The sequence below is a fragment of the Bombina bombina genome, chromosome 5 (genome assembly GCF_027579735.1).
Source record: "Bombina bombina isolate aBomBom1 chromosome 5, aBomBom1.pri, whole genome shotgun sequence".
Taxonomy (NCBI): Eukaryota; Metazoa; Chordata; class Amphibia; order Anura; family Bombinatoridae; genus Bombina; species Bombina bombina.
In genome coordinates this window covers 455,288,954-455,433,132 of record NC_069503.1, presented here as the reverse complement: position 1 = coordinate 455,433,132, position 144,179 = coordinate 455,288,954, and positions in this window count along the sequence as shown.

Genomic DNA, 144,179 nt, shown 5'->3' with positions numbered 1-144,179 from the left:
GATCACAGCTTGCTTGGAGATCTACCAAAGTAAGTATGTACCCGCCTCTCTCCTGGGGTCAGTGCTCCCTCTTAGCAGGTAAGGAAAAGGGAACATGGGGTATGACCCGTAGGCAAAAATGGCCGATGGGAAAGGGAGGAGAGAGGACAGAGGGTATTAGTGAGTGCTTTAATTTGTCAGGTTAATGTGTGAGTAGTGATGATGAGATAGAAGCTTAAGCTCTCATTTATATAGAGGCATAGAGATGTAACTGGCCTGGAAGTACAAGATTGGCTCTGCAGACTGATGTTAGTAAGCAATCTAGGTGTGGGCCACCAGTACAGTGCAAAGAAGACAGCGGGTCACCTTGACAATCAGCCAGATAGATGTCATGTCACCAATGCAGGGTATACTCTAAGGCCTGCTTTCTCAACAGTTGGGCCATGGCCCAGTACCAGACATTGACAGCCCTCCTGTGTGGGCCACAACCTAAAATGCCCCCACTGCATGCTGTGACAGGCCTGCCACTCCACACATAAAAATACTGGGCAGGCCTGTCAGAGTGCCATTGCACATGTGCGTGTGCACATATAGTGACAGTTCAGTGGGAGGACAGTGTAGCACAAATGGCAGATAGGACTGGCCATGTGAACCGTAGTTAATTGATACCAACCCACTGACACCAATACATGTATAGATTTTCTTTCCCCACTCACACCAAAGCATTTTAATAAATATATATATATATATATATATATATATATATATATATACTACAGGGCCCTGGACATGGCCGGGTAAAATTTACCGGGCCTTGAGGTCACTTGGGTTGAGAACCATTACTCTAAAGGATTGAATACCCCTCTCTAGTTACTATCCAAGAACAACACTAGCCTTGATAGGGAATGCGCCAGGAGGCCTCTAGGTATTGCCTTGATATGAGCAGGGGCTTTGTATTTTGGTGTTGATGCTGTGTGTATATGAAAGTCTTTATTGTGTTAGTAAGTACAGTGTTAACTTGGCTGCTTCTACTTACCACCTGTATCTGGCAGTTTCAATGTCCTCTCAGGTCTCAGCAGGGAGGTTATGTGCAGCGCACGTACCAACACACTGTCTGCCTCAGCTCATGACACCGGGTTTCTAAACTCACTGTCTAGCAGACTATAATCTGTGTCGATCACTGCTTGTGCTGTCAGAATACAGGTAGGCCCTCCAAGGATCCGACCTCCTCTAGTGCACAAAGGCCGTGGACGGTCCTCCTCCGTTTGTGGGAGCTCGTCTTCACTCCTGCTGGTAGCGGTTAGAGGGAGTTTTCAGCCGGCGCGGGCCTGTCTTTGAATTTGGCGCCAAGCGGATCCCGGGGTTAAGATGAAAGCATTTCTGCTCATTGCTGCAGAGGATTCTCGTGTGGCCTTAATACTTTTTTATCCACTGAAGAAACTCTGGTACTGGTGCCGATGGGTATGTGTGTAGTGGGTAGTATAGAGCCTGAATAATTAAACTAAACTGCACTTGGTCCACGGAGCTCTCTGGTAGTGCAACTACTCTGTCTTGCGGCTAGCTCCGTGCCCCCCCCCCAATCTGATTATATGGTATGACAAACAAAGCTATAATGTCTGGTAAAAAAGGGTCGGATTAAGCAGGTGCGGATAAGTCATATCCAAGACTGACTTTAAATCACTGGTTTTCAAACCTGTCCTCAGGCTTCCATAACAGGCCACATTTTGAGGATATCTGAACTAGAGCACATGTGAAAAAAACAGCTAGTAAAAATGATTTTACCTGCTCTCATCCAAAATAATCCTGAAAACCTGGCCTGTTGGGGAGGACTTGATTTGAAGCCAATTCTGTTTCCTGGGGAAAATATTTTTAGAACCCATGGATCTTGAACAGATTGAGAGTAGGCCCCATGAAAAAGGTGTATTCTGCCCCCTACCAGAAGCTCTGGATCAGGGGCCACACATTTATGCTGACATGGTATAGGAAGGCTGATTTGATTATCCTGTTTATGAGAAAAAGATGAGGAATTTTGGTTCCTAGATTGACAAAAGGAACAAAAATGGCTAGTGGCACTATTCTTTCTCTTAGACTTCTTGTCATGAAGGATAAAAGCTCATTTTTCTCCAGCCACAGTAGAAATAATGGCATCAAGACCAGGCCTAAACAAAATGTTTCCCTTAAAAGGAAGAGATACAAGTCTAGATTTTAAAACCATGACAGCTGATCATGATTTCAACCACAAGGCCCTTCTGGCAAATACTTCTAACTCCATATTCTTAGCTTTAATCCTAATAATGTCAACAATAAGATCACAAATTAAAGCATTAGATGATCTTATAACTTCAAGCAATGTTGAAAATCTTCATCAAAAAGATCATCTTAAAACTGCTCAGATAGACTATCACACCAAAGAGTAATAACTTGCCTTAAAAGAAAACATGCTTGCTGAAAAGCCTTTCTATGAAAGGACTCACATTTCTTATCCATATGTGTTTGAAAGAAGTACTATCTGCTAAAGAAAAAGTAGCAAGTTTCACTAGATACTTATTAGTAGAAATATCACCATCCACCTTGGGAATAGTTTCCCAAAGTTCTAAGCTAGACGCAGGTATTTTAAATTTTAAAGCTAGATTAAAAGAAATAGCCCATTGAACCAGAAACAAACTCATGAGACTTGACAGCAGGTTTTAAAATCAAATCCAAATTGCTTAATATATTTTTTATCAGGATTTTGACACCTAAAGTACATAAAACCTCCCTCAAAAGAGAATAACGATGTCCAAGTTTAAACATAAAAGAGGAGGAATCTGTGTCCTGATCAGAAACCAACTCCTGATTATCTGAAATTATTTCACTCTCAGAAGAAAGTCTGAACACTGAGAAACTGCTTAGCTGATCTGATCTTATTTGATTCAGAAATGTGAGAGGAAAGGTTGTCAGAAACAGACCTCTTGTGCTTACTTGGAGCAAGCATAGCCACTAGCATACTCAGAAATAGTTAAGCACACAAAATCCTTAAATCCTGAAACAACATTTGAATAATTGCCCTCTATAGAGCAAACAGAGGGAGGACTGATTCGAGACAAAAGCAGCATTAGATTGATTAGAATGCATGAAGATTCATAATAGAATGGCAAAGCTGAGTTTGGGGAGTTTCAGGTGTAAGCTTGCAAAGAAAATATTTAAAATGAGTTACTTAAAATTACCTGTAAATGGAAATTCCACAAATTTCTCACTATCGACATTTGGCTTAAACAGGTGGAACATACAGTATTTTACCTCTGGAAGAATATAGTTACTTCAGACTTAAGAAACTCGATATGTTCCATTTCCTTTGGGAATCTGTCAGGAGATCATTAGAGGGAGTGGGAACTGGGAATACACTAAAACAGATGCCGAATTGAGCAAAGTACAAAATGTAGCAAGGACATATAAATATATGCAAAAAGCAATACCAGCTCTTGAAGCTAAGCAAGTCTTACCCTCTATATCGAACCGTAGCAGCCAAGCAACACAGAGGCACACTAAGCAGGAAAAGATGTATACTAGCATGGTGGGAAAAATATAACTGCAATGCTAAAGGGACGTGCGCTAACCCAAGATGGGAATTCACCTCAGAAGCGCAAGTAGGCAACTTATAGGATTGCCAAATAAGACACGTGCTAAACTCCAATGCGATACACTCAAAAATACAGAAACAGGAAAACCAAAAAAATAAAGTTCATAGAAAATACTTAGAAGGTCCCTTTTTCCCTAGCAAGGTATGTCTATAGTAGAGCTGCAACAACTAATCGATACATATGAGTGAATCAGCTGGTACCGTACGCTGACCAAGTAATCACAAACCAACTAACTGATAATGAGTATTTTTGACATTATTGATTGTATCGATTAGCTGTTGCAGATCTAGTCTATAGTATATGTCTGTTTAACAAGGTGTCCCCTGGCTATGACGTACCTTATAATAAATGTACCTGCGCTAACTATGTAGAAATAAAGCTCATTACTTTACCTTGCCTCCGTATTTTTAGGTGCCGGGATCTTTGGATTCTATCTGCGCTAATAGCCTGTGGGCTATGTGAGTGTATAATATGTGTCCACTTACTTGTCAAGCACCCAGTGTTGCCATTTGCAGAAGAAAACTGCTCTCAGTAAATAGCCCATTTATTGCTGTATGCGTGACAGCAGAGGATATACTATGGAGTATATCAACGACCCAACAGGAGGAGGCTAAGGGATCAGTCCTCAAAAACCGGTGCAGGCTTGTGACTGAATCCCCACTCAGAGTGATTATGTCACTACCCAATACTACAAACATCTCTCTGTTCCCAAACAGCAGCTCTCTGAGGGGAAAAATGAGCCTCATATCGGTCTGAGGAACCTTCTCAATGAAGAATCTGGAGCACCTCAATTCTTCACTTTCCTCATGTGGAGGCAAAGATAAGAATGGCTTACCAGTGAGGTGTGAGGGTTTAAGTGTTATTGGAGTTATGGGAATCTTTGCCTCCTCCTAGTGGCCAGGAATGGAATTCGAAGAAGTAATGACTTGTGGACGCTCACCACTTTGAAACAAAAAACATGTTTTCAATATGCTTTATGTAATCTGCAACTATTTAATCGAAAGATGTTTCCAGAATATTCAAGAGGTGAGGTCATGATTTTTCACCTACACCCCAATATGGGGAATACATAAAGGCCCCTATTTAAGAAAGTCTAGCAGACCCCGCTGAATACGGCCAATCAACCCGATCGTACTCGATCGGGTTGATTTCCGGTGGTGTATGTCCACCTGCTCAGAGCAGGTGGATAGGTTATAGAGCAGTGGTCTTTGTGACCGCTGCTTCATAACTGCTGTTTCTGGCGAGCCTGCAGGCTCGCCAGAAACACGGGGCATCAAGCTCCATTCGGAACTTGATAGATACGTCCCATAGACTCTATTGAGCCTGTGATGTATCTTTTCTTGCACTTGTGTCTTGCTACTTTAAAGATGAGAAGACTGTGTTGGTTTTCTTTTTTTTTTTTTAATTTCCCTTTAACTGCCTTTATTTTGCGCATATGGTAAAATGGACTATTTCATATAGTATGTTTTTTTTTAATATTTTGAAAGCAATTTTGTGATACCGGAATCATTCATGGTAGAACTCATTCAATGCATCGACAAGTAATCACTGACGAGGAAGATGTAACTCCACTGATTATAATGGAGCTTAAAGGGAAATTGAAATTAAATGTTCATGATTCAGATGGAGCATGCAATTTTAAACAACTTTCCAACTTACTTCGCTTATCTAATTTGCTTAATTTTCTTGGTATACTTTGTTGAACAGCATACCTAGGTAGGCTCAGTAGCAACAATACACCAATTGGAGCTGACTACTGATTGCCATTTTCATTGACTCACCATGTGTGTTCATCTAGCTCCTAGGAGTTCATTGCTGCTCCTTCAACAAAGGATACCAAGGGAAGGAAGCAAATATAAAAATAAAATTTGTTTAAAAGGTTATGCTCTATCTGCATTATGAAATAAACATTTTGGGTTTATGTCCCTTTAGTTTTTCAATGAGATATGAATTTCTTAAACTTTTTGTTTTCGATTTCTAGTCTAGTTTCCATTATTTATTATCTTTCATGAAAATTCCAAAAATTTCAGAAAAATATTTGTTTAAGAGATAATGAGGAAAGTATACTAATTTATAGTCATTTTAGGTAGCGATGACAATGGGGCCTATTTATGAAATGTCTGTCCGACATGATCCGATCAGTGGATCATGTCTGACAGACATCGCTGAATGCGGAGAGCAATATGCTCTCCGCATTCAGCATTGCACCAGCAGCTCTTGTGAACTGCTGGTGCAACGCCGCCCCCTGCAGATTTGCGGCCAATCTGTCACTAGCAGGGAGTGTCAATCAACCCGATTGTATTCGATAGGGTTGATTTCACGCAATCTCTGTCTGCCTCCTCAGAGCAGGCAGACAGGTTATGGTTATGCTTCATAACTGGTGTTATGGTTCATAACTGGTATTTCTGGCGAGTCTGAAGGCTCACCAGAAACACGGGGCATCAAGCTCCATATGAAGCTTGATAAATGGGCCCCAATATGTAATATTACAAGTGATAAGTTAAGTGTTTCACTCAAGCATAATCCAGGAATTTCACTAAAATTATTTACATACAGCTTATGCAATCATGACACAAATGATTGTAAAAGCTTTTCTGGGATCCCCTTTGTTCAGAAATTACAGACATGCATGGCTTTGTCATTATTTTTTGGTAATTAGAACACTGCTAATGCAGCTGGGCACCACACTTCTTTTGTTCCCGGCAGAGAAGGTAGCTTGTAAGGTTAATTTTAGCTGTAGTGTTGAGTTTACCCTCCCACCTGAAACCTCCCACCCCCTGATCCCTACCTGATACCTCCCAATTAGCTCTCTTCCCTCTCTCACCCCCACTGGTAGCAACCCAAGGGTTCCAGGTTCGATCCCCGGCAAGGTCCACTCAGCCTTTCATCCTTCCGAGGTCGATAAAATGAGCAGCCCCTTGAGACCCTTACGGGTGATTAGCCGCGCTTTACAAGTACCCAATACATACATACATACATACATACACTGGTCACCACCATTATAGGTACTGGCAGACAGTCAGCCGGTATGCATTTTAGGATTATTATTATTTTATTTTTTATTCATATTTTTTTTTTTGCAGTGTAGTGATCCTCCTCAACCCTCCCACCTCCTTGATCCCCCCAAATAGCTCTCTAATCCCCCCTCCCCTTCATATTTAGTGTTCTACCAAGATAAAAATGTCTTACGAACAGTGTCTGGTTTTCTCCCAAATGTGATTTCTTCTGAGAAAAGTTAATCAGGAGATCATTGTTTCTTTCTTATGCCCTAAGTCTACATCTTTAAAGTAGAGAGTTTTGCATAATTTAGATATGGTTAGAGCATTTAAGTTTTATTTGGAGTCAGTCTTCTAGCTTATTTGCCCTGCATTCTAGCAAATGCAAGGGCCAAAAGGCAATGGCTGTTTCTTTATTGATCTGGTTAAGAAATTTAATCCATCAGGTTTAGTTGGAGGCAGGTGAGCACCTCTTTTCCCCACTTATCTCTTTATCTTTCCTTCACTCTCTTAAATTGGCTATGCATCTTCTGAACATTAAAAGACCCTTTACACAAACAGGGGCAAGCTGGAGTAGGTATACGTCAGTATTCTCCTAAAACTTTGGGGCTTGGTTAGGAGTCTAAAAATTAGAGCAATATTATTTAAAAATAAGCAAAACTATACTTTTTAAAAAAAAAACAAAAAAAACAACAACCTGTATGGGCTATATAAATGGATCATCTACAAAACATTTATGCACAGAAGAAATCTAGTGTATAATGTCCCTTTAATGCTCTGGGGGCATATGTAACAATGTGCTAGCGGACATGATACGAAGTAACGTATCATCTCCGCTGCACATCGCTGCCCTCCGATAAATGCCTACAGCATACACTGTCAGCATTTATCATTGCACCAGCAGTTCTTGTGAACTACTGGTGCAATGCCCCCCCTGCAGATTCACGGCCAATTGGCCTCTAGCAGGGGGTATCAATCAACCTGATCAAATTCGATCGGGTTGATTTCTGTCTGACACCTCAGAGCATGCGGACACACGCATTCACACGCATTCACGCTGTTTCCAGTGTTTGGATATCGGAAGGGCATCGGAAGTACAGAGGGCTGCTTCGATGTTGAAGTAAGAGTACGAGCATTGCGGTGGATGACAACTTCCAGGACGCCAAGAGCAATCACATATTGAGGAAGTATCCGGTGAGGTCGGTAAGTGGGTAGCCGCATAGCGGTTTCTTGCATGAGTAAGACACTTTTAAGGAAGATTGTGTATTAGACCCACACCGACATTTACTCACATCAGTGACTGCGCTCTATGATTGATTCAATTGTTTCGTATGAGACTGTTGTTGCCTCTCACATGAAGTCTTAGGGCAATAGCCATGTGGGGTTAATAAAGGATAAGACTATCTTTGGACATACTTTCATATATTTAATGAAGGATTGAAAACACTCTCTTTATTTTTGTTTATATATATATATATATATATATATATATACAACACACTAACAGTGTCTCAGGATTTTGTCAAGCAAAGAAAATTTTATTGACGTTTCAGGGATGTATTCTCCCCTTCTTCAGAACAACAATACAGTGTACAATCCACTCTTAAATAGTGTCACGACTAATCACACAATACTTCAATACCTGTGAGAAAAACTGCCAAAACATTACTACACATTTTCAGCCCAATTTCGTCAGACCGGAAGTGGAGTGTCAGGCCACTTCCAGTCCAGCGTTACAACTTAACTGAGAAAAACCAATAACAAACAAATAATAAAAGCTTAATACTTCTCTTAAATATACATCTGATAAGCTATACCTCAGTACTGGGTTCCTTAATATGTTCACCTTTATGGAAAAAGGACCGATATCGATCCGGAACACCAAAAGTGACATCATAATGAAAAAACGGAAGTGGGGCAAGCAACCTAGTACCGTGTGGCCTCAGACAGGAAGTGGGGCATGTGCAGGGGACAAATATTACTAACATCAATGTCAGACTCTTTTATTGCCTGCTGTGAGTGTGGTATGATATACTCACTTGAGTATTTGACAACCGGAAGTGGGACAATATCAGTATAACCAGAAGTGGGGCTATGTGTGTGCACTAAATATCGTTGTGCAGGAAACGAATAGGTTAGAACACAAAGTGGTTAGAACACAAAGTGTATAGCTAATTTGTCAGTTGTTAAAATGCACAACTGCAGAAATGTGAGCCAACCAGCTACAAAAGGAATATGTACTGGCTTTATATCAGTGTGTAATGTAGTAAAAAAAAATAGGAATTAAATAAAAATAAACATTGAAGAAATATAAACTGAAACACTGACTGTGAATTAACCAGTGGTCCTGTCAATGTTGCATATAACCATGTTCAATACAGATAATATTACCACATTATTTAAACATATACTTTAAATAGAATAACTAGCTACATTAAGAGAGGGCAATAATACATTGAAAATGAGGCAGTAAGTGTACAACTGTTTGGGGACAGTCAGGATGATGTCTTAAAGGGACTCTCAATTAATCTGTGAAAATTCATAACCTTATCATTATGCACACAAGTATGTCAGATAATAATAGAAAGGTTAAAGAGGTCATTTTTAGGGATTATGGCTGGGAATATAATTAATCCGACTATGGGATACCACACCTGGAACAATAGTTCCCAAAATGTCTACAACAAGATCTCAAGTCCCTCTATCATCGTAAACTGTAATCGTCCTCGCTAATAAATACATACTACTCAAACAATAGCCTGGTGTAAGTGAGGGCCATAACCTCTTAAACTTGATTATATGTGCTCATACATATTATTTGAACATTCCCCTCTCTTTGTGCAAGTCGATGTTTCCCCATTTAAACCAGTGTATTAATTGTGTTACATATATTACTTATTAAGAACATATATTTCATCCATTGTGGACTTATATTTATACAACTGTCCTCGTTAAAGGATTTGATTATATTGCACTTAAACATGCTTTACTCCCGTTAGTCATCGGACAATTGAGCCTTGCCTTGTAAAAACAATTATTTGTGAAGGAACATAGTAACACAACAATTGTCCAAGTGCATTTAGATGTACCCTAATTCTCGAAACTTTTATAGGTCAAATGATCTATCATATATCTGTGTGTTTTGTTATACACAGTTCATAGTAGGAACGTCATTGTGGGGTGTGGACATACCCTGATTGTTGATTTGATGAGGAGTGGAGGTGTAAACTGCATCATATGAGGGTGTGGAGAAGTGAATAAAGCTAGTGATGTTAGTTACTAAAGAAATAAACATCTTTCTCGTGACAGAGCTGTTGGCAAAGCCAATCAAATAACTATATAGACAGGAGAAAGGGAGTGATTACCGAGTATGCCTCGCCTACCAAAGTGACATGCTTATAATAACAATACTATAATGTGCTAAGAGATTGGTATGATATACCAGTGATCAATATTGATATCTTTCAAAGTTTATGGTCCTTAATTTCTGGACCCGCTTTTTATTCTCATATGTGGATATTGTATTGAATGGAAAAAGACTGGCCAATCATAAAGGGTAAGACATATTTTGTGTATTAATGCATCTTCTGTGTCCAGTGTTATGCCCTAAACAATACTATATGTGTAATATTGGACTTTGCATCATAAAATTGAGTTACTTGTTCTACAATCAAGTTTGGTGCCACTCAATGTTTAGTATGTTTGGTCCACTAATATTTAATCTAACGTCAACTACCCAGTGTTACTCCTATTTACCATAATAAAGAGAATGTTTAATATTTGATACTGTAAGGGCATATAATATAGAAAAAAGGATTGGAACTTGGAATGTAACAATAACCTAAATATAAAATGTGTCATATGGACATATCCTAATTAATTATAGTGATACTATGTTTGTGGATCAATATGTGTTATGTGATACTCCTTCTAGTGATAGAGTGGACTGCTACTATAATCATAGAAAAAACTATGATTATGATGCAATATCTACTAATGGACCCAGACAACCTTTGTGCAATGTGGGATAGTGGTAAAACCTAATGTATATGTAACTCTCTTGCCCTATTCGATGTAGAAAAATATGCCTAACCTAAAGTGTTATAACTTATTGTGTATGTGAATATGTGATAATATAATGACCCTTGATATAATAATAATATGAACAAGACTATGTTTTAGTGCTGTTAGATCCTAATGGCAATGGCATACTAATATACTGTGATAACATAATAATATCGTCCAAAAAAGGGGAATAGCTATAGTGGTTATATAATTGCCATATCAAGTTAGTATATGAGCTGGATATGGTATCAGAGAAACATTCACTTGATCCAAGGAGAGAAGATTACAAATCTTATCTGTAACTTTCATAAGTCTTTCAGAATGCAGCCATGTCTATATTTTCATTTAAACCCTCCGGAAAGAGGCTCCCAAATTTGAAGATCCAATAAGTCTCCCTTTGGCAGAGCCTTGTGAATCTGTTTGACCCCTTCACAGATGGGATACTCTCCAAGTCATCCCCCATGACATTGGCCTAGCAGCTCTTAGAGAGACACTCAGTCTGACTGATAGATATACGATAGATATACAGGTCCACCGGTTAATTATGTCATTGAGCTTCTAGAGTTTTGTCTTAAAAAGAATTATTTTAAATTTGAAAAAACATTCTTTCTCCAAACGTCCAGCACGGCTATGGGGTCCAATGTGGCCCAGCCTATGCCAATATGTTTATGTCTAGTTTCGAGAGAATACCTTTGGTCTAAAGATGTATCTCCTGTAATTTTTTACAGGCAATACATAAATGACATTATTCTAGTGTGGAGGGGAGATGAAAGTACCCTACAGGAATGGTTTGCAAAATTCAATAACACTCCGACCACTGTCAGATTTAAAATGAATTACAGTTTATCCACTGTACAATTCTTAGACTTACAGATTACTGAACAGAACGACAGACTAGAGACTACATTGTATACAAAATCAACAGACCGTAATTCCTTGTTGAGGGAAGAAAGTTGCCACTCCCCTTCACTCACCAAGGGAATAATTAAATCCCAACTTATCCGTACAGTACGTAATAATTCTGATCCAGGTCTAGGGGTCTCACAATTGTATGGAATGAAAACAAAATTCCTGAACAGAGGTTATAAAGCAAAATGAATTGACCCTATTCTTGCAAGTATTAAAGGTCTAACACAAGAAGATTTTCTTCAACAAAGGACTAACAAGAAGGATGAGGTCCCTAAAATAATATTTACCACTACATTTGCTCCAAATTCCAAACAGTTGGGCCTAATAGTCAAGAAACATTGGACTATTCTACATTCCGATCCCAAACTATAGTTTGCAAGAACTCACTCCCCCATGTTGGGGTACAAACGCAATGCCAATATACGTGACTTGTTAGTCAAAACCGATCCTGTTCAAGCATACCAAACCAGCAGCATAACCAAAATTAGAGGCTGATATAAGTGCCCCAACTGCACCACCTGCAATGGCTTAATAGCCACTAAGAAATTCCACCACCCTCATAACAACAAAAAATACACTATATTACATTCCATCACCTGTACTACGGAATTTTTAATTTATATGTTGTTTTTGCCCATGTGGGAAACATTACGTTGGAAAGACACAGGGGACATTATGAAAATGTATGGCAAACCATAGATCGGCCATGCGGGAAGCTTTTGATAAGGCAGGATCCGACTAGCCGGTAGCTTGCGACTGGCTAGAAGCTAAACATCTGGTGGTGGCAGTAAGAGTGATCCTGATCGAACACATCCCCAAGCCACCCAGAGGGGGTGATATAAACAAGTTGTTACTCAAATGGGAGGCCGAATGGATTCTGCGTTTGGACACTATTGTTCCAAAGGGACTAAACTCTATGCCTGATTTGGGTATTCTGTTGTGATCATAACTTAGGGTTGATGGGTAATAGGGTAGCAGGAATTGCATCCGCATACAGGAGTGTTGCAGATGTTCAGCATCTTTTTATGTGGGTCTTGTGCATTCTCACTTCTGAACTGGGTGCCGCCCTGGATCCTATTGTTCCAGGTGTGGTATCCCAATAATCGGATTAATTATATTCCCAGCCATAATCCCTAAGAATTACCTCTTTAACCTTTCTATTATCATCTGCCATACTTGTGTGCATAATGATAAGGTTATGATTTTTCACAGATTAATTGAGAGTCCCTTTAAGACATCATCCTGGCTGTCCCCAAACAGTTGTACACTTACTGCCTCATTTTCAATTTATTATTGCCCTCTCTTAATGTAGCTAGTTATTCTATTTAAAGTATATGTTCAAATAATGTGGTAATATTATCTGTATTGAACATGGTTATATGCAACATTGACAGGACCACTGGTTAATTCACAGTCAGTGTTTCAGTTTATATTTCTTCAATTGTTTATTTTTATTATTATTTAATTCTTTATTTTTATACTAGATTACACACTGATATAAAACTAGTACATATTCCGTTTGTAGCTGGTTGGCTCACATTTCTGCAGTTGTGCATTAAAACAACTGACAAATTAGCTATACACTTTGTGTTCTAACCTATTTGACTGCATAACATTTAAATACTATTCACTGTTAAGGGTTTCCTGCACAACGATATTTAGTGCACACACATAGCCCCACTTCCGGTTGTCAAATACTCAATTGAGTACATCATACCACACTCACAGCAGGCAATTAAAGAGTCTGACACTGATGTTACTAATAGTTGTCCCCCCACATATGCCCCACTTCCTGTCTGTGCACCAGCAACTTGAGGCCACACTGTACTAGGTTGCTTGCCCCACTTCCGGTTTTTCATTTTGACGTCACTTCTGGTGTTCCGGATCGATATCGGTCCTTTTTCCATAAAGGTGAACATATTAAGGAACCCAGTACTGAGGTATAGCTTATCAGATGCATATTTAAGAGACATATTAAGCTTTTATTATTTGTTTGTTATTGGTTTTTCTCAGTTAAGTTGTAACGCCAGACCGGAAGTGGCCTGACACTACACTTCCGGTCTGACGAAATTGAGCTGAAAATGTGTGTTATTGTTTTGGTGGTTTTTCTCACAGGTATTGAGGCCCATTTATCCGAATGGAGCTTGTGGGCCTGTGTTTCTGGTGAGTCTTCAGACTCGCCAGAAACAGCAGTTATGAAGCAGCGGTCTAAAGATGTGATTGGGTTTGTGCATGAGTAGGGTCTTTTTTTCACCCACTTTTTTCTCCTTTTACATCTATGGGGAAGAAGTTATCATTTGGGTGATAGTCTAATTGCACTAGTAGTAAGCTGTTTGCACACGTTGGGTTAGCGCAAGTGCGCAATCTTTTTACTTAAATTCATAATACCAGCACAACCCGGCGAGCACAAAAAGTTTACTTCTAGCGCAATTAGCGTGCTATTGTAAGCGCTAAATAGCACTCCACTTGTAATCTGGCCCTGAATGTCAAGAAGATTAGCAATCTTCCTGTGAAAAACAATAGAAAGAGCCAAAAAACTGACCCTTCAAAGAACTGGCATATGAAACCAGACCATCCTGAAGAAAAACCAAGATTTCTAAAAGAAAACTAGGAAAACCATAAACCATACACCAGGGAATAAAGGCCTTTCAAAACTAATTGGAAACCTTCCTAGTCACATGTTACAAGTCTAAACCAAAGGGGCCTATTTATTAATGTGCGAGCGGACATGATCCGATATTGTGGATCATGTCCGCCGCACATCGATAATTGCTGACTGCAAACCCTGTTGGCATTTTTCATTGCACCAGCAGTTCTTGTGAACTGCTGGTGCAATGCCGCCCCCTGTAGATTTGCGGCCAATCAGCCTCCAGCAGGGGGTGTCAATCAACCGGATCGTATTGGTTCGGGTTGATTTCCGGCGATGTCTGTCCGCCGCCTCAGAACAGGCGGACAGGTTATGGAGCAGCGGTCTTTAGACCGCTGCTTCATAACTTGTGTTTCTAATGAGCCTGAAGGCTCGCCAGAAACACGGGTCTTCAAGCACCATATGGAGCTTGATAAATATGCCCCAATGTCTCAATTTCAAAAACACAAGAAACCTCTCTGTATTAGAACTAACAATTAATTCTCCAGAACATTAAAGGGACAGTTTACTCAAAACATTTTTCCCCTTTTATTTTTTTTCCAATGATCCACTTTACCTGCTTGAGTGTATTAAATTGTTTACAAGTATTTCCATTACCCTTATATTGGCATTTCAAATAGTTGATTTAGCCTGGGTATCCCCACCTATCCTGAAAGTTTTTGGCCTTAAGGCCAAGCGGTGTAAAGGCAGCCAGTAGAAGAAATAACACTCCCAGTGGGGTATAGAAGATATAAGGCAATAAAATGTTAATTCTCCATTTTTCTCTCCAAGTATTGGTTATTGGTTTATGGACAGATATAAGATAAAGGAGCATGTATATGTACACAATGTGATAAAGTAATGAGATCTGAGTATATCTACAAGCTCAACCCATTTTATTAGGTTGTGGCTTCTTACACAAAAAATCAGCTAATTCATATACACAAATAAACCTTAAAAAGCAAATCTCATACATTTTATACCCTGGAGCTGGTAAAAAAACAACAACTATTTTATAGTATACTTTCCCTTTAAGTTTAGAAACTTGAGACCTTGAAGAAAGGATGGACCTTGATACAGAGGAATTAGCTGCAGAGAAAGAGACCATGGAAAACAACTGTAAAAATTTCACAAACCAGATTCTGCAAAACCAGGTGAACAAAATAGAATCATAGATGATCTATACTGCCTGATACTAGCAATTATGTTGAAAATGTAGTGAAAAAATAAGAAAAATATGTGTAGGTGCGCTAACAGCTACGGGGATTAGGTCTAATAATTATAAACCATCTAGATGGTATATGTAAAATAATATAAATACTAAAATCATAGATTGAATTGTGGTATAAGTTATAACAGATAAAGTGGACACAAAACACAATTAGACTTGATATGAATAAAACAATTTATATATTTTAATACTAAAAAAATATGTTTAAAATATGCATACATATCACACAATAAATATGACTGTTATTTAATATGACCGGTCATATACATATAGTTACGCTAAAAATGTTAAAAATCTACTTATGGATATCTGGCAATAAAAAGTTATAAGATATAATTAGGTGCAGCAGAAATGTATACTTCGTGCATTAAAAGGTAGGGTAAGGGATTGGTTCTGCTTAGAACTATAAATTCTTAAAATCTATAAATTCTCAAAATGGGTCGTTTGATCTTGGTAAATGTGTCGTTAGAAATTTAATGACTAAATTAACAATAAAGTCAATTTATATCCACCTAAAAGTTTATTCCTTTGAATGTCTAGATCTTCAAACAAAGTTCCGTTTATGTATTGACGATTGTCCAATCATCAGACAGATCCGTTTGTTTGGTAAAGTGGTTAATTCAACACTAGAGTGGTATCGAGATATTTTCTAGAATTTTAGTCTTTTAACGAGTGACAAAAGTTACCTAGCTGTAGGGCCACAACACCTCTACCCGGCCTACCTGTCTTGCTTTGCAGTATGAAATGTCCGCTGAGGTCAGGCACAGGTGTCTGGAGCGGCTCCTAACAGCTGGCGGTATTCCTGATCCTCATGGAAGTAGATCCGGCTGGAACAAAAAACTCTGCGCAGAGTATGTAGGAGAGAGGCGAAAATAGTTCCGGGCAATCTCTCTCAATCCTTGGCGATCGTGTTATATTAACACTTTGTAGTTTGTTATCTGACTCCTTCTATTCATTATTTATCCCAGTGTTCTTTCTAAACCAATAATTGTCTTCTTTTTGGTTGTAGTGCCTATTGTATATGTCATCTCGATCATTATAGTGAACTATTCTTCTATCTTGCCTATAACTGTTGTGTCTTGGTGAAGTGAAAAAGAAGACAATTATTGGTTTAGAAAGAACACTTGGATAAATAATGAATAGAAGGAGTCAGATAACAAACTACAAAGTGTTAATATAACACGATCGCCAAGGATTGAGAGAGATTGCCCTGAACTATTTTCGCCTCTCTCCTACATACTCTGCGCAGAGTTTTTCGTTCCAGCCGGATCTACTTCCATGAGGATAAGGAATACCGCCAGCTGTTAGGAGCCGCTCCAGACACCTGTGCCTGACCTCAGCGGACATTTCATACTGCAAAGCAAGACAGGTAGGCCGTGTAGAGGTGTTGTGGCCCTACAGCTAGGTAACTTTTGTCACTCGTTAAAAGACTAAAATTCTAGAAAATATCTCGATACCACTCTAGTGTTGAATTAACCACTTTACCAAACAAACGGATCTGTCTGATGATTGGACAATCGTCGAAACATAAACGGAACTTTGTTTGAAGATCTAGACATTCAAAGGAATAAACTTTTAGGTGGATATAAATTGACTTTATTGTTAATTTAGTCGTTAAATTTCTAACGACACATTTACCAAGATCAAACGACCCATTTTGAGAATTTATAGATTTTAAGAATTTATAGTTCTAAGCAGAACCAATCCCTTACCCTACCTTTTAATGCACGAAATATAAATTTCTGCTGCACCTAATTATATCTTATAACTTTTTATTGCCAGATATCCATAAGTAGATTTTTAACATTTTTAGCGTAACTATATGTATATGACCGGTCATATTAAATAACAGTCATATTTATTGTGTGATATGTATGCATATTTTAAACATATTTTTTAGTATTAAAATATATAAATTGTTTTATTCATATCAAGTCTAATTGTGTTTTGTGTCCACTTTATCTGTTATAACTTATACCAGAATTCAATCTATGATTTTAGTATTTATATTATTTTACATATTCCATCTAGATGGTTTATAATTATTAGACCTAATCCCCGTAGCTGTTAGCGCACCTACACATATTTTTCTTATTTTTTCACTACATTTTCAACATATCTGCTTTATGGGAACAGATTAGTGTATGTTGCAGGGGATAGATTTGCGCACCTTATACTAACTCTTTTAGCCTGATACTAGCAATTACCTTTGGAAATAGGACCAAAGGATAAAAATGTATAGGCTAGAATAAACAACCAAGAAGCTATATGAGCAGCCACAAACTCTGCCTGAGAATCCATGGACCTTGCAAACTACCTGGGAAATTTGTAGATTAACCAAAAAAACATCAGATCTTTCTCTGGGAGACATCAAAGTCCCATAATCTGATTGAAAACATCCAGATAAAGGGACCATTCCCCTGGATGTAGGGATTCATGACTGAGACAATCTGCTTCTCAATATCTTACTCCTGGAATGTAGACTGTATAGATTAGACAACATTTGTCCTCTGCCCAGGAAAGAATTTGAGAGTCTTCCCCCGATATAGATATATGCTACAGCAGACATATTACCTGATGAGAATCCATTTCTAACAGGGACCAATTCTGAAGATCCTTGAAGATCACACAGAGTTTCAAAATATTTATTGTAAAACTCGCCTCATGAAGAGATCAAACTCCCTATGTTCTCCAAGACCCCCATACTGCACCCCAGCCTAAAAAGTCAAAATCACAGCCCAAATAGGAGGAAAAAAAGAAGCCCCTTAATAATGAGCTGATGATCCAGCCACCAAGACAGGCACTGTCTTGTCTTGGGATCCAAACAAAACTTTTAAGAAAGCTGAGTGTAATCCTTGCAAAATTGCTGAAGCATACAAAGCTAAAAAGATCTCATGTGAAGCTGAGCAAATGGAATAGCATCCAATGCAGCAAACATTAGGACTTGAACTGCTATACAAAGATCTGCTTAAGGACACCGAACAGACTAAACATAAGAACAGGCTGAAAACAGCCTCAACCTTCATAGTATAGTCAAAGAAAGTCTCATAGAGACTAGTCTATTTGAATGCCCAGAACAGTTACTCTGGACTGGGGAACAATATACTATATGAAAAACGTATTCTCCAGCCATGCAGCCATGCTGCTGAAGAAACTATAAAAGTCTGTTGGAGTAAGATACTGCTAAATGAAAAGAAGGAGCCTGTACCAATATATTGTTCAGGTAAGGAAACACTGAAATAGCCTGGGCTCTCTCACAGACAAGAGAGAATCAAGAACTTTAGAAAATATTCTGGGAGCAGAAGCCAGACCAAATGGAATAGCAACAAACTAAAAATGTTTGTCCAGGAAAGCAAACCTTAGAAACTGATAATGATCCTTTAGAATAAGAACATGAAGGAAGGCATTCTAAAAATGTATTGTAGACATAAACTGACCTTGCTGCACAAGAGTCAGAATAGACAGAATAGTTTCCATCCTAAAAATAGGAACCATGAGGAAATTTGCTCAGACGAGCTGGATGCCAAGTGATGAGCGCAAGAATTGGATGAAGCTGGGTTCATCATCAATCTGCTAAATAAAGAATATGTGCAACATTCAAGAGACAGTTCAAGAAGAGGTATGTAGGATGTACAGAATATTTGATTGAAGTGTCTCACAATGACCCATATAGGAGAGAAGTGTCATCGTGAGACAATTCAATCAAATATTCTGTACATCCTACAGACCTCTCCCTGAACTGTCTCTTGGATGTTGCACATATTCTTGCTTTTGGATACACTGTTGTTACTTTTCATTGATTTTTTGTTTTAGTGTATATTATCATGGAGTTACCAGTTTTACCTTTTATATTGATCTGCTTAATAAAGTATTAGAAGTGGGCGGAGGATGCACAATGTTAACCATCTCTAAATAGTAAATATTTTACTAAGGAAGCGTGCTTAAATATTTTCATGCCTCTTTTTTTTATCAATGATTTGATATGCGCTGTAGTACATCTTAAAACTTTACAATCTCTTTAACTGCAGGCCTAAACAAAATCCTATGAAAGGATTCCATAGAATATTTAAATGAAGATTTGCATTCCAAAAGGATGGGAATACATTGGTATACATAGCCCCATCTACCTTAGGTACTGTATCCAAATGCTCAGCGTAAGAAGCTGGATAGATTATCCTAAACCTAGCCAAAGGATAAAAAGGGCTGCCAGACTTAAACCAATCTAAGAAAACTATTTCAGAGACAGCATTTGGAATAGGAAAAACCTCTAGAAACTAGTAGGTTAAAAATCCAAACACTTAACAAACTTGTCCTCAGATACCTAATGATCTGAACCTAAAGTACATAATACCTCTTTAAAAAGGGAACAAATATGATCTACCTTAAACAAAAAAGAAAATAGCTCAGAATCATGATCAGAAACAGACAACTGATCATCAGACAATATCTCACCTTTTGAGGATAAATCAACTGAACCAGGATCCAGAACATTATCTATTACAGGCTTAGAGCTAGTAGAATTTCTAAATTGAATTTCTTTCAATAGAAGCGTAAAAAGCATTTGACGTTCTTATGTGGGACCACCTCTTTACCATCCTTGACAAATTTGGCTTCAAAAAATCAGTTTACCAATTGTATTTAAACATTATATGCAGGGGCAACTTCCACTTTACTAATTAATAGTCTCTTAGCTCCTAAGATAATATAGTGAGAAGTATTCCACAACATACATGTATATATTAAGGATTCAGTCAGACCAGCTCTAAGAACTACCTGATATAATTTAGTAATGGGAAAACCTGAGACCACTAGTATCTGTGTCTGAGGCTGCTAAGGAGGAATCAGAAGGATTTATATAATGAATTGAAGCTAGAAAAAATATAGAAAAGATAGAAAAAGGTAAATAGGATTCCCTAGCCAGCACTTCCTATTTCATTACAATTTATTTGGACAGAGATGCCACAGTAGGGGGGTACCAAAATCACAGCCAAAGTAAGGAGTCAGAGTGCACATTAGTAATACAAAAAATATAACTTTATTAACTACCTTAATACTCTATTAAAAATACACAAACCTATGGCCATAGTAGAGAGAAAAATAGTTAAGATATCTGTCAGGTATACATGTATATCAAGGTATAAACATCATATCATTATCAATATAAAACCTATGCTTGGTGAAATTTCTCTGCTTAAAAACAGACTTAGGTTATTGATAAGATCTAATAACTCAGATTATTATTTCCTTATAACAAGTATATACATCAAAAACAGATGTCGAAATATATTGCAGTCCAGCAATGTCCAGCAATTAACACGTAACACGTGTTTCGCCGCTAGGAGCTTCCACTGCGGCTTCTTCATGATGTATCAGTGCTAGTGATGTCGCAAACCTAAAATTTTCGGTTCGCGAACGGCGGACTCGAACTTCCGAACCGCCATTGAATTCAATAGGCAGGCGAACTTTAAAACCTACAAGGACTCTGGCCACAATAGTGATGGAAAAGTTGTTTCAAGGGTACTAACACCTGGACTGTCGCATGCTGGAGGGGGATCCCTGGCAAAACTCCCATGGAAAATTACATAGTTTATGCAGAGTCTGCTTTTAAGCCATAATGGGCCTAAATCAACTAACATTCCCAAAGTGGCTGTCTCAAAACATCCCGGACAGAAGATAGATTGATAGATAGGATAGATAGATATACATAGATTGATAGTTAGATAGAATCGATAGAAGAGAAATAGATATATTTGTTAGATATATAATTACCCTAATAAAGTCTAATAATTAAACATGCGTTCTTGGACCCAACTAGCTTGTGTTAATTAGTACTTTTCTTAGCACTTTAATCCCTGTTCCCCCCCCCCTATCGGGGGTGTTCTATATGGCCTGCCAGATTACCCTGAAAAATTATAATAATAAGACATGCGGTCTGCTACCTATTTTAACTAGGTTGTGTTTTAAGTACTACCATTCTTAGCACTTTAATCTCTGTAACTCCCCCTATTTGGTGAGGTCTATACGGCCTGGATGATTACCCATACAAAATATAATAATAAGACATCTGCTCTTGGTCTGCGACCCATGGTAACTATGTTGTGTTAATTAGTAATGTCCTTCGCATTTTAATAGCTGTTACTCATACTCACCCTATCGGTGGAGGTCTATATGGCCTGCATGATTACCCTTACAAAATATAACAACCAAACATATGCTCTGGGACCCATGGTAAGTAGGTTGTGTTAAGTAGTACTGTTCTTTGCAGTTTAATACCTGTTACAACACCAAATGGTGGCAGGTCTATCTGGCCTTCATGATTAGCTGCACCCAAACCCAAAAAAAAGCCGAGTGGTCTTAGACTAACACCCATGGCTAACTTGGTTGTTTCAATTAGTACTATTCTTAGCACTTTCATCCCTGTTACGGGTGGTCTACATGGCCATCATGATTAGCCAAACAAAATACTACAATCCAACCTTTGCTCAGTCTTCATAGGCCCTTCATTGTCTGTATTTTGATAGTACAGTTCTTATTATTTTTATAGCTGATACAACACCGAATGGTGGCAGCTCTATATGGCCTGCATGATTAGCCGCACCCAATACAAAAATAAATCCAAGCGGTCTTGGATTAACACCCATGGCTAACTCTGTTGTTTCAAGTAGTACTATTCTTAGCACTTTCATCTCATCATCCCTGTTACTTTCAGGACTCACGGTGGTGGTCTACATGGCCATCATGATTAGCCTAACCAAATACTACAATCCAACCTTGGCTCAGTCTTCCTAAGGCCCTTCATTGGCTGTATTTTGGTAGTACTGTTCTTATTAGTTTAATAGCTGATATGACACTGAATGGTGGCAGCTCTATATGGCCTGCATGAATAGCCGCACCCAAAGCCAAAAAAAAGCCAAGCGGTTTTGCACTAACACCCATGGCTAACTCTGTTGTTTCAAGTTCTACTATTCTTAGCTCTTTCATCTCATCCCTGTTACTTACAGGACTCTCTGTGGTGGTCTACATGGCCATCATGATTAACCTAACCAAATACTACAATCCAACCTTGGCTCAGTCTTCCTAAGGCCCTTCATTGGCTGTATTTTGGTAGTACTGTTCTTATTAGTTTAATAGCTGATACGACACCGAATGGTGGCAGCTCTATATGGCCTGCATGAATAGCCGCACCCAAAGCCAAAAAAAAGCCAAGCGGTTTTGCACTAACACCCATGGCTAACTCTGTTGTTTCAAGTTCTACTATTCTTAGCTCTTTCATCTCATCCCTGTTACTTCTAGGACTCTCTGTGGTGGTCTACATGGCCAAAATGATTAGCCTAACCAAATACTACAATCCAACATTGGCTCAGTCTTCCTAAGGCCCTTCATTGGCTGTATTTTGGTAGTACTGTTCTTATTAGTTTAATAGCTGATACGACACCGAATGGTGGCAGCTCTATATGGCCTGCATGAATAGCCGCACCCAAAGCCAAAAAAAAGCCAAGCGGTTTTGCACTAACACCCATGGCTAACTCTGTTGTTTCAAGTTCTACTATTCTTAGCTCTTTCATTTCATCCCTGTTACTTCCAGGACTCTCGGTGGTGGTCTACATGGCCATCATGATTAGCCTAACCAAATACTACAATCCAACCTTGGCTCAGTCTTCCTAAGGCCCTTCATTGGCTGTATTTTGGTAGTACTGTTCTTATTAGTTTAATAGCTGATACGACACTGAATGGTGGCAGCTCTATATGGCCTGCATGAATAGCCGCACCTAAAGCCAAAAAAAAGCCAAGCGGTTTTGCACTAACACCCATGGCTAACTCTGTTGTTTCAAGTTCTACTATTCTTAGCTCTTTCATCTAATCCCTGTTACTTCCAGGACTCTCGTGGTGGTCTACATGGCCATCATGATTAGCCTAACCAAATACTACAATCCAACCTTGGCTCAGTCTTCCCAAGGCCCTTCATTGGCTGTATTTTGGTAGTACTGTTCTTATTAGTTTAGTTTAATCTTTTCTTTATTTAGGTGTTTCAAAAAATTATACAACAACAAAGAAACAAAAGAAAATTACAAACAACCAGAAATTTTCAAAACATTCCAAGAATTTCCACAGAATATAAAATTATGGCTTTTTTATATTTGCATTACTGTTCAAGTCCATCAGTTTGTCCCTAGCTTCCAAAGTTCAAATATCCCAGATTTGTTTGTGACATCTAGGTATGGCACCACAAAACAACATTAATAGACAGTCAGAGGCTATCAAACTCAAGTTACAACATCAACATGTTTCTTACAAGATTGTTTATCTACAGTTTTCTTGTCTTTAACAGTGAGACAGTTAAGTCTGCAAAATTGATTTCAACGTGGGTAGATACTTTGCTGTTTTGCATTTGCATTACACTAGCACATAATCCTACTCCTGCAGGTCTCCCCTCTCCCCGGCTCTAGGATGATAGTAGGAGTCCCAGAAGAACATCATTTCTGCATAGTAATCTAATCTACCTACTGTGTAATAATAGAATCTTTCTAGCGATAAGTTAGTTTTCATCTGCGCTGCCCACATAGCTACTGTGGGTTCTGTATCTGATTTCCAAAGCCTAGGGATGACTTGCTTCGCACTACATATGGCTAATTGGAAAAGTGACATGTATTGTTTGAAGGGGAATTTGGGGATTGTATGAAACAGGTATACCATAGGGTCTAATGGAATATTACAATTTAGCATTTTACTCATCTCTGAGTTAATACTCTTCCAGTAATTTGCTATTTTGGGGCACTCCCACCATATGTGAAAAGGGGTTCCTTTTCCTGCACATTTTCTCCAACATCTATCAGATGCTTCGGGAAACATACATTTCAACCTGTGGGGAGTAAGATACCAGCGGAGCAGGAATTTATAATTTGTTTCCAGTAGGGCTGATGAATGTGCGGATCTAGCTGTGTTCTGAAAGATTTTTAGCCATTCTTGCTCTGTAAGAGTGTAAGGGAGTTCTTTATGCCAGGAATTGACTGTTGAGGTGTGTAAAGTCTTGGGAGGGGTGATTAGGAGTTGATATAGGAGGGAGATGGTGTGTATCTGTGGGGAGTCTTGAATGCAAAGTTTCTCAAGTGTGGTAAGCTCCCTTGTAATTTGTTGATTGAGCTTGTGAGAGTCAACAAAGTGTCTGAGTTGAAGGTATCTGAACCAGGGTGTGAATTGTGTGACCTCTAATTCCTCTAGGTGTTGTTTCGAGATCAATTTACCCTCTTCAAGTAGGGAGTATAATGGGAGCAGGTCATCCAGTCCACCCGGTAATTTCGGTGTCAATGGTATCCCTATAGGAAAGTCGGAATTAGATAACACAGTTGTCAAGGGGGAAGGGATTGTGGATATATGTGGATATTTATGTAGTACGTTAAACCAAGTATCAAGTGTTTCTTTTATGATTGGATAATCTTTAACTAGCGAAGGTTGGTTTCCCTTAGGTTGCCAACAGTATGTCCCTAACTGTGCTGAGTTGGTGAGGTCATGTTCCAGTCTCACCCAGAGTCTATTATGATTCATGGGGAGTGTGCACCAATCTATTACTCTTCTTAAAAATATTGCATTACGGTATCTGGATAGGTCTGGGACCCCCAAACCTCCAAATTTTTTTGGTAAGTAGAGGGTAGATCTAGCCACTCTGGGAGGACGCTTTCTCCAGATATAGGAGTTTAGCACCTTCTGCAGTCTGGAAATATACGTTTCCGGGAGGGGTATGGGGAGAGTCTGGAACATATAAAGTATTTTAGGGAGGATAGTCATTTTGGTTACTCCGATTCTACCAAGCCAGGATATTTGTTTATGTAACCAAAGGGAGGTATCATCGCAAACCTTGGACATTAAGGCCTAGATTTGGAGTTCGGCGGTAGCCGTCAAAACCAGCGTTAGAGGCTCCTAACGCTGGTTTTGGCCGCCCGCTGGTATTTGGAGTCAGTGATTAAAGGGTCTAACGCTCACTTTTCAGCCGCGACTTTTCCATACCGCAGATCCCCTTACGTCAATTGCGTATCCTATCTTTTCAATGGGATCTTTCTAACGCTGGTATTTAGAGTCGTTTCTGAAGTGAGCGTTAGAGCTCTAACGACAAGATTCCAGCCGCCTGAAAATAGCAGGAGTTAAGAGCTTTCTGGCTAACGCCGGTTCATAAAGCTCTTAACTACTGTACCCTAAAGTACACTAACACCCATAAACTACCTATGTACCCCTAAACCGAGCTCCCCCCACATCGCCGCCACTCAATTTAAATTTTTAACCCCTAATCTGCCGACCGCCACCTACGTTATACTTATGTACCCCTAATCTGCTGCCCCTAACCCCGCCGACCCCTGTATTACATTTATTAACCCCTAACCTGCCCCCCACAACGTCGCCGCCAGCTACTTAAAATAATTAACCCCTAATCTTCCGACCGCAAAGCGCCGCCACCTACGTTATCCCTATGTACCCCTAATCTGCTACCCCTAACACCGCCGACCCCTATATTATATTTATTAACCCCTAATCTGCCCCCCTCAACGTCGCCGACACCTGCCTACACTTATTAACCCCTAATCTGCCGAGCGGACCTGAGCGCTACTATAATAAAGTTATTAACCCCTAACCCGCCTCACTAACCCTATCATAAATAGTATTAACCCCTAATCTGCCCTCCCTAACATCGCCGACACCTAACATCAATTATTAACCCCTAATCTGACGACCGGAGCTCACCGCTATTCTAATAAATGTATTAAACCCTAAAGCTAAGTCTAACCCTAACACTAACACCCCCCTAAGTTAAATATAATTTACATCTAACGAAATTAATTAACTCTTATTAAATAAATGATTCCTATTTAAAGCTAAATACTTACCTGTAAAATTATCCCTAATATAGTTACAATATAAATTATAATTATATTATAGCTATTTTAGGATTAATATTTATTTTACAGGCAACTTGGTATTTATTTTAACTAGGTACAATAGCTATTAAATAGTTAAGAACTATTTAATAGCTACCTAGTTAAAATAATAACAAATTTACCTGTAAAATAAATCCTAACCTAAGATATAATTAAACCTAACACTACCCTATCAATAAAATAATTAAATAAACTACCTACAATTACCTACAATTAACCTAACACTACACTATCAATAAATTAATTAAACACAATTGCTACAAATAAATACAATTAAATAAACTAACTAAAGTACAAAAAATAAAAAAGAACTAAGTTACAAAAAATAAAAAAATATTTACAAACATAAGAAAAATATTACAACAATTTTAAACTAATTACACCTACTCTAAGCCCCCTAATAAAATAACAAAGCCCCCCAAAATAAAAAATTCCCTACCCTATTCTAAATTAAAAAAGTTACAAGCTCTTTTACCTTACCAGCCCTGAACAGGGCCCTTTGCGGGGCATGCCCCAAGAATTTCAGCTCTTTTGCCTGTAAAAGAATAAATACAATACCCCCCCCCCAACATTACAACCCACCACCCACATACCCCTAATCTAACCCAAACCCCCCTTAAATAAACCTAACACTAAGCCCCTGAAGATCTTCCTACCTTGTCTTCACCATACCAGGTTCACCGATCCGTCCTGGCTCCAACATCTTCATCCAACCCAAGCGGGGGTTGGCGATCCATCATCCGGTGCTGAAGAGGTCCAGAAGAGGCTCCAAAGTCTTCCTCCTATCCGGCAAGAAGAGGACATCCGGACCGGCAAACATCTTCTCCAAGCGGCATCTTCAATCTTCTTCCATCCGGTGCGGAGCGGGTCCATCTTGAAGCAGGCGACGCGGATCCATCCTCTTCTTCCGTTGTCTCCCGACGAATGACGGTTCCTTTAAGGGACGTCATCCAAGATGGCGTCCCTCGAATTCCGATTGGCTGATAGGATTCTATCAGCCAATCGGAATTAAGGTAGGAATTTTCAGATTGGCTGATGGAATCAGCCAATCAGAATCAAGTTCAATCCGATTGGCTGATCCAATCAGCCAATCAGATTGAGCTCGCATTCTATTGGCTGATCGGAACAGCCAATAGAATGCGAGCTCAATCTGATTGGCTGATTGGATCAGCCAATCGGATTGAACTTGATTCTGATTGGCTGATTCCATCAGCCAATCAGAAAATTCCTACCTTAATTCCGATTGGCTGATAGAATCCTATCAGCCAATCGGAATTCGAGGGACGCCATCTTGGATGACGTCCCTTAAAGGAACCGTCATTCGTCGGGAGACAACGGAAGAAGAGGATGGATCCGCGTCGCCTGCTTCAAGATGGACCCGCTCCGCACCGGATGGAAGAAGATTGAAGATGCCGCTTGGAGAAGATGTTTGCCGGTCCGGATGTCCTCTTATAGTTCGGATAGGAGGAAGACTTTGGAGCCTCTTCTGGACCTCTTCAGCACCGGATGATGGATCGCCAACCCCCGCTTGGGTTGGATGAAGATGTTGGAGCCAGGACGGATCGGTGAACCTGGTATGGTGAAGACAAGGTAGGAAGATCTTCAGGGGCTTAGTGTTAGGTTTATTTAAGGGGGGTTTGGGTTAGATTAGGGGTATGTGGGTGGTGGGTTGTAATGTTGGGGGGGGTATTGTATTTATTCTTTTACAGGCAAAAGAGCTGAAATTCTTGGGGCATGCCCCGCAAAGGGCCCTGTTCAGGGCTGGTAAGGTAAAAGAGCTTGTAACTTTTTTAATTTAGAATAGGGTAGGGAATTTTTTATTTTGGGGGGCTTTGTTATTTTATTAGGGGGCTTCGAGTAGGTGTAATTAGTTTAAAATTGTTGTAATATTTTTCTTATGTTTGTATATATTTTTTTATTTTTTGTAACTTAGTTCTTTTTTATTTTTTGTACTTTAGTTAGTTTATTTAATTGTATTTATTTGTAGCAATTGTGTTTAATTAATTTATTGATAGTGTAGTGTTAGGTTAATTGTAGGTAATTGTAGGTAGTTTATTTAATTATTTTATTGATAGGGTTGTGTTAGGTTTAATTATATCTTAGGTTAGGATTTATTTTACAGGTAAATTTGTTATTATTTTAACTAGGTAGCTATTAAATAGTTCTTAACTATTTAATAGCTATTGTACCTAGTTAAAATAAATACCAAGTTGCCTGTAAAATAAATATTAATCCTAAAATAGCTATAATATAATTATAATTTATATTGTAGCTATATTAGGGTTTATTTTACAGGTAAGTATTTAGCTTTAAATAGGAATCATTTATTTAATAAGAGTTAATTAATTTTGTTAGATGTAAATTATATTTAACTTAGGGGGGTGTTAGTGTTAGGGTTAGACTTAGCTTTAGGGGTTAATCCATTTATTAGAATAGCGGTGAGCTCCGGTCAGCAGATTAGGGGTTAATAATTGAAGGTAGGTGTCGGCGATGTTAGGGAGGGCAGATTAGGGGTTAATACTATTTATGATAGGGTTAGTGAGGCGGATTAGGGGTTAATAACTTTATTATAGTAGCGCTCAGGTCCGCTCGGCAGATTAGGAGTTAATAAGTGTAGGCAGGTGTCGGCGACGTTGAGGGGGGCAGATTAGGGGTTAATAAATATAATATAGGGGTCGGCGATGTTAGGGCAGCAGATTAGGGGTACATAGGGATAACGTAGGTTGCGGCGGTTTACGGAGCGGCAGATTAGGGGTTAAAAATAATATGCAGGGGTCAGCGATAGCGGGGGCGGCAGATTAGGGGTTAATAAGTGTAAGGTTAGGGTGTTTAGACTCGGGGTACATGTTAGGGTGTTAGGTGCAGACGTAGGAAGTGTTTCCCCATAGGAAACAATTGGGCTGCGTTAGGAGCTGAACGCTGCTTTTTTGCAGGTGTTAGGTTTTTTTCAGCTCAAACAGCCCCATTGTTTCCTATGGGAGAATCGTGCACGAGCACGTTTTTGAGGCCGGCCGCGTCCGTAAGCAACTCTGGTATCGAGAGTTGCATTTGCGGTAAAAATGCTCTACGCTCCTTTTTTGGAGCCTAACGCAGCATTTGTTTAAACTCTCGATACCAGAGTTAAATTTATGGTGCGGCCAGAAAAAAGCCCGCGGAGCGTTAACAGCCCTTTTACCGCCGAACTCCAAATCTAGGCCTAAGGCTTCATAGTTTAGGTCGATTAACTTCTGTTTATCATCTGTAAGATAAATGCCTAAATATTTTAAAGCAGATTGTTGTATTTGGTAAGGTACTTGTGACCTAAGATTTTGTATATCTGTATTATTTAAATTGATGGGGAGAATCTCTGATTTATTTTGGTTTACCGAATAATTGGAACAATGGCCAAATGTTTCCAGGGAGTTCCGCACCGCAGAGAGAGAAGTATTTTGGCGTGTTAAAATTAACAACAAGTCATCAGCGTATAGCGCAAGCTTATGAGGAGTGGATTTTATAGTGAGTCCGTGAATGTTGGGGTCATTTCGTAATGTTATTGCCAGGATTTCCATGGATAAAACAAATAATAGAGGGGATAACGGGCAGCCCTGTCTAGTGCCGTTTAAAATTGGAAATGGGGTAGAAAGTATCCCATTTACCTTAACTTTAGCTGTCGGTTTTGAGTAAAGGGCAAATATTTTTGAGATAAAACTGTCAGGGAGGCCGAATTTCTTTAAAGTCAAATTTAAAAAAGTCCAATCCAGTCTGTCAAAAGCTTTCTCAGCGTCAGTCGAGAGTAAAACGGAGGGTATGTCATGATTTATAGCATATTGTATTAAATGAAGGACCTTTACGGTGTTATCCTTTGCCTCCCTCTGCGGTACAAAACCCACCTGGTCTGGGTGGATAAGCAAGGGTAGTAATTTATTAAGCCTAGTAGCTAAGATCTTTGCATAGATCTTCACGTCTACATTTAGAAGCGAGATCGGGCGGTAGTTGGAAGGGGCTGTAGGATCTTTACCTGGCTTTGGTATGACTGTTACTATCGCTTCAAGCATAGAGGGTGGGAACGTAGTTATTTGATCTACCGGGTTAAAGACTGTGAGAAATTGCGGTATTAATAGATGCTTAAACTTTTTATAGTAGGAGCTTGTCAGCCCATCTGGGCCTGGACTCTTTCCTATTTTTAGGGAGTGTATAGCTACGCTAATCTCTTCGGAGCTGATTGGTAAGGTAAGGGATTCTAGATCGTCAGGTGGGATAGATGGCACAGTCACTCGCTCTAAGTATCGGAGGCAGTGTGTCTTATGTTCCTCTAAATTTCTGTTAGGAATCAAATTGTAAAGAGTAGAATAATAATCTCTAAATATTTCAGCTATTCTATGGGATTCTACAGTGTTTTCCCTATTTGAGTCTTGTAGCGTGCTGATATAATGGGTCGCTTGCCTAACTTTAAGCTCTCTGGCTAATAGCCTGCCAGGTTTATTACCTTCAATAAAAAATCTCTGTTTTAACCTCATAGCCTGTGTATGGGCTGAGTGTTCCAAGAATGTTGTCAATTTATTTTTAGCCTGTTCTCTTTGAGACTTCAGTGATTCGGCATGGGGATTCTGTTTGTAGGACCTGTCAAGCTGCTGAAATTTGTCTGTAAGTCAGTTCCAAGGCGGCACAAGTATCTGAGATGTCGTCTGGGGTCTTACATATGTGTTTCGTGCCTTTATAAATGATGTTCAGGAAACAGGGGAAACCCCAACGATAAGGAATCTCCTTTGCTCTGAGCATGGATGTTAATGGTTGAAATTCTCTCCGTCTCTGAAGAGTGCAGGGTGCTATATCAGCAAAGATTTGCAAGCGGTAATTTTGAAAGGAGATGTCTTTAAGACATCTGGCAGCTTTAAGAATTTCTTCTTTGGTTTGGTATTCTTTAAGTTTTAAGACTATGTCGCGTGGAGGCGCTTGGTCTGGGGGTTTTGGTCGGAGAGCCCTGTGAGCTCTGTCCATAGATAAGTCCATGGTTGATGAAGGCCCCAGTAGGAAACAAAAGAGACCTTTGAGAAACTCAGGGATGGTATTTGGCAGGACTGACTCTGGAATCCCTCTAATTCGGAGGTTTTGGCGGCGTTCCCTGTTCTCCAGGTCTTCTAACTTATCTTGTAACTGTGTAATCTGAAGGTCATGGGATTGGGCTGTGGTCTGCAAGATAGATATCTCATTTTGGTTAAAGTCATTATCCTCCTCCAGCACCTCAACACGATTACCAATTTCTGTAATATCCCTCCTCAGACCAGCCATTTCTTCTTTGATGCATTCTCGTACTTTAACTATTATGTCATCCAGATCACTTTTAGATGGGATTGAGGCTAGAAAAGTCTTGGAGATTTGGATAGATTCTTCTGTGTCACTGTACTCACTGCCTGATGGAGACACCTCAGCTTGCTGTGGCTTGATGGGGTCAGGTGTAGCGGGTTGCATGCTGTCTGATAATTTAAAAAAGGAGCTAACAGTTGGCCGACTTACTGCTGATTTCCTAGTCTCCTTTCCTGTTTTTAGAAGTTTTTTTGGTGACATAACTGCAGTGTAGATTGTGATAGTTTGCTATCCTGGAGTTGTCAGGGAGTTCGCAGCAACTGCGTGCTGTCCTAGGATGCACAGCTCTTCTTATTGCCAGGACAATGTTATATGTATAATCGTCTTTTGGTGTGATAAAGTATGTTTCTGCCTTTATAGTGAGTGAGGTGACATCTGCGCTACAAAAGATCCTTTATTGTATATCACCTAAAACATATAGGGATTGGAGTTGGCAGGTTCACATTTATATGTGAAATAAAAATGTTGGCATGTTTTTCGTTTTCCCTTTGCCCTGTGATTTCAATTGCCCAGTCTCACATTGATAGCCTAGTAAGTCCTGGCCTTATAGCAGAAGTATAACTGCGCAGCTTCCTCTTAGTGTACTTGCCAGTTGTGAATTGTCAAAAGTTACACCATTCCCCAAACTGAGTGATATATGCGACTAACAGCCATTATCAGTATATGTACCGTCTGTGTTCTGTGTACAGGCGGCTCCGTGTTACTCACTGTTTAGGCTGTAAAGATGGCGTCCGGAATGTAGGCCTCAACACGGAGCGTGTCTGAATGTCGGGCGCAGCTGGCTTTATCGGTCAATACCGGAATCGGTACTTGTTCTGTGCGCAGTTAGAGGTAGGACATTGGTTATGGGATGCTGATTATCCTACTATTCAGACAGATATGGGCATCGGCATTCGGAGCTCACTCTAATGTGCGGCCATTCCACACGACGGCCGGCTCCGCCCCAGCAGCAGCTGCACAAGAAGTAAATCGTTCTTATTAGTTTAATAGCTGATACGACACCGAATGGTGGCAGCTCTATATGGCCTGCATGAATAGCCGCACCTAAAGCCAAAAAAAAGCCAAACGGTTTTGCACTAACACCCATGGCTAACTCTGTTGTTTCAAGTTCTACTATTCTTAGCTCTTTCATCTCATCCCTGTTACTTCCAGGACTCTCGGTGGTGGTTTACATGGCCATCATGATTAGCCTAACCAAATACTACAATCCAACCTTGGCTCAGTCTTCCTAAGGCCCTTCATTGGCTGTATTTTGGTAGTACTGTTCTTATTAGTTTAATAGCTGATACAACACCGAATGGTGGCAGCTCTATATGGCCTGCATGAATAGCCACACCCAAAGCCAAAAAAAAGCCAAGCGGTTTTGCACTAACACCCATGGCTAACTCTGTTGTTTCAAGTTCTACTATTCTTAGCTCCTTCATCTCATCCCTGTTACTTCCAGGACTCTCAGTGGTGGTGGTCTACATGGCCATCATGATTACCCTCACCAAAATATAACAACAATACGTGCGTGCAGGGAACCATGGTAAGCTAAGGTAAGGGATTCTAGATCGTCAGGTGGGATAGATGGCACAGTCACTCGCTCTAAGTATTGGAGGCAGTGTGTCTTATGTTCCTCTAAATTTCTGTTAGGAATCAAATTGTAAAGAGTAGAATAATAATCTCTAAATATTTCAGCTATTCTATGGGATTCTACAGTGTTTTCCCTATTTGAGTCTTGTAGCGCGCTGATATAATGGGTCGCTTGCCTAACTTTAAGCTCTCTGGCTAATAGCCTGCCAGGTTTATTACCTTCAATAAAAAAATCTCTGTTTTAACCTCATAGCCTGTGTATGGGCTGAGTGTTCCAAGAATGTTGTCAATTTATTTTTAGCCTGTTCTCTTTGAGACTTCAGTGATTCGGCATGGGGATTCTGTTTGTAGGACCTGTCAAGCTGCTGAAATTTGTCTGTAAGGGCTTGGTGATGCATTCTATGATTTTTGGATTGTGTCGCCTTAATCTTTATCAACTCGCCTCTGATGAAGCACTTATGGGCTTCCCAGATGGTACATGGGGCTATGTCTGGGGTATGATTAATTGTAAAGTACTCACTTATTGATGTTTCTATTTGTTGCAGGATAAGGGTGTCATTGAGTAAGGTATCATCAAAGCGCCATTGGTAAGGTTTGAAAGGAAGGGATGTCCAGTGAGTGGTGTAGATGACCGCTGAATGGTCTGACCAGGCAGTAGGGCAGATATCAGTGTGTATGACTGATGTGATAGCTATGTGGTCTATGAGGATATAATCGATGCGTGAATGGGAGCTTTTGGACGCAGAATAAAAGGTAAAATCTCTCCCCCTGGGGTGTTGGATACGCCATGGATCATGTACTCCTAGGAGTGTCAGGTCATCTTTAATAGATTTAAGTGCTTTTTTCGAGAGTTGGGATTGTTTAGTGGAGCTATCTAATAGTGGGTTCAATGGCGTGTTAAAGTCCCCGCCTATAATTAATGACCCCTTGTAGAAAGCTAAAATGTCATTGGAAACCTTGCGGATAAAGGATGCCTGTCGGGTATTGGGAGCATAAATGTTGACTAGTGTAATAGGCTTGCCATACAGTAAACCCAGTATAGCCAAAAATCTCCCTTCATTATCCTTTTCTACATGCTGTACATGGAATGCTAAAGACTTGTGGATTAAAATGCTAACCCCGGAGATCTTTTTGTCTGAGTGGCTACTATGATAATGTATGGGGTAGGAGGTTGTGAAAAATTTAGGCTCTTGATTTTTTAAGTAATGCGTCTCCTGTAAGAACAAAATACCAATTTGCTTATGGACAATATCAGCAAAAGCAACTCGTCTCTTATGTGGGTTATTAAATCCTCTGACATTTTGTGTCATGAATCTAATCTCTTTCTGAGCTGTCATTATTTACACTAAGTTAGAGGTTGATGTGTACTGGGTAGAACTGGGAGTCTATAATTTCTAAGCTTATCATAAACATATATGCATAGAGATATTTCAGACATTATTGTGTCAATAACATACCTGGTCTTGAACTGTGCGGCAACTATCTGTGGTTGAGAAAGATAACTAACAAGCAAACAATAAAACAATAACAGAAATTCAAACAAACAATTTGACATTAAATGTCACACACACAATAGGGAAGAATAGCCTATCCCATTATAAATTCAATAATTAAACATTTAGAGGACAAATTTTCAAATTTAAATTTAAACTGACAATCAAAGTAGGGCCGTATTGCAATAAATATATAATTAGTTCAGTCTCAATCATTGCAGGGCCCGGGTGTAAAGGAGGGTTAAACGTTCATCACTTTTCTCCCCCTGAGCTAGAAATAGAATTATCTCACCCATCTGATGAGCTGGATCTCTCAAGTAATACTGTTCTGTGGGGAGTCTTGCACCTTCTTAGTTTTCTTATTCTTGTGTTGCTGCCACTGTGATCTGGGTGGTCTTGTTGGGTTGAGGCTGGCAGTAAGATCAGAAGCCTCTTCTGTAGCTGTGGCAGATGGAGGAGTCAGTTCCAAGGCGGCACAAGTATCTGAGATGTCGTCTGGGGTCTTACATATGTGTTTCGTGCCTTTATAAATGATGTTCAGGAAACAGGGGAAACCCCAACGATAAGGAATCTCCTTTGCTCTGAGCATGGATGTCAATGGTTGAAATTCTCTCCGTCTCTGAAGAGTGCAGGGTGCTATATCAGCAAAGATTTGCAAGCGGTAATTTTGAAAGGAGATGTCTTTAAGACGTCTGGCAGCTTTAAGAATTTCTTCTTTGGTTTGGTATTCTTTAAGTTTTAAGACTATGTCGCGTGGAGGCACTTGGTCTGGGGGTTTTGGTCGGAGAGCCCTGTGAGCTCTGTCCATAGATAAGTCCATGGTTGATGAAGGCCCCAGTAGGAAACAAAAGAGACCTTTGAGAAACTCAGGGATGGTATTTGGCAGGACTGACTCTGGAATCCCTCTAATTCGGAGGTTTTGGCGGCGTTCCCTGTTCTCCAGGTCTTCTAACTTATCTTGTAACTGTGTAATCTGAAGGTCATGGGATTGGGCTGTGGTCTGCAAGATAGATATCTCATTTTGGTTAAAGTCATTATCCTCCTCCAGCACCTCAACACGATTACCAATTTCTGTAATATCCCTCCTCAGACCAGCCATTTCTTCTTTGATGCATTCTCGTACTTTAACTATTATGTCATCCAGATCACTTTTAGATGGGATTGAGGCTAGAAAAGTCTTGGAGATTTGGATAGATTCTTCTGTGTCACTGTACTCACTGCCTGATGGAGACACCTCAGCTTGCTGTGGCTTGATGGGGTCAGGTGTAGCGGGTTGCATGCTGTCTGATAATTTAAAAAAGGAGCTAACAGTTGGCCGACTTACGGCTGATTTCCTAGTCTCCTTTCCTGTTTTTAGAAGTTTTTTTGGTGACATAACTGCAGTGTAGATTGTGATAGTTTGCTATCCTGGAGTTGTCAGGGAGTTCGCAGCAACTGCGTGCTGTCCTAGGATGCACAGCTCTTCTTATTGCCAGGACAATGTTATATGTATAATCGTCTTTTGGTGTGATAAAGTATGTTTCTGCCTTTATAGTGAGTGAGGTGACATCTGCGCTACAAAAGATCCTTTATTGTATATCACCTAAAACATATAGGGATTGGAGTTGGCAGGTTCACATTTATATGTGAAATAAAAATGTTGGCATGTTTTTCGTTTTCCCTTTGCCCTGTGATTTCAATTGCCCAGTCTCACATTGATAGCCTAGTAAGTCCTGGCCTTATAGCAGAAGTATAACTGCGCAGCTTCCTCTTAGTGTACTTGCCAGTTGTGAATTGTCAAAAGTTACACCATTCCCCAAACTGAGTGATATATGCGACTAACAGCCATTATCAGTATATGTACCGTCTGTGTTCTGTGTACAGGCGGCTCCGTGTTACTCACTGTTTAGGCTGTAAAGATGGCGTCCGGAATGTAGGCCTCAACACGGAGCGTGTCTGAATGTCGGGCGCAGCTGGCTTTATCGGTCAATACCGGAATCGGTACTTGTTCTGTGCGCAGTTAGAGGTAGGACATTGGTTATGGGATGCTGATTATCCTACTATTCAGACAGATATGGGCATCGGCATTCGGAGCTCACTCTAATGTGCGGCCATTCCACACGACGGCCGGCTCCGCCCCAGCAGCAGCTGCACAAGAAGTAAATCGTTCTTATTAGTTTAATAGCTGATACGACACCGAATGGTGGCAGCTCTATATGGCCTGCATGAATAGCCGCACCTAAAGCCAAAAAAAAGCCAAACGGTTTTGCACTAACACCCATGGCTAACTCTGTTGTTTCAAGTTCTACTATTCTTAGCTCTTTCATCTCATCCCTGTTACTTCCAGGACTCTCGGTGGTGGTTTACATGGCCATCATGATTAGCCTAACCAAATACTACAATCCAACCTTGGCTCAGTCTTCCTAAGGCCCTTCATTGGCTGTATTTTGGTAGTACTGTTCAGGGTCGGCTCCAAGGGGGGGCTTTGGGGGGCAATGCCCACCCAAATGGAATGCTGTGCCCCCTCAAAACACAGGATTTTTGTAAATTATTTTTTTATTTTTTTTTTAACTTAAAATGTTTTATTTTTTTGCCCCGCACCTTTTCTGGGGGCGGGGCTTGTGCACTCAGTCAGTCAGTGCAGTGGAAGGCTGGGGTATGACTTAGCTATACCTTTTTCACAATAGGTGGCTGGCACTGCTGAAGATGACTGACTGATCCAGCTGGCCTCACATGATGACGCTGCATTCTCCCTGACACTCATCACTTCCTCCCACCCAGAGTCCCAGCGCGGGAAGAGTGAGAGCTGACTCGTGAGAGGGAATCAGCGTGAGGTGATGCAAGGAGGAAAGAAGCAGCAAGACTAGGCTGGTCACGGTGAGAAAAAACATCACATTCAGCAGTGATGTTATTTACATTTGTTTTGCTCAGTCAGTCTAAGTGTAAGGTGTATTCTGCACTAGGCACACATTCACAAGGCATTTACTTAGGGCAGCAGCTGAAGCATTGCTCTAAGGCAGCTGTAGTGCCGGCAGGTACTTTTTATGGGTCATTTCCCCCATCCTCACCTCTCAGTGCACACATCAGACCTAGCTGTCATGCTGCCTCCCATGTATTTTACAAAGCAGCAAGCTCAGGTAACAAATAATGTATACAGCAAAATGTATTATCTGGCTTGGTCCCTTCCAGCTAAAGTACCAATAAAGTCACAGCCCTCACATCACAGGTCCTTCAGCCGGATGGGATCTAGCTGCAAACGTATCTGTAAGTGTGAGACTGAGGGAACCTTCTTGCAATATAGTAAGGTACTGAGGAGGGGGTTGTGTGTGTGGGAGACAGAGGGAACCTTCTTGCAATATAGTAAGGTACTGAGGAGGGGGTTGTGTGTGTGGGAGACAGAGGGAACCTTCTTGCAATATAGTAAGGTACTGAGGAGGGGGTTGTGTATATATTATATAAGGTAATAGGGGGCTGTGTGTATGTGTGTGGCAGAGCAGAGGGAACCTCTCTATAATGTTATACAATTGTGTATAAGGTGTGTGACTGAGTGTGTCTGTCAAAGAGAACCTCTCTATAATATTATTTATATTTATATAAGGAGTGATATTTATATTTATTTAAGGTACTGGGGAGGGGTCTGTGTGTGTGGGAGACAGAGGGAACCTCTTTATAATATTATGTATATAAGGAGTGATATTTATATTTATTTAAGGTACTGGGGAGGGGGCTGTGTGTGTGGGAGACAGAGGGAACCTTCTTGCAATATAGTAAGGTACTGAGGAGGGGGTTGTGTGTGTGGGAGACAGAGGGAACCTTCTTGCAATATAGTAAGGTACTGAGGAGGGGGTTGTGTATCCTATATTATATAAGGTAATAGGGAGGCTGTGTGTATGTGTGTGGCAGAGCAGAGGGAACCTCTCTATAATGTTATAAAATTGTGTATAAGGTGTGTGACTGAGTGTGTCTGTCAAAGAGAACCTCTCTATAATATTATTTATATTTATATAAGGAGTGATATTTATATTTATTTAAGGTACTGGGGAGGGGCTGTGTGTGTGGGAGACAGAGGGAACCTCTTTATAATATTATGTATATAAGGGATGATATTTATATTTATTTAAGGTACTGGGGAGGGGGCTGTGTGTGTGGGAGACAGAGGGAACCTCTTTATAATATTATGTATATAAGGGATGATATTTATATTTATTTAAGGTACTGGGGAGGGGTCTGTGTGTGTGGGAGACAGAGGGAACCTCTTTATAATATTATGTATATAAGGGATGATATTTATATTTATTTAAGGTACTGGGGAGGGGTCTGTGTGTGTGGGAGACAGAGGGAACCTCTTTATAATATTATATATTTGTATATAAGGGATGATATTTATATTTATTTAAGGTACTGGGGAGGGGTCTGTGTGTGTGGGAGACAGAGGGAACCTCTTTATAATATTATGTATATAAGGAGTGATATTTATATTTATTTAAGGTACTGGGGAGGGGTCTGTGTGTGTGGGAGACAGAGGGAACCTCTTTATAATATTATGTATATAAGGAGTGATATTTATATTTATTTAAGGTACTGGGGAGGGGCTGTGTGTGTGGGAGACAGGGGGAACCTCTTTATAATATTATGTATATAAGGGATGATATTTATATTTATTTAAGGTACTGGGGAGGGGTCTGTGTGTGTGGGAGACAGAGGGAACCTCTTTATAATATTATGTATATAAGGGATGATATTTATATTTATTTAAGGTACTGGGGAGGGGCTGTGTGTGTGGGAGACAGAGGGAACCTCTTTATAATATTATGTATATAAGGAGTGATATTTATATTTATTTAAGGTACTGGGGAGGGGCTGTGTGTGTGGGAGACAGGGGGAACCTCTTTATAATATTATGTATATAAGGAGTGATATTTATATTTATTTAAGGTACTGGGGAGGGGCTGTGTGTGTGGGAGACAGAGGGAACCTCTTTATAATATTATGTATATAAGGAGTGATATTTATATTTATTTAAGGTACTGGGGAGGGGCTGTGTGTGTGGGAGACAGGGGGAACCTCTTTATAATATTATGTATATAAGGAGTGATATTTATATTTATTTAAGGTACTGGGGAGGGGTCTGTGTGTGTGGGAGACAGAGGGAACCTCTTTATAATATTATGTATATAAGGGATGATATTTATATTTATTTAAGGTACTGGGGAGGGGCTGTGTGTGTGGGAGACAGGGGGAACCTCTTTATAATATTATGTATATAAGGAGTGATATTTATATTTATTTAAGGTACTGGGGAGGGGTCTGTGTGTGTGGGAGACAGAGGGAACCTCTTTATAATATTATGTATATAAGGAGTGATATTTATATTTATTTAAGGTACTGGGGAGGGGTCTGTGTGTGTGGGAGACAGAGGGAACCTCTTTATAATATTATGTATATAAGGGATGATATTTATATTTATTTAAGGTACTGGGGAGGGGTCTGTGTGTGTGGGAGACAGAGGGAACCTCTTTATAATATTATGTATATAAGGAGTGATATTTATATTTATTTAAGGTACTGGGGAGGGGTCTGTGTGTGTGGGAGACAGAGGGAACCTCTTTATAATATTATGTATATAAGGAGTGATATTTATATTTATTTAAGGTACTGGGGAGGGGTCTGTGTGTGTGGGAGACAGAGGGAACCTCTTTATAATATTATGTATATAAGGAGTGATATTTATATTTATTTAAGGTACTGGGGAGGGGTCTGTGTGTGTGGGAGACAGAGGGAACCTCTTTATAATATTATGTATATAAGGGATGATATTTATATTTATTTAAGGTACTGGGGAGGGGTCTGTGTGTGTGGGAGACAGAGGGAACCTCTTTATAATATTATATATTTGTATATAAGGAGTGATATTTATATTTATTTAAGGTACTGGGGAGGGGTCTGTGTGTGTGGGAGACAGAGGGAACCTCTTTATAATATTATGTATATAAGGGATGATATTTATATTTATTTAAGGTACTGGGGAGGGGTCTGTGTGTGTGGGAGACAGAGGGAACCTCTTTATAATATTATGTATATAAGGGATGATATTTATATTTATTTAAGGTACTGGGGAGGGGTCTGTGTGTGTGGGAGACAGAGGGAACCTCTTTATAATATTATGTATATAAGGGATGATATTTATATTTATTTAAGGTACTGGGGAGGGGTCTGTGTGTGTGGGAGACAGAGGGAACCTCTTTATAATATTATGTATATAAGGGATGATATTTATATTTATTTAAGGTACTGGGGAGGGGTCTGTGTGTGTGGGAGACAGAGGGAACCTCTTTATAATATTATGTATATAAGGGATGATATTTATATTTATTTAAGGTACTGGGGAGGGGTCTGTGTGTGTGGGAGACAGAGGGAACCTCTTTATAATATTATGTATATAAGGAGTGATATTTATATTTATTTAAGGTACTGGGGAGGGGTCTGTGTGTGTGGGAGACAGAGGGAACCTCTTTATAATATTATGTATATAAGGGATGATATTTATATTTATTTAAGGTACTGGGGAGGGGTCTGTGTGTGTGGGAGACAGAGGGAACCTCTTTATAATATTATGTATATAAGGAGTGATATTTATATTTATTTAAGGTACTGGGGAGGGGTCTGTGTGTGTGGGAGACAGAGGGAACCTCTTTATAATATTATGTATATAAGGGATGATATTTATATTTATTTAAGGTACTGGGGAGGGGTCTGTGTGTGTGGGAGACAGAGGGAACCTCTTTATAATATTATGTATATAAGGAGTGATATTTATATTTATTTAAGGTACTGGGGAGGGGTCTGTGTGTGTGGGAGACAGAGGGAACCTCTTTATAATATTATGTATATAAGGGATGATATTTATATTTATTTAAGGTACTGGGGAGGGGGCTGTGTGTGTGGGAGACAGAGGGAACCTCTTTATAATATTATATATTTGTATATAAGGGATGATATTTATATTTATTTAAGGTACTGGGGAGGGGGCTGTGTGTGTGGGAGACAGAGGGAACCTCTTTATTATATATATATATATATATATATATATATATATATATATATATATATATATATATATATATATATATATATATATATATATATATATATATATATATATACCATATATCCATAATATATATTGTATTTATACATTTCTGGAAGAACATTAATATAAAAAAAGAGCAGCACACTATTTTGACACATTTGTATTTAATACTTTTTTTTATATTATGCTTTATTTAACATTTATTATGTTTATACTAAACTATACTATTATGCTAAAGGGCCAGGCAGCAAAGTTTAAAATAATCTTGGCAACAGCAGATAAAGCTTGCTAAACTCCTTCAGCAATCCATTCATCAATACCATTCATTCACACATTCATTCACACATTCATCCATTTACCCATTCAGGCATTTTACTAACTTATTTGTGTCTGTGCCTGGAAATAAAAAGAACTTCTCCCTACAAAAAGATTTAATTAATTTATTAAGTGGCAATAAACAAGTTGTTTGCCAAATCCTAACCATTTATTATTACTACGATATGTGCATAAAATGTGTAAATATGTGCAGGTCAGATTATATAATCAGATGTACTGTAGGACACACTATATGACATATAGTGTGTCCTACAGTACATTTGAGTTTAGGGGATTTGGATCATGGTGATTAAGAGGTGAATTGTTTTTAAGGAGCTATTGCACTGGGGGTCTCAAGTTTAATGGCTCTGTTTTAGTGCACTGCATAAGATTTAGACTTCATTCTTTTACCTAGTGATTTAGCACATATTCTCCAAATGTTATTAGTGGGGGATAAGCCAGCTAGAAGCTACACTTTCCTGCAGAATATGTAGGTCTGCTCTTATTTTGACTTTCATATATGCTTTGTAAATGCGTGCCCCCTCGTCAGAAAAAAATGCCCCCCCATTTCATTCGTTCTGGAGCCGACCCTGGTACTGTTCTTATTAGTTTAATAGCTGATACAACACCGAATGGTGGCAGCTCTATATGGCCTGCATGAATAGCCACACCCAAAGCCAAAAAAAAGCCAAGCGGTTATGCACTAACACCCATGGCTAACTCTGTTGTTTCAAGTTCTACTATTCTTAGCTCCTTCATCTCATCCCTGTTACTTCCAGGACTCTCAGTGGTGGTGGTCTACATGGCCATCATGATTACCCTCACCAAAATATAACAACAATACGTGCGTGCAGGGAACCATGGTAAGCTTACTTCCTTTCGCAAAATTGAGTATAACAGTTGCAGGCAGAGTTTCTGACCCTGCATTATGGCTGCACCTCTCCCTAAAAGAGGCATGCGTTACAGAGTCTGTGGGCATGTATGCAAAGAGCTGGCCTGCCTAAAAAGAGGAGCAAGGCTGTACAGGTTGTTCTTCTTCAGCCGTTTTATACGCTGTCCCACGGCCACGACCCTCAACAACCACAACAGAATGAAACACCACATATGCCATCCTTTTGAACAACCGAGTACAGGTATGGCATTGATTTTAGTTACACGGCGATATTTATTATGAACCGTGAAATTGAAAACAAAAACATGATTGGACACCCAGTACAGTACAGGTCATTCTCCTTCGGCCTTTTTAGAATAGTGTTCCGGACCCCCAACAAAAACAACAGCAGGAAAGAGGACATATGGCATCCTTTTGAACAATAGATGACAGGTAAGGCATAGATTTTACAAAGCCATAGATAATTTTTTTGCAACTGTGAAATAAAAAAAAACATTGATTGGACACCCAGAACACTTCTTTATCCTTAGGCCTTTTTATAAGAGGCTCCCGGAGCTTCAACTGAAACAACAGCATAAAAGAGGACATATGGCATCCTTTTGAACAATTGATTACAGTTAAGGCATTGATTTTAGAATCCCAGAGATGATTTATATGACCCGGGAAATAGAAAAAAACATTGATTAGACACCCGTTACACTTATTTATCCTCAGGCCTTTTTAATAAGAGGGTCCCGGAGCCTCAACCGAAACAACAGCATGAAAGAGGAGATATGTCATCCTTTTGAATAATAGATTACAGTAAAGGCATTGATTTTAGAAACCCACAGATCATTATTTGCAACCGTGAAATAGAAAAAAACATTGATTAGACACCCGTTACACCTATTTATCTTCAGGCCTTTTTAATACGAGGGTCCCGGAGCCTCAACCGAAACAACAGCATGAAAGAGGACATATGTCATCCTTTTGAATAATAGATTACAAGAAAGGCATTGATTTTAGAAACCCACAGATCATTATTTGCAACCGGGAAATAGAAAAAAACATTGATTAGACACCCGTTACACTTATTGTTCCTCAGGCCTTTTTAATAAGAGGGTCCCGGAGCCTCATCCGAAACAACAGCATGAAAGAGGAGATATGTCATCCTTTTGAACAATAGATTACATGAAAGGCATTGATTTTAGAATCCCAGAGATCATTTATATGACCCGGGAAATAGAAAAAAACATTGATTAGACACCCGTTACACTTATTTATCCTCAGGCCTTTTTAATACGAGGGTCCCGGAGCCTCAACCGAAACAACAGCATGAAAGAGGAGATATGTCATCCTTTTGAATAATAGATTACAGTAAAGGAATTGATTTTAGAAACCCACAGATCATTATTTGCAACCCTGAAATAGAAAAAAACATTGATTAGACACCCGTTACACTTATTTATCCTCAGGCCTTTTTAATAAGAGGGTCCCGGAGCCTCAACCGAAACAACAGCATGAAAGAGGACATATGGCATCCTTGTGACTAATAGATTACATTTAAGGTATTGATTTGAGAAACCCAGAGATAATTTGTTGCAACCGGGAAATCTAAAAAAAACTGGATTAGACACCCAGTACACTTATTTATCCTTAGGCCTTATTAGCAGAGGCTCCAGGACCCTCAAGAAAACCAGCAGCAGGAAAGAGGACATATGGCATCCTTTTGAAAATTAGATTACATGAAAGGCATTGATTTTAGAAACACAGAGATCATTAGTTGCAACCGTGAAATCTAATAACATAGATTATACACCCAGTACACTTCTTTATCCTTAGGCCTTTTTAGAAGAGGCTCCCAGAGCATCAACAGAAACAACAGTATGAAAGAGGATATATGGCATCCTTGTGACTAATAGATTACATGAAAGGCATTGATTTTAGAAACACAGAGATCATTAGTTGCAACCGTGAAATCTAAAAAAACATAGATTATACACCCAGTACACTTCTTTATCCTTAGGCCTTTTTAGAAGAGGCTCCCGGAGCCTCAACAGAAACAACAGCATGAAAGAGGACATATGGCATCCTTGTGACTAATAGATTACATTTATGGCATTGATTTGAGAAACCCAGAGATAATTTGTTGCAACCGGGAAATCTAAAAAAATCTGGATTAGACACCCAGTACAATTATTTATCCTTAGGCCTTATTAGCAGAGGCTCCAGGACCCTCAACAAAACCAGCAGCAGGAAAGAGGACATATGGCATCCTTTAGAAAAATAGATTTCTAGAAAGGCATTGATTTTAGAAACACAGAGATCATTAGTTGCAACCGTGAAATCTCAAAAAACTTAGATTATACACCAAGTATACTTATTTATCCTTAGGCCTTTTTAGCAGAGGCTCCAGGACCCTCCAAAAAAACAGCTGCATGAAAGAGGACATATGGCATCCTTTTGAAAATTAGATTACCTGAAAGGCATTGATTTTAGAAACACAGAGATCATTAGTTGCAACCGTGAAATCTAATAACATAGATTATACACCCAGTACACTTCTTTATCCTTAGGCCTTTTTAGAAGAGGCTCCCAGAGCATCAACAGAAACAACAGCATGAAAGAGGATATATGGCATCCTTGTGACTAATAGATTACAGGAAAGGCATTGATTTTAGAAACCCGGGGATAATTTGTTCCAACCGTGAAATCTAAAAAAACATAGATTAGACACCCAGTACACTTCTTTATCCTTAGGCCTTTTTAGCAGAGGCTCCAGGACCCTCAACAAAACCAGCAGCAGGAAAGAGGACATATGGCATACTTTTGTAAATTAGATTACAGTAAATGCATTGATTTTAGAAACACAGAGATCAGTTATATGACCCGGGAAATAGAAAAAAACATTGATTGGACACCCAGTACACTTCTTTATCCTTAGGCCTTTTTATAAGAGTGTCCTGGAGCCTCAACAGAAACAACAACATGAAAGAGGACATATGGCATCCTTTTGAAAGATAGATTACAGGAAAGGCATTGATTTTAGAAACACAGAAAATTTGTTACAACCGGGAAATCTAAAAAAACATTGAATAGACACCCAGTACACTTATTTATCCTTAGGCCTTTTTAGCAGAGGCTCCAGGACACTCAACAAAACCAGCAGAAGGAAAGAGGACATATGGCATCCTTTGTGAAAAAAAGATTATAGGAAAGGCATTGATTTTAGAAACCCGGGGATAATTTGTTGCAACCGTGAATTTGAATAAAAAAAAATGATTTGATGGACACCCAGTACAATTCTTTCTCCTTAGGCCTTTTTATAAGAGGGTCCAGGACCCTCAAAAAAAACACCAGCAGGAAAGAGGACATATGGCATCCTTTTGAACAATAGAGTACAGGAAAGGCATTGATTTTAGAAACCCAGAGATAATTTTTTGCAAATGGAAATTTGAATAAAAAAAATGATTCAATGGACACCCAGTGCACTTCTTTCTCCTTAGGCCTTTTTATAAGAGGGTCCTGGACCCTCAAAAAAAACACCAGAAGGAAAGAGGACGTATGGCATCATTTTGAACAATAGAGTACAGGTACAGCATTGATTTTACAAAACCAGAGATCATTTTGGTCAATTGTTAAATAGAAAAAAAAATGAGTGGACACCCAGTACACCTCTTTCTCCTTAGGCCTTTTTATAAGAGGGTCCTGGACCCTCAAACAAAACACCAGCAGGAAAGAGGACATATGGCATCCTTTTGAACAATAGAGTACAGGAAAGGCATTGATTTTAGAAACCCAGAGATAATTTTTTGCAAATGGAAATTTGAATCAAAAAAATGATTCGATGGACACCCAGTGCACTTCTTTCTCCTTACTTAGACCTTTTTATAAGAGGGTCAATTGTTAAATAGAAAAAAAAATGAGTGGACACCCAGTACACCTCTTTCTCCTTAGGCCTTTTTATAAGAGGGTCCTGGACCCTCAAACAAAACACCAGCAGGAAAGAGGACATATGGCATCCTTTTGAACAATAGAGTACAGGAAAGGCATTGATTTTAGAAACCCAGAGATAATTTTTTGCAAATGGAAATTTGAATCAAAAAAATGATTTGATGGACACCCAGTGCACTTCTTTCTCCTTACTTAGACCTTTTTATAAGAGGGTCCTGGACCCTCAAAAAAAACACCAGCAGGAAAGAGGAAGTAGGGCATCCTTTTGAACAATAGAGTACAGTTACAGCATTGATTTTACAAAACCAGAGATCATTTTGGTCAATTGTTAAAAAGAAAAAAAAATGAGTGGACACCCAGTACACCTCTTTCTCCTTAGGCCTTTTTATAAGAGGGTCCTGGAACCTCAAAAAAAAAACACCAGCAGGAAAGAGGACGTATGGCATCCTTTTGAACAATAGAGTACAGGTACAGCATTGATTTTACAAAACCAGAGATCATTTTGGTCAATTGTTAAATAGAAAAAAAAAATGAGTGGACACCCAGTACACCTCTTTCTCCTTAAACCTTTTTATAAGAGGGTCCTGGACCCTCAAAAAAAACACCAGCAGGAAAGAGGACGTATGGCATCCTTTTGAACAATAGAGTACAGGTACAGCATTGATTTTACAAAACCAGAGATCATTTTGGTCAATTGTTAAATAGAAAAAAAAAATGAGTGGACACCCAGTACACCTCTTTCTCCTTAGGCCTTTTTATTAGAGGGTCCTGGACCCTCAAAAAAAACACCAGCAGGAAAGAGGACGTATGGCATCCTTTTGAACAATAGAGTACCGGTACAGCATTGATTTTACAAAACCAGAGATCATTTTGGTCAATTGTTAAATAGAAAAAAAAATGAGTGGACACCCAGTACACCTCTTTCTCCTTAGGCCTTTTTATAAGAGGGTCCTGGACCCTCAAAAAAAAACACCAGCAGGAAAGAGGACGTATGGCATCCTTTTGAACAATAGAGTACAGGTACAGCATTAATTTTACAAACCCAGAGATAATTTTGGTCAAATGTGAAATAGAAAAAAAAATGAGTGGACACCCAGTACACCTCTTTCTCCTTAGGCATTTTTATAAGAGGGTCCAGGACCCTCAAACAAAATACCAGCAGGAAAGAGAACATATGGCATACTTTGGAACAATAGAGTACTGGTACGGCATTGATTTGAGAAACCCACAGATAATTGTTTGTAAAAGTGAAATAGTCCAAAAAACCATGCTTGGACTCCCACTCCAGGTCGTTCTCCTTCAGCTTTTTTATAAGAGGGTCCAGCACCCTCAACAGAAACAACTGCAGGAAACACCACCACATATGCCATCCTTTTGCACAAGCGAGTACAGGTATGACATCCATTTTAGAAACCCAGAGATAATTGAGAGGAACCAGGAACATTTTTCTAAAAATTGGATGGGGCACCCATTACAGGTCGTTCTCCTTCAGCTTTTTTATATCATGGGCCACGACCCGCAACAGGCACAACAGCATGAAACACCACATATGCCACCCTTTTGCACAATAGAGTACAGGTATGGCATAGATGGAACACAGAGATAATTTAGAGCAACCAAGAGACGGATAAAGATGCTTGGTCGGTCCTACTCTTTTAAATTTGTGGCATTTTGCGTTCAATTTAATGGTCCACCAGATATGAGTGGTGTGTTAAGTTGTACAATTTGTAACAGTTTAATCACTAGTGTTATGTGCCTTATTTTTTTTAATTTGAGTTTTATACCCACAGAGCTGCAGCAGAGGCCAGAAAAATTCGGAATGTACAAACGACTGAAAAATTGGGGTATTGTTGTAGCAACTGCTGTAGCAGCGGCCAGAAAAAATCGATGTTTGTAAAACATTTATAAAGTGCCCTAAAAGCTTGTGGCTTGAACACTAGTTGTTGGCGGATAAGTCAAGCAAGTCCTCCGGCTTTATAACAAAAAAAAAGGCCAGCCTGTGTACCAGTTGCAGCCGAAGCCAGCTCATCTCATCATCAGGACTTTTTTATTCAAATGTATCGCCCAATGTCAGTCCCTTCGGGATCCAGCCCTCATTCATTTTTATAAAAGTGAGATAGTCAAGGCTTTTTTGACCTAGGCGACTTCTCTTCTCAGTGACAAAACCTCCTGCTGTACTAAAAGTCCTTTCGGACAGGACACTTGAAGCGTGGCAGGCCAGAAGTTCCATTGCAAATTGGGATAGCTCAGGCCACAAGTCCAGCCTGCACACCCAGTAGTCAAGGGGTCCATCGCTCCTGAGAGTGTTGAGATCCGCAGTTAAAGCTAGGTAGTGTGCTACCTGTCGGTTGAGTCTTTCTCTAAGGCTGGATCCCGAAAGGCTCTGATGGTGCATGGGAGTTAAAAAGGTACGCATGTCCTCCATCAACAAGACATCAGGAAAGCGCCCGGTCCTTGCCGCCGTGGTCGTGGGAGGAGGAGGATTAATTTCATCTCTTCCCCTGTTACATTCCCGTGGTGCTTTGACATCACCCTTATACGCTGTGTAAAGCATAGTTTTTAATTTATTATGAAAATGCTCCATCCTTTCCGACTTGCGCGAATTTAGTAACATTTCAGGCACTTTATGCTTATACCGGGGGTTGAGGAGCGTGGACACCCAGTACAGGTCGTTCTCCTTCAGCTTTTTTATACGAGGGTCCCTCAACAGGCACGACAGCATGAAAGAACCCATTTGAACAAGGTTGGATGCTGAGCTAATCATGTCGCGTTCCTCCTCCTCACTGATCTCACTGATGGTATCTTCTTCCCCCCAGCCACGTACAACACCACGGGTACCAGAGAGGTGACAACAACGAGCACCCTGGGATGACTGTTGTGCTCGGTCTTCCTCCTCCTCATCCTCCTCAAAGCCACATTCCTCCTCTGACTCCTCTTCCTCACAATCCTCTTCCTGCGTTGCCGCAGGTCCAGCAAGCGATGCTGAGTCAGCTGTTTGCGGGGGTGATGGACACCACAACTCTCCCGCTTCCTCTTCACGCTCATCTACTGCCTGATCCAGCACTCTTCGCAGGGCACGCTCCAGGAAGAAAACGAATGGTATGATGTCGCTGATGGTGCCTTCGGTGCGACTGACAAGGTTTGTCACCTCCTCAAAAGGACACATAAGCCTACAGGCATTGCGCATGAGCGTCCAGTAATTTGGAAAAAATATCCCCAGCTCCCCAGAGGCTGGCCTAGCACCCCGGTCATACAAATACTCATTAACAGCTTTTTCTTGTTGGAGCAGGCGGTCAAACATTAGGAGTGTTGAATTCCACCGTGTCGGGCTGTCGCAAATCAAGCGCCTCACTGGCAGGTTGTTTCAATGCTGGATATCGGACAAGTGCGCCATGGCCATGTAGGAACGCCTGAAATGGCCACACACCTTCCTGGCCTGCTTCAGGACATCCTGTAAGCCTGGGTACTTATGGACAAATCGTTGTACAGTTAGATTACACACATGTGCCATGCACGGCACATGTGACAACTTGCCCAATTTCAATGCCGCCACCAAATTACTTCCATTGTCAGAAACAACCTTGCCAATCTCCAGTTGGTGCGGAGTCAGCCACTGATCCACCTGTGCGTTCAGGGCGGTCAGGAGTGCTGGTGCGGTGTGACTCTCCGCTTTCAGGCAAGTCAACCCCAAGACGGCGTGACACTGCCGTACCCGGGATGTAGGATAGTACCTGAGGAGCTGGGGGGGTGCCATAGATGTGGAGCAAGACGCAGAAGTTGAAGAGGACTCAGCCGAGGAAGAGGTTATGGAAGAGGATGGAGTAGGAGGAGTAGAGGAGGTAGCAGCAGGCCTGCCTGCAAGTCGTGGCGTTGTCACCAACTCTTCTGCAGAGCCACGCATTCCATGCTTGTCAGAAGTCAGCAGGTTTACCCAATGCGCAGTGTAGGTGATATACCTGCCCTGACCATGCTTTGCAGACCAGCTATCCGTGGTCATATGGACCCTTGCCCCAACGCTGTGTGCCAGACATGCCATAACTTCCTTTCTCACAACAGAGTACAGGTTTGGGATTGCCTTTTGTGAAAAGAAATTTCTGCCAGGTACCTTCCACTGCGGTGTCCCAATAGATACAAATTTTTTGAAAGCATCATACTCCACCAACTTGTATGGTAAAAGCTTGCGGGCTAAGAGTTCAGACAAGCCAGCTGTCAGACGCCGGGCAAGGGGGTGACTTTGAGAAATTGGCTTCTTACGCTCAAACATGTCCTTGACAGACACCTGACTGTGGGCAGATGACCAGGAACTGCTACGTAAGAGAGACTGAGTGGAGGATGGTTGAGAGGGGGCAAGGAGGACAGCACTGGTTGACGTGGCTGAAGATGCTGGAGCAGGAGGAGGAGGGCGGCTTTCACTTTGTGTGCTGCTTCTACTCATGTGTTCTTCCCATCGGCCTTTGTGATGGGAGACCATGTGCCTTCGCAAAGCAGTTGTACCTAGGTGGCTGTTGGACTTCCCACGACTCAGTTTCTTTTGGCACAGGTTGCAAATGGCATCGCTGTTGTCAGAGGCAGACACACAAAAAAAATGCCACACTGCTAAGCTCTGCAATGACGGCATTCTGGTGGTGGCAACAGCATGCGTTGATGGGCGTCGGCGTGCTGTCTGGCTGACCCCTGGTGACGATGCATGCTGTCTGACTGTGCCACTAGCTCCTTGAGACAACCTCCCCGTGCTTCCAAATCGTCTCCTCCTCCTCCTCTCTGTCTCCCCATCTGAACTTTCCCCCTCTTCTTCTTCTCTTCTAGCAGGCACCCACGTGACATCCACTGACACATCATCATCAACCGCTTCACTTGTATCTGAAACATCAAGAAAGGAAGCAGCAGCGGGTACAACATCATCATCATCATCATCACACCGTACCTCCATGTCGGTAATGCTGCCTGACTGAGACTGATCACTATTATCTACATCCTCTGTCAATGATGGTTGCACATCACTCATTTCTTCCAAATGATGTGTCAATAACTCCTGTGACAGATCAAGTGAAGTGGCTGTGGTGCTAGTGTTGGTGGTGGCGACAGGCGGCGGAGTGGCACTGGTCACTTGAGACCTGCCCAAAGCACAGCTGGACTTAGATGGTGCGTCAAGGTTAGGAGGACTAGCAGCGGAAGCTGAAGAAGATTGGGTGTCCTGTGTTAGCCATTCAACTAGGTCCTCCTCAGAAGTTTTTGCGTCCCCCCTGGCATCCGGCGTCTGAACAATGTGCATATTTGTAGGGTCTAAAGGAATCACAGCACCACGACCACGACCACGGAACCTGCGGGGTGGCCTGCCTCTGTCTGTCATTTTTTTTTAAATGGACACTAACAATACTATTACACCAATTGAGTGGTGGCACTGTGAAAGTGGGCACAGTATACGCTGTGAGACTGATAACAACAAAAAAGACATGTTTTAAAAATCACAAATTGTTAACTTTTTTAAATATTACAAGTACTGTGGCAACAAATATGATTGTTTGGCCCTAGTTGGCAAATGGGCCTGTCTGGCACACACGCTCGGAGAAAGGAAACTGCAATTCAATGGCACTAGGAGACTGAAGAATCACAGTCAAAACAGTTATGATTAACAAAAATTCCAATCCTGTTACAATAAATATGAGTGGTGGCACTAATTGGCTAGTTTGGACTGGCACACAGGCAGGCAGGCAGGAGGAAAATGCAATTCAAGGGCACTAGTAGACTGCAGATTGACAGTCAAAACAGTGATGATTGACAAATTTTGCAATACTGTTAAAAGAAATATGATTGCTGGCACTAATTGGATAGTTGGGCCTGGCACACAGGCTGGCAGGCAGTAGAAAAGTGCAATTCAATGGCACAAGCAAACTGAGGATTAAGATCAACAATCACATTTTTTTTAATTTTAATTAGTAACTATACTGTGACAACAATTATGATTGGTGTAAATAGTTGGCAAGACGGCCTGGCACAAAAGGCTGGCAGGCAGGAGGTAGATGCAATTCAAGGACACTAGGAGACTGATTACTGTCAGTCAAAACAGTGATGATTAACAATTTTTGCAATACTGTTAAAAGAAATATGATTGCTGGCAACAATTGGCTAGGTGGGCCTGGCTCACAACAGGCTGCAAGGCAGCAGGAAAGTGCTATTCAATGGCACCAGCAAACTGAGGATTCTCAACAACTATTACCAACAATTTTATTTTTTAATTATTAAGAATACTGTCACAACAACTATGATTGGTGTAAATATTTTTCAAGTAGGCCTGGCACACAGGCTTGGAAGGCAGTAGAAAAGTGCAATTCTAGGGCACGAGCAAACTGAGGATTAAGATCATCAACAATCAAGAATTTTTAAATTGAAATTAGTAACTATACTGTGACCAAAAATTATGATTGTTGTAAATAGTTGGCAAGACGGCCTGGCACAAAAGGATGGCAGGCAGGAGGTAGATGCAATTCAAGGACACTAGGAGACTGATTACTGACAGTCAAAACAGTGATGATTGACAATTTTTGCAATACTGTTAAAAGAAATATGATTGCTGGCAACAAATGGCTAGGTGGGCCTGGCTCACAGCAGGCTGCAAGGCAGGAGGAAAGTGCTATTCAATGGCACCAGCAAACTGAGGATTCACAACAACTATTACCAAAAATTTTAATTTTTAATTATTAGAATACTGTCACAACAAATATGATTGGTGTAAATATTTTTTAAGTAGGCCTGGCACACAGGCTTGTAAGGCTGTAGAAAAGTGCAATTCTAGGGCACGAGCAAACTGAGGATTAAGATCATCAACAATCAAGATTTTTTTAATTTTAATTAGTAACTATACTGTGACAAAAAATTAGGATTGGTGTAAATAGTTGGCAAGATGGCCTTGCACAAAAGGATGGCAGGCAGGAGGTAGATGCAATTCAAGGACACTAGGAGACTGATTACTGACAGTCTAAACAGTGATGATTGACAATTTTTGCAATACTGTTAACAGAAATATGATTGCTGGCAACAATTGGCTAGGTGGGCCTGGCTCACAGCAGGCTGCAAGGCAGGAGGAAAGTGCTATTCAATGGCACCAGCAAACTGAGGATTCACAACAACTATTACCAAAAATTTTAATTTTTAATTATTAGAATACTGTCACAACAAATATGATTGGTGTAAATATTTTTCAAGTAGGCCTGGCACACAGTCTTGCAAGGAAGTAAAAAAGTGCAGTTCTAGGGCACGAGCAAACTGAGGATTAAGATCATCAACAATCAAGAATTTTTTAATTTTAATTAGTAACTATACTGTGACAACAATTATGATTGGTGTAAATAGTTGGCAAGATGGCCTGGCACAAAAGGCTGGCAGGATGGAGGTAAATGCAATTCAAGGACACTAGGAGACTGATTACTGACAGTCAAAACAGTGATGATTGACAATTTTTGCAATACTGTTAAAAGAAATATGATTGCTGGCAACAATTGGCTAGGTGGGCCTGGCTCACAGCAGGCTGCAAGGCAGGAGGAAAGTGCTATTCAATGGCACCAGCAAACTGAGGATTCACAACAACTATTACCAAAAAATTTAATTTTTAATTATTAGAATACTGTCACAACAAATATGATTGGTGTAAATATTTTTCAAGTAGGCCTGGCACACAGTCTTGCAAGGAAGTAAAAAAGTGCAATTCTAGGGCACGAGCAAACTGAGGATTAAGATCATCAACAATCAAGAATTTTTTAATTTTAATTAGTAACTATACTGTGACAACAATTATGATTGGTGTAAATAGTTGGCAAGATGGCCTGGCACAAAAGGCTGGCAGGATGGAGGTAAATGCAATTCAAGGACACTAGGAGACTGATTACTGACAGTCAAAACAGTGATGATTGACAATTTTTGCAATACTGTTAAAAGAAATATGATTGCTGGCAACAATTGGCTAGGTGGGCCTGGCTCACAGCAGGCTGCAAGGCAGGAGGAAAGTGCTATTCAATGGCACCAGCAAACTGAGGATTCACAACAACTATTACCAAAAAATTTAATTTTTAATTATTAGAATACTGTCACAACAAATATGATTGGTGTAAATATTTTTCAAGTAGGCCTGGCACACAGTCTTGCAAGGAAGTAAAAAAGTGCAATTCTAGGGCACGAGCAAACTGAGGATTAAGATCATCAACAATCAAGAATTTTTTAATTTTAATTAGTAACTATACTGTGACAACAATTATGATTGGTGTAAATAGTTGGCAAGATGGCCTGGCACAAAAGGCTGGCAGGATGGAGGTAAATGCAATTCAAGGACACTAGGAGACTGATTACTGACAGTCAAAACAGTGATGATTGACAATTTTTGCAATACTGTTAAAAGAAATATGATTGCTGGCAATAATTGGCTAGGTGGGCTGGGCACACAGCAGGCTGCAAGGCAGGAGGAAAGTGCTATTCACTGGCACCAGCAAACAGGATTCACAACAACTATTAACAAAAATTTTAATTTTTAATTACTAAGAATACTGTCACAACAAATATGATTGGTGTAAATATTTTTCAAGTAGGCCTGGCACACAGGCTTGGAAGGCAGTAGAAAAGTGCAATTCTAGGGCATGAGCAAACTGAGGATTAAGATCATCAACAATCAAGAATTTTTTAATTTTAATTAGTAACTGTACTGTGACAAAAAATTAGGATTGGTGTAAATAGTTGGCAAGACGGCCTGGCACAAAAGGATGGCAGGCAGGAGGTAGATGCAATTCAAGGACACTAGGAGACTGATTACTGACAGTCAAAACAGTGATGATTGACAATTTTTGCAATACTGTTAACAGAAATATGATTGCTGGCAACAATTGGCTAGGTGGGCCTGGCTCACAGCAGGCTGCAAGGCAGGAGGAAAGTGCTATTCAATGGCACCAGCAAACTGAGGATTCACAACAACTATTACCAAAAATTTTAATTTTTAATTATTAGAATACTGTCACAACAAATATGATTGGTGTAAATATTTTTTATGTAGGCCTGGCACACAGGCTTGGAAGGCTGTAGAAAAGTGCAATTCTAGGGCACGAGCAAACTGAGGATTAAGATCATCAACAATCAAGATTTTTTTAATTTTAATTAGTAACTATACTGTGACAAAAAATTAGGATTGGAGTAAATAGTTGGCAAGACGGGCTGGCACAAAAGGATGGCAGGCAGGAGGTAGATGCAATTCAAGGACACTAGGAGACTGATTACTGACAGTCTAAACAGTGATGATTGACAATGTTTGCAATACTGTTAACAGAAATATGATTGCTGACAACAATTGGCTATGTGGGCCTGGCTCACAGCAGGCTGCAAGGCAGGAGGAAAGTGCTATTCAATGGCACCAGCAAACTGAGGATTCACAACAACTATTACCAAAAATTTTAATTTTTAATTATTAGAATACTGTCACAACAAATATGATTGGTGTAAATATTTTTCAAGTAGGCCTGGCACACAGTCTTGCAAGGAAGTAAAAAAGTGCAATTCTAGAGCACGAGCAAACTGAGGATTAAGATCATCAACAATCAAGAATTTTTTAATTTTAATTAGTAACTGTACTGTGACAAAAAATTAGGATTGGTGTAAATAGTTGGCAAGACGGCCTGGCACAAAAGGCTGGCAGGCAGGAGGTAGATGCAATTCAAGGACACTAGGAGACTGATTACTAACAGTCAAAACAGTGATGATTGACAATTTTTGCAATACTGTTAAAAGAAATATGATTGCTGGCAACAATTGGCTAGGTGGGCCTGGCTCACAGCAGGCTGCAAGGATGGAGAAAAGTGCTATTCAATGGCACCAGCAAACTGAGGATTCACAACAACTATTAACAAAAATTTTAATTTTTAATTATTAAGAATACTGTCACAACAAATATGATTGGTGTTAATATTTTTCAAGTAGGCCTGGCACACAGTCTTGCAAGGAAGTAAAAAAGTGCAATTCTAGGGCACGAGCAAACTGAGGATTAAGATCATCAACAATCAAGAATTTTTTAATTTTAATTAGTAACTATACTGTGACAACAATTATGATTGGTGTAAATAGTTGGCAAGACGGCCTGGCACAAAAAGCTGGCAGGCAGGAGGTAAATGCAATTCAAGGACACTAGGAGACTGATTACTGACAGTCAAAACAGTGATGATTGACAATTTTTGCAATACTCTTAAAAGAAATATGATTGCTGACAATAATTGGCTAGGTGGGCCGGGCACACAGCAGGCTGCAAGGCAGGAGGAAAGTGCTATTCACTGGCACCAGCAAACTGAGGATTCACAACAACAATAACCAACAATTTTAATTTTTAATTATTAAGAATACTGTCACAACAACTATGATTGGTGTAAATATTTTTTAAGTAGGCCTGGCACACAGGCTTGGAAGGCAGTAGAAAAGTGCAATTCTAGGGCACGAGCAAACTGAGGATTAAGATCAACACTACATTTTTTTTTAATTTAAATTACTAACTATACTGTCTGTGACAACAATTATGATTGGTGTAAATAGTTGGCTAGACGGCCTGGCACAAAAGGCTGGCAGTGGCAGGCAGGAGGTAAATGAAATTCAATGGCACTAGGAGCCTGAATATTTGCAGTCCAAAAAATTATGATTTTTTTAATTACTGTTACAAGAATTGTGATTGGTGCCACTAATTGGCTACTTGGGCCTGGCAGACAGGCTGGCAGATATGAGTCGTGGATGGTAGGTAGGGCAGCAATTTAGCACAGTATGCTGTGTAAGTGACAAAAACACAGGACTGAAAATTAAGTTACATTACACTAGCAAAATATTTTTAAATTTTAGATTTTAATATTAAAATTATGTTAAGAAGTGCAATGCACATATGACTCTATGAGTGGTCGCACTGGCTGGCTGCTACGTAGGGCAACAATTATAACAACAGTATGCTGTGTAAGTCAGATAGACAGTTAGACACAGGCCTGATAGAAAATACAATTAGATTACACTAGCATAATGATTTAAAGACTTTTTTTTGGAAATTTTAAGAAAAAGGTTAAGCACATACATATGATAGCCTTGGAAGGGCAGCTATTAAAAACAGTAGGCTCTGTAAGTCGGATACACACACGCCTGATAGAAAATACTATTAGATTACACTAGAAAAATGAAATTATTTTTTTGGGGGGGAAATTAAAAAAAGGTTAAACACATATGAGTCGTGGCTCATAGACTAGGGAGGGCAGCAAGTAAACACAGTAGGCTCTCTATGTCAGCAAAACACACAGACCGGATAGAAAATTATATTAGATTACACTAGCAAACAAATTTAAACTTTTTTTTTTTATATTAAAATTAAGGTGAAGAAGAATAGATATGAGTGCTGGGTGGCTGCCTGGCACAGACCAATTAACCAAAAGACTGAAAAAAAAGAGGTATATTAATGCTGAGTGAGCCTGACAGACACAGGCATGATAGTAAATGTAATTAGATTACACTAGCAAAATATTTTTTTTTAAAATTTAAAATAATGTTATAAACGGATATTAACACTGGTGGCTGCTGGCTGGCACAGAGCAATGAACCAGAGTATATGCTGTGTGATACTGGCCTGATAGAAAATGAAAAAAAATTACACTAGAAAAATAATAAATTTTTTGGGTTAGTTAAATTTAAACTAATGTTGTTAGGGAGATATCAGTGGTGCTGAAAGCCAGGCAAATGCTAATAAAAAAAAAAACGGAAAAAAAAAAAAACGGCACGAAATATAGCCCTAAAAAGGGCTTTTTGGGGTGCTGTGCTTGCAGCAGAGATGAGTGGAGTCCTTCTGGACTGTAAATACACTAGCCTAGCTATGTTTTTCCTATTAATGTCAGGAGCAAAAACACAACACGTCCTCTCATTAAGAAAGCAAGGTCGTTATGAGTCTAAAATGGCGGATTCCGAGTAGCTGGGAGTGTCTGTGAGGGAGTGTCTGATGTTGATTGGCTCTAATGTGTCAGGTGGCTGTGACATAAAGGGTCAAAATTTCCACAATGATGACACATATGGGCGGATCGAACATCGCCATGTGTTCACCCACAAACGCGAACGCGAACAAGCTATGTTCGCTGTGAACCGTTCGCAGGCGAACAGTTCGGGACATCACTAATAAGTGCTACTGTTTCTTCTTCCCTCCAGAAATGTATACCCTAAGTGTAGAAGGCCTGGGTGATTCAGTTTTCCTCCAATCAAAGTATCTATCACTGTGATTTCATTCATGTTAGGGTAAGGGCAAACAATCAAATTTCATTTTCAATGATATAGTGCTTATATGTATTTTTTGGGATTAATACCTAGACTTGGTAGTTTATTTTAAACCTATACTGGCATTTTACTTATCCATATATATTTACAAAAGTGTGCACTCTGTTTCCTTCAATATAAACAAGAATTAAATAAATAAATAAATAAATATGACTATAAAGATTCAATCTAGGTAAGTGGGAATTGGTATATTTACACATACATACTTTACTCATCTCTGCTACTCATGTAGGATGTACCTATCATTTAGATTTAATACCCAGAAGATAGGGTAATCAGAAATAACTATATGATGGCTACTGGCTAGTTATTGGCTTTTTACTGCCAGCTATTGGAAGGGGGCATAATTAATCTCCTCATTGAGGACTATTGGAGTAACACTCTTACACAATAACCTAAGTCTGTTTTTAGCAGAGGAATTTCACCAAGCATAGGTTTAATATTGATAATGATATGATGTTTATACCTTGATATACATGTATACCTGACAGATGTCTTAACTATTTTTCTCTCTACTATGGCCATAGGTTTGTGTATTTTTAATAGAGTAAGGGATAAAAGGTTATGTTTATATGTTGTAGACAAATGTAGTTAATAAAGTTATATATTTTTTATTACTAATGTGCACTCTGACTCCTTGCTTTGGCTGTGATTTTGGTACCCCCCTACTGCGGCATCTCCTTTTAAATAAATTGTAATGAAATAGGAAGTGCTGGCTAGGGAATCCTGCTTAACTTTTTCTATCTTTTCTATTTCTATATTTTTTCTAGCTTCAATTCATTATATATATATATATATTCATCCAAAAGTAAAAAGCACTCACCGGGTCTTTACAGTGACAATAAAGTTTAATATGTGACGTTTCGGGGTTGCCCCCGTCTTCAGACAACTTATTATAGATAAGAAATAAAACTCACCCTTTATATTCATAACCCGCTCCCAAGTGCACCCCTCTCTGTGGCGTTCCGGAAGTCAGACAGCCGCACCGTGTACCACTGCGTCATCAGTTGTCATGGCAACCATGACGCCTCTCGACAGTTTCTAAATAACATTAAAATTACAGAAGTGTGCATAGCAAATAGAAAAATACAGACAGTGGTTGAAAAAATTATGTCATAGCTGCATCAATCATCTTATTACCCTCTAGATCAGTGTAAACAAGACAATGGGGCATCGACAAGCATATACAAACAAGCCAGGATTATTATTGTTATCCTAGCACAGCTATTCTTTAAGCACTATACCCGCTACATATTACAGGTGGAAACTGGCATCGGGTAAATATCGGGCGGTAGTAACTAAGCTAAAACAGGGATATAATTTAATCCTAACACCGTAAGTTACAGATGAGGGCAGCTCTACAGATAGCAAATAATGTATATTGTCAAAGGGCTATGAATGCTCATGCTTAAAACCAAAATCCTAAGGTAATAGTCAAATGGAAAAAAACTGGTATATAATCAGGAAAAACCTGATAGTACAAATGTTTACAAGGGATCAAAACAATAGTGACTAGTCTAATAAAAGAAATGACATCCATATACAATCTACCCAAATGTTAAGCACATAGTAGCAACAGAGCTAGCATATGAAAATAATTGGCCATGGAGACGCAAAACATCATCACCCAAGATAAAGAGATAAAGGAAAGAGAAGAAAAAAGAAAAAGAAAAAGAAGAAAAAGAAAGAGAGTGTATGGGGGAAAGAAAGGAAATAAAGAGAGGAAAAAGATAGAAAAGGAAGAAAAAGTAAGAAGAATAAACAAGGGAAAAGAATAGAAAAAAGAAAGAATAGCAGAGAATAATGATTCATAAAACTCATATCAGGCAAACAGGAAGAGAACATTAAACTGTATGTACATCATAGGAAGCAGTGCCAATCCAGATTGACATAAAGGCCTTGTGGGGCCATGGTGCCCAGATTAAAAATCCACTTGGATTCTCGTTGCAAAAGTAATCTCCCTCTGTCGCCTCCTCTGGCAAGTGGGGGCACATGGTCAATGATTATATATTTCAAATCAGAAACCGAATGCTTGGCCAGGGCAAAATGCCTGGCCACTGGCTGGTCAGAGTCCCCACGGTCAATAGCCGTTCTTATGGCTGACCTGTGGTTGGCCATTCTTGTGCGGAGATCATCAACTGTTTTTCCCACATAGAATAAACCGCATACACAGTGTAACAAGCACACTATGTATTTGGTAGTGCATGTGACCCGATGCTTGATGCACCCCCTTTATCCGCCTCCCTCAGGACTATGGAAGTATTTTCTTGCAAGTCGAGTAGTGCACCCCTTTCATCCTTAGTAAGGTTATGTCTAAACTGTCCCCTGCGTTGGTATGGGTTAGATGTGTCCTGTTGTACCATTCTTGAGAAGGTTTTGATAGAGGGATTGTAGCTTATGAAGTCAAAGTTACTTTTCCCTTTTAGTATCTTTTTAGGTTGGTCTTGAGATTCAAAGTTAGTCCTGAGGGAGGCGGATAAAGGGGGTGCAATAGTCATCCAGAACTATACTGACTACAGGGTTGAAGTGATGCGGCAATTGATGGATAAAGACACCTACAAAAAACTCAGAGGCGATCCAACTAGCGTATATAAGAGGAAACTGGATACCATGCTATACAACATGCATGAGGCCAAATGCATAGATAAAGATGCATTTGGATATATGACAGTTCAATACCCAAGGGTTCCAGTGATATATACGCTACCCAAGATTCATAAAAGTATGGTGGCCCCACCGGGGAGACCTATAGTGTTGGCTATAGGCTCCTTGCTCCAGCCAATTGCTATCTATCTTGATACCATACTCCAACCACTGGTTAGGAATATGGATTCCTTCCTTCTGGACTCGAGCTCAATGATTAGGATACTCAATACCATTACAGATGTCAAAGAAAATACATTGCTGATCACCATGGATGTGACCAGCCTGTATACAATAATACCTCACAATGAGGGAATCGTGGCTACATGCAGACAACTGGCCAAGTATCCATATGTGGGTCCTCCTGTTGAGGTGATCCAGGAACTTCTATCTGCATGTTTGGAAATGAACTACTTTCGTTTTGAGAGAGAATTCTTCCTGCAAATTGCAGGGACGGCCATGGGGTCGAACGTGGCACCTACATATGCCAATTTATTCATAGCCGAATTTGAAACAATGGGTACGACACTTTTCCATGATGCAAGGGTCACCCATTATAAAAGGTATATAGATGACCTCTTCCTGCTATGGGATGGCATGGAGGAGGATCTATTAACATGGTTTACATGTGTGAACAATGCTCACCCAACTATCAAGTTCAAAATGGTATATAACACCTCTAGTGTGGATTTTCTTGATCTGAGAATTATTAACGACACTGTAAACGAAGGATACGGACCGCAACTCTCTGTTGCATGCTCACAGTTGTCATCCCCCTGCTCTCAAACGTGCACTACCTACATCCCAGTTTAAAAGAACTGCAAGGAATAACACTGACGATATCCTCCGGGAGCAACAAATGCAGGAAATGGAATCAAGATTCGTCCAAAGAGGATATAACAAACAGGATCTGGAACAGAGAAAAATGGATACACTGAAGCTAAAACAAGAGGATCTATTAGTCCAAAAAGTAACAGAAAGTGCGGACAACAGGATGACATTTCTCACAACCTTTGACATTGATAAACCAGTGATCATTGAAAGTATACGTAAACATTGGCCTGTAATTGCCTCTGACAAAGATCTGCCATTCTATGGATCACCACCTCCTAGAATTGGATTTCGGAGAGCCAGATCACTGAGAGATCAACTTATCAAGACTGACCCCAGGAGCTGCTACATGAAGGAGACATGGCTCCATGCCAAACCTGGCTGTTTTCACTGCCTGGGATGTACAACTTGCAGTGGTTTGACAACTGGGAAGATATTCAGACATCCATACAAGAACAAGGTCTTCAGCATCAAACATCGGGTCACATCACTACCACATACATAGTGTACTTGTTACACTGTGTATGCGGTTTATTCTATGTGGGAAAAACAGTTGATGATCTCCGCACAAGAATGGCCAACCACAGGTCAGCCATAAGAATGGCTATTGACCATGGGGACTCTGACCAACCAGTGGCCAGGCATTTTGCCCTGGCCAAGCATTCGGTTTCTGATTTGAAATATATAATCATTGACCATGTGCCCCCACTTGCCAGAGGAGGCGACAGAGGGAGATTACTTTTGCAACGAGAATCCAAGTGGATTTTTAATCTGGGCACCATGGCCCCACAAGGCCTTAATGTCAATCTGGATTGGCACTGCTTCCTATGATGTACATACAGTTTAATGTTCTCTTCCTGTTTGCCTGATATGAGTTTTATGAATCATTATTCTCTGCTTTTCTTTCTTTTTTCTATTCTTTTTCCTTGTTTATTCTTCTTACTTTTTCTTCCTTTTCTATCTTTTTCCTCTCTTTATTTCCTTTCTTTCCCCCCTACACTCTCTTTCTTTTTCTTCTTTTTCTTTTTCTTTTCTCTTCTCTTTCCTTTATCTCTTTATCTTGGGTGATGATGTTTTGCGTCTCCATGGCCAATTATTTTCATATGCTAGCTCTGTTGCTACTATGTGCTTAACATTTGGGTAGATTGTATATGAATGTCATTTCTTTTATTAGACTAGTCACCATTGTTTTAATCCCTTGTAAACATTTGTACTATCAGGTTTTTCCTGATTATATACCAGTTTTTTCCATTTGACAATTACCTTAGGATTTTGGTTTTAAGCATGAGCATTCATAGCCCTTTGACAATATACATTATTTGCTATCTGTAGAGCTGCCCTCATCTGTAACTTACGGTGTTAGGATTAAATTATATCCCTGTTTTAGCTTAGTTACTACCACCCGGTATTTACCCGATGCCAGTTTTCACCTGTAATATGTAGCGGGTATAGTGCTTAAAGAATAGCTGTGCTAGGATAACAATAATAATCCTGGCTTGTTTGTATATACTTGTCGATGCCCCATTGTCTTTTTTACACTGATCTAGAGGGTAATAAGATGATTGATGCAGCTATGACATAATTGTCTGTATTTTTCTATTTGCTATGCACACTTCTGTAATTTTAATGTTATTTAGAAACTGTTGAGAGGCGTACTGGTTGCCATGACAACTGATGACGCAGTGGTACACGGTGCGGCTGTCTGACTTCCGGAACGCCACCGACAGGGCTGCACTTGGGAGCGGGTTATGAATATAAAGGGTGAGTTTTATTTCTTATCTATAATAAGTTGTCTGAAGACGGGGGCAACCCCGAAACGTCACATATTAAACTTTATTGTCACTGTAAAGACCCGGTGAGTGCTTTTTACTTTTGGATGAATGTGCTATATTTTTAATGCACCCCGGGCAGGCTGGACTGATATTGATTGGAACTGTGTTACTGTGAGTGCTTTACCTCTCTGGATTGTATATATATATATATATATATATATATATATAAACAGGAAACAGCACTCACTGGTCTTGACAAATACTGGATTTATTCAGTGAAGTTTTGGGGAGTACACCCCTTCATCAGACCCGGGTCTGATGAAGGTGTGTACTCCCCGTAACGTCACTGAATAAATCCAGTATTTGTCAAGACCAGTGAGTGCTGTTTCCTGTTTATCATATATTTAACCCTACTCTAGCACCCTGGCATTGGAACTGAACTGTTTGTGAGAGTGCACCTGCCACAATTTGCTGTATATAAATATATATATATATATATATATATATATATATATATATATACTTTTTATGCAGGGATTTGCAATTTCACCTCTCCAAACCAGCTGCCAGGGTGTCAGGAACAAAATATGTAGCAGAAATGGAGCGGATCCGCACTCACTGGACTTGAATCAGAAAATACTGTTTATTCTGTTATGTTTCAGATTACTTTTGCCCCTTCTTCAGACAAACATGAACAAGTATACAAACACACAATTTATAGCAGACCCCACCCCCCCACAAGAAAAACCACCAAACATGTTGTCATGGTGATCACTAGAACAACAAGTCTATCCATAGTGTAGTGTTAACAGCTAGAAAAACAAAAATACATAGGGCCAGATTATGACTGGAGCACAAATTAACGCTCCTGCTTGAGTGTTAATTGCGCTAGAAGTAATATTTTTTGCGCCTGTCATATTATGATTTGAGAGTAAACTGTTCAACTTTTTTTTGTGTCATATCAATACAAACAAAATAATAAACATGAGAATGCCTAAACATCTGCAATTGCAACAATTTTCTGGGTGAAGTGGTGCCTTTTCTGACAGAAATGCAGGGGTGCCAATATTTTTGCCCATAACTATATATATATATATATATATATATATATATACAAGATTATATAAAGGTATAGCTAAATATATATATATATATATATATATATATATATATACTGCAGCACTCAACAAATTCTTTTTATAATTTTATTACAAGCAGTGGAATATAGGCAACATTTCGGGCTTCTGCCCTTTCTCAAGCCAAGTGATTAACACATAATTCAAACACATCTTTTATAGGCTGTGCATGTGACAAAATGCAGGTGTGGTGTGTTACAATATTTGAATGTTTAAATTTCTTAAAGGAACAGTACCTATTACAACATTTAACACATTTTTTTCTTTTCTTTAAGTAACATTCATTAAATTGTGTATTTTTGTGATAATTTCTATCTAAAATAACTACATTTTATAAGTATATATCATTTAAAAATGAATTATGTACAGTTTATTTATCAGTGCATTTAGTGAAGTGCTGAGGAAGTGAATAACATTTATTATAATACTATTTATTTTAACTGACAAATAACTTATAATCTTATAAGATATGCTAATTTCATGATGGATGTTAAAGGGGACAACATTATTAGCAACTATAGCTTATGATGGTTAATTAATGTACAATATTATAGTTCATTTATAAAAATTGAAACCTGCATAGATTACAGTAATGATTTTGTTTCAATCTTGATTTTCATTATCAGATCATATTTTGTAGATTAAGTATTCGTTTCCTGAATTCCTTTTTTCTTATGTAATTCTTGATTTAAATTATAAGAAAAAAGAGTATACAATTATCAATCAAAAGATATAGATTAAAGAAACAAGAACAAGTTATAGTCTTTGTTTAGTCCCTTAGGGTACATACTTTCTAATCTATTTATCCATATTACTTCTCTCTGTTGCAATGTTCTAATCCTATCCTGGCCTCTTCTTTGTATTGGAACTTGTTCCAATACTTGAAATCTTAGTTGATTTACATTATGATTTTTTTTTTTAAAGTGAGCTGAAACTGGAAGATCCACATTACCCTTACGTATGGTGTATTTATGTTGAGTAAGTCTATCCTTTATCTTTTGGCTAGTCTCCCCTATATAGATAAGACCACAAGGGCATTTCAATAAGTATATCACATAGTCTGTTTGGCAAGTATATAAGCCATTAATATTACAGGGAGTGCAGAATTATTAGGCAAGTTGTATTTTTGAGGATTAATTTTATTATTGAACAACAACCATGTTCTCAATGATCCCAAAAAACTCATTAATATCAAAGCTGAATAGTTTTGGAAGTAGTTTTTAGTTTGTTTTTAGTTATAGCTATTTTAGGGGGATATCTGTGTGTGCAGGTGACTATTACTGTGCATAATTATTGGGCAACTTAACAAAAAACAAATATATACCCATTTCAATTATTTATTTTTACCAGTGAAACCAATATAACATCTCAACATTCACAAATATACATTTCTGACATTCAAAAACAAAACAAAAACAAATCAGTGACCAATATAGCCACCTTTCTTTGCAAGGACACTCAAAAGCCTGCCATCCATGGATTCTGTCAGTGTTTTGATCTGTTCACCATCAACATTGCGTGCAGCAGCAACCACAGCCTCCCAGACACTGTTCAGAGAGGTGTACTGTTTTCCCTCCTTGTAAATCTCACATTTGATGATGGACCACAGGTTCTCAATGGGGTTCAGATCAGGTGAACAAGGAGGCCATGTCATTAGATTTTCTTCTTTTATACCCTTTCTTGCCAGCCACGCTGTGGAGTACTTGGACGCGTGTGATGGAGCATTGTCCTGCATGAAAAATCATGTTTTTCTTGAAGGATGCAGACTTCTTCCTGTACCACTGCTTGAAGAAGGTGTCTTCCAGAAACTGTCAGTAGGACTGGGAGTTGAGCTTGACTCCATCCTCAACCCGAAAAGGCCCCACAAGCTCATATTTGATGATACCAGCCCAAACCAGTACTCCACCTCCACCTTGCTGGCATCTGAGTCGGACTGGAGCTCTCTGCCCTTTACCAATCCAGCCACGGGCCCATCCATCTGGCCCATAAAGACTCACTCTCATTTCATCAGTCCATATAACCTTAGAAAAATCAGTCTTGAGATATTTCTTGGCCCAGTCTTGACGTTTCAGCTTGTGTGTCTTGTTCAGTGGTGGTCGTCTTTCAGCCTTTCTTACCTTGGCCATGTCTCTGAGTATTGCACACATTGTGCTTTTGGGCACTCCAGTGATGTTGCAGCTCTGAAATATGGCCAAACTGGTGGCAAGTGGCATCTTGGCAGCTGCACGCTTGACTTTTCTCAGTTCATGGGCAGTTATTTTGCGCCTTGGTTTTTCCACACGCTTCTTGCGACCCTGTTGACTATTTTGAATGAAACGCTTGATTGTTCGATGATCACACTTCAGAAGCTTTGCAATTTTAAGAGTGCTGCATCCCTCTGCAAGATATCTCACTATTTTTGACTTTTCTGAGCCTGTCAAGTCCTTCTTTTGACCCATTTTGCCAAAGGAAAGGAAGTTGCCTAATAATTATGCACACCTGATATAGGGTGTTGATGTCATTAGACCACACCCCTTCTCATTACAGAGATGCACATCACCTAATATGCTTAATTGGTAGTAGGCTTTCGAGCCTATACAGCTTGGAGTAAGACAACATGCATAAAGAGGATGATGTGGTCAAAATACTCATTTGCCTAATAATTCTGCACACAGTGTATACCATTTTCCTGTATAGGGGTGTATAACTCTGTCTCCTCTTATGACACTATTACAATGTGAGCAATTGTAACATGGGAAAGTACCTTTTTTACTTGAAGTTAACATTTTAATTTTACTACTGCCTATATGAGTTTTAACTATAGAATCCTTTAAATTTCTAGGTCTTTTGTAAGATAACAGTGGCAAATTCTGGAACTATTTTACATCTTTATAACTGTTTTTTTAAGATGTGCCAATGTTTTTTGATTACTCCAGTTATTTGTTTTCTATTAACATTGTATGTACTAATAAAAGGAATTCTATCCATCTGTGTAGTTTTTTGTTTTTTAGTTAGCAATTCATTACGTGTGATTAGATTAACTTTATTTAGTTCATTTTCTAATACTTTTCTAGGATAGCCTCTTTGGGCAATTTTTGACTCATTTACTGCAAATCTACTCTCACAAGTATTCTTATGACTAACAATACGTTTTACTCTTGTGTATTGGGATTTAGGTAAAGATTTTATAGTATTTTCAGGGTGACAACTATTATATGACAGTAATGTATTTTTGTCTGTTCTTTTAACAAAAATATCTGTTTTAAAACTATCATTTTCTATATAAACTACTACATCAAGAAAATTGACACATTTTCATTATATTCCATAGTAAATTCAATATTAGCAGAGTTGTCATTAATTTGTGTTAGGAATAAATTAAGGGTATCTGTAGCCCCCAGCCATATCATAAAGACATTGTCTATATAGCACCACCATACGCCTGCAAATTCTTTAAACAATTAATTTGAATATATATATATTCTTGTTCATATGTTCCCATATATAAGCCTGCGTATGGTGGCGCCATATTAGCACCCATTGCGGTGCCCCTCTTTTGTCTATAAAAGACATCTCCAAACAGAAAATTATTATTGTTTAACACCAAAGTTAACAATTCAACAATAAATTCAATTTGCAAATCAGTATACTTTTTCTCTGCTATAAGATTTAGTCTAGCCGATTTTATTCCCCCCAAATGGGGGATACTCGTATAGAGAATTTTTACATCCAGTGTGACTAGTATAGGATGTTGATTTGTCTGGTATGTGATCATATTTAATTTATTCAGGAATTCAGTAGAATCCTCTATATATGACTCTAATTTGGACACTATAGGTTTAAAATTTCGATCCAAAAAGGTAGCTACATTGGATAAAACGGAGTCAATGCTGGCAACTATGGGGCGGCCAGGAGGGCTATCAATACTCTTATGGATCTTAGGGAGTATATATATTAGAGGAGTAATACATTCTTTTTAACTAGATACTCTTTTAACTTTTGATCAATGATTTGATTTTCAAAAGCTTTCAGAACAATCGTCATTAATTGCATTTGTATAGATTTTAAAGGATTATTTTCTAATTTTTCATATACCTCAGTATCTCTTAATTGTGTGTTAATCTCTTCTATATATTTCACTTTATCCATAATGACGATTGTTCCGCCCTTGTCGGCTTGTTCTATTATATCTGCATTATTTACAATATCCCTTAAGGATTGCTTTTCTTCAACCGACAGATTATATTTAATAGGAACACATTTATGTGTTTTGATGTTATGCTTAAGATTCTCCATGTCTTTATTGACAAGTGAAATATATGTTTCCACTGGATGATAATTTGTTGGTGGTATAAAATCTGATTTAGTGACCAGATTGTAGCTAGATAATTTGACATTAACATTAGTGGCATTGCTAGGAGAAATATTATCAGATACCATTGAGAAATGTGCTTTGAGGCGTAAGTTTTTAAAAAATCTATACAGTTCAATGTCCAAGTCCAAAAAATTTGTAGTATTACTTGGGCAAAAGCCCAAACCTCTATTTAGCAAGTTCATCTCTCTTGCAGTGAACGGTACTTGTGATATATTAATCACTAAATCATTTACCGTTTCATCCAACGTCCTCTCGGTGGGCCGACTTGCGACTCTGCTGGTATTTGCAACCTCCCCTCCCAGATGGATAGAATTCATTTTATTAGTACATATAATGTTAATAGTAAACAAATAACTGGAGTAGTCAAAAAACATTGGCACATCTTAAAAAACAGTTATAAAGATGTAAAAGAGTTCCAGAATTTGCCACTGTTATCTTACAAAAGACCTAGAAATGTAAAGGATTCTATAGTTAAAACTGATATAGGCAGTAGTAAAATTAAAATGTTAACTTCAAGTAAAAAAGGTACTTTCCCATGTTACAATTGCTCACATTGTAATAGTGTCATAAGAGGAGACAGAGTTATACACCCCTATACAGGAAAATGGTATAATATTAATGGCTTATATACTTGCCAAACAGACTATGTGATATACTTATTGAAATGCCCTTGTGGTCTTATCTATATAGGGGAGACTAGCCAAAAGATAAAGGATAGACTTACTCAACATAAATACACCATACGTAAGGGTAATGTGGATCTTCCAGTTTCAGCTCACTTTAAAGAAAAAAATCATGATGTAAATCAACTAAGATTTCAAGTATTGGAACAAGTTCCAATACAAAGAAGAGGCCAGGATAGGATTTGAAAATTGCAACAGAGAGAAGTAATATGGATAAATAGATTAGAAAGTATGTACCCTAAGGGACTAAACAAAGACTATAACTTGTTCTTGTTTCTTTAATCTATATCTTTTGATTGATAATTGTATACTCTTTTTTCTTATAATTTAAATCAAAATTTACATAAGAAAAAAGGAATTCAGGAAACAAATACTTAATCTACAAAATATGATCTGATAATGAAAATCAAGATTGAAACAAAATCATTACTGTAATCTATGCAGGTTTCAATTTTTATAAATGAACTATAATATTGTACATTAATTAACCATCATAAGCTATAGTTGCTAATAATGTTGTCCCCTTTAACATCCATCATGAAATTAGCATATCTTATAAGATTATAAGTTATTTGTCAGTTAAAATAAATAGTATCATAATAAATGTTATTCACTTCCTCAGCACTTCACTAAATGCACTGATAAATAAACTGTACATAATTCATTTTTAAATGATTTATACTTATAAAATGTAGTTATTTTAGATAGAAATGATCACAAAAATACACAATTTAATGAATGTTACTTAAAGAAAAGAAAAAAATGTGTTAAATGTTGTAATAGGTACTGTTCCTTTAAGAAATTTAAACATTCAAATATTGTAACACACCACACCTGTATTTTGTCGCATGCACAACCTATAAAAGATGTGTTTGAATTATGTGTTAATCACTTGGCTTGAGAAAGGGCAGAAGCCCGAAACGTCGCCTATGTTCCACTGCTTGTAATAAAATTATAAAAAGAATTTTGGAGTGCTGCAGCCAATTCTATTTATTTATTCATATATATATATATATATATATATATATATATATATATATATATATATATATATATATATATATATATATATAAATACATAGAACATATTCTGCTATGTGCAGAACATTGGAATTTGAAATATTTACAGTAAACATAGTTAAAACCTTTATTAAAAATGAATATTGCATAAATTAGCTTTTACATGTTTTCCTCTACTTAATGGAAAAGGGCTCCAGTGCACTTTTGTTTATGTCTATTTATGTATGCATAAGTATTTATATGTGTATAAGGGCTCCATGTATCATTGTAATTCTCCCACATTTACGCATATAAATACGCTGTCAGAATTGTTCTCCGATTTATCAAAGCAAATACGCCTAAAAATAAGTAAATACGACCGCAAAATTCTCCCACTCTATTCTCTCTCACCTAGACGCACATGTGCACCAAAGAAAGCACAAACAAGCCCTTTTTGATCATATTTTTAAAAATACATCTTACTAATCGCCAAAATTCAGATTTATCAATATTTTGCGCCTTAGGAGAACCTAAAATTCTCCTACAAATATGACCACAAAAGTTCCCCATAACCACTGTGGAGAACATTGAATTTACTCCACTTTTTTGTGAGAGAAGATGGAATATTTCTTAATTTTGGCAGCTATAAGAATGAAATATGAGTCAATGGTGTAAATTTTCTTTTGATAATATATTTTTAAATCAATGAATGTGAAGAGAACATATATTTTTTATTTTATGTTTTATAATAAATATATTATTTGAAAATAAAAATTTGGTGTCCTATTAATTTCTATTTGAAAAGGAAGACAAGCTTATCTGTCTAAAGCTAACAATAAATTATATCAAGTTGAGATGTGATACATGTACATAGATATTAACATATTTTGGGTCACTACTGACATTGTTGCATATCTATAGGAGTCATAAGTACTGCAGGGAGTGTGGAAGAAGATAAAGGTGTTATTGTTTAAAACATCAGTTTTTATTATTATAATTGTAGCATGTGTAAAAAAAATATAAAGCTTTCTTACACATGACTAAAACAAAAAAATGCATTTATCGATTAAATTACATGTATTCAGTTACATATTTTGTCATAATTTAAAAAGAAAATAATGATATATTTATTTTATTACATTAAAATTAAATTAGGTTTGTATTTAAATAATGAAATACACAGTTAAGGGTGGTTTAAACAAGTTAGATTTCAATTAAAAAAATAAAGTTAGACAGGTTCTATACAAAAATTTATTTGGGAGTATTTCTAATGATAAATAAGGCTCATATATAATACTAATGGAGTTATTTATCATTAATCTGTCGCATCTCGACTTTGGAAATTGGCGTTAAAATACTACAATTTTTTATGATAAATATGGGCGCATATGTGCACCTCTCCAAAGGCAAGCTGTGGAAAACTGATAGGAGAGCTGAAAGTCGTATATCAAGCATGAATGATAAATGGAGATAAATACATACATACACATATATAGGCATACTGGGGGATATTTATCAAAGGTCTGGTGGACCTGATCCGACACTGCGGATCAAGTCCGCCAGACCTCGCTGAATGCGGAGAGCAATACGCTCTCCGTATTCAGCATTGCACCAGCAACTCTTGTGAGCTGCTGGTGCAACGCCGCCCCTGCAGATTCACGGCCAATTGGCTGCCATCAGGGAGGTGATTTTCGGCGATGTGTGTCCGCCTGCTCAGAGCAGGCGGACAGGTTATGTAGCAGTGGTCTTTAGACCGCTGCTTCATAACTGCTGTTTCTGGCGAGTCTGCTGGCTCGCCAGAAACACGGGCCCTCAAGCTCCATCTGGAGCTTGATAAATGGGCCCCTCTGTAAATATATATATACAGTATATATATATTACCGTTATTTGATTCCGCACACCACAAAGAAAATAAACATATAATGAAAAAATGCAAACAGCTTTATTTAAACTCTTCAAAGAAGCACCTTACAAAAACATCTGTATAAAAAAGATACAGTAAATATACATAACACAACCAGATGTCCCTGCTTATGGTATTAAAAAAAGGCAAAGGTAATGTACCAGTGAAAATATTAAGTATATAAAAGCTCAAAATAAGCAGTCTAGTAATAAAGTGGATATCATACGGTATTCCCTTAAGCCACAATACACATGCAAATGCAAACACATACATATGAGGGATATATAAACCTACACCAGTTCAGGTTCCTATTAACCACTGAGTATGCGGTCCGGCCATCAAAAGTTAAAAGGTGGGGAAAGTAGCAAACTTTGTCTAAAATCCCATATTGTGCACGTTTGCAGTGATAATGATTTTCAATTGTAGCACTTTCCAGCTTCAAATGATACAGGGGCCTAGTTATCAAGCCGTCAACCTCAAATATGCTGGAATTCCGCAGCGTATTTGTGGCGAGGCTGATTCGCCTTAGTTATCAAAGGCTAGAAACCGGCAAAAGTAGAATTTTGTGACGTAAACTTCGATCCGCCGGACTCAGTCCGACACAGATCGATTCTTACGTCACTCCAGATGTTCCGCACACAAGTGCGGCACAATCTGACTACTTTTGCTAGTTATCAAAAAACTAGCAGGTACGCTCGGCACTTTTCCGGCCCAGCGTACTTGGTTTTCAAACCGCCACCCTGGAGGCGGCAGATCCCATAGGAATCAATGGGAGTCTGACCATAGTGAAAGTACAAGTTCGCTGCTGCCAGACATCCCATTGATTCCTATGGGAGATGTCTGCACCTAACACCCTAACATGTACCCCGAGTCTAAACACCCCTAATCTGCCCCCCTACACGGCCGCAACTAAATAAAGTTATTACCCCCGCCGCTCCCGGAGCCCACCGCAAGCTACTCTATACATATTAACCCCTAAACCGCCACTCCCTGACCCCGCCGCAACTATAATAAATGTATTAACCCCTAAACTGCCGCTCCTGGAGCCCACCGCAAGCTACTCTATACATATTAACCCCTAAACCGCCGCTCCCTGACCCCGCCGCAACTATAATAAATGTATTAACCCCTAAACCGCCACTCCCGAAGCCCACCGCCACCTACATTATACCTAGTAACCCCTATCCTGCCCCCCCTATACCGCCGCCCTCTATAATAAAGTTATTAACCCCTATCCTGCCGATCCCGCACCTCGCCGCAACTAAATAAATAGTTTAACCCCTAAGCCGCCGTTCCCGGACCCTGCCGCAACCTATATTAAATTTATTAACCCCTAATCTGCCCCCCTACACCGTCGCCACCTATAATACATTTATTAACCCCTATCCTGCCCCCCCTACACCGCCACCACTGTAATAAATTTATTAACCCCTAAACCCCTAAGTCTAACACTAACCCTAACACCCCCCTAACTTAAATATTAATTAAATAAATCTAAATATTTCTATTATTAACTAAATTAATCCTATTTAAAAATAAATACTTACCTTTAAAATAAACCCTAATATAGCTACAATATAAATAATAATTATATTGTAGCTATCTTAGGATTTATTTTTATTTTACAGGCATCTTTCAATTTATTTTAACTAGGTACAATAGCTATTAAATAGTTATTAACTATTTAATAGCTTACCTAGCTAAAATAAAGAGAAATTTACCTGTAAAATAAAAACTAGCCTAAGTTACAATTACACCTAACACTACACTATACTTTAATAAATTATTCCTATTTAAAACTAAATACTTACCTGTAAAATAAACCCTAAGATAGTTACAATGTAATTAATAATTACATTGTAGCTATTTTAGGAATTATATTTATTTTACAGGTAACTTTGTATTTATTTTAGCTAGTTAGAATAGTTATTAAATAGTTATTAACTATTTAATAACTACCTAGATAAAAAAAATACAAAATTACCTGTAAAATAAATCCTAACCTAAGTTACACTTAAACCTAACACTACACTATCATTAAATTAATTAAATAAACTACCTACAAATAACTACAATTAAATACAATTACATAAACTAACTAAAGTACAAAAAAATAAAAAAAGCTAAGTTAAAAAAATAAAAAAATAAGTTACAAACATTTTAAAAATATTACAACAATTTTAAGCTACTTACACCTAATCTAATCCCCCTAATAAAATAACAAAGCCCCCAAAAATAAAAAAATGCCCTACCCTATTCTAAATTATAAAGTTCAAAGCTCTTTCACCTTACCAGCCCTTAAAAGGGCCTTTTGTGGGGCATGCCCCAAAGAATTCAGCTCTTTTGCCTGTAAAAGAAAAATACAACCCCCCCCCCAACATTAAAACCCACCACCCACATACCCCTAATCTAACCCAAACCCCCCTTAAAATAACCTAACACTAATCCCCTGAAGATCATCCTACCTTGAGTCGTCTTCACTCAGCCGAGCAGCGATGGAACCGAAGAGGAGATCCGGAGCAGCAGAAGTTATCCTCCAAGGGGCGCTGAAGAAATTTTCCATCCGATGAAGTGATCCTCCAGTCGGCGCTGAAGAAGTCTTCCATCCGGGCGATGTCATCTTCCAAGAGGCGCTGAAGAAGTCTTCTATCCGGGCGATGTCATCTTCCAAGTGGGGTCTTCAATCTTCATCCCGCCGACGCGGAAACATCCTTCTTTACCGATGGACTACCGATGAATGAAGGCTCCTTTAAGGGACGTCATCCAAGATGGCGTCCCTTCAATTCCGATTGGCTGATAGGATTCTATCAGCCAATTGGAATTAAGGTAGGAAAAATCTGATTGGCTGATTGAATCAGCCAATCAGATTCAAGTTCAATCCGATTGGCTGATCCAATCAGCCAATCAGATTGAGCTCGCATTCTATTGGCTGATTGGAACAGCCAATAGAATGCGAGCTCAATCTGATTGGCTGATTGGATCAGCCAATCGGATTGAACTTGAATCTGATTGGCTGATTCAATTAGCCAATCAGATTTTTCCTACCTTAATTCCGATTGGCTGATAGAATCCTATCAGCCAATCGGAATTGAAGGGACGCCATCTTGGATGACATCCCTTAAAGGAGCCTTCATTAGTCGGTAGTCCGTCGGTAAAGAAGGATGTTCCGCGTCGGCGGGATGAAGATTGAAGATTGAAGACCCCGCTTGGAAGATGACATCGCCCGGATAGAAGACTTCTTCAGCGCCTCTTGGAAGATGACATCGCCCGGATGGAAGACTTCTTCAGTGCCGACTGGAGGATCACTTCATCGGATGGAAGATTTCTTCAGCGCCCCTTGGAGGATAACTTCTGCCGCTCCGGATCTCCTCTTCGGTTCCATCGCTGCTCGGCTGAGTGAAGACGACTCAAGGTAGGATGATCTTCAGGGGATTAGTGTTAGGTTATTTTAAGGGGGGTTTGGGTTAGATTAGGGGTATGTGGGTGGTGGGTTTTAATGTTGGGGGGGTTGTATTTTTCTTTTACAGGCAAAAGAGCTGAATTCTTTGGGGCATGCCCCACAAAAGGCCCTTTTAAGGGCTGGTAAGGTTAAAAGAGCTTTGAACTTTTTTAATTTAGAATAGGGTAGGGCATTTTTTTATTTGGGGGGGGGGTTGTTATTTTATTAGGGGGGCTTAGATTAGGTGTAAGTAGCTTAAAATTGTTGTAATATTTTTAAAATGTTTCTAACTTATTTTTTTTTTTTTTTTTTTGTACTTTAGTTAGTTTATGTATTTGTATTTAATTGTAGTTATTTGTAGTTAATTTATTTAATTAATTTAATGATAGTGTAGTGTTTGGTTTAATTGTAACTTAGGTTAGGATTTATTTTACAGGTAATTTTGTATTTCTTTTAGCTAGGTAGCTATTTAATAACTATTCTAACTAGCTAAAATAAATACAAAGTTACCTGTAAAATAAATATAAATCCTAAGATAGCTACAATGTAATTATTAATTACATTGTAGCTATCTTAGGGTTTATTTTACAGGTAAGTATTTAGTTTTAAATAGGAATAATTTATTTAAGTATAGTGTAGTGTTAGCTGTAATTGTAACTTAGGTTAGTTTTTATTTTACAGGTTAATTTCTCTTTATTTTAGCTAGGTAAGCTATTAAATAGTTAACTATTTAATAGCTATTGTACCTAGTTAAAATAAATTGAAATTTGCCTGTAAAATAAAAATAAATCCTAAGATAGCTACAATATAATTATTATTTATATTGTAGCTATATTAGGGTTTATTTTAAAGGTAAGTATTTAGTTTTAAATAGGATTAATTTAGTTCATAATAGAAATATTATTTAGATTTATTTAATTAATATTTAAGTTAGGGGGTGTTAGGGTTAGTGTTACAGTGGTGGCGGTGTAGTGAGGGGCAGGATAGGGGTTAATAAATTTAATATAGGTTGCGGCGGGGTCAGGGAGCGGCGGTTTAGGGGTTAAACTATTTATTTAGTTGCGGCGAGGTGCGGGATCAGCAGGATAGGGGTTAATAACTTTATTATAGAGGGCGATGGTATAGGGGGGCAGGATAGGGGTTACTAGGTAGAATGTAGGTGGCAGCGATGTCCGGGAGCGGCGGTTTAGGGGTTAATACATTTATAAGAGTTGCGGCGGGATCTAGGAGCGGCGGTTTAGGGGTTAATACATTTATAAGAATTGCGGCGGGGTCTAGGAGTGGCGGTTTAGGGGTTAGTAACTTTATTTAGTTGCGGGAGGCTCCGGGGGCGCCGGTATAGGGGGTAGAACAGTGTAGTTAGTGTGAGTGCTTAGTTACAGGCTAGCAAGAAAGCTGTAAAAATGCCGAAGAGCAGCGAGATCGGATGAGTGATAACTCTCACAGTCCGCTGCTCATCGCCCCGTACTTGGTGCGCGGCTTTTTGACAGCTTTTTTGATAACTTAGGCGATGTGAGGTGAGCTTAGGCGGGCGTATTGGTCCGGCGAAGGCAGGAAAAGTAGACACGTTGATAACTACCCCCCTTAGTCTCTTTTAACTGGAGCAGTAGTGGCTCTTAAGTATAGCAATCTGTCACAAATATGTTACAATGTATCCACAAATATTTTGATGTACATTTCGTTATGCTTGTAACGCTATTTTGCAGAGGTGGTATGAACTGTAAAAGGATGTGTTTATTTCATCCAGTAGCAGAGTAATATCAGGTAAGTGGTTGTCACATTGGATATATAGCATATTAAGACACCACTTTCATTACCTTGTTATTTATCACTACTTATCTAGTTCTATTTACTCCGACCCTTTCGGGTTACATAAGTGATATACTCACAATGCTTTTGAACGCATTAAGTCCCTCAGAGTTCATACCGAAGATCCACTACCTCCAGTGTTTCATAGGTACAAACAATGCCTCGTTCACAGGCGACGGGCGTTTCGGGCTCCGCCCTTCTACCTGGCCCGTGTGTGTGTTACGTATCTCTGGCTATATAAGCTATTTTGCATTTATTAAAGGTAGTTGAATTCCATACATTACTCCCTCTAGTGGTTGCATTAAATTAAGTATATCTATACACCTTATGCAAGTTATTACAATAGTTACGGAGTTTGGAAAATGAATCTACAGATACAGTAACACTAATTTCTATAATACATTAATTATTGATACTATTTGTAATAACCTATACAATTACAACAGGATTTTTTAAAACAGTTTTTATACTTCATATTTCATATGCCACTAAAGGGAAAGAGATGAGAAAGAACCTGAATATAATATCAACTAAATAGTGTATACCATTTTTACAGAGAAGAAAACCAAACCTACACTGTAACCATAGAGGGGAATTATACTATTAGATAACCCCCCATGCTATGGGGCCTATTTATTAATGTGCGAGCGGACATGATCCGATATTGCAGATCATGTCTGCCACACATCGGTAAATGCTGACAGCATACTCTATCAGCATTTATCACTGCACCAGCAGTTCTTGTGAACTGCTGGTGCAATACCGCCCACTGAAGATTCACGGCCAATCGGCCACCAGAAGGGGGTGTTAATGAACCCGATCATATTGGATCGGGGTGATTTTCGCCAATGTCTGTCCGCCGCCTCAGAGCAGGTGGACAGGTTATGGAGCAGCGGTCTTTAGACCGCTGCTTCTTAACTTCTGTTTCTGGTGAGCCTGAAGGCTCAGCAGAAACACAGGGCTTCAAGCTCAATATGGAGCTTGATAATTATGCCCCTATATCTCTATTGAGTCTACGAGTAATCATAGTGTCCAATTTACACATCCACATGGCTTCTTTTTCAAGTAGAAGTTTTAACCTATTACCACCTTTACGTAATGAAGGAACTCCATCAATAACCTGAAATCTTAAATGACTTTTGTTATGATTCATCATCGTGAAGTGGTGGGCCACAGGGGCATCTGAATCTAACTTGCCAATCACTGACTTATGTTGTCTCATATGTTCCTTACTTTCTGTGTAGTCGCTCCTTTGTATGCCAATCCAAATGGGCATTTAATCAAAAATATAACGTGTTGAATTGCATGGATAGGAATTTTGTATAGTAAATATTTCTCCTGTTCTAGGATGTGTGAATGTATTGCCCTGTTGTATGGACCTCATCATTATGTTCATGTAAGATCGCTTTTTGATAGACTCTTTGTTCAAATTTAGACATCATAATTTTAGATCTCTCTTCAAATATGCTCAAGTCATTAATTATCCATTTTGCTCTAATCAACTGTCCCAAAGGGATATTTTTTATTGTTTTCGGTGGATGAAAACTTTTAAAGTGGAGTAATGTATTATAATCTGGTTTTGAGTGTAAGTAAAAATGGAGTTGACGGTCCTTTATTTTCACATTTTTTCAATAAAATGTATTTCCTTGGTAGAGAAATCCATAGTGAACTCTAAGTTATCGTCATGGCTGTTTAGATTGGATAGGAATGCTAATAAAGATGACATATCACCTGTCCAGATCATGAGCACGTCATCTATAAATATCTTCCACACCAGTCATTAAATTTGGGATTTGAATATACATATTTACGTTCAAATGAGTCTACAAATAAATTGGCATAAGTGGGTGCCATATTTGCACCCATCACTGTACCCTTCTGTTGCTCATAAAATGTATCTTCAAACATGAAATAGTTTTTGGTTAACACAATTTCTAAAAGATCCATAATAAAGCATTTCTTTAATGTTTTTTATACCTCCTTTATGTGGGATGGATTTATATAATTTTTTTATATCCATTGTTACCAAAATTTCCCCTATAGCTATCTGAATATGTGTTACATTTCAATAAAGTCGGATGTGTCTTCTAAGTAGGGATTAACTGAACCCAAGAGGGGTCTGAAGTAATTTATCCCAAAAAATGGATACAGGTTGGAAAATCAAATTTGTACTTGCTACTATCGGTCTTCCAGGTGGTCTCTGAATATCCTTATGTACCTTAGGAAGGCAGTAAAAAACTGTGCTACAGGGATCCTTTTGAATAAGAAATCTAGTTTGTTTAGAGACTGTATCATTTGAAGCTGGAAAGTGCTACAATTGAAAATCATTATCACTGCAAAAATGCACAATATGGGATTTTAGACAAAGTTTGCTACTATCCACATCGGCGGATTTTAACCCCCTGAGGGCCGAACCACGTACTCAGTGGTTAATAGGAAATTGAACTGTTTATATATCCCTCATATGTATGTTTTTGCATTTGCATGTGTATTGTGGCTTAAGAGAATACTCTATTCTTGTATGATATTCACTTTATTACTAGACTGATTATTTTGAGCTTTTAAATACTTAAAGCGACATTAAACCCAATTTTTTTCTTTCATGATTTAGAAAGAGAAGGCAATTTTAAACAACTTTCTAATTTACTTCTATTATCTAATTTGCTTAATTCTCTTGATCTTCTTTGCTGAAAAGCATATCTAGATAGGCTCAGAAGCTGCTGATTGGTGGCTGCACACAGATGCCTCATGTGATTGGCTCACCAATGTGCATTGCTATTTTTTAAACAAAGGATATCTAAAGAATGAAGCAAATTAGATAATAGAAGTCAATTGGAATTTTGTTTAAAATTGTATTCTCTATATGAATTATAAAAGAAAAAAATGGGTTTAATGTTCTTTTAATATTTTCACTGGTACATCACCTTTGCCTTTTTTTAATATCACAAACAGGGACATCTGGTTGTGTTATATATATATATATATATATATATATATATATATATGTTTTTTTATACAGGTGTTTTTGTAAGGTGCTTCTTTGAAGAATTTAAATAAAGCTGTTTGCATTTTTTTTATTATATGTTTATTTTCTTTGTGGTGTGTGGGATCAAATAACGGTAATATATCTTTTATAGGTTGTGGTGTCTATGTTTCCCAGCACCCATTATTATTAACATAACCTTTTTTTCCATTAAGGTCATTTTGCAGGTGCCACTCCAATATAAATGTTATACACACATATATATATATATATATATATATATATATATATATATATATATATATATATATATATATATATATATACACATGAGTGCTCATATTTTTGCGTAATATTTTATTTTATAATTTTTATTAGATAGTGTTATTATGAGTGTAAGTGTACCTTGTATTGTATTTTTGATGTGTTTAGTGCAACTTTTATGTTTTGCAAAAACTGTTAACCAGAGCTCTGAAGTTGCGCTAATCATTCTAGTGTAAATCTCGATTGTGCTCACGTGATCACGTTTACTTTAATCTCGCAATAGAAGCGGTAAGCCCAATGAGCTCATACCCTTTGATAAACCACTTATCATTCGGACGCAAATGTTCAAGCTCCACTCTTAATCTAGCCTATAGTGAATTAAAAGTATTTCAGTAACACCAATTTCAGAAATAAACATTGTTATTGTTATTATATATATGTGTTTAAGAAGAGAGAACAAATTATCAGCACTAAGTGTGCCCCCCTTAGACTGAAACTCCAATTTCTTAGAGAATTAATAATCCGGCTGCCTAGTACCTGAAATAATGACAAATTGATAGGTCCCCACCTAGCACTGTCTTATTTCTTGTATGTTTCTAAGAAATGAGTGAGAAGGGTGGTACAAGGGCGCACTGCTTATTTCAACAATTACAAATATTTATCAAAAACACTGACAGAGACAAAAAATAGTTCTCACCACCTGTCAGTGTATCTAGAATACAGATGAAAAATAAACAATAAATAGTAAGATACAATAAACAGGATAACTGATAAACAGAATAAGCAGATTAGTCCCAAAATTTGTTTGATGTGTATTTGTTCTTAAGACAATCCAAGAATGGGGATGGATGCCTACTTACTAAAAGGTACCTCAATCCTATGAGGTAAGTAAATGCGTCCCTTTTATGGTGCAGATGACTCTTCCTTGGTCCAAGAACTTGCTTCTATGTCTCCTTAATATGGTAGAAGTGTTGGATTTCTTTTATAAATCAGGTTGGTACTCTCCTTCCAATGTCACGGTATACCATGGATGTGCATAGAGAGAGGGAATACAAATACAGACCAGTAGTGCAACACTGTATGATATTTTTGATTTATGATATACCTAAAAGTAGAATGCTTACATTTATAATCCTCAATCTATTATGAGGTATCACTTAGGGGGTAAAATAAGGATATCTTTGACATCAATAGTAGCTTTTGTTATTGTAGAATCCAAAAAGGAAGGATTAGAGATGAGTGCCTACTTACTAGAAGTTACCTCAATCCTATGAGGTAAGTAGTTGCGTCCTTTTGTAGAAAAAACGTCCTGCAGCAATCCAAATGCTTGCTTCTGTGTCTCCTTAATATGGTAGGTGTGTGATCTTCTCTTTGCAGACTCTTTTTCAAGCCCTCCTCTCAATAATATGATGATTCGTGGACATATAATAAAGGGATACAAATGTAGACAGATAGTGCAATACTGTATGTAAATAAAAACTTAATTTATTTTACACAGTTTAAAAAATGCTCACATTTGTTATCCTCAATCCACTATGAGGTATCAGTTGTGCATGTGTAATTCATTTGTAACATCAGAATGCTGTTATTCCAGAACGTTAAAATATTCAGCACACAATAGTCACATATATAGGATAACACCAGAGCGAATTTCAACAGTCTAATAAAAACAGTCTCTTTCAATTCAACTCCTAACGCATTTCAAAGGTATCTAAACAATATGTTACCTTCTTCATCCTCTGATGAAGAAGGCAACATATTGTTTAGATACCTTTGAAATATAACTTTGGGATATACTAAGTCTTTTTAGCTCTTTTTCAGGATAAAGAGTAAATTCCACAAAACTGAAGACACTTTGGATATAGAAAAATGAGAAATGTCCCCTTTAAAGAGACACATATTCATATTACAAATTTAGGTATAAAAATTGTTGTAAATCCTAAATATTGGTATAGCATAAATTATCCTCTAATGTCTTTGAAATTAGAATGAGAGCTAAATAATTGGTCTCATTCCACTTTCTTTAACAGCCAAATTCAACTTGATTGAAATGGTCTTATTTCCAAAAAAATATTGTATCTGATGAAAAATTTACCTCTGTTTATTAAAAATAGACCTTAACCATTTAAAGAGTGTTTTCCCCTTGTTCTTTAAAAAGCATTAACCACACTGTCCAAATAGAGATATACCATTAGAAATTAAAAATGTGTCATTGTTTTCAATGTAATCAAAGGGTGGCAACAAATATGCATATGTTTACAAATATATCCATATAACTCTAATTTTCTACCAATTGTGTTGGGAATCCATCATTTAAAAAAATTGATAAATTATTAGAATTTATAAGATAACTAAATGAAGTCTTATCTTTTGAAAGTTTAAAACAAGAATTTAATTTACTAGATTTCAATGCTTATCTCCAAATCCGACATTGGTTTTTTGAAGTCACCAAAGAATTTGATTTTATCTGGGATCATGTCATTATTAAAGAGGACCTAGGTTTTTATGAAGATGGAAGGCACTCTATTAGTTATTGGTTTAAGTTGATCATCAGGGACCTTGTTTTTTTCCACAAAGGGTTGCTGAGAGATGGCAACATTATTTAGATAATATTGATTCTAATGCTATTATGCAAAGTATCCAAAGTTCAGAAAAAGCAACTTGAATGAAATGCATAATAAAATATGTTTTTATTTTTATTTAACACCAACTAAGAGTAATAATCGGTATACTACAGACCAGACGACTTGTGCAAAATCTTAATGCTGATTTGATTCATAATTTCTGGCAAGGCCCGAAACTTTTAAAAATTCTGGAATAGGGTAAGCTTTTCATTAACGAAAGTTTTTAAATATAAATGTGTGCACAGTGGAAATAGCTCTTGTATTAGGAGTTGAAAGTAAAGACATGCGCCCGAGTGGAATCAATATTTACACTTGACGAGTTTGCACGACTTAAAAGCTTATGTAATGGGTAGGGGAAGAAAAAAGTTGCATTATCAAATGTTAATACACTTAAAAGTACAGTTACACTCATATAAACACCATCTGATACAAATTAATTTAAAAAAAAGAAAAGAAAAAGTTATAGGGGCTCAAAGGTATGTTAAGGTGTTTGACGAAAAATGGGCTGCAAATGGCTTTGACATATATACATACATAGACATGTCTAAATATGTGTATGTATGCATATATATGTATAGATGTGTGAATATAGGGATTTAAGTATTTATGTGTTTTACTTTATATTTCACATACAGGATATTAAATATAAAGTATTAAAAAATATGTTTGAAAATGATTAAAAATGATAGATACTGTAAAAATATTTAAATAATCCATAGAATATATCTATAGAATTTACAGTATCTATATTTTAAAATATTTTTTATTTATATATATATTTAATATTAATTATTTCAATAACGCGCATTGAAGTTAGCCATTCTTCATGAAAATTGATGCAGATACAGATACAGATCTAAAAAACGAACCCCAATGAGTGTTACACATGTTTATCATTCTTTTCACACACGGCTAGATTATGAGTTGTGCGTTACGGTTTTAACGCTGAAAAAATGGCAATTTCAGCATAAAAGCAGTAACGCAGCCATTATGAGTCGCATCGGTATAGCTATACCGCAAGCATTTTAGCCTGTAACGCAACCTCAATCCCGCACTCAAAAAAAATACGTTTTTGCGTGGGATTTTCATTGCACCAGTATTACAGGTTGTGCGGTGAGGCTAAAAGCCTGCGTTACAGCCTATACTGACACGATCCATAACGCCATCTGAGAGAAGTAGTTATGGATTTTGTGTAACAAAAATGTTTCACAAAACTCATAACTAAACTGTTACAAAGTACACTAACACCCATAAACTACCTATTAACCCCTAAACCGAGGCCCTCCCGCATCACATACACTATATTAAACCGATTAACCCCTAATCTGCCGCCCGCCCACATCCCTGCCACTATAATAAAGTTATTAACCCCTTTTCCACCTCTCCCCGACACCACCGCCACTAACTAAACCTATTAACCCCTAAAGTCTTCATCCAGGTGGCAAGAAGTATTCATCCAGGCGGCGAGAAGTCTTCATCCAGGCGGCGTCTTCTTTATTCATCCCGGCAGCGTGGAGCGGATCCATCCTTGGAGACATCCGGAGTGGAGCATCCTCTTCATACGGTCACTGCCGTACACTGGATCTTCAATGCAAGGGAGCCTTTTCAAAATGGCGTCCCTTGCATTCCTATTGGCTGATTTGATTCTTAAAATTCAAATCAGCCAATAGGATGAGAGCTACTTAAATCCTATTGGCTGTTCAAAACAGCCAGTAGGATGAGAGCTAATGAAATTCTATTGGCTATTCAAATTAAACCTAACAACCCCATAACTTTATATATAGGTATCGATATCTATATTACATTAACAGTATCAGATATATATAGAAATATATATTTAATAATAAAAATTATATTGTTTTCTATCACCTTCCTAGATTACGAGTTTTGTGCTATGGAGGGTGCGAAATGAATGCAACAAAAGTTGTGTTATTTCACCCTCCATAGTGCTGCCATTACGATTTTCTGAAAAGCCTCCTTTTGCATGCGATATGGTGGCAATAAGCTCCATACCGCACAAAATCCAAGGGCTGCTTTGATGTGCTCATGCACGCTTTTCCCATAGACATCAATGGGGAGAAAGTGTTAGAAAAAAAAATATATAGGGATAGATATATAGGTATAGGTACTGTATGTATATATATATATATATATATAAAAATATGTATTTAAAAAGTACATTATCCTGTATGTGAAGAACATTGGAATGGGAAATTTTCATAATTCCTGTCGGGTTAGCGCACGAGCGATAGGTTTTTTTCTTCTGCGCTCTCCATTGACTTCTATGGGGAACAGAAGTTAACGCAGTCGCAATATTTAGTTAGCACGCATCAGATTTTTCTCATGCACAAACCTTTTACTTTCAACTTGGAATATGCTTACTACCCAATACACGCAAAAAGCCTCTGTCTAGCAAAGTTTACACTCAAATGGGAGCGATAAATTGAGCTACACTCGTAATCTAGCCCTAAATAGGTGTTAAGCACAAAGCTGTCTCCTAAAAATGAATTCTAAGGGCTATGATATTATTTCTAATTTATGGCTCCATGTACTAAACCGTCAATTCATCTGTCATTGTAGACGCGGATAAACTCGCCGTTACTCGCCGCGGGCGAAATGGTGTCCGCTGTCGCTATGTACTAATATTCCCCCAATAAATAGACAAGTCTAGCCCGCCGCGAGCAGTTGCGGATTGTTGATAAATTTGACGCCTCGCTCGCCGCGACTAAGCTGATGTACTTAACTTTCAGTTGAATTGTCTGGCCAATTATTAACACGTGACATGCAAGGTATCACGAACATCATAGTAGTCACGGGAATAGAATTTTGCTCCTATAAAAGTTCAACTTATCTAAACAACTTTATTATTGTTCAAAATTTTTTGAAGAGTGATAACAGAGCGTTATTTTTGTAATATTTATTTACAATTTGGATATGGCTTCATCTGGATCTGATAATATATAAATATTAATATAAAAATAATTATAAAGATTGACAACTATACAATACAAATTTAAAATATAGATTACTCTTTAATTACAGTCGACAAATTGGGCGCAATTTATGTACATGGAAATGAGAGACAAATTAGACGCCAGTTATGCTGTAAGTACAATGCTGATATTACTGCCTTTTATATATGTCTAGACTGGCGTCTAGATTGACTTTCCTATTGTTTTGTACCTTGCCCGCCACCTAAAAGGGGGCGAGGCAAAAATAACGAGGTGGGAGCGGAAATTGTAGCGAGCGGACAAATAGATTTTTTAGTACATTCGTTTTTGGCGAGTTGGTGGTCAAATGTGTCTAATTACAGTGAAAAATGGAGCGGTAGCGAGGTTTGGCGGATAAGTACGCTCGCAATTTTAAAAAATGCGAGTTTTAACATAATTGACGGCTTTGTACATATCAGTTTGCGAATTTTGAGATTTGTTGCGGGTAGCTCGCTGACTGCTTAGTACATGGAGCCCTTAGATTAGATGGTTGGTGGAGGGGAAGAGGGAGAGAGAACTAAATATCCTTCTTTTTTTTATCTTTTTTCTTCTCTCTCTTTGTTGAGAGTAAAGTGAGTTTCTCCCTTTCATTTAGTAAACGAAATAAACAAACAGAATTTTAATTGTGTGCTTTTCATAAGAGAAAGCAGAATATATATATCAACCATTTTATTATATATAATGAGGTTAATCTTTTGGTCTATGTCTTTCTCATTTTTTGTTGGCCAATCTCTTTAATAATTATATAAAGAGATAATAATTAGGTAAAGAACCCTTTTGTTCTCATATATTAAGGTTAATCTGCATCAATGTATATGATTTATTTTTATTGCTTATACTATGGACATAAGTTTATTAGTAGCTTAATTAATTTATTTCTCTGACACAAGGTAAAACTGGGCTTGAAGGGTTTGTCAATTTCAGAAATGTATCTATTTTTATTTGTGTATATTTATTTACAAATTATTGTATAGTATGATCAGATGTCATAATGTGAATATTATTTGTTATTATTTTTTGGATATTTTTTTTGTTTCCCACAATTAAAAAAAATACAAGAAAGAAAGAAAGAAAGAAACACTTGCCATAAAGGTAGGTATCCCCTAAAACCAGCCTGCACAACACAAACAAAACACCCTTTATATCCAAGAGGGAACAACCACAGCCATAAGCGATAATATCACCTCTCTACTAAGTGACTTTTAGAGTGGATTGAGTTCTAAAATGTATTTCCCCCATTTATGCATTACAATTAGAAAAGTGGAGGTGCTCCTCTTTCAAATGTGGAGACATATGCCAAGGTTACCTTAGCAACAGTGACAAGCTAATATAACCATATGCATCTGGAACAGAATCATGGGAGAGGGGGATGCTCCTCTGTTGCAACCTACAGTATAGAAAGGGACATAAATCATGGCTAGTGTTGCAGTATTGAACTATTTTAAATTATAAAATCTTTCACAGGAAGTGCATGTATGCATTTTACTGCTAGCATATAATTTTATCATTATTTTTTAACTAGAAAAAAATGTTGTTCTCTTTAACTATCTTACTGTTTGACACAGGACTGAAATCTAAGTGCAACTCCACTTACCCATCAAAATAATCTAAAACTCTTTTTTTAAAAAAATTTTAATTTATTGTTTTGTTTGTGATTCTTTCATTATATAATGCAAAGTATTATAATTGTATGGCAAGTATTACCTATGTACAGTAGCAAACAAATGTTTGTTTATTAACTCTGGAATATTATCCTTCCTCTCTTTCTTGGCAACATAGCTTCCGAAATATACTTTCTTTGAAGACTGCAAGTAGGGATTTTCAACCGTCTATGAGAAACATTCACTTTATCGCTTTGAAGTGTAACATATGCCTTTTATAGTAATTCCTGTTGTAGTAAAATCCTATTGTATAAACAAGAAATTAACGCATTTCCTTCATGACTTCCTTGTAATGTGTGTGAGGAAATGATATATAGAGACATCCTTTAACGTAAAAACTTTATAATGAAAGTAAGTTACCGTATTTAAATGTTTTTTTTCCTTACAAATTATTATAATAATATAATGTTTTGGTTGGTTAGCAACAATGCTACAAATACTGACTAGGTCCTTATTTAAAACAATGTTTGTACCAAGAGAATCTGAACCTTTGGAAATGGCACAGCATTTGTAAAATCCTTAAAACACAAAAGGCTTGCATTTTATAAATGTATATTAAAATATAATAAATAGAAGATCCAATATCCTCATAGCAATTAAATAGAAATGAGTCTACTAAATTATTAGCATTTGGCTAAAATGATTGTGTTAGCCAACAACGTGCAATGTCTTCAATGAGATTTCTTATAGTAGCCAGATGCCTCCTTTATGTTGAATTTCAACACATCTAAGTGGATTATTAAAGGGACACTGTACCCATTTTTTTTCTTTCGTAATTCAGAAAGAGCATGCAGTTTTAAGCAACTTTCTAATTTACTCCTATTATCAATTTTTCTTCTTTCTCTTGCTATCATTATTTGAAAAAGAAGGCATCTAAGCTTTTTTTTGGTTTCAGTACTCTGGACAGCACTTTTTTATTGGTGGATGAATTTATCCACCAATCAGCAAGGACAACCCAGGTTGTTCACCAAAAATGGGCCGGCATCTAAACTTACATTCTTGCATTTCAAATAAAGATACCAAGAGAATGAAGAAAATTTGATAATAGGAGTAAATTAGAAAGTTGCTTAAAATTTCATGCTCAATCTGAATCACGAAAGAATTTTTTTGGGTACAGTGTCCCTTTAAGAGTTTCTATATTATATATTGAGATTCACTGGGGTAACAAAAATACGTAGAAACAGGATATCTAAGTAAAAAGAATAATAGAAGGAAAGCAAAATCCACACTATACATCCTTCATTCTTGCGGAAGAAGATATAACCTATATTATTTTCTTTCAATTTCCACTCCCTAATTCTGATGTTGCCATAAATACATTTGCAAAAGGAGATATAGAGTAGCTACAACAACTTTAAAGGAAAATAACCCCAATTTTTTTTCTTTCATGATTCAGATCGAGCATGCAATTTTAAGCAACTTTCTAATTTACTCTAACTTATTAATATCAAATTTTCTTCATTCTCTTACTATCTTTATTTAAAAAGCAGTAATGTAAAGCTTAGGAGCCCGCCCATTTTATGTTTAGCACCCTGGATAGCACTTGCTTATTAGTGGCTACATTTAGTCACCAATAAGCAAGCGTAACCCAGGTTTTGAACCAAAAATGGGACAGCTTCTTAGATTTACATTCCTGCTTTACATATTCCTTTAAACTGCATTTTAGCTTAGATTAACATTTTTTTTTTTTTAAATGCGCACAGAGAAGATTATGTTAATAGGGAGGAGGGGTAAATCATATGGAGGTAGCAAATAATATATATAACAGAAGAAAGAATGATTGGAGGACCGATAAAATGAATGAATGAAGAGAGAAGAAAATGTTATAGGTAAAGAATGGATGAATGCCAAAGTATATGTTATTGATATGTTATTATGTAGAAAGGTTGAGTCTAGCCAATAACATCATGGTTGAGGGCAGGGTTACAGTTTAATTTGGAAAGGTTGGGTCATTATGATTGGATAGGAAATAAAAAATACAGGGAAAGGCATTTACTGTTAGTAAGATAGGATGATAAAGAAGAAGAAAGAAATAAGAGACTCCTGAGGATTATGGGCTGAGGAGAGAGATCTGGAGATCTGAATAATTGATGAGAGAAGATTTTTAGGAGGTTAAAGAAAAAGACATAATGATTTTATTATAAGAGCATAAAGCATTTATGGAAAGGGAGAGTAGCAAAACTGTTAGGTTTGAGAAGACACATATGGAGAGTATTGTAAACAAATAGAAGAGGCACTAGACTTTTGGGCAGCATCATAAACAACAAGACAGTTGGAAAAAACAAGAGAGGAAAAACTGCAGAAAAGTAGAGACATGTATATAAGGAAATGAAACATTAAAAGCAGTTGACACAACATGTTAGAATTCCAGCAGAATAGTGTAATAAGTGTAATCAGAAGACTTGTTATCTTGTGTGCTTTATTTATTCAGCAATATTTTCCGCTGCATAAATAAAGTAGTTCTGTAGAAAGTAGATAATAAGAAAACAATATGGGACCATCATCTCAAGGCAGGAAAGGTTGTGAGCCATATGATAGCTTTATGTTATAGGTAGAAACATTCTTGTGCTTTGCATATAAAGTTACAAATATTACTATGGTTAAAAAGGGACACTGAACCCAAATTTTTGCGTTCATGATTCAGATAGAGACTGCAATTTTAAGCAACTTCCTCATTTACTCCTATTATGTAGCCACCAATTAGCAAGCGCTACCCAGGGTCTGAACCAAAAATTGTCCGGCTGCTAAGCTTTACATTCCTGCTTATTAATATAAAGCTACCAAGAGAATAAAGAATAATTGATAATAGGAGTAAATTACAAAGTTGCTTAAAATTGCGGTCTCTATCTGAATCATGAACAAAAAAATGTGGGTTCAGCATCCCTTTAGTGATTAAAATGTTAGTTAAAAGATGTTTCCAATTAAGTTAAAAAATTCAAGGGGTATGGAGTGCAACATAGCTGGAGCTTAATCCGTACCACTTGCATTTTTACACTATTAAGGGACATTAAACAACTGAGTAGAACTACACTAGGATGGTTATTACTCACCATGATATTGTTTTTCCTCCTGAACCTGCAGCTGTCTGTAAATCTGTTCTTTTATTTTAACTCCTTACAAGTATTAGTAAGTGAAGCTCTTCATACTGGGTGCCACCATCTATGAATTTATATTTGTTATGTAACTTTTAAACTGTGCAAAAAATGCACAAACGTAACACGTCCACTCTCTTTTCTGTGAGCTAAACTGAAATGCATGGTACAGCTGTCAAAAAAGGTCAAAATTAAATGTCATGATTCAGATAGAGCTTGCATTGTTAGGCAGCTTTCCAGTTTACTTCTATTATCAAATATAATTCAATTTCATGTTGAATCTTATGTTGAAAACTCAGATCCAACCAGCTATGTACTACTGGGAGCTAATAAAACATACTAGGTAAGCCAATGACAAGAAGCATGAAAGTGCAGCCACCAATCAGGAGCTAGCTTCCAGTAGTGCATTGCAGATTATGAGCATATTTAGATATGTTTTTCAATAAAGGATACCAAGAGAATGAAGCACATTTGATAATAGAAGTGAAAGGGAAAGTTGTTTAAAAAAGCATGTGTTATCTGAATGATGATTATTTAATTTTTACTTTCCTGGCCCTTTTAGTGTGGGAGGTTGAGCACAGAATAAAACCCCTCAAATTATCAATTGCCCTCCACTAGTCTTAAATGTGCAAAAGCTGGTAAAATATTGAAGTGGTGGGTTCAGTAATATTTTCAGTAAGGTTAACCCCTGGCCTTAGTTGATTACATCATATATGACATCATCAGTGACCTTGCTTATGTTACATATGACTTTATAAATAACATCACTATGAATAGTAAATAAAAGCCAGCAGAGGAGTGATAACATTTATGAATAACATTGCGAAAGCTGCTAACTTTTCTCCTAATAGCAATGACTGTTGATGTCTGGTGATAGTTTTCCTACCACGTCAATGGCGTATCTCTTCAATCTGCAATGCTGAATCAATCACACCCTAAATGCCCGAGATGTTGTTACTCAGCATAACAAGTGTGTCAAAAGATTCCATACAGTAAACATTTGAATAATGTTCTGCACTTCATCAGCATCATTAAAGGGACATGAAACCCAAATTTTGTTTTTCATGATTCAGATAGAGAATACAATTTTAAACAACATTTCAATGTACTTTTATTATCTAATTTGCTTTATTATTTAGATATCTTTTGTTGAGGAAATAGCAATGCACATGGGTGAACCAATCACAAGAGGCATCTTTGTGCAGCTACCAATCAGCAGCTGCTGAGTCTTTTTAGATGTGTTTTTTCAACAAGGAATATCAATAGAATGAAGAAAATTAGATAATTAAAGTAAATTGGAAAGGTATTTAAAACTGCATATTCTTTCTAAATCATGTAAGAATTTTTTTGGGTTACATGTCCCTTTAATGAATATTTAAATAAAATGTTACCTTACTTACTGGCTATACATACTGTCAGTGGATATTCATACCATATAACACATTGTGCAGTATTGTGTTTTGCATACATTTTAGATAAAGGGGTCAGTTTCATATAAGCTATGCTAAGCCTCGGTAGCAAGAAAATACTTTTGTGAGTTACTGTGCAGTATAAACTGCTAAAAAAAATCTGTTACCCTTTTAATCTCTAAAATATGCACCTTTTGCAAGCATCTGGCTGGTGCATAAACACTGAGTACCCACTTACCTGTCAATCAAGCCTATGCACAGAACATATGGACCAATTAGCATCAGCAAGGGTGGAACTAATAACGTTGCACCCAGTACAGTGGAATCAGGGGAGTGTGGTTGGGGGGCATTATATTTTATTTTTATTTGGCTGATTTTCTGTCTGCCATGTTTAATTTTTTTTAACTCATACTCAAATGTGAAATAAGAGGGCTGGGCAGAAATACCGCAGCCGCTACCCCATCCTCCAATCAGAGTGGTCCTTGTATTAACCAATGGTGCAGCATGCTGTGCACCAGGAGTGGGGCAGGTCAAATTAGGCTGAGACGGGCGATAATGATTTATGGCTCACTGGCAGTTGTAGAGAAGTCATATGTGACAGTCCATCCACGTCTGTTGGAGCTTGGTAACAGTCATAAGATTTATCTGGTGAGATATGTTCTTACCTCCTCACCATAATAATATATCGTACAGCTCCAAATTTGAAGTTTCAATATTCAGATTATGGGTTTCATGTTCTTAGAGCTATGAATTGGTTGCCATAATAAGAATGATAACCTGGCAGTAACCACTATCCTCATTTGTTGTATTATTGATGTTACAGCTCATTGATCTATGTTTCTCTCAACAAATAAAATAAATGTAAGAATAAAACTAAATCAGAGTGAATGTGATATTTTGTGTAATTCTATGTAGGATAACTTTTGGTAGAACTATTTTATGTTTGTTTATTTTAATATTGTTGCTATGTTGATTGAGTTTGGACAGGCAAATGTGGGTTAAGCCACACCTATGGGAAATCAGAATTTGTGTAATTTTAAATGTATCTTAGATTTTTATGGTTAGATATTTTATACCTACTCATTTCCTATATAAATTGAAAACAAAAAATGTTCCTGAAAAATATATATACATCCTTAAATTTTTCTTTCATGGGTAGATAAACTGGTTCTAAATATGGGACTATAAAGTTTGGATTTAATGGCCTCTATTTATCAAGGTCTGTCGGACCTTATCCGACAGCGTGGATCAGGTCCGACAGACCTCGCTGAATACGGCGAGCAATATGATCGCCATATTCAGCATTGCACCAGCAGCTCACAAGAGCTGCTGGTGCAACGCCGCCCCCTGCAGACTCACGGCCAATCAGCTCAGAGCAGGCTGACAGGTTATGGAGCAGCGGTCTTTGTGAACGCTGCTTCATAACTGCTGTTTCTGGCGAGCTTTGCAGGCTCGCCAGAAACACGGGGCATCAAGCTCCATTTGAAGCTTGATAAATATGCCCCAATACATTTTGGAATTAATGACACCTGTTTAATATGCACACCATGGAAAATTACACAAAAATGTAATTGTATTTCCATTTCATATACAGGGAGTGCAGAATTATTAGGCAAGTTGTATTTTTGAGGATTAAAACAAAAGCCTGCCATCCATGGATTCTGTCAGTGTTTTGATCTGTTCACCATCAACATTGCGTGCAGCAGCAACCACAGCCTCCCAGACACTGTTCAGAGAGGTGTACTGTTTTCCCTCCTTGTAAATCTCACATTTGATGATGGACCACAGGTTCTCAATGGGATTCAGATCAGGTGAACAAGGAGGCCATGTCATTAGATTTTCTTCTTTTATACCCTTTCTTGCCAGCCACGCTGTGGAGTACTTGGACGCGTGTGATGGAGCATTGTCCTGCATGAAAATCATGTTTTTCTTGAAGGATGCAGACTTCTTCCTGTACCACTGCTTGAAGAAGGTGTCTTCCAGAAACTGGCAGTAGGACTGGGAGTTGAGCTTGACTCCATCCTCAACCCGAAAAGGCCCCACAAGCTCATCTTTGATGATACCAGCCCAAACCAGTACTCCACCTCCACCTTGCTGGCGTCTGAGTCGGACTGGAGCTCTCTGCCCTTTACCAATCCAGCCACGGGCCCATCCATCTGGCCCATAAAGACTCACTCTCATTTCATCAGTCCATAAAACCTTAGAAAAATCAGTCTTGAGATATTTCTTGGCCCAGTCTTGACGTTTCAGCTTGTGTGTCTTGTTCAGTGGTGGTCGTCTTTCAGTCTTTCTTACCTTGGCCATGTCTCTGAGTATTGCACACCTTGTGCTTTTGGGCACTACAGTGATGTTGCAGCTCTGAAATATGGCCAAACTGGTGGCAAGTGGCATCTTGGCAGCTGCACGCTTGACTTTTCTCAGTTCATGGGCAGTTATTTTGCGCCTTGGTTTTTCCACACGCTTCTTGCGACCCTGTTGACTATTTTGAATGAAACGCTTGATTGTTCGATGATCACGCTTCAGAAACTTTGCAATTTTAAGAGTGCTGCATCCCTCTGCAAGATATCTCACTATTTTTGACTTTTCTGAGCCTGTCAAGTCCTTCTTTTGACCCATTTTGCCAAAGGAAAGGAAGTTGCCTAATAATTATGCACACCTGATATAGAGTGTTGATGTCATTAGACCACACCCCTTCTCATTACAGAGATGCACATCACCTAATATGCTTAATTGGTAGTAGGCTTTCGAGCCTATACAGCTTGGAGTAAGACAACATGCATAAAGAGGATGATGTGGTCAAAATACTCATTTGCCTAATAATTCTGCACTCCCTGTAGTTATATGTTCTGCTATATTATTATACTTTTGCAGTTATTTTCTAAAAATGCTTGATCTGCTGAAAAAAATGAAGTATCATTTGTGTGATTACCTAACAGAAAAAAAGTTAACATTTATGTGTAAATATAATGAGGAACAAATAACTAAAAACACTTCCTGCACAGGGGTGTGAAAATGGCTCAGCAGCGAAAGGGTTAAATATCCAATCCTGATGCTTGTTCCGGAACTTACAAAGGAGCGTACATATGGCTTATGATAAAAAAAAAGAAAAAAAAATGTACGTCACTCTCTTTTCCCACTCAATGAAATCCCACAAAATCACATAAGAGCTCAGCACTGATTATGCTGATTGGCTATTTTTTTTTTTTTTTCACCATGCAGATGAAAGTAAAAAGAGTACCACAATGATAACTGCTCACAGAGCAGTTTCTCTGGCAAGTTGATTTTGCTATTAGTTTTAACTAAAGAAAACACAGGTGTACAACATAAAACCTCTCACAGTTACATTCACAATAAATGAAAATTTATGTTAAAAACCATGCCCTTTTTATATACAGTTTGAATTGCTTAGTTTTATTTTTATATTATAAACTCACATTTTATTAAATTATTTGATAAAAAGGGGCACAAATAAAACAAATATATAATAATTATAACAATATTTTGGTAGGCTGTTCAGACAGTGAACATTCCAGGTTGCTATGGAGAATGTATATAAGAAATGTACATTTCACCATGTATCTAGACATATCTGAGACATCTAGGATTGATAATATGTATCTATATACAGTAGCTGTGACAGTGGCTGTTGATTCAAAATGTATTTCTATTCTGCAAGCTACTCCAGTCTGGAATGTTAAAGTTCTAGCTGGCCCTGGTTGAAAAATGGCTTTAACCCCCCCCCCCCAAACATTGGTTAACATTGTATGTAACTGCAATAATTCTAAGTTAAACTGAATCTGCTATGTCAAGATGTTGAGAATGCCTCAGTTTTCTTTTGTGCATTACCGATAATTCTGATGAGCAGAACAACTCTACACTGGTAACAGCTTGTGTACTGACCACAACACTTTCTGGAGAAGAACAGTTGCTCATTTGCTTCAGTGTATGTTTGGAGGTTTCGAGTAGCTAAGAATTCTGAAGTACAAGAAGACTATCTCTACCGAGCTTGTATGATGCAGATTTTCCCTGATCACATTGCTATGATGAGTACCCATTTCAAATGTAGATAGCACAAAACAACATGAGTGTCCGAGGATAGGAAGACGGTGTCTGTACCCAGAATATGACAGTTTAATTTACTGGACTGTCAATGTCAGCTGGTGTCTTGATTGAGTTCAATTTAGTAGACATCTGGCATCTGGTGATAACACCAATATCATCTTTTATTCATCACTTCAACTGCTGATTTGGATCCTACTGTTCTCTAGAGCTGACCTAAATCACCAGGTTAGGAACCTACTCTGTGATTTTAAGGATTTACCCATATTTTGGAAATCTGGAGTGGGATAAATGGCAAAACTTCTCTTGTTAGGGCTTGCTTTTTGTTTTCAATTACCTTGTTTTTTTCCTGCTTACACCCATGTTAGACTTTTTTTTATTTCCATGACTTCATGTTTATCTACTAATGTTAGTCAATATGAATATTTTAGGTCTTCTGTATTGTAGATTTAATTCTATATTAGCTACAAAAGTGTATGGTCTCTTTACTTTTTATATTATCAAGGCTGTATTATTTAGGCTTCCAAATAATGATATGATGCTATGTTTGTTTTGCTTTACAGTTGTGTGTTTTGTGACAGATATATTAAAGGGACAGTCAATATATTAATATTTCATGAATCAAATAGGGCATGCAATTTTAAACAACTTTTCAATTTTGCTTTGTTCTCTTGGTATTCTTAGTTGAAAGCTAAACCTAGGTAGGCTCATATGCCTATAATCTAAATGCATTTTGACAGTTCTTCACCACTAGAGGGCATTAGTTCATGTGTGTCATATAGATAACATTGAGCTCACGTAAGTGACGTTACCACGGAGTCAGCACTGATTGGCTAAAATGTAGCTCTGTCAAAAGAATTTAAATAAGGGGGAAGTTTGCAGAGGCTTGGATACAAGGTAATTACATAGGTAAAATGTTTATTATTATTTCTGTGTTGGTTATGCAAAACTGGGGATGGGTAATAAAGGTATTATCTATCTCTGTAAACAACAAAAATGCTGGTGTTGACTGTTCCTTTAATAGCCGTAAGCTCAAAGATATAAATATGGCGCATGCAAATGATCATTTCACTACTAAGTTTTACTTTTGTAACCGAGGCACTGATCTCTTTATTCACTTCACTGCCGTATAAACACTGCCTAATGCTTACTAACATAAGTATTCTAATGATTGTTATATCATTAGCTAATATGTAGTGATTACTCCAATACCTTTTACACTATCTCTTAATGAGATGCCTATTTAACCTGGCCAATAGTGGTGTAAGGGCTAATATATTGTTGCCTGATCGTAGTAACTAGTGGCTAGATTTAGAGTTCTGCGTTAGCCATCAAAAGCAGTGTTAAGGGGTCCTAACGCTGGTTTTGGCCGGCCGCTGGTATTTAGAGTCAGACAGGAAAGGGTCTAACGCTCACTTTCAAGCCGCAACTTTTCCATACCGCAGATCCACTTACGCCAATTGTGTGTCCTATCTTTTCAATGGGATCTGCCTAACGCCGGTATTTAGAGTCTTGGTTGAAGTGAGCGGTAGACCCTCTACCGACAAGACTCCAGCCGCAAAAAAGTCAGTAGTTAAGAGCTTTCTGGGCTAACGCCGGTTTATAAAGCTCTTAACTACTGTGCTCTAATGTACACTAACACCCATAAACTACCTATGTACTCCTAAACCGAGGTCCCCCCACATCGCCAACACTATAATAAATTTTTTTAACCCCTATTCTGCCGACTGCACACCGCCGCCACCTACATTATCCCTAAGAACCCCTAATCTGCTGCCCCTAACATCGCAGACACCTACATAATATTTATTAACCCCTAATCTGCCCCCCCAATGTCGCCGCTACCTACCTACACTTATTTACCCCTAATCTGCTGGACGGACCTCTCCGCCACTATAATAAATGTATTAACCCCTAAACCGCCGCACTAACGCCTCGCAAACCCTATAATAAATAGTATTAACCCCTAATCTGCCCTCCCTAACATCGCCGCCACCTAATTTCAAGTATTAACCCCTAATCTGCCGACCGGACCTCGCCGCTACTCTAATTAATGTAATAACCCCTAAAGCTAAGTCTAACCCTAACCCTAACATCCCCCTAAGTTAATTATAATTTTAATCTAACAAAATAAATTAAATCTTATTAACTAAACTATTCCTATTTAAAACTAGATACTTACCTGTAAAATAAACCCTAATATAGCTACAATATAACAAATAATTATATTGTAGCTATTTTAGGATTTATATTTATTTTACAGGCAACTTTGTATTTATTTTAACTAGGTACAATAACTATTAAATAGTTATTAACTATTTAATAGCTACCTAGTTAAAATAATTACTAAATTACCTGTAAAATAAATCCTAACCTAAGTTACAATTAAACCTAACACTACACTATAATTAAATAAATTACCTACAATTACCTACAATTAAATAAACTAAACTAAATTACAAAAAAAAACCCCACTAAATTACAAAAAATAAAAAAAGATTACAAGAATTTTAAGCTAATTACACCTACTATAAGCCCCCTAATAAAATAACAAAGCCCCCCAAAATAAAAAATTACCCTACCCTAATCTAAATTACAAAAGTTAACAGCTCTATTACCAGCCCTTAAAAGGGTTTTTTGCGGGGCATGCCCCAAAGTAATCAGCTCTTTTGCCTGTAAAAAAACCCCACAATACCACCCCCTAACATTACAACCCACCACCCACATACCCCTACTCTAACCCAAACCCCCCTTAAATAAACCTAACACTACCCCCTGAAGATCTCCCTACCTTGAGTCGTGTTAGGTTTATTTAAGGGGGGTTTGGGTTAGAGTAGGGGTATGTGGGTGGTGGGTTGTAATGTTAGGGGGTGGTATTGTGTGTTTTTTTACAGGGAAAAGAGCTGATTACTTTGAGGCATGCCCCGCAAAAAGCCCTTTTAAGGGCTGGTAATAGAGCTGTTAACTTTTGTAATTTAGATTAGGGTAGGGTAATTTTTTTATTTTGAGGGGCTTTGTTATTTTATTAGGGGGCTTAGAGTAGGTGTAATTAGCTTAAAATTCTTGTAATCTTTTTTTATTTTTTGTAATTTAGTGTTTTTTTTTTTTGTAATTTAGTTTAGTTTATTTAATTGTAGGTAATTGTAGGTAATTTATTTAATTTATTTAATTATAGTGTAGTGTTAGGTTTAATTGTAACTTAGGTTAGGATTTATTTTACAGCTAATTTAGTAATTATTTTAACTAGGTAGCTATTAAATAGTTAATAACTATTTAATAGCTATTGTACCTGGTTAAAATAAATACAAAGTTGCCTGTAAAATAAATATAAATCCTAAAATAGCTACAATATAATTATTCGTTATATTTTAGCTATATTAGGGTTTATTTTACAGGTAAGTATTTAGTTTTAAATAGGAATAGTTTAGTTAATAAGATTTAATTTATTTCGTTAGATTAAAATTATATTTAATTTAGGGGGGGTGTTAGGGTTAGACTTAGCTTTAGGGGTTAATACATTAATTAGAGTAGCGGCGAGGTCCGCTCGGTAGATTAGGGGTTAATACTTGAAATTAGGTGGCGGTGATGTTAGGGAGGGCAGATTAGGGGTTAATACTATTTATTATAGGGTTTGCGAGGCGGGAGTGCAGCGGGTTTAGGGGTTAATACATTTATTATAGTGGCGGCGAGGTCCGGTCGGCAGATTAGGGGTTAATAAGTGTAGGTAAGGTAGCGGCGATGTTGGGGGGGCAGATTAGGGGTTAATAAATATAATATAGGGGTCGGCGATGTTGGGGGCAGCAGATTAGGGGTACATAGGGATAATGTAGGCTGCGGCGGTGTATGGAGCGGCAGATTAGGGGTTAATAGTATAATGCAGTTGTCAGCGATAGCGGGGTCGGCATATTAGGGGCTAATAAGTGTAAGGTTAGGGGTGTTTAGACTCGGGGGTTCATGTTAGGGTGTTAGGTGCAGACTTAGAGAGTGTTTCCCCATAGGAAACAATGGGGTTGCGTTGGGAGCTGAACGCTGCTTTTTTGCCCCATTGTTTCCTATGGGGGAATCGTGCACGAGCAAGTTTTAGCTGCTTAGTTACCGCTACCGTAAGCAACGCTGGTATTGAGGGTTGAAGTGGCGGTACATTAGGCTCAACGCACCCTTTTTGGAGCCTAAAGCAGCCTCTCAGACAACTCTAAATACCAGCGTTGTTTTAAGGGTGCGTTGGGAAAAAAAGTGGCGTTAGCCACTCAGGTCTTTACCGACAAGACTATAAATCTAGGCGTAGGATATTATTGTCCTTGCAAAAGAGATCGGTACATTACAATTTGACACATGACAGAGTGTCTTCTGCCATGCAGTTCACTGCCTGTAATATGTTATGCTTATAGTCATGATCATAAAAATGATTCAGATAAGCATAGAGATTATATAAGATGAGCGAAAAAAAAGAAGAAAGAAAAGAATCTTCAATACCTGAAAATAAGTATTAATCTGCGGGTCATCTAATATGTTCCTATGTGTTCTTTCTTTCCCTCCCTCTCTCTCTTTAGTCATATAAGTTGTGCAACCTCATTTACTTACTGAAGGAAACGTAAACAGGGGAGGTCAGAATCGTTTTCTTTATTTATGTTATTGAGATGTACCTCTTGTTTTTGTAATAGTTTTGAAAATTCTATAAAAACATTCTATAGAATTCTAAAAAATATTTTTCTTCTAAACAATAGAAAATACATTTAATAAAGAGTACTTTTTTATTCTAGATTCTTTAACAGCTTATTTATTATATTGCACAAAAATGAAAATAAAATCTTCATAGAAGAGGAAAAATAGATAACAAATCGCACTATAGTGAAGTAGAAGTTATTTAATAACGTCCACTATAACTAAGACAAGAAAAAGTTCATTGAGTTCAGCTTTCATATGTCTTCTGTGATGCCTTTAAAGTGAAACAATTGCCAACTCCTCTAATTTCCAACAAATACAAACTGATAACCGATAAGATCAAATAAGTTTTTTCTGAATTTAGTTGAATTTTTAATTGAGCTGAAACTTGCCTGGAACATAGAGTTAAAGTATTATGTTGCTTCTTGAAAAAGATTGAATAGATATCTTCAGTAAAGATGTAATATAACCAATAGACATGTGCAGCAGTGAATGATTTGTTTTGGATGAATTATTTTTAACAAATATTCTGAAAAATTAGTTTGCTGCACGGTATAGATTTAGTTTAAAATAAAACAAATACGGAAAAGTCATTAATATTTAAATTGTAAATATAACTTTGCTACAGGTGGCACAGTGTCACCTGTAGGACTAATACTTATCTATAGCGCTCTAGGGAGCCGTGCTAATCCGACACTTCTTGACAGAATTCAGGGCTGCGCTAATAGAATGATTAGTGTTGCGGATCCCAAAGCCTGCGCCAAAGGACCTTCTCCTTCAGTACAGGATCCGGGATCCATTCGCACTAATCGTCTTATTAGCGCATCTTTGATTTCTGTGAAGGGTTACATTAGTGCGGCTCCCCAGCACGCCATAGGTAAGTATTAACCTTTAAAAGCTAATTTAAATGATAATTAATATATACTAATGAGTTTCATTCATATGTTTATTATTTTATAAATGGACAGTTAAGTAAAAAAAAACTTACATGATTTAAATAGGGCATGCAATTTTAAACAACTTTCCAATTTACTTTTATCACCAATTTTGCTTTGTTCTCTTGGTATTCTTACTTGAAAGCTAAACCTAGGTGGTTCATATGCTAATTTCTTAGACCTTGAAGGCCGCCTTTAATCTAAATACAGTATGACAGTTTTTCACCACTAGAGGGCGTTAGTTCATGTGTTTCATATAGATAACATTGAGCTCATACACGTGAAATTACAGAGGAGTGAGCACTGATTGGCTAAAATGTAAGTCTGTCAAAAGAACTGAAATAAGGGGGCAGTTTGCAGAGGCTTAGATACAAGGTAATGACAGAGGTAAAACGTGTATAATTATGACTGTGTTGGTTATGCAAAACTGGGGAATGGGTAATTAAGGGATTATCTATTTTTTAAAACAACACAAATTCTGGTGTTGACTGTCCCTTTAAATTAGTGCATTTGTTCAAACAAAATGAATATCTCATTTTTGTTACGAATTTGCATTCGTAAAAAAAATCAATGCAAATCTATAATACACAATACTTCCCAGCTTTGTTAAAAAGTTAAAAATATAGCTCAAATAACACTTTTACCCTAAGAAACTTGCACATAGCTAAAATATGATTATTGTAATCTTCATTTATGGTTGTAATTAAGTGTTTCAATGTTGAAAATTGTCAACGTAAAATTTACTATAAAAAATATAAAATTGTAAATTGTAGACAGATCATTAATTGATATTATTGGTTTAATTAAAAAAATGCATTCAAACACATTAATATTTAATGTTGTTTTCATCCATATTGAATCAATGAGTCATAATATTTGACTTCTGTTTTGGCTGAGTATCTATTTCTTCCATAAAGTATTTGACAATACCTGAAAAATAAACTTTAAAAGCCAGTGAAACTCCTGTTTCTTATAATGCCTTGAACCTGAATTTCCATTTACATTATGCAAGTTATTAGGGTGTCATAAAGAGTATGTTTAATTATGTGTAATAACCCCCCCTGCCCCAGGAAACTTTGCAGTATACTTTATTTATTTTACCCCCATTCACTGTTGAAGGTCATAATAATTAGTTAGAGCATGTCATTTTTACGACTATCGAACCAGCACTAGTTGCACGACTCAGACAAGAGCTGCTGATTGTACGTATAAGCACCGGTTTTTGCTTTGGACCAGCAGCGTTCTGCAGATCCCAAACAGCAGTTTTACTGTCTACCCTTTACAAAATAATGATATAACTTTAACTGAAATAATATGTTCTTTGTTACTGAATTATTTATTTTTCAGAACAGTTAGGACTATATTACGAGTGGTGCACTATTTAACTTCCCAAGGCAGACTTTTTGCATGCATCAGGTTGTGCTCGTATTATGAGTTGAAAGTAAAAAGTTAGCACTAGAGCAAAAACCCGAAACACTCAAAAAGTTGAACTTTGAATAATTGTAATTGTTTTTAAAGATTCATAGCATATTTTAGCAGTCCGGTTGCCGAAATTGAGTTATAACGGGCTGTTGGAAGCAGTCAGTAAATGATATTGCTTCAGACAGCTTATTTAACGGTTTGCGAGCGCACGCAAACCAAATTACGGCTCAATGGAAACGAGCCCAAAGTTTTTAGAATTGGGCCCTAAGGGACTAGAATAAGCACAATTGTCAATGATATATTGGGGTTGATAAATCAAAGGCTTCGCAAGCCTTTCATCCCCCCCCCCCCACGACTGCAGATTCTCACAAGAGAACCTGCAGTCTGTATTTATAAAGCAGTGGTCATCAGACCGCTGCTTCCCAAACCTCTTTGCCACCTCTAAGATGGCGAATTCCAATCTCTCTGGTCTTATCTGACCAGGGAGATTTACAGCTCCTGTCCGCACATGATTGGTTGTGCGCGGGCAGGGGGCAAAGTTGCACAAGAGCGCAAAATTGCGTTCTTGTGCAATGCTGAATTCCGGCAGCTGAATTCACCCCGCCAGAGGTGAGCATATGTATGCCCCTGTCTGCCGCAGCTTGATAAATCGACTTCATTATAGCAATGCAGTCAAATTGGATTGTGTTTTAGAGATGTTAACACTTCTTAATTTTCACCTTTTTGTGCTCAACTTTTATTCTATGTTACTACATATCAATGGTTAATATGATATGAGATAAAATAAACACATTGTATAGCAAGAATGCATGAAGCATTTTAGCATGTTCATTTTTCACAGATAATAGATTTCTACTAGTGCCCACACTAAAATTATTTGTCAAATAATTTGAATACACAAAACCACTCTAGTGCAAACCTTCTGCTCAGGTAGTTCAAATTTTATTTTTTAAATATCTCCAAGTTAAAACACACACATCCACCTTTGGCCCTTTGCACCCCACCTTGTCAAATACATTATATCTATACCTCTCTTCTTCATATTTACCATTTGCTCCTCTTTTATTATTCATTTAGATTAAATTCATATATTTCAATAGCATTTTAAAGTTTATTAGAAAGCACAGTAATATTGTAAGGTCCCCTGGCTATTACCTAAGCTGAAGCTCAGGGCTGTGCTGAAGACAATAGGTTTAGTTTTAGAGTTAGAGTGGGGTGTGCACTATGGGCATCTTATTACCAGAAGAGTTTAGTATGGGGCATTGGGTTTAGTACAAAGGAGCAGCAGGCTTCTTCATTTTACTTATCTGACCGTGAGACCTGAGCTAAAGGTAGCACTATTTGTGACCTGGATGTTGAAAATGACCCTGCAATGGTTTTATGCCTCACCCCCCCTGTACCCTGATCTATTGACTGATATATTGGCTACTGACCTTTCAAACAGAACATCTGATTACTCTTCTGCCTGCTCCCTTCGCTGTGATGTTTGGTTCCTGATGGATACACAGGTATTGGACTCTGACTACTCTTTTGGATTATCCTTGTGTGCTGACATCTGGTTCTGTTTATCTGATATTGACCTTGACCTGTTTCTGACACCTGCATGCTTCACATCTCCTTCAAGCTATTTTCTAGACTATAAACAAAGAAATTCCCTCACTGCCTTATAAATAGTCAATATCAAGTTTTCAAAAGTGTTAAAAGGGATAGTGATTGCACACCAAAACATATAATGGGCTTGTTAAAGAAGTTTTCTAAAAGCCCAAAATAACATTATCAGCTGCATTTGACTTGCCATCTACACCGAGTGCATACTGAAATATCATGTTATTTTATTTTTGTAACAACCCAACCAATAAAGTTTCCAACAGCCTTGAATTTGGCAGACTAATATATTTTGCTATAATCCTGTAGACCAATATTTCTCAACTGTGGTCCTCAAGTACCCCCAACAGTCCAGGTTTTCATGATAACTGAACTAGAACACAGGTGAAATAATTAGCTGATCAGTAACCATGGTAACCAACCTGCTCTCACCCATTAGCTGATTATTTCACCTGTGCTCAAGTTCAGCTATAATGAAAACCTGGACTGTTCGGGGTACTTGAGGATCGAGGATGAGATACTCTGCTGTAGACCCTTGGAAGCCCTTTTCCTCTTTTATTTGTTTTGTTTAGTCTGCTTGATGTATCTGTATTTATTCTTTGCCACCAGTCTTTTCTTTTCTAGCTATTTTATTTATTTACAGCTAGATTACGAGTTTTGCTTTATGAGTGAAAAAGAATTGTTATGCTTCATAATGCTGCTTTTTCCCTAACGCCGCTATTACAAGTCTTGTTGGTATAGGTGTACCGCACACCTTTTTGGTCATCACGCAGCGTCAGTACCGCACTTTTTAAAAAGTCTTTTTTCAATGGGACTCCCATAGCACCGGTATTGTGAGTGTGCCTGGGAGGCCAAAAAGTGAGCGGTACACCCTATACTGACAAGATCCGTACCGCCATCTAAAGTCAGTAGTTTACAAGCTGTACCATAAAACTCATAACTAAAGTGTTAAAAAGTACACTAACACCCATAAACCACCTATTAACCCCTAAACTGAGGCCCTCCCGCATCACAAATACTATAATAAATTTATTAACCCTTAATCTGCAGCTCCCAACATGGCCGCCACTATAATAAACCTATTAGCCCCTAAACCGCCGCCCTCTTGCATCGCAAACACTATTTAAAGATTATTAACCCCTAATCTGCCATCCGCCCACACCACCGCTATAATAAACCTAGTAACCACTAAACCGCAAGCCCCCCACAAAGAAATATACTAAAATAAATTATTAACCCCTAAACCTCTGACCTCCCACATCACTAACTCTACATAAATATATTAACCCCTAAACCTAACCCTAAAGTAACCCTAAGTCTAACCGTAACCCTAACGTAACTCTAAGCCTAACACCCCCTAACTTAAATATAATTAAAATAAATCTAAATAAACCTTACAATTATTAACTAAATAATACCTATTTAAAACTAAATACAAACTTACCTGTAAAAAAAACCTAAGCTAGTTACAAAATAACTAATAGTTATATTGTAGCTAGCTTAGGTTTTATTTTTATTTCACAGGTAAGTTTGTATTTATTTTAACTAGGTAGACTAGTTACTAAATAGTTATTAACTATTTACTAACTACCTAGTTAAAATAAATACAAAGTTACCTGTAAAATAAAACCTTACCTGCCTTACACTAAAAACTGAACATTACAATAAAATAAAAGAAATTAAAGTGATGGTAAATCTAACTATAGTTGAGTTAATATTTTAGAAGTATTACTTAATATAAGCACAGTGATGCTTTTGTTTTTTTTAAATATACTTTTTTTCTTACAAAATTTTCATTTATAAATGCGCCCGTTACCTGTTCCCTGACTGCCTCCCTGTTAGAATTTCAGAAATCTCTGTTTGATTGACAGGTGCATCATCCAATTGGGACTGCACCATACCCCCTATGTAAATCTAGTATTAGCACGCTCCCGTGCTTGGAGTTTTCAATGGCATCAGCAGAACTTCAATTGCGCAAGTTCAGTTGCAGCCACGATCTCGCCGCTGCTTATAGTAAAACACTACATTACCCTGTCAGTAAATCATTTCCCAAATTCACTGTTTACTGCAGCGCAGAATACAGTACTAAAGAATCCCGTGAGCCGCCCCTCCCCCCCCAATGTGCTTATTATCTAAGTAACAGCAAATAAAATAAAAGTGCTATTAAATTAAAAATTATTACTGCACCGTTTAAACTTTTCACCAAGCAGTGACAGGGTAATGTAGTGTGTTACTACATTACCCCAGTTGAAGTTCTGCTGATGCCATTGAAAACTCCAAGCACGGGAGCGTGCTAATACCAGATTTACATAGGGCATATGGTGCAGTCCTGATTGGATGATGCACCTGTCAATCAAACAGAGATTTCTGAAATTCTAACAGGGAGGCAGTCAGGGAACAGGTAACGGGCGCAATTATAAATGAAAATTTTGTAAGAAAAAAAGTTTATTTAAAAAAAACAAAAGCATCACTGTGCTTATATTAAGTAATACTTCTAAAATATTAACTCAACTATAGTTAGATTTACCATCACTTTAAATTAATAAAATACAGTTTACTAAATTACAAAAAATAAAAAATAAACACTAAATTACAAAAAATAAAAAATGAAATTATCCAAAAAAAACCTAGCTTATACTAAACTGCCAATGGCCCTTAAAAGGGCCTTTTGCGGGGCATTGCCCCAAAGAAATCAGCTCTTTTACCTGTAAAAAAAAAATACAAACACCCCCCAACAGTAAAACCCATCACCCACCCAACTAAACCCCCCAAATAAAAACCTCTAAATAAACCTAAGCTAAACATTGCCCTGTAAAGGGCATTTAGCTCTTTTACATTGCCCAAAACCCTAACCTAAAAGAAAAACCCACCCATAAAACCCTTAAAAAGCCTAACACTGACCCTCGATGATCCACTTACCGTTATGGAAGTCTGGACATCCATCCTCCTCCAGCCGGCGAAGTCCTTATCCAAGCGGAAAGAAGTTTTTATCCAGGAGGTTTCTTCGATCTTCATCCATCCGGCGAAGTCCTCATCCAAGTGAAAAGAAGTTCATCCAGACGGCATCTTCTATCTTCATCCATCTTTCTTTATCCATCTGCGGAGAGGGTCCATCTTCAAGACATCCGGCACGGAGCATCCTCTTCTTACGGTTGTTGATGGAAAATGAAGGTTCCCTTTAAGTGACATCATCCAAGATGGCGTCCCTTAAATTCCTATTGGCTGAAAATTTTCTATCAGCCAATAGGAATTAAAGGGGAAAAATCCTATTGGCTGTTGCAATCAGCCAATAGGATAGAGCTTTCATCCTATTGGCTGATTGGAACAGCCAATAGAATGAGAGCTCAATGCTATTGGCTGATTGGATTAATAGAAATATTTCAGCCAATAGGAATGTAAGGTACGCCATCTTGGATGACATCACTTAAAGGGAACCTTCATTTTCCAGCGACGACTGTAAGAAGAGGATGCTCCACGCGGATATCTTGAAGATGGACCCGCTCCGCGCCGGAAGGATGAAGATAGAAGATGCGATCTAGATGAAGACTTCTTTCCGCTTGCATGAGGACTTCACCGGCTGGATGAGGATGGATGTCCGGACTTCAATAACTGTAAGTGGATCGTCAGGGGTTAGTGTTAGTTTTTTTAAGGGTTTTTTGGGTGGGTTGATTTTTAGCTTAGGGTTTGGGCAAGGTAAAAGAGCTGAATGCTCTTTTAAGGGCAATGCCGATCCAAATGCCCTTTTCAGGGCAATAGTTATCTTAGGTTTATTTAGATAGGTTTTATTGTGGGGGTGTTGGTTGGTTGGGTGGTGGGTTTTACTGTTGGGGGGTGTTTGTAATTTTTTTTACAGGTAAAAGAGCTGATTTCTTTGTGGCAATGCCCCCAAAAAAGGCCCTTTTAAGGGCCATTGGCAGTTTAGTGTAGGCTAGGTTTTTTTTTTATTTTGTGGGGGCTTTTTTATTTTGATAGGGCTATTAGATTAGGAGTAATTCATTTTTATTTTTGATCATTTATTTTTTTATTTTTTGTAATTTAGTGTTTATTTTTTTTGTAAGTTAGAAAATTGTATTTTAATAATTTAATTAATTTTATTTTATTGTAATGTTAGTTTTTAGTGTGAGGCAGGTTAGATTTTATTTCACAGGAAACTTTGTATTTATTTTAACTAGGTAGTTATTAAATAGTTAATAACTATTTACTAACTACTCTACCTAGTTAAAATAAATACAAACTTAGCAGTTAAAAAAAAATAAAACCTAAGATAGCTACAATATAACTATTAGTTTTTTTTTTTAAATTCTATTTTTATTGGGAAAAAAAGAGAAAGCTATCCAGTACAAGTTGAAACAAAGTGTCCAAGACATTACAGTGACATAAAAACCAATCATTGTACATTACAGTGCATACAGTAATAAATTTATGAATCAGATTTCTCAATCCCTTTAACCTTTAGCTTTTTCTCTCTTGCTATGATCCAGCAAATAGTGCAAACCTTTATTAACTATATAAAACTCAACCAGTAACATTGATCTGTTCAGTTAACTGTTAATTAATCCAGTCAGGCAGAGTGCGTAAATCTTGGGTATACTCTGTGTGGGAAAAAAAAAAAAAAAAAAGGAAAACAGATTATATCGCGATTCTCTCTCTCCCTCCCCTCCCATCACCCCGCATCTGGTACAGGAACCCCCATTCACCTCTCAAAGAGGCCGAGAGCATATACTCAGTGTGTGCAAAGGGAATCAGTATTTGACTTTGGGCCTCTAAGCTTAAAGTTACAATATATTCCCGCCACTTATTTATGAAGTGTTTAAGTCTTTTGTTAGTGTCCATCTTGGTGTCTAGCTGCTCAATGAGCATCTGTTTGTGTAGGGTGCGTTTAAATGTGGTAAAAGCAGGGGCAGCGCTTTCAGTCCACACCTTTAGGATAACCTTCCTAGCTATCAGAATGATGGTAGTGAGCAGGGGGACAGCTTTAGGTCTCTGCTCTCTCCACTCCAAAAGACAAATTTGTTCTATGCCAATTTGAACTCTAAGCTTCAGGACTCTGTTGATCCAAAAGGAAATCTTACCCCAGAATTGTCCAACTCGAATATAACTATTAGTTATATTGCAGCTAGCTTAGGTTTTTTTTACAGTTAAGTTTGTATTTAGTTTTAAATATGAATTATTTAGTTAATAATTGTAAGGTTTATTTAGCTTTATTTTAATTATATTTAAGTTAGGGGGTGTTAGGGTTAGACTTAGGCTTAGGGTTACGTTAGGGTTTTGCTTAGGGTTAGGGTAAGGTTAGGGTTAGGTTTAGGGGTTAATATATTTATTTAGTGTTAGTGATGTTGGAGGCCAGAGGTTTAGGGGTTAATAATTTTAGTATAGTGGCAGGGACATTGGTGCGGCAGATTAGGGGTTAATAAGTGTATTTAGGTGGCGGCGATGTTAGGGGCAGCAGATTAGGAGTTAATAACATTATGTAGGTTGCAGCGATGTCGGGGGCAGCAGATTAGGGGTGTTTAGACGTGGTTTTTATGTTAGGGTGTTAGGTTTAAGCAAAACTTTTTCTTTCCCCATAGACATCAATGGGGCTGCGTTACGGAGCTTTTGTTTCCACGATCGCAGGAGTTAGTCTTTTTTTTTGCAGGCTCTCTCCATTGATATCTATGGGGCAATCGTGCACAAGCACGTCAAAGCAGCGCTTGTATTTGGTTGCAGTATGCTCATACAAGCCAGCTTTTTGTAAACTTTTAATTGCAGCGCTATAGGGAGGTGAAATAACACCGCTTTTTTGGCGGTCGTTAATTTCCCTATAGTGCTGAAAACTCGTAATCTAGCTGTTATTTATTTATTTATTTAAATATTGTTGCTTTAGAAAGGATACTTAAAGCCATATGATGCACTAATATGTAAAAACACATTAGTGAACATATATTGTTATTGTGTTGTAAATTCACTTTACACAGTTGTATAAGGAAATAAAAAGGGCCATATTACATGCTATCATTTGGTTAATTGATTTTTAGTTATTAGTTGTATCACAGATACTGTATTGTAATTGGCCATTTAGCAGCACTTATTATTTGGTAAATGGAAACATAAATAAGCCATATACATTGTAGACTATGTAGCCTTATACTACTTCCATAACTGCCCTATAATAGCCAATATCTATAGCAGTATTACTGTAATGAGCAAATAATCTTTTGTTTATCATGCTTGAGGTCAACCAATTAAAAATGTCAACTAAGCTAAAACCTTTTAACCTATACCTTATTTTTCTATACTATAACTTCAGGGGGGGGGGGGGTTAACAACTTTTCAAATAGTCTCTTCACTTACATTACTTTGAATTGACTTTGAAGACTTAATCAAGAGTGACAGCTTTAATTGGCCAGGAATGAACACATTTTCTGCAAAACAGTACAAAAGTTGCATCATTGCACTTGCTCAACCTTACCTAACCCAAACAATGATTTACTTGTTTTTTTCTTTGCAATGCATTTGTCTAACATGATCCAATACCATTTACTCTATATTTTAATTTAAATAGTCAATTAAATATTTTTTTAGATTATTGACTAATACATTTTTTAGTGTAAAGGTTTAATTAATTTATGTGTGAGTCAGAAAGTTAACAAAACATTTTAATCACTGATATACGATGTGACATTAAGTTTTGTTTCGTAATAGATGAATAAATTCATTAAAGGAAATAAATGTCATAATTTAGTGTGGGAAGTTACTGGCATCACTTCAAAATAAAAATCGATGGAGATTAGTGTATGGTTGTGTCCTGTTTTATCTAATACTACAACTCCCACCTGACCTTGGTGAAAGATTAAAGAACACAAACAATAGATAACTATAACTAGGTAAGAATGTCAAAGATTTAAAGTCTCTGTTTATCTGAAACTCTCTAACGTAGCTTCTGGGTGTCCCATCTGTATTTTATCTGAGCTACACATCAAAGAAAAGCCCATGAAACTTAATCACTGTGTACTTTGGTTTAGTGCTGTTAGGTAACTGCATAACCAGCTCATTGTTTTTGTAGACTTTATTTTTTTTAAAGGGCTCATTAAATTAATTCTCTTCTTTCCAACATATAAAATAAAGTATTTTAAAAATGTAATACAGTTTTTTATTTTAAATACAACTTTATTTTAATGCTTTTTGGGCAGACAGTTAAGATTAATTGTCGGGGACCAGGTCACACTTTGGGTTAATTGTTCTAGGGCAGGGTCATGGTTAAGGTGAACTGTCAGCTGCAGGTTAAGTTTAATCAGATAACTAAAATGGAACCACTATGGGAAATCTACCAGTGCTGTATTTTGTTCTTAGCTTTTCTATTCCCGTGATCTGTATAAGATCTAGTCCGTTGTGTTCTTTGCACAGAGGGCTTTTTGTGTGAAAAAGTAACAAAACAAAACCAAACATGCTCTGTGCATAATGACATCTATCAATTTGTTAATATCAATCTTTTCTATTTTTCATATACCTTTTTTTTAGTAATATAATACTAGTATAAAAATGGAAATTTGCAAAGTTTTTTGTTTAAAAGAGCATATGAGCTTACCTAGGTTTTGCTGTCAAGTAGAATAACAAGAGATCAAAGCAAATTTGATGATAAAAGTAAATTAGAAAGTTGTTTAAAATTGTATGCCCTGTCTGAATCCTGAAAATTTAATTTGGACTTTACTATCCTTTATCCCTTTAAAGTTCCAGTTGTTTTGGACTTTACTATCCTTTATCCCTTTAACGTTCCAGTTGTTTTGGACTTTACTATCCTTTTTTAATTTGGACTTTACTATCCTTTATCCCTTTAAAGTTCCAGTTGTTTTGGACTTTACTATCCTTTTTTAATTTGGACTTTACTATCCTTTATCCCTTTAACGTTCCAGTTGTATTGTCTATCTAAAAGTATTATTTAGTTTATATTTTGATGTATGTGTTCTTTACCCTCTTTATAATTAACTAAATTTATAGCTTGTATAACGACTAACAATATTTAAAAAAATATACACCTATATATGCATTTAATGAGAAACCAAACCATAAGCATAGTTCACAATAATCTGATTGTATGTTTGTATTACTTACTAAATTTCAGTTAGGCAACTGATTTGGTTAAAAACTGATATTTGAAAGTAAGGAATAAAATATTTGTTATAGTTTTATTTATATATATCTGTGCGCTGTGTTTTTACTAATTCTTTTCACTTTCATTATTATATATCTCTCTAACATTACATATAATGCAGACATCTCATAAACAACTGGAACGTTAAAGGGATAAAGGATAGTAAAGTCCAAATTAAATTTTCAGGATTCAGACAGGGCATACAATTTTAAACAACTTTCTAATTTACTTTTATCATCAAATTTGCTTTGCTCTCTTGTTATTCTACTTGACAGCAAAACCTAGGTAAGCTCATATGCTAATTTCTAAGCCCTTGAAGGCCGCCTCTTATCTGAATGCATTTGACATTTTTTCCAGAGCTAGAGGACATTAGTTCATGTGTTTCATATAGATAACATTGTGCTCACGCACGTGAAGTATTTAAGAGTCAGCACTAATTGCCTGAAATGCAAGTCAGTCAAAAGATCTGAGATAAAGAGGCAGTCTGCAGAAGCTTAGATAAAAGGTAATTACAGAGGTAAAATGTTTATTTATATAAATATGGTTATGTAAAACTGAGGAATGGTAAATAAAGGGATTATCTATCATTTTAAACAATAACATTTTTGGTGTTTACTATCCGTTTAAAATTATACTGAAAAACGATACACTTTTTCACATTAAACTATGCACTAGAGCAGGGTTCTTCAAACTACGGGTCAGGACCCATTGCTGGGTCGCAAAAACATGTTTACTGGGTCGCGACTTGCATGAGTGTGTGTAGTATGTGTTATATGAGAGTGTGGGAGGTGTGTGTGTTATATGTGTTATAGGGTGTGTGGTGTGTGTTGTTTGAGAGTGTGTGTGTTGTATGAGTGTCTATTTTATGAGAGTGTGTATGTGTGCTGTATGTGAGTGTGTGTGGTGTGTGTGTTGTATGAGAGTGTGTGCTGTATGTGAGTGTGTGGTGTGTGTTGTATGAGAGTGTGTGTTTTGTATGAGTTTGTGTTTTAGAAGAGTGTGTGTGGTGTGTGTTGTATGAGAGTGTGTGTGGTGTGTGCTGTTTGTGAGTGTGTGTGTTGTATGAGTGTGTATTTTATGAGAGTGTGTGTGCTGTATGTGAGTGTGTTGTATGTGAGTGTGTGGTGTGTGAGTATTGTATGAGAATATGTGTGGTGTGTGTGTGTTGTATGAGAGTGTATGTGTTATATGAGTGTGTATTTTATGAGTGTGTGGTGTGTGTTGTTTGAGAGTGTGTGTGTGCTGTATGGGAGTGTGTGGTGTGTGTGTTGTATGAGAATGTGTGTGGTGTGTGTGTTGTGTGACAGTTTGTGTTGTATGAGAGGTGTATATTTTATGAGAGTGTGTGTGTGCTGTATGTGAGTGTGTGTGGTATGTGTGTTGTATGAGAGTGTGTGCTGTATGTGAGTGTGTGGTGTGTGTGTTGTATGAGAGTGGTGTGTGCTGTATGTGAGTTTGTTGTGTGTGGTGTGTGTGTTGAATGACAGTGTGTGTTGTATGAGAGTGTGTGTGTGCTGTATGTGAGTGTGTGTGGTGTGTGTGCTGTATGTGAGTATGTGTGTTGTATGTGAGTAGATGGTGTGTGTGTTGTATGTGAGTGTGTGGTGTGTGTAATAAAGTATGCACACACTTTAGTCACTTTTAACAAAAATTGCAGCTATCCTATTGTATATTACTTCAGACATTTTCAGACCAAGCATTAAATAGGATCACAAAGGTATGTGGTATCATGGCACTGGGTCTTGGAAAAAAAAGTTTGAAGAACCCTGCACTAGAGTACTTTCTTATTGTAATATTCTTTGCTTAGAACTCAGTGTTTAACCTCCACAAATGGTCATTCATAGCTCATGATTGACAATACAATTCTACTTAAAGGGACACTGAACCCAATTTTTTTTCTTTTGTGATTGAGATAGAGCATGACATTTTAAGCAACTTTCTAATTTATTCCTATTATCAAATTTTCTTCATTCTCTTGATATCTTTATTTGAAATGCAAGAATGTAAGTTTAGATGCCGGCCCATTTTTGGTGAACAACCTGGGTTGTTCTTGCTGATTGGTGGATAAATTCATCCACCAATAAAAAAGTGCTGTCCAGAGAACTGAACAAAAAAAAGCTTAGATGCTTTCTTTTTTAAATAAAGATAGCAAGAGAATGAATAAAAATTGATAATAGGAGTAAATTAGAAAGTTGCTTAAAATTTCATGCTCTATCTGAATCACAAAATAAAAAAATTGGGTTCAGTGTCCCTTTAAGGACATGGGCAGTTACTAGCAGATATTCGTATATGCTTCCCCTGATTGGTTCACAGCTGTGTTCAGTTGTCTAGCACATTTATACTTATATTTTGTTTTGTTTCCACTGAAATATTTATATATAACTAATCATGATACAGAACAATAGAGATAATGACATGACACCTTGAAAACAATCGGCTAGATTCTAAATTTTGCGTTATGGTGCTTTACGGCTATACCGCTGAAAAATTAACCATTGCACGTGGAATGGCAGGTAACGCATATTACAAGTTGCGGCGTTATAGCTATACGGCAAGCATTTTAGTCTTTACGTAGCTCTCCATTCCGCACTCAAAAAATGACGTTTGAGTGCGGGATTTTCCATATCACCGTATTACAGGTTGTGTGGTCAGGCTAAAATGCTTCAGTTACAGCCTATACCACCGTGAGCCATTCCACGATCTGAGACCAGTAGTTATGGATTTTGCGAAAGAAAAATATTTCACAAAACTCATAACTAAAATGTTACAAAGTACACTAATACCCATAAACTACCTATTAACCCCTAAACTGCCACCCCCTGCATCGCAAATACTATATTACACCTATTATCCCCTAATCTGCCACCAACCCACATCGCCGACACTAAAATAAACCTATTAACCCCTAAACCGTCGGCCCCCCACATCACAACTAATAAATAAACCTATTAACCCCTAATCTGCTTCCCACCCACATCGCTACTACTATAATAATTCTATTAACCCCTAAACCGCCAGCCCCCACATCACAACTAATAAACTAAACCTATTAAACCCTAAGCCACCAGCCCCCCACATCGTAACTAATAAACTTAACCTATTAAATCCTAAACCACCAGCCCCCCACATCGTAACTAATAAACTAAACCTATTAACCCCTAAACCGCTGGCCCCCACATCGCAAAACACTAATTTAAACTATTAACCACTAAACCTAACACCCCCCTAACTTTAAATTAAAAGTTACAATATAACTATCTTAAAATAAATAAAAACTTACCTGTGAAATAAATAAACCTAAGATTAAACTATAAATTAACCTAACATAACTATTCTAGTAAAATAAAATAAACTACCAATTAAAAATCCTAAATTACATGATTAAAAAAACCTACGAAAAAATAAAAAAAGAAAATTACAAATTTAAATAAACCTAACACTACGAAAAAAATAAAAATCTAACATTACAAAAAAAACGCTAAAATTACGAAAAATTAATAAAACACTAAGATTACAAAAATAAAAAAATAAATTATCCAAAATAATAAAAATTACACCTAATCTAATAACCCTATAAAAACAAAAAAGCCCCCCCAAATAAAAACACCACCTAACCTAACAATAAACTACAAATAGCCCTTAAAAGGGCCTTTTATAGGGCATTGCTATGCTCTAAGTTAAACAGCTCTTTTCCCTTACAAAATTACAAAGTTCCCCCTAAAAGTAAAACTCCCCACCGAACCAACCACCCAAAATTAAAAACCTAAGTCTAAAAAAATCCTAAAATATCCATTGCCCCAAAAGGGGCATTTGTATGGGAATTGCCCTTAAAAGGGCATTCAACTCTTTTACTGCCCATCAAAACTCTAATCTAAAACAAAAAACTGATTTGAACAGCCAATAGGATTTCAGTAGCTCTCATCCTATTGACTGATTTGAAAATGTCAGCCAATAGGAATGCAAGGTTTTCCTATTGGCTGATATTTTTAAACGGGTACCTTGCATTCAAGCTTCAGTGTACGGCAGTGATCGTATGAAGAGGATCCTCCACGCTAGATGTCTGCACCGCCGGCGACGATGCTCCGCACCTCCATAGCTCCACACCTCCACAGCTCCACACCTCTACAGCTTCGCGGGATGAAGATAGAAGATGCCCCCGCGATGGATGAAGACTTCTCGCCGCCTGGATGAAGATGGATGTCCGGACTTCAGGAACAGTGAGTAGATTTCCTGGGGTTAGTTAATTTTTTTTTCATTTTTTGGAGTGGGTTTTTGTTTTAGATTAGGGTTTTGATGGACAGTAAAAGAGCTGAATGCCCTTTTGCTGATTGTTATTAAAGTGTTAAAACAATATTTATTGGTGTATTAAAGGAACATGAAACCCAGCATTGTTCTTTCATGATTAAAATAAATTCATACAATTTTAAACAACAATTTTAAACACCTTTCCAGTTTAGTTCTACTATAAAATTTGTTTCATTCTTTTGGTATCTTTTTGTTGAAGGAAAAGTGATGCACTACCGGAAGCTAGCTGAACACATCAGGTGACAAAGTGACAAATGCTTTTCAGCAAAATATACCAAAATAACAAAGCAAATTACATAACAAAAGTAAATTTGGAATGTTGTTTAAAGTTGCATGCTCTATCTGAATCATTAAAATCAAATCTTGACTTTACTGTCCCTTTAAACAATTGCAATATTTTCTTTGCAAAATATTAATTCATAGCCTAACTTTTAGGTAAATTGATAATATTGGAAGATTACCCAGGTGAAAATGCAGCAGAATAGTGAACAACTATTAAAATAAATAAATACACAATTATATGATGAGAGGAGCTTTTGATGATGCAATATGCCAAAGCTGATGTCACTAGGAGAGTTACTTTTATTCTTGAAGATTTAATTGAACTTACACATGTATTTTAATGAGTAACCAGTTTTGTAGTCAATTAATGTTAAAGTCAAATATTACATTAAGGCCAGTACCATTTATTGGTTAACAATCAGTAAATACTTTTATATTTTTAATATATTTTATCAGTATTTACACATACAAAATTACATTACAGAGTATAAGTAATCAAAAATTAGCAAGAAACAAAAGGAGACTTAAATAATTCATGCCAAACAAAAGTACAATATCCATTTTGAACAATAAAATAGGCTTTTTAGTAAAAATTGTCCATCTCTTAAAGGGACACTCAGGTTAAATTAAATTTTCATGATTTAGATACAGCATTTAATTTTAAACACCTTTCCAATTTACTTCCATTAAAAAAATGTGTCTTTTATATTTACACTTTTTGAGTCACCAGATCCTACTGAGCATGTGCAAGAATTCACAGACTATACGTATATGCATTTGTGATTGGCTGATTGCTATCACATGGTACAAGGGGAGTGGAAATATACATAACTTTGAAATTTGTTATAAAGAAAACAGAATTTATGCTTACCTGATAAATTACTTTCTCCAACGGTGTGTCCGGTCCACGGCGTCATCCTTACTTGTGGGATATTCTCTTCCCCAACAGGAAATGGCAAAGAGTCCCAGCAAAGCTGGCCATATAGTCCCTCCTAGGCTCCGCCCACCCCAGTCATTCGACCGACGGACAGGAGGAAATATATATAGGAGAAACCATATGGTACTGTGGTGACTGTAGTTAGAGAAAATAATTCATCAGACCTGATTAAAAAACCAGGGCGGGCCGTGGACCGGACACACCGTTGGAGAAAGTAATTTATCAGGTAAGCATAAATTCTGTTTTCTCCAACATTGGTGTGTCCGGTCCACGGCGTCATCCTTACTTGTGGGAACCAATACCAAAGCTTTAGGAGGGAGGGAGCAAATCAGGTTACCTAAACGGAAGGCACCACAGCTTGCAAAACCTTTCTCCCAAAAATAGCCTCCAAAGAAGCAAAAGTATCAAATTTGTAAAATTTGGCAAAAGTGTGCAGTGAAGACCAAGTCGCTGCCTTACATATCTGGTCAACAGAAGCCTCGTTCTTGAAGGCCCATGTGGAAGCCACAGCCCTAGTGGAGTGAGCTGTGATTCTTTCAGGAGGCTGCCGTCCGGCAGTCTCATAAGCCAATCGGATGATGCTTTTAAGCCAAAAGGAAAGAGAGGTAGAAGTCGCTTTTTGACCTCTCCTTTTACCAGAATAAACAACAAACAAGGAAGATGTTTGTCTGAAATCTTTTGTAGCCTCTAAATAGAATTTTAGAGCACGGACTATGTCCAAATTGTGTAACAAACGTTCCTTCTTTGAAACTGGATTCGGACACAAAGAAGGTACAACTATCTCCTGGTTAATATTTTTGTTAGAAACAACCTTAGGAAGAAAACCAGGCTTAGTACGCAAAACCACCTTATCTGCATGGAACACCAGATAGGGTGGAGAACACTGCAAAGCAGATAACTCGGAAACTCTTCTAGCAGAAGAAATTGCAACCAAAAACAAAACTTTCCAAGATAGTAACTTAATATCTATGGAATGTAAAGGTTCAAACGGAACCCCTTGAAGAACTGAAAGAACTAGATTTAGACTCCAGGGAGGAGTCAAAGGTCTGTAAACAGGCTTGATCCTAACCAGAGCCTGAACAAATGCTTGAACATCTGGCACAGCTGCCAGTCTTTTGTGTAGTAAGACAGATAAAGCAGAGACCTGTCCCTTTAGAGAACTTGCAGATAATCCTTTCTCCAAACCTTCTTGTAGAAAGGAGAGGATCTTAGGAATTTTTATCTTATTCCATGGGAATCCTTTGGATTCACACCAACAGATATATATTTTCCATATTTTATGGTAAATCTTTCTAGTTACCGGTTTTCTGGCCTGAACCAGAGTATCTATCACAGAATCTGAAAACCCACGCTTCGATAGAATCAAGCGTTCAATCTCCAAGCCGTCAGCTGGAGGGAGACCAGATTTAGATGTTCGAATGGACCCTGAACAAGAAGGTCCTGTCTCAAAGGTAGCTTCCATGGTGGAGCCGATGACATATTCACCAGGTCTGCATACCAAGTCCTGCGTGGCCACGCAGGAGCTATCAAGATCACCGAGGCCCTCTCCTGATTGATCCTGGCTACCAGCCTGGGAATGAGAGGAAACGGTGGAAATACATAAGCTAGGTTGAAGGTCCAAGGTGCTACTAGTGCATCTACTAGAGTCGCCTTGGGATCCCTGGATCTGGACCCGTAGCAAGGAACCTTGAAGTTCTGACGAGACGCCATCAGATCCATGTCTGGAATGCCCCATAATTGAGTTATTTGGGCAAAGATCTCCGGATGGAGTTCCCACTCCCCCGGATGGAATGTCTGACGACTCAGAAAATCCGCCTCCCAGTTTTCCACACCTGGGATGTGGATCGCAGACAGGTGGCAGGAGTGATCCTCCGCCCATTGAATTATTTTGGTCACTTCTTTCATCGCCAGGGAACTCCTTGTTCCCCCCTGATGATTGATATACGCAACGGTCGTCATGTTGTCTGTTTGGAACCTTATGAATCTGGCCTTTGCTAGCTGAGGCCAAGCCCTGAGAGCATTGAATATCGCTCTCAGTTCCAGAATGTTTATCGGGAGAAGAGACTCTTCCCGAGACCATAGACCCTGAGCTTTCAGGGATTCCCAGACCGCGCCCCAGCCCACTAGACTGGTGTCGGTCGTGACAATGACCCACTCTGGTCTGCGGAAGCTCATTCCCTGGGACAGATGGTCCAGGGTCAGCCACCAACGGAGTGAATCTCTGGTCTTCTGATCTACTTGAATCATTGGAGACAAGTCTGTATAGTCCCCATTCCACTGTTTGAGCATGCACAGTTGTAATGGTCTTAGATGAATTCGTGCAAAAGGAACTATGTCCATTGCTGCAACCATCAACCCTACTACTTCCATGCACTGCGCTATGGAAGGACGAGGAACAGAATGAAGCACTTGACAAGAGCTTAGAAGTTTTGATTTTCTGACCTCTGTCAGAAAAATCCTCATTTCTAAGGAATCTATTATTGTTCCCAAGAAGGGAACTCTTGTCGACGGAGACAGAGAACTTATTTCTATGTTCACCTTCCATCCGTGTGATCTGAGAAAGGCTAGAACGATGTCTGTATGAGCCTTTGCTTTTGACAGGGACGACGCTTGTATTAGAATGTCGTCCAAGTAAGGTACTACTGCAATGCCCCTCGGTCTTAGAACCGCTAGAAGGGACCCTAGCACCTTTGTGAAAATCCTTGGAGCAGTGGCTAACCCGAATGGGAGGGCCACAAACTGGTAATGCTTGTCCAGAAAAGCGAACCTTAGGAACTGATGATGTTCTTTGTGGATAGGAATATGTAGGTATGCATCCTTTAGATCCACGGTAGTCATAAATTTACTTTCCTGGATAGTGGGTAGAATCGTTCGAATGGTTTCCATCTTGAACGATGGTACCCTGAGAAATTTGTTTAGGATCTTCAAATCCAAAATTGGTCTGAAAGTTCCCTCTTTTTTGGGAACTACGAACAGATTGGAATAAAATCCCATTTCTTGTTCCTTTATTGGAACTGGGTGTATCACTCCCATCTTTAACAGGTCTTCTACACAATGTAAGAATGCCTGTCTCTTTATTTGGTTTGAGGATAAGTGAGACATGTGGAACCTTCCCCTTGGGGGTAGTTCCTTGAATTCCAGGAGATAACCTTGAGAAACTATTTCTAGCGCCCAGGGATCCTGAACATCTCTTGCCCAAGCCTGAGCAAAGAGAGAGAGTCTGCCCCCCACTAGATCCGGTCCCGGATCGGGGGCTACTCCTTCATGCTGTTTTGTTAGCAGCGGCAGGCTTCTTGGCCTGCTTACCCTTGTTCCAGCCTTGCATCGGTTTCCAGGCTGGTTTGGGTTGTGAGGCATTACCCTCTTGCTTAGAGGATGCAGAATTAGAGGCCGGTCCGTTCCTGAAATTGCGAAAGGAACGAAAATGAGACTTATTTTTAGCCTTGAAAGACCTATCTTGTGGGAGGGCGTGGCCCTTTCCCCCAGTGATGTCTGAAATAATCTCTTTCAATTCTGGTCCAAATAGAGTTTTACCTTTGAAAGGGATGTTAAGCAATTTTGTCTTGGATGACACATCCGCTGACCAAGACTTTAGCCAAAGCGCTCTGCGCGCCACGATAGCAAACCCTGAATTTTTCGCAGCTAATCTAGCTAATTGCAAAGCGGCATCTAAAATAAAAGAGTTAGCCAATTTAAGTGCGTGAACTCTGTCCATAACCTCCTCATATGGAGTCTCTCTACTAAGCGACTTTTCTAGTTCCTCGAACCAGAACCACGCTGCTGTAGTGACAGGAACAATGCACGAAATTGGTTGTAGAAGGTAACCTTGCTGTACAAAAATCTTTTTAAGCAAACCTTCCAATTTTTTATCCATAGGATCTTTGAAAGCACAACTATCTTCGATAGGAATAGTAGTGCATTTGTTTAGAGTAGAAACTGCCCCCTCGACCTTAGGGACTGTCTGCCATAAGTCCTTTCTGGGGTCGACCATAGGAAATAATTTCTTAAATATAGGGGGGGGGAACAAAAGGTATGCCGGGCTTTTCCCACTCCTTATTTACTATGTCCGCCACCCGCTTGGGTATAGGAAAAGCGTCGGGGTGCACCGGAACCTCTAGGAACTTGTCCATCTTGCATAATTTCTCTGGAATGACCAAGCTGTCACAATCATCCAGAGTAGATAGCACCTCCTTAAGCAGTGCGCGGAGATGTTCTAATTTAAATTTAAATGTCACAACATCAGGTTCAGCTTGTTGAGAAATTTTTCCTGAATCTGAAATTTCTCCATCTGACAAAACCTCCCTCATGGCCCCTTCAGATTGGTGTGAGGGTATGACAGAACAATTATCATCAGCGCCCTCCTGCTCTTCAGTGTTTAAAACAGAGCAATCGCGCTTTCTCTGATAAGTAGGCATTTTGGATAAAATATTTGCTATGGAGTTATCCATTACAGCCGTTAATTGTTGCATGGTAATAAGCATTGGCGCACTAGATGTACTAGGGGCCTCCTGCGTGGGCAAAACTGGTGTAGACACAGTAGGAGATGATGTAGTATCATGTTTACTCCCCTCATCTGAGGAATCATCTTGGGCAATTTCATTATCTGTGGCAGTACTGTCCTTACTTTGTTTGGACGCTATGGCACAATTATCACATAAATTTAATTGGGGAGACACATTGGCTTTAATACATATAGAACATAGCTTATCTGAAGGTACAGACATGTTAAACAGGCTTAAACTTGTCAACAAAGCACAAAAAAGGTTTTAAAACAAAACCGTTACTGTCTCTTTAAATTTTAAACAGAAAACACTTTATTACTGAATATGTGAAAAAGTATGAAGGAATTGTTCAAAAATTACCAAAATTTCACCACAGTGTCTTAAAGCATTAATAGTATTGCACACCAAATTTCAGAGCTTTAACCCTTAAAATAACGGAACCGGAGCCGTTTATAAATTTAACCCCTATACAGTCCTAGCTATAGTCTTTGCTGAGACCCAACCAAGCCCAGAGGGGAATACGATACCAATTGACGCCTTCTAGAAGCTTTTCCAGCAATTTTTAGATCCTCACACATGCATCTGCATGCCCTGCTCTCAAAAAACAACTGCGCAGTAATGGCGCGAAAATGAGGCTCAGTCTACAACTAGGAAGGCCCCCTGACTGGAAAAGGTGTCTAACACAGTGCCTGCCGTTTAATAAACGTACCCCAAGTTTATAAATGCAAATTGTCAGCATAAATATGAATAAAATGCCCAAATAAAGCAATCGATTTAGCCCATAAAAATGTCTACCAGTTTTTTAGCCCATATTAAGCCCTTTATTCTGTTTGTTTGACTAAGAAAATGGCTTACCGGTCCCCATGAGGGGAAATGACAGCCTTCCAGCATTACATGGTCTTGTTAGAAATATGCCTAGTCATACCTTAAGCAGAAAAGTCTGCTAACTGCTTCCCCCAACTGAAGTTACTTCATCTCAACAGTCCTATGTGGAAACAGCAATCGATTTTAGTTACTGTCTGCTAAAATCATCTTCCTCTCACAAACAGAAATCTTCATCCTTTTCTGTTTCAGAGTAAATAGTACATACCAGCACTATTTTAAAATAACAAACACTTGATAGAAGAATAAAAACTACATTTAAACACCAAAAAACTCTTAACCATCTCCGTGGAGATGTTGCCTGTGCAACGGCAAAGAGAATGACTGGGGTGGGCGGAGCCTAGGAGGGACTATATGGCCAGCTTTGCTGGGACTCTTTGCCATTTCCTGTTGGGGAAGAGAATATCCCACAAGTAAGGATGACGCCGTGGACCGGACACACCAATGTTGGAGAAATCTACTACTCATTTGAAGTTCAGACTAAGTGCTATTGCATTGTCTTGTTATCTTGCATTTGTTGATTATGCAAATCTAATGTGTTGACTGGTCCTTTAAGTCTAAAAGAGCCACTTAGCAAAAACAACAAATACACATAATCCTATAGGGAAAATATTGTTTACATTTAAATGTAAAACATTTAAAATAATTCTGACCAACAAGCTGGACATCAATGGGGGCACCGAAATATTGGTGGAAGCCAGATTTGTCATCGATCTGCAAAATACAGGCTGAGATGCGGGTGGAGGATCAGCGGTCTGTTTATCGTAACAAAAAGGTAAGTATTTTTTTAAAAAAAGCGTGTTTGTAAAGTTTAATGAATTTAAGTGCCCCTATTTTAAAGAGTATTTTTAGATACTGGACTTTAATTCTTTAAACTTTACAATCACTTTAAAGGATTACTTTCCATTATAATTTTTAAGCCAAACAACTAACATATTAAAGTTAATAAACATTAATTAAAACCTACTGACCTATATTTTCTCCAAAATGAAGTTTCATAACGTTCTAAAAGTTATATATTTTATTTGCCGATGATGTCACGTTATCCTGCCCACTATTTTCAGCACTGCATGTTCAAAATACTTAAACCAATGAAATTGTGTTTAAAGCGCCATTTTGAAACCTAGGTATTGTAAACGGATTGGTACAGAGCAAAGGATACCCGCGGAGTGGGTTTGGAAAACAATTAAATTTGCAGACAAGATTTCTGATATACGGTAGAGATATGTTAATAAAATGCTATTGATAAAAAGCGTATTTGGGGTAGTTAGTTAGTAACAGGCATAGAAAATATTTACTTACAGTGGCCCTTTAAGTATGATTCAAAGTGCCTAAATCGGCTACATGATACACAGTGATTAATAGGGATGTGCATTTGGGTGTTTCGTATCAAATGAATCCCAAATATGGCTCTTTTCGGAGATTGCACAAATATTTGTGTGTTGCATTTTCACAAGAAAAAAAATCATGCTTTTAAAAGAGCTAAATACTACAGACGGCAGCCATATTCAGCATTTGTTTGATAATGAAACACCTGAATGCACATGACTAGTGATTAGGGATGGGCGAATGTGTTTATATCTGAATTCGAATGTTAGAACGAATGTTATTGTAGAAATTCGATTTACATTATAGAATGTTAATAAGAACGAATATTCTTAAAAATTCGATTTTCGAATGTTATTTACAGTTTTCGAATGTCACATTCGAATTAGAATATTTCATTTATAATACACAGTATTAGACTAGAAATACTATTTTGAATCGAATATCACATTTAAAACACAGTATTAGACTAGAAATACTATTTCAAATTCGAATGTGACATTCAAATTCAAATGTAGCATTCGAATTCGAATATTATATTTATTAAACACAGTTGTAGACTAGAAATACTATTTCAAATTTGAATGTCACATTCGATTTCGAATGTCACATTCAAATTCGAATATTACATTTCGAAATTGAATGAATACATAGCTAAACATTCTATTACTCGAACTAATATTTTCGAATTTTATTGAAAAATTCGAAAATAAAAATTCGAAAATAGAATGTTAGAATGTTATATAAACATTTGAAATTCGATTTGAACGAACGAATATATCAAAATTCGTTTTAAATTTCGAATTTTTAGAAACATTCGCCCATCCCTACTAGTGATTAATTAAAGTAGGGCTAGAGCTGCTAGCCCTAACTGGCAACCAATAAGAAACATAATTACCAGGAATCATTTCGATTGGCTTATTCCTGATTTCCTAACCTACACATTTTGATAACAAAGTGGCAGTTTTAAATCATTTCAGTATGCTTATTATGTTTATTTTAGTATGAGCAACCTACTTTAAAGTCCTATTAATATTTATTCCAAATTCTTCTTTGTTGACTAATTAGAATAAATTGACCTCCTTAACCCCTTCGCCTCCCGGAATTTCAGAGAAACACTTGCCCAAAGTACCAGAGAATTTTTAGCGTTTTTGCTATCACTCCGTTTAAACAGAAATAGAGCTTTATATTTATTTGTTTTGCCTATGAAGACTATATATGTGTCTTAACTAAAGTGCTAAAAAGTACACTAACACTGGAACACTGTTCCAATCAGCCAATAGAATGCAAGCTCAATTCTATTGGCTGATTGTATCAGCCAATAGGATTTTTTTCTACCTTAATTCCAATTGGCTGATAAAATTCTATCAGCCAATCGGAATCTAAGGGACACCATCTTGGATGATGTCACTTAAAGGTACATTCATTCCGAAGAAGCCGTCGATTAAAGAGGATGCTCCATGCCGGATGTCTTGAAGATGGAGCCGCTCCGTGTCGAAAGGATGAAGATAGAAGATGCCGTCTGGGGGACCACTTCTGCCCGTCTGGAGGACCACTTCTGCCGGCTTCGTTGAGGACATCTTGCCGCTTGGATGAAGACTTCTCCCGGTAAGTGAATCTTCAGGGGTTAGTGTTAGTATTTTTTAAGGGTGTATTGGGTGGGTTTTATTTTTAGGTTAGGGCTTTGGGCAGCAATAGAGCTAAATGTCCTTTTAAGGGCAATGTCCATCCAAATGCCCTTTCCAGGGCAATGGGGAGCTTAGGTTTTTTTAGTTAGGGTTTTATTTGGGGGGTTGGTTCTGTGGGTGGTGGGTTTTACTGTTGGGGGTTGTTTGTATTTTTTTTTTAGGTAAAAGATCTGATTTCTTTGGGGCAATACCCCACAAAAGGCCCTTTTAAGGGCTATTGATAGTTTAGTTTAGGCTAGGTTTTTTTTTTATTTTGGGGGGGATTTTTTTATTTTGATAGGGCTCTTAGATTAGGTGTAATTAGTTTAAATATCTTGTAATTTGTTTTTTTATTTTCTGTAATTTAGTGTTTGTTTGTTTTTTGTAATTTATCTAATTGTATTTAATTTATTTAATTGTATTTAATTTAGGTAAGTTATTTAATTGTAGTGTAGTTTTAGGTTAGGTTTTATTTTACAGGTCAATTGGTATTTATTTTAGCTAGGTGGTTATTAAATAGTTAAAGGGACATGCCACCCACATTTTTTCTTTTATGATTTAGAAAGATAATGCAATGTTAAACATCTTTCTAATTTACTTATATTATCTAATTTGTTTTATTCTCTTGATATTCTTTGATGAAAAGCATATCTAGATATGCTCACTAGCTGCTGATTGGTTGCTGCACATAGTAGCATCATGTGATTGGCTCACCATGTACATTGCTTTTTCTTCAAATAAGGATATTTAAAAAATGAAGCAAAATAAATTATGGAAGCAAATTGGAATGTTGTTTAAATGTCTATTCTCTATCTGAATCATGAAAGAAAGATTTTTGGTTTAGTGGCCCTTTAATAACTATTTAGTAACTAGTCTACCTAGTTAAAATAAATACAAACTTGCCTGTAAAATAAAAATAAACCCTAAGATAACTACAATGTAACTATTAGTTATATAGTAGCTAGCTTAGGGTTTATTTTATAGATAAATATTTATTTTTAAATAGGAATAATTTAGTTAATGATATTAATTTTATTTAGATTTATTTAAATTATATTTAAGTTAGGGGGTGTTAGGGTTAGACTTAGGTTTAGGGGTTAATACATTTAGAATAGTGGCGGTAATGTTGGGGGTGGCAGATTAGGGGTTAATAAATGTAGGTAGGTTGCATCGATGTTAGGGGCAGCAGATTAGGGGTTAATAAATATAATTTAGGTGTTGGCGATGTTGGGGGCAGCAGATTAGGGGTTAATAAATATAATGTAGGTGGCGGCGATGTCCGGAGCGGCAGATTAGGGGTTAATAAGTATAATGCAGGTGTCGGCGATGTCGGGGGCGGCAGATTAGGGGTTAATAAGTGTAAGATTAGAGGTGTTTAGACTCGGGGTTCATGTTAGGGTGTTTGGTGTAAACATTAAATGTGTTTCCCCATAGGAATCAATGGGGCTGCGTTAAGGAGCTTTACACTGCTTTTTTACAGGTGTTAGGCTTTTTCTCATTCGGCTCTCCCCATTGATGTATATGGGGAAATCGTGCACGAGCACGTACAACCAGCTAACCGCTGACTTAAACAGCGCTGGTATTGGAGTGCGGTATGGAGCTCAATTTTGCTCTACGCTCACTTCTTGCCTTTTAACGCCGGGTTTGTAAAAACCTGTAATACCAGCGCTGTATGTAAGTGAGCGGTGACAATACTGTAATGTGAAAGTTAGTACCGCACCCCTCATAACGCAAAACTCTTAATCTAGGCGATTGACTTTTAACACAGTAACCCTGCATACTTGTACAATATGTAGAAATTCCTTATACCTTTTACTGGTTAGAGGCTACAAATATTACAGATCCATACTGTGTGCACAATATATAATATAAGTTGTGTTTTATCTTAACCAAAATGTTTTCAATTTTATTTATTATTTCTAACTACACACAATCACACACTTTTTTAAATAAAAGGGACATTATCCTCTACAAACATAATCGTTAAAGGGGCAGTCAAGTAAAAAAAAACCTTTCATGTTTCAAATAGGGCATATAATTTTAAACAACTTTCCAATTTACTTTTATCACTAATTTTGCTTTGTTCTCTTGGTATTCTTAGTTGAAAGCTAAACCTAGGAGGTTCATATGCTAATTTCTTAGACCTTGAAGGCCGCCTCTAATGTAAATGCATTTTGATAGTTTTTCACCACTAGAGGGCATTAGTTCACGTGTTTCATATAGATAACATTGAGTTCATGCATGCGAATTTACCATGGAAACAGCTCTGATTGGGTAAAATGCAAGTCTGTCAAAAGAACTGAAATAAGGGGGCAGTCTGCTGAGGCTTAGATACAAGGTAATTGCAGAGGTAAAACGTGTATAATTATAACTGTATTGGTTATGCAAAACTGGGGAATTGGTAATTAAGGGATTATCTATCTTTTAAAACAACAAAAATTCTGGTGTTGAATGTCCCTTTAAGTTATGATTGATGTATGCATTCAAGTCCCAACACTTATTATATTTGAATTGGATAGAATCTGTGAATTACTGTTAGTTTGGAATTTCAGCATTACCAAAGAAAGGGATTAGCATGTCAGTGAGGTATAGTAAGCTGAGCAAAACATATTTTATTTATTTGACACCTTATTGGATAAATATTCTACACTATGGGCTAAATTACAGTTGGAGTATAAAGAAGAATTTATGCAAAGCAGTAAATTGTACTGACAAGATTTTTCTTTTGCGAAACTTGTGCATGGTGTTTTGGCATGGGATTTTAAGTTAAAAATAGAAACATAGCTTTCTTGCGTCATTTATGGGTTAGCGTATATTATCGCAAGGGGATTTTCTACAATATCTTGTTAGTGCTACACCACTTACGTGTAAGCCCTACTTGGCTGTGAGGTCAATAATTTAGGGGATGTGAACATGTTTTTTTCATTTAAAACAGACTAGTTAATTAAAATTGTGATAACCTTTAAAGGGAAAGTCTAGGCCAAAATAAACTTTCATGATTCAGATAGAGCATGTAATTTTAAACAATTTTCCAATTTACTTTTATCACCAATTTTGCTTTGTTCTCTTGGTATTCTTAGTTGAAAGCTTAACCTAGGAGGTTCATATGCTAATTTCTTAGACCTTGAAGCCCACCTCTTTCAGATTGCATTTTAAGAGTTTTTCACCACTAGAGGGTGTTAGTTCACGTATTTCATATAGATAACACTGTGCTCGTGCACGAGAAGTTATCTGGGAGCAGGCACTGATTGGCTAGACTGCAAGTCTGTCAAAAGAACTGAAAAAAGGGGCAGTTTGCAGAGGCTTAGATACAAGATAATCACAGAGGTTAAAAGTATATTATTATAAATGTGTTAGTTATGCAAAACTGGGAAATGGGTAATAAAGGGATTATCTATCTTTTAAAACAATAAAAATTCTGGTGTAGACTGTCCCTTTAATGCATTGAAAAACCACTTAGCACAACTGCATATTAACACATCTACCATATGCATATGCATAAACATATACATAATTTAATTATAGGCTCATCACAAGAAAGGACAACAGTCACTTTAATTGGATTTACATCTTTAGCACAGTTTACAATGTGCGCCTAGGGTTGACACCTCGGCCAAGGTTTTATAGGCCACTGCTTGGGACAAATGTGTTTAAAGGGACAGTGTACTAGAATAATTGCACACATTCTACTATAAATTTTAATTTAGTGCTATTACATTGAATTTTATTATTTTAAACATTATCATAGTGTTATGAATTACTAAAAATATTTTATTTAAATTGCAAGATATAGCCCAATATTTTTCTTTAGTTAAGAATTAGATATACACTGCAGTTGATTTAAAACAAACTGAAAACACAGGAAGGATGTACACTACACTGTACCTTAGGTTATTTTCATTAAAAATGTTCCATTATTATAAACATAAACAAATAAAGACTCAGATGTATCATTATTTGGAACATTTATTTAAATATTTGTAGCGCTGGCATATTTTAATGAATACACAAGAAAATAAGGCTACTTCAAAGGGAGTATTGTAAGTTCCACCACCACCAAAACCCAGGCAAAAATGCTGTGTCCATTCAGTTCTGCAATATGCCATACTTCCTCCCTTATTCCTTAGTTAACATCAACTAGGCCTCTGCTACAATCATTGGATGTAAGGATATCTCAAGACAGTCCCAATAATGCTAGTGATTATGATTTAATTAAGCTTATTTTTTCCCCTGATTTATGATGTGCTTGGTAATTGTCTGTAGTTCTTATTTTGTGGTTTTATAATACAAAAGTGACATTTGTATGAAGTTTTTTGTTGTCTTCAATAATAAAGTATATGGTCAGTCTATAGGTAGCTGACATATGCATAATGTAATACAATTAATTTGCAATTCAAACTGTGCAACACTTTTCAACCAATCAAAACACGTAAACCATAATTAAATGCAAAGTTTATTTTCACCAAAAACACAATTATCATCCGTATTAATAGCCAATGAGAATTTATAACACATTTTAATAATTGAATTAATAAAAAATATAAATTGGACAACTTCCTTAAATCCCATGAAGTGCTTGTGGTTGCCTTAGAGCCACAAAATATCTACATAATGGAATCACGGATGAGGGAGAAGAACCCATATGAAAGGGATGTCATGTGGTTTGATATTGCAGATATTGTCAACTTGACTGCACAGAATGAGAAATCTGTTCCACAATGTCAAAAAAGGATTTCCAACATCAAAAGTAAGGTTTTAGGGAAGAAAAAAACAATTTACGTAAATTTACAAAACAAAAAGTTAAGAACATAATTGGAAAAAATTCTGAACCTTTTGATTTAAAATCCAGTTTCGGACATTTCACAACAGATTAATATTTGTTCTGAGGACCCATCACATCCATTTTATGTGGGTTCTGTGTCCCCCTCCTATTCCACAAATATTGAAAACAACGTACATGGTAAAGATGAACGTTCAACAGGTAAGAACCTTTTTTTTAAATGTCCATTGTCAAATTATGTACAAATAGTTTGGCTACAAAAATGTTTAACTTAAATTTCAGACACTCTGCCTTATGGCAATATTTTTCAAGACTCATTTGTGCCAGAAATGCCAGATTTCACTACTGATTTCTGATTCCTCAGGTAACTTGATATTTAATTAACTATTTGCAATGTAAAATGTCAAATATTAACAAATACAAATATAAATATATTCACAGATATAGACATGTAGTATATTTATATTTTTATTTGTGAATTTCAATTTTTGCTAATTAACACTTTGGGGCATATTTATCAAGCTCTGTATGGAGCTTGATGCCCATTGTTTCCGGAAACAGAAGTTATGAGGCAGCAGTCTAAAGAACGCTGCTCCATAACCTGTTCGCCTGCTCTGAGGCGGCGGACAAAAATCAACCCGATCGAATACGATCGGGTTGATTGACACCCCCTGCTAGTGGCCGATTGGCACAAGAAGTGCTGGTGCAATGATAAATGCTGACAACGTATGCTGTCGGCATTTATCGATGTGCAGCGGACATGATCCACTATATCGGAACATGTCCGCTCGCACCATAATAAATAGGACCCGTAGTTTAAAAAATTATGTTTACATAGACGAAATATAACTGAGCAGAAAGAAAAAAATAAAGGATACAGTTATACAAAATATTAACTATAAGCAACTATATCTTACCTTCTATGAACTACTTACTATTAACTATTTACAAATCTAACCTAATAACTATGAACTACTTACTATTAATTCATTAAAAATCTAACCTTATAACTATTAACTATTTCTATTGACTATGAACTACTTACTTTTAATTCTTAACTATTTACTAATATCTATGAAGTACTAGATACTCTATACTGCATTTATTCTTCCAATAACAAATAATTTAGGCTACCTTTCCGTTACCGCACCTCCACTTCCAGCAAATTGTACTATAGATTTTTTTGTCAATAATTGCCAATGTACATTAAAAGCTGAAATGAATCCCCCAGAGATTGGAGATGGGGGGATTTCAGCTTCTATTGTACTTTTTACCATAACTGAACAAAACTTTATTGTGCCAGAGTTGTGCTCCATTAATGGAAAAGTACCCTAAGTTATTTCTAAATGTTTTTCACTCATATGCATAACATCCATGCATTAGGTTATTATGAACCCTTCAAAAGAAAGCCAGAACTTCAATGTATCAGGCCTGCAAGAGGATCCCACCTCCCAATACAATTTCCTGTCTGGTAGTCTTCTTATCCCAGCGTCAGGTGGAGTGGCAGGTAGAAATGACACAGGGTTCCAAATGATGAGGAGACAGTCTATACTGGCCAGGAATATAGCAGGTAGAACAATAAGAAAACACAGGTCAGAATCCAAGCAGAGGTTAGCAACAGGATAACAGAAAAAAGTTCAGAGGGATTATTCAAAAGACAGGTCACTGTAAGCCAGAGGTTAAAACAGAAAATCACTCTCAAGAGGAAGTGTACACAGGTAGTACAAGACTAACCTATACACAGGCAAACAAAACAACCAGGAAGCAGTTTCTATAGACTACTGATTAGGTAAATGCCTGCAGCTCACAGGCAGGTGGAGCAGAGTTACAACCAGTGCAAGCTGTAGGATTCAGGAATATCACATGGAGTCAGAGCCTTCCAGTAGCAGCTCAAGAGGGAAGGCAAATAGCCAGAGACTGAAGGCCCCAGGATCATCAGGCACAGGTTTGACACAATGTAAAATAAGGAGAAATGTTATTTGAAAACATCATAAAATGTATCATTTCAGATAATCCTTCATATTTAACTTTTTTGAGAAATTGTACAAATTAATAGACAATGGCCTCTATTTATCAAGGTCTGTCGGACCTAATCCGACAGTGCGAATCAGGTCTGACAGACCTCACTGAATACGGAGAGCAATACGCTCTCCGTATTCAGCATTGCACCAGCAGCTCACAAGAGCTGCTGGTGCAACGCCACCCCCTGCAGACTCGCGGCCAATCGTCTGCCAGCAGGGGGGTATCAATCAACCCGATCGTCCTTGATCGGGTTGAATTGCAGCGATGACTGTCCGCCTGCTCAGAGCAGGTGGACAGGTTATGGAGCAGCAGTCTTTGTGACCGCTGCTTTATAACTGCTGTTTCTGGCGAGCCTGCAGGCTCGCCAGAAACACGTGGCATCAAGCTCCATTCGGAGCTTGATAAATATGCCCCAATGACCAACCTTTTGACAAGGCACACGTGTCTTAAAGACTATTAAAAGCCGACTACAAGAGTGTAACTCTCGGCAGGGCCCTCTACCCATTTGATCCCTATAAATTTTACCTTGTATACCGCCTATGTTTATAGCGCTGCAGAATCTGTTGGAGCTGATAATAATAATAAAAAATAATAATAATATATGACATTAACCTATTTTTTATCACTTGCGGATGTTGTGAAAAGGATGAGATCCTGGACGTTCAAGCTGAGCCTATAAAATATTATGCTGGCACAGAAACTGAACCAAGTTTTACATATATGCGAGAAACATTTGTTGAGAACATGTACCACTTAAGGAAATGTTTGCATATTAATTTCAAAAGAATCCTTACAAATCAAATTAAGCAAATTCAGTTACTTCAACATGTATTGGATACTGTGCAATCCTCCAGGGTGCTGATTAAAAAAGGACGTTTGTTGTCAACTTGCAGTAGATTTCTTTCTTTTAGAAAACGTAAATCATGACAAATGTTTACGTAGAATTGTGTTTTTTTTTTTTTAATATTTTTGTCATACTTTAAGCACTTTAGTAAAAAAAATAGTCATGCTTTCCTTGGAGTGACTTCTTTATTTGTTTAGGTTATTCTGTGGAAAAACAAACAAACAAACTATGTCATGCACCACATTTTAGTTTTACAGAGGCCTGTCATTTGTTTTTTCTCCAGTGGCGGTTTGTGGCTTTTGAAGATAGTGGGGCGCTAGTCCTACAGGTTTAAATGTGTGTTTGGGTATATATATATATATATATATATATATATAAATATACTGTATATATATATATATATATATATATATATATATCAATTGTGCAATGGGATTTGTACTCCTCAATATTCAGATATCCCAAGGTGCTATCAGGGGTTGCATAATATATATATACAGTCATGGCCAATAATATTAGCACCCCTGCAATTCTGTCAGATAATGCACCACTTCATCCAGAAAATTGTTGCAATTACAAATGTTTAGGCATTCTCATGTTTATTTCTTTTGTTTTTATTGGTATGACAAAAAAAGTGGAGAGAAAAAGAACAAATCTGACACATTCCACGTAAAACTCACAAAATGGACTGTGCAAAATTATTGGCAACTTCACAAAATTTTAAGAAATAATTGCATTCCCTGTTTGTTATGCTCCTGTAATTTGTAATTAAACTCGCCTGTATCAGACAGGTGCTGACAATATAGAAATCAAACCGACAACCAGTTAAAATGGTGAAAAATTGACTCAACCTTTCTGTTGTGTGCCACACTGAGCATGGAGAAGAGAAAGAGCAGCAAAGAATTGTCTGAGGTTTTGAGAACAAAAATTGTGGAGAAGCATGGACAATATCAAGGTTACAATTCCATCTCCAGAGATCTTAATGTTCCTGTGTCCACTGTGCGCAACATTGTCAAGAAGTTTACAGCCCATGGCACTGAAGTTAATCTCCCTGGACGTGGATGAAAGAGAAAAATTGATCAAAGATTGCAACAAAATAATTGTTTGAATGGTGGATAAAGAACCTCAATCAACTTCCAGACAAATTCAAGCTGACCTTCAGGCACAGGGTACAAATGTGTCAGCTCGCACTATACATCGCCATCTGAATGAAAGGGAAGCTATGGTAGGAGACCAAGGAGGACCCCACTGCTGACACAGAAACATAAAAAAGCCAGATTGGAGTTTGCCAAATCTAACCTGAGGAAGTCAAAATCATTTTGGGAGAATGTGCTGTGGATAGATGAAACAAAATTACAGTTTTTTGGTAAAGTCCATCATTCTACTGTTTTCAGAAAAAGAAATGAGGCTTTTAAAGAAAATAATACAGTCCCTACAGTCAAACATGGTGGAGGTTCACTGATGTTTCGGGGTTGTTTGGCTGCTTCAGGAACTGGATGTCTTGACTATGTGCATGGCTGGCATTATGAAATCTGAAGACTACCAAATAATTCTGTGGTGCAATGTAGGGCCCAGTTTCAGAAAGTTGGGTCTTCGGCAGAGGTCATGGGTCTTATAGCAGGACAATGACCCAAAGCACATGTCAAAAAGCACCCAGAAATGGTTTAAGACAAAGGGCTGGAGAGTACTGAACTGGCCAGCAATGAGTACAGATCTCAATCCCATAGAGCACCTGTGGAGAGATCTCAAACAGCAGTTGGGAAAAGGAAACCTGGATCAGTTGGTGAAAGAGGTGTAAGAAACTCATTGATGGTTACAGGAAGCAACTGATTTCAGTTATTTTTTGAGGGTGCCAATAATTTTGTCCAGTCCATTTTTGGAATTTTGTGTGGAATGTGTCAGATTTGGCTTTTTTTCTCTACACCTTTTTGTGTCATACCAATACAAACAAAATAAATAAACATGACAATGCCTAAACATTTGTAATTGCAACAATTTTCTGGGTAAAGTGGTGCATTATCTTACAGAAATGCAGGGGTGCCAATATTTTTAGCGCCCCACTATATTTAAAAGCTACCAGCTGCCACACATAAACCAATGGGGTTATGTACTGTGCATGTGCTTAAATCAATGACAGGTACATGCAGAAATTACAGATTTTAAAGTAAACAAAGCATGAGGTATTTTAATAAAAATATATGATGACATAGTTGTTAAAACATCCATGCTGGACCCCTTAGCAGGATTTCACTACTGTGTTAAGTCCTTATAAGTGCTCCCATAATATCAGTAATAAAAATATAGTGCCTGTGCACTAGCACTGATCAAGTAATCCGGTCGCTTTACTCTGAACAAATTGCATATGACTCACCTATTACACCTATTTAAATCCATCCTTGGGGATTACTGATTGCAACTAGATTGTAAAATATAGGTAAGCTGCATTTACTGTAGCCTGGTCTATTTCTTCTGTTAAATATAGCTTAAATAGTCATTTAGATATATAATGAAAATAATAAGATAGGGACCCATGACAGATTGGACACCCCCCCCCCCTCTATTTGCGCATAAAATGGCATGGTCTGTCAGGGAAACATCAAGGCTGAGATATATAACACAAATACAGTAAGTGCCCTGCCAGCATCTTCAAGCTCATACACAGTATGTGCGCTGGTCAGGAACCGTATGTGCTCAGGGACAGTGTGCACTCAGGCAGCAGTACTTGAATGACAATATTATATTTAACTTAAATATCATATTGTCATTCAAGCAGCCAGAGGGCGCACTGTTGCTCACATCACGATGATACCAGCTAGGCTAAAAATAACACTGTCTTTACTTGAACATAGTTGTGAGTTAATTGTGGCAGTTACTTAAATTTTGCTTAGAGAACCTAAAATAGCCACATGTTGGGGTATGCAGTTGAATTGTGATTACAATAAAGAATTAAAGCATTTTCAAAAGTTACAGAAAAAATGTTCAATTGCTGCATACTTTTTACATTTGTTCACTTTTTTTTACATTTTATAAATCAAATAGGCAAATAACTAAGGTGTTTGCTTATAGATATGAGTAACTACCACAAACACTGAGTCAATGGTCCAGCCATACAATGTCTGATTACTTTATTGAAAAGAGTATAAAATTGCAATATCTCTATTTGGTTAAGGAAAATAATGTTATTCCTATAATTAAAAACATAATAAATGAATAGGTTTGTATTTAAAATGTGCTTTATTTTACTATTCCGTCCTACTGAGAGCACAGTAGTTCAATATATACACAGTAATGAGTTGGATAGATGCTGCATATGCATATTTTCTATTTGCAGTATTAGCCTGCATTGCTCATTTATATTTATCAATTTAACTCTGATCAGTCTTTGATATCACAGTCCCACAAATAGATAACATTATATTTGGCAATGGTATTGGTCTACAATATAGTTAGTAATTTTTCTCATAACTGTTGTTTCTTTGCTCTGTCCATTAACATATCTTGTCGATCTGCTGCTCCACCCGAGACTCTAGTGACTCACACATGCTCCATGAAGACCTCGCCCCACATGCTCCTTTCAACCAATAGGAGCTTAGAAGACCACCTGTGCCCAGACATCCCCAATATTAACTGATAGGATGATGTCAGAAATCACTTAAAGGCGCAGACGAAGCATGTGCAAAGTTCTCTCAAACATGAAAGATTACAAAAAAATACTAGAACATTAGAGACATTTCAAAGATCAAAATAAACTTTGGTTGTCATATATTTAGTAAATACATAGGTCTGAGTACATTTAAAAGGGACTTCTAATCCTGTACTGTCCGTTGTACATATATGTATGCATGCTTTGCATTAGTACTAAACACTGATCCATCCGTGATGGCCCTTTGTGGCCTTCAACTGTGGCCACACAGATGAGTGCCTGAGGATATGGTAACTGTGAGTGGATCCAGGATACTACACAAACATACACATAATGTATAAATAAAAAGAGAGAAGCGCTCAAACTGGGAACGAACAATAGCATAATAGCTTGTTCTATGGCTAGTTACCACCCAAGAAGCAGCCTCTTTTTGCTCAACATGTGCCTTTCACAGAGAAGAACTTTCATGAAGCATATAAGTCTAAATCTGACTTCACAGTACAATCCAGCCCTGAAATGCCAGGCAATACCTCTCTGGACGAGAGAAACAGCAAAACCCCAGACGTATGTTTCGGCCTATTGTGGGCCTTGTCAGTGAGGTGCAGCCATATCCCTCTAGGCACACGTCTGGATTCCCACATAACTCTTAGGGAGACTTCCCTAAGTGTCATAATTTACATAAATAAAAAGAGAGAAGCGCTCAACCTGGGAACGAACAATAGCATAATAGCTTGTTCTATGGCTAGTTACCACCCAAGAAGCAGCCTCTTTTTGCTCAACATGTGCCTTTCACAGAGAAGAACTTTCCTGAAGCATATCAGTCTGATCCTGACTTCACAGTACAGTCCAGCCCCGAAATACCAGGCAATCCCTCTCTGAACGAGAGAAACAGCAAAACCCCAGACGTACATTTAGGCCTATTGTGGGCCTCGTCAGTGAGGTGCAGCCATATCCCTCTATAGCAATGGGTCCACGTCTGGATTCCTGCATCACACTTAGGGAGACTTCCCTAAGTGTCATAATTTGCATAAATAAAAAGAGAGAAGCACTCAACCTGGGAACGAACAATAGCATAATAGCTTGTTCTATGGCTAGTTACCACCCAAGATGCAGGCTCTTTTTGCTCATAATGTGAATGTTGCTATTTCACACAACGTGGACATTGATAGAATGAAAGTGTTAGCTGATGTGATATGCCATTTGCTGGTTCCACAGTGCCACAGAGTAATATGGGTGCAGTGTATTGTCTCAGACACAGAGGAAGTTTAGCACTCACAAGCACTCAGCTAATATTACATGCAAAAATGGAGGAGTTAGTTACCACATCTGGCCAAATTGGACAAGCCCAGGTACAACGTCAAGGTCTCTCCCAAAACCTGGGTTCCTTAACAACTAAACAATGCAAGCTCTCAACCAAACAAACTGGGAACAAGTGAAGGGTGCACAGACTTATGTAATCACCCTAGACACATACAAAACTTGGAAGGGGACTGCACTCTCAGACTGGACTGGGTACACATCCAATGACCCTGCAACTTGCACAGCCCTGGGTGCTCAAAGGCACTCTCAGGAAGCTGCACTATTCCCAGAATCCTAGTCAGTTAACCCCAGACAGGTCTGGGTGCAAGGCCCAAAGGGAAAATTACAAAACAAATTAATACAACACACAGAGGAAGTCCAGCACTCACTTACAAGCACTCAGCTAAGATTGAAAGCAAAAATTGAAGAGTTAGTTACCGCATCTGGACAAATGGGACAAGTACAGGTACCACGTCAATGTCTCTCGCAAAACTTGGGTCCCTAAACAGCCAAACAATGCAAGCTCTCAATCAAACAAACTGGGAACAAGTAAAGGGTACACAGACTTAGGTAATCACCCTAGATACATACAAAACACAGACTCTGGGGACAGTGCAGCTTCCTGAGAGTGCCATTGAGCACCCAGGGCTGTGCATATTGCAGGGTCATGGGATCTGTATCAAGTCCAGTCTGAGAGTGCAGTCCCCTTCTGTGTTTTGTATGTAGGCAGCAAAAAAATAAATATACACATGTTTAAAAAAATAATGTAATACACCAAATTTGCACACCCCCTCCTGCAAGGGCGCCCTTAGGCTGTCACCTAGTCTACCTCTATTGTAGCACCGAACCTGACTGTCACCTATTCTGCCTCTATTGTAGCACCGAACCTGGCGCTTCTGCCAAATTTGTATTTGTGCCTTGAATATATTTACAGTATATAAAGTAATCATATCACCTTACAAATGACTTTTTTCTAGAGTAAACAGAGCCAATTTGGCTAGCCTTTCCTCATAGTTTAAATCCTCCTTTTCCCTTATTAGATAGATGGACCTTTGCTGAATTTTTCTAATTCACAAACGTCCCTTTTTAAAATTAGTCCCAGAACTGCACTACATACTCAAGGTGAGACCTTACCAAAGATTTATACAGCAATATAATTATACTTAATTCCCTTGCATCTATGCCTCTTTTAATACTTTTGTATCTTATTATCCTTAGAAGCCACTGCCTTGTATTGCACACTTATTTTTAGCTTGTTATCTATAAGAACACCTAAATCATTTTTCTAATCTGTTTTGATGTCTAGTCCCATTTAAGTAATATTTAGCTTGCATATTTTTATTTAGAAAATGAAGAAAACTTACATTTACCAATATTAAATCTCATTTGCCATTTATCAGTTCATTCGTCCAATTTTTGTAAATTCCCTTAAAAAGCAATTACATCCTGTACTGACCTAATCACCTTACACAGCTTTGTATTATTCACAAAAATGAAAAATATTAAAAAAAGATTGGGGGCCAGTACTGATTCTTAGGGGACACTACTAATTACTTTAGTCAAGTCTATTTTTCTGGTAATCCATCCATGAGATAACATTTTCAGCTATTCACAGTCCCTTAAATTTGTGCAACAATTTCTCATGTGGCGCTGTATGAAAAGCCTTTGCAATATTCAAGTAAACCACATCAACTGATTCATTGTTATCTATATTTTTGTTTACCTCCTCATAGAATCGTAATAGATTTATGTGACATTGTTTATGTTTATAAAATTATTTCACATAACACAATAAAAAGGTGAGCATTTATTACCATTTTACTATATCTTCAATAGTGTAGAATGGTGTATCTTTATGTTAAATAATTTATCAGGCTATGAAATCAATAATCAAAAAGTAACCATAGACAGCTAAACACTAAGGGGCATATTTAACAATGTGCGAGTGGACATGATACAAAGTAGCGTATCATGTTCGCTGCACATCACTGCCATCGATAAATGCCGACAGCCGCCCCCTGCAGATTTGCGGCCAATCGGCCGCTAGCAGGGGGTGTCAGTCAACCCGATCGAATTTGATCAGGTCGATTTCTGTCTGCCACTTCAGAGCAGGCGGACAAGTTATGGAGCAGCGGTCTTTAGACTGCTGCTTCTTAACTTCTTGATAACTCAGGCTCGCCGGAAACAAGGGGCCTCCAGCTCCATACAGAGCTTGATAAATATGCCCCTAAGGCCCCCATGTACTAAAGCTTATTTTTTTTTGCCAGTTGACAATAAAATTATATTGTTGTTGCTTGCGGCTATTGAAATCAAGTTCCCTTCATGAATGTACTAAAAACAATATTCAAATTTGTCACATCAAATCCGCCGCGAGCAAGGGTGGAATATTAATAAATTTGAATCCTTGCTTGATGCAAAATTTCAAATGTACTATTAAGTCTGGCGAATTCTAAAGCCAATTGCCCCATGAAACTTGCAAGAAGACATAGATATTATAGTTGTGAGAAGTAAAATCATACTCTTTTAAGAAGGACCAGTTTGTAGACCCTTCTAATAACTTTTTTCTTCCTTGGCGATTAGTTGTTTCGGAAAAATAATTTATATTATGGCTTCTTTTGACACTAAAAGCTCAGGTTGCCACATCAATAAAATGTAGTGCTCGTGGACATGATATTAGAGTCCTACAATTACATTTTTTAATGTCTCATTGAGCAAACTCTAGTGCTTGTAAGAAAATGATATGGCAGAAGATAAGCAATGCAGTAAGAGCACATGGTCCTACCCATGACCGCACTGTCATTGGCTCCAGTTAATCAGAGAGTGTTAAGGACCAAAATGGAATCTCTATTGAGCCAAAATCTTTGAATCATTTTTCTATCAGAAAGGGCATTTAAACACATTTAAAGAAGGAAAACTCTTGGAACTCTCCTTCTTCTTTCAGCATTTGCTTCAGCTGCTTGTAGCTGCCTTCTCCCTCTAATTTGGATAAATCACAAAATAA